The sequence below is a fragment of the Rhyacophila brunnea genome, unplaced genomic scaffold (genome assembly GCF_057557595.1).
Source record: "Rhyacophila brunnea isolate RB1 unplaced genomic scaffold, BYU_Rbru_1.0 scaffold_88, whole genome shotgun sequence".
Taxonomy (NCBI): domain Eukaryota; kingdom Metazoa; phylum Arthropoda; class Insecta; order Trichoptera; family Rhyacophilidae; genus Rhyacophila; species Rhyacophila brunnea.
In genome coordinates this window covers 1307096-1451274 of record NW_028233359.1, presented here as the reverse complement: position 1 = coordinate 1451274, position 144179 = coordinate 1307096, and the positions used below count along the sequence as shown (strand labels likewise).

Genomic DNA, 144179 nt, shown 5'->3' with positions numbered 1-144179 from the left:
GAGACCAGACTGATGCATGCAGTTATATGGACCATGCCACACCTGGTCGCCCAGTAGTCGCGCAAGTAATAAAGTCGGGCGATCAGTAAAATCTCGTTTTGCACTCGGTCTGGTCTCTCTGGTCGGGCGACCGGTAGCGATGTATGAAAACATATAGCTATGTATTGAGTGCTGCCACACTGGGCGATCAGTCGCGAGAAGCCACGTCTCGGAGAGAACGTATTTTTTACATACTTGCGTGTACGTTCAATATTATTTTTATTATTGGCTGCCTCCCTTGTCGCCGGCAAGTCGTCCGAGTAAATCGCCCGAGGAGACCAGTCACGCGACTGGTCTCGAGACCAGAGTCGCCCGGTGTGGCCCGGCTCTTAACCACATCGTACTATCGTACTAAAACCAACATTGCTTTTGAAATTATGTCACTCTTTCTTTCAATAGGGTAATTAAAAAGAAAATAATTGTAAATAGTTATCCTTTTAATTTAGAAACACGTCAGAAACATACCTATTGGAAAAAGTCGAATTCGATTTGCCACCTGTACCTGCCTTACCTAATTACGCTGAAATAAACAAATAGTCACACAAGTAAAACGTTCCTCATATTTAAATTTCAATAAGTTGATGCTTGCAGTCATTGTACGGCGCGTAGTGCCATACTGTTGAAACCACATCTCGTTCAGATCATTGTCGTCCAAATTTTCAACACGAACAAATCATTGATCATGATTCGGTATCTAACGATCTCCATTGACCGTGATGATGTTGAATAACATAACTTACATGGAATAGTATAAAACATAATTTAGAATTTATATGATTGACTTCAGTGATTTTGGTTTCTAGGTTTCTACCAAGGGATTTATCACAAGTCAACAAAATAGAGATAAGAGTCAACAATCCTCGCCTGATGGAATCCAAGATCGACTGATGCAGTATTCGGAAGTGACAATAGATAAACAAAACATTAAAGAAGAAATCTTCAAACTAAACACTCCAAAAGAACTTCGACTTATTTTGACAAGGTGTAACGTAGGTTTTGTGTCAAGGTTTATAGAGGAGATATATGTAAAGGCCGGCTAGCCAGTATAAAAGACTACTACCTTCCGGTCGTGGGTTTTTTGAGTACCAACGGCCGTTATCAAATTTCATTTCTCCGGAACGTAAATATCTAAAGGATAAACCAATGTATAATACCCAGCACGGATGCTGGAAGGTGGGCGCCAGCCCCTAGATCTGAGAAGGCTATAAATTAAGGAGTCTAGGAGCGAAATAAAAGTTTAAGTTGAGTTCAAGATATAAGTCATATATTGTCGATAAGTTTGACAGGTAAATTACAGGTTAGAAAAATGAACAAATGCAGCTAACGGATCAAACCCTGAATAACGAGAAAATAAACTCTGACAATCCCGCGAGAGGGATTAATAAATAATGGAACAAATGGAACGATACAGCTTACGATAATCCAGGTCTCCTTGGTGGAACCAAATTCCGACGTCGGCAAGCCTTTGTCCGGGCGTTAGGTTTACGTCGGTAAGCCATCTCCAATTCGGGCGGACCGATTTAGGCCCCCCAGGCACGTCCGTCCTGCCTCGAGGTCCCCACACGTAAGCACCGTGTCACCAGCCTCTCGTCTCCTTAATCGATTATTAATTTATCTCCGTACAAATTCGCCAATCACAACACCAAAAAACAGCAACTCATTTCCGTCGCCAGCCGCCATCTTGCTTTTGCCTCCTTCTCCGTGTTGCCAGCGTAAAACTTGTTTTCCTTAGTGTGGCAAGTTAATATAACATGACAAAGGGTAATGTGATTTGATGTGCAGCATTGCAACGCAGAAATCGTCCTTCGTCCAGAAACGTTGATAAAATATCTAAAACGGATAACATAATTTAGAATTTATTAGAACGATAATTTTGGTTTTCTAGGTTTCTACCAAGGGATTTTTCACAAGGCAGCGCGATACAGATAGGAGTCAACAATCCCCGCTTGATGGAATCCAAGGTCGCATGGTGCAGTTACAAAATGTTAAAGAAAAAATCTTAAAACCAAATACTCCTAAGGAACTTCGACTTATTCTGACAAGGGTAATACATTTCTCCCGTAATTTGATTTTTACATTTGTAATGCAGTTTTGGATGCGGAAATGCTCTAAAATATGACAAAATGATTCACATGGACGTGATTGCTGATCAGTGTCTTTTAATTATGTATAATAACATTAACTAGAAGTGTAGGTATTTGAGTTTTAAAACTAATGAACATAGGTACCTACCTAGCTTGTACTGTCAAACAGTCGACATTGCTTAACCTTTTAAAATGATTTGTCGCGTATGGCCACCGCGGATGTCCTTGACGAAGCGCATTCTAGACCGTCGAATTTGGGCCACTTTTGAGGGTATCAATTATGTATGAATTATCAAAGCATACCAGCGACTTCAGCTAGCGACACAGGTAATATTCCTCATTTGTCAAATCGCAACACTTTGGAGGCAAATTAAGAAGTTCATATAATGAAATAAACTGCCAAATTTTGATTCCAATAAGTTAATGTAGGTATGTGGTACGACACGTAGTTTTATCCTGTTAAAACCGCATCTTGTTCGGATCACGGATAACTCGAGCTCCGGCCTCATTTTTATTAAATAAGGTTCGATGATTCCACCAGCATGTAAACTGCATAAGCCAGGCATGTACGGTTTTTTCTAGATTGGACTCCATATGCGCTAGTTTTGCTTATTAACAAACCCGTTTAGCCAAAAACGAACGTCGTTGCTTAAGTAAAAGATTACCTATTCGGAATCGCTGTTCGATCTTCATTGTATTCATGATTTGCCGGACTATATACTGATTATTTAATGCCAAAAAGTTTGCGCAGTATAACAGTTCGGTTTGACAGTTAACCCTTTCGTAAATTCTTTGTAAGCAAAAAATAAAACTTTGTTTCCATTGTGATATCTTGAAAACAGAAAGACTACCTATGATATTTCATGCGAATCGAGTCAGTTGTCGTTCCTATTTATAATATTTCACCTGCCATAAAATATAAAGCTGTTCGTTGTTAACGAATGTAGTTATGTGCAGTGGTTAAAAATTCATATCTAAAGTAAGTAAGATATTCTTGGCTCTCCTTGCATGCGGCGTGTATTTTTAGTGTGGATAAATGATTGCATCCCTCACCCATCTCTGTCTTAGAGCCTGTCCACATGGCGCGATTCCTATCGCGATTTACGCTCGAGAACCAGAAATATCTTCCATCCAGATGCGGTGTAGTTTGCGCGTTTGAAACAATTAGGTGATGTAATTCATTATTGAATCGGCATACAAAAGAAACGCGAGTGTAGAAAAAAGCACTATAACTCGATGGTGATGGTCGGTTCCTATGATATTTTGTGTTTCGCGATTACTTTCTATTCCTATTCTCGGCACTTTTCAACCTAGGTGACGTAATTTATTAGGGAGTAGCAATAAAAAGTCTCGGGTTCGAGCGCCAAGCGATCGTATTTCATTTTGTAATGGCTGTAAACGCCGCGATTGCCCAGAATCTGGCGTTTGCAGGTTGCGCGAGAGTCGTCACGCGCGAGTGCTTGTGGACAGGCTCTTAGACTATACAAACAAAAGATCAGTGAAAACTAGTGGGCGTATTTAAAAATTAATGGTATTTAATAATAATATTGCAAATTCACGAAATATTGAAACCGACAGTAAAAGTTTCCACTGGGTATAGTAATTTTCTGTTTATCTGAAATTCCGTAATATGTTATATTTAAATATTGTCCATAGTAATGAATCGAGGATGCTTCAAAAAATTAAATATAAATAATTCTGATTAAGTATTTTTGTCGCTAACGTTTTGCCTTTCGGCATCTTCGGGTACTATGCACACTCTTCAACGATACGCTGTCACAGAATATTAGCGCCTGTACACGTGCATGGATTTATTTGCACCAGTACTTAATATGTATTTTAAGCTATCGCGATAATAACTGTTTACACGTAAACATGCTAACTGTCTCGGCAATTTCATTTTTCAAGTGTAAGCGAAACGCGATGCTGTCATTTCATGGAACTATTTGACAGGTTGTGAAAATCGGTTAACCTCAAAATGAAACTGCGCGGTGTAGTTAGTTTTTTTTTTACCAAGAGGTACGTTTCTATCGTTATATTGAGCAATCACAAATATTGCATATTCTAATTGTCGCGTGAAAATTCAGAAACTTCTGAACCTTTTTGATTCATGTATGTAATCTTGCATAATACGAAACATTAGAAATAAACAACGCACGGTTGCAGGTAAATCTATTTTGTTCACATCAGTCAATATTTTTGTTCAATCTGAAATTTTGCATTCGAATTATAATAATTTCTATAGGCATCTAGAATCTTTCCACATCTATTGCATCTGTGTATAATGCATCTGGTTTTGGATGTTACATGTAGTGGAAGTGGAATGGTGTTAAAATTAATTTAGAATTTATAATAGAGTCCGATTATTTTGGTTTTTCTAGGTTTCTACCAAAGGCTTTTTCACAAGGCACCTTGATACAGATATGAGTCAACAATCCTCAGCTGATCTAATCCAATATAGAATTATACGGTATTCTGAAGTGACGGTAGATGAGCCAAATATTAAAGATGAAATCTCAAAACTAAATACTCCGAAAGAACTTCGACTTATTCTGGGAAGGGTAAAACACTTCACTCGCAATTTGATTTGCTGCATTTGTAACGCAGTTTTTGGATGTGAAAATGCTTTAAAAAGTCACAAAACGGTTCACGCGGACGTGATCGCTGATCAAAGTCAAGACAATGTATTCTCGCAACTTAGACTTCGCAAAGCACATAAAATGACATATACTAGTGAAAAACCTTATAAATGCAATATATGTTCATATAGAAGCATGCGACATAATCATCTTAAGACACATATAATGATACACACTGGTGAAAAACCTTATAAATGCAATGTATGTTCATTTTGATGCTCGCAACTTGGTCATCTCAATACACATAAAATGACACATTTAACCGAAAAACCTTATAAATGCAGTGTATGTTCATATAGATGCTCGCAAAATAGTCATCTCAAATCACATAAATTGACACATACTGGTGAAAAACCTTTTAATTGCAATATATGTTCATATATATGCTCAACATCTGGTAGACTGAAAATACACAAAATGACACATACTGGTGAAAAACCTTTTAAATGCAGTGTATGTTCATATAGATGCTCGCAAAGCAGTCATCTCAAAACACATAAATTGACACATACTGGTGAAAAACCTTTCAATTGCAATATATGTTCATATAAATGCTCGACATCTGGTAGTCTGAAAATGCACAAAATGACACATACTGGTGAAAAACCTTTTAAATGCATTGTATGTTCATATAGATGCATGACATCTAGAAGACTTTATTTACATAAATTGACGCATACTGGTGAAAAACCTTATAAATGTGATGTCTGTTCATATAGATGCTCACGACACAGTCATCTCAAAACACATAAAATGACACATACTGGTGAAAAACCTTATAAATGCAATGTATGTTCATATATATGCTCGACATCTAGTAGTCTAAAAACACACAAAATGACACATACTGGTGACAAACCTTTTAAATGCATTGTGTGTTCATATAGATGCAGGACATCTAGTAGACTTAATATACATAAATTGACGCATACTGGTAAAAAACCTTATAAATGCAATGTATGCCCTTATAGTTGCTCGCAACCCGGTGATCTTAAGAAACATAATGTGACACATACTCATGAAAAACTTTATAATTGCAAGGTATGCTCATTTAGTTACTCGCGACTCGGTGGTCTTAGAAAACATGAAATGAGTCATGTTGGTGAATAACCTAAATATCTAATATATATTCATATGCACGTTCGCATCGTCCTATGTTTAAAATACATGACATGCTTGATACTGTTGAAACCCCTTATCTATGTATGTTAGTACGATTATATGCATTTTTGACCAGCTGCCTGGGAGTAGGGCATATTATAATGTTTAAACGGTCGCTGTGTCGGGTTTCGCTCGAACGACTACCCTTTTAGTGCAATCTGATTTTGTCACCTTTGTATTAAGCTGAATTCAATCAACACTTTTTTTCTGGTTGAGTCATTGTGAGTATTGGATTTACAAAATAAATTAAAAGTATGTCTTGTTTCCTACCAAAACTGTCGAACATAATATAACGTGAAATCATCCACCTTTGCCCATTTTTTTAGTATATTTTTTACCCAAAAAAAATATGTTACGCTAGCATATGTACAAAACAACCAATTATTTTAGGAAATGCTTGGATTTTTGAAGGTATAATAAACAATACTCTGTAGAAAAAAAATATTTAGGTAATGTTTGCAACACCTTGGATTTATTCATACAAATATTATTAAACAAGGGTTTTCCCGAACAGAACATCTAGTTGAGGAATACAAATATTATTATAGTTATGTATAGGTATGTAGTAGTTTTTTTATTGTTTTTTTTTCTTTTATTAATGTTATGTTAGACTCTAAGCCGATCATAGTTTATTTAAGTATTCGAATTGAGATGTAAAGATTGTATACATTTTTGCAGGGGTCAGTCTCTGAACCCTCATAGCTTATTTAAGTACCTACTATAAATTCAACATGTAAAACTTGTATATGGCTTAATTAAGCAAAAGAAATCTAATCGTATGAAATGCGATCTTACGATAGTGTCATGTGTCAAAAGAATTACAATGTTAACATGACATGCACAAAAGCTAGCCGTATGATATCCGTTATTGCAACATTGTTATAATTAAAATCAATTTTTTATGATTTACTTATTAAGGAAACAAACAGTTACATATTATTGTTTACAAAAATTTAAAATATAATAATGAAAAGTTATTGCAACCACCAAAGTTTCCACGTATACGTTATAGTATAGTTAAGCCTAACAAGATAGAGAGTAAGAATAACATAAATATAAAGAAATTACAATACAAATTAAGAAATAATGTTCTGTAGGTTTGATGACCATAAAAATCGTTTCAACCTTACGCCATTGTTGTTATTACAAATTAATAAAACAATGCAATGTAAGTCTACAAAGTAAAGTATGATACATTGTATTGCGAAAGCAAGTTTGTTCAAATCATAGATATCGACTTCGATGGATTAAAGGGAAATACAATAATTGTAACACTTGTCCTCAAAAGTTCATGTTCCGAACAATCGCAAAATGTGGTCATCAGTAGGTCACTGCTCCTGCCAAGCCCTCCGCATAAGCCGATTTTAGTGAGTAGCCAATGAGTGCAGCCAACACGCCAGTGTTGCCATAATATAATTTATATAAACATCGCTTATAAAATTATAACATCGGAATAAATATTCAATATCTGGCAACACTACGACACGTACACATTCACACATATTTTCGAATAACCCAAGAAAGGGTCGCGGAGGAAGCGTGAAGGGAGCGAGGCAAGTGCGTGAAAAAGTTCGTCATGTTTTGAGGGACAAACACTTGCAATAGCTCTATCTATATTTTTCTATAATCTAAGGCCCCTGCTATTGTGTGCCATATTACAAATATAACAAAGCCACCTTTCATTGTTAACAGCGGTATAATTACGCGAAGGGAATTAAGACGAAGGACACGCGTTTTTAGACGTTCATTAGAATCGATTACTTAGGTAAATTCCAAGAATCCGCATTATCAGCATTTGTTTACATTGCATTCTTTAATCATTTATTTCATCAATCAGTATTTGTTTATCTGTATAACTGTGCATCTGTCACTTTTGAAACCTTGAATTAATAACGACATTAAAAATTTTATGTGGATAATTCCATTGTCACACGCAACCCTATCTGAATATCGTCATTTCAACTTCACTACCCTCGTTCCTATTCATCATCCACATAAGGTCAATCAATCATATATATTTACCTATACAATTAAGGTGAATATTATAAAATACATGAATAAGTGATGGTCCCTAATCCAATAACAAATGGACACAGAAACCATAATTTAAATCGAGCAGTAATACATGTATTTAACATCGCATTAGGACAGAAGAAAAAGAAGTTAAAAATGAGACAAGAGGAAAAAACAATTACCTAGTATTAAAGAACGGTAAGAAAAAAATAGGTGTATAAAAAAGAACAGTAATTAAAAAATAACTTATAGTTTAGCTTATTACTAATAAATATAATTTGAATATGTGGCATCAATTCGCCAAGTGGATATTTAGTCTCGTTAAATATTAATATGTTTCAAAATATACTTACAATACAAATAGATACTTAATTATGTTAATATTTTCACAAATTTGTTGATCGCTCGTGAAATTTTTCATTTTGACCGCTGTTTCTACTAAAGATAAAACACAAATAATTGAAACATTAAACGTAATGTGGCCTCAGGTAATAGCACAAAAACACGTGCGTTATCCATGATTGTATTTTTGCAAATATGAAAATGTAAACAGTTTATTATTTATGATAAAATAAGTAATTTAAATATTAAAATTTTATTACTGAAAGGTCCATTTACACGGATCACACAATGTTAAAACTCCAACTTTTGTTGGTTGCGTTCGTTTGTACAAAAAATGCTGTTCTGATTTTTATACTTTTGATAAAATATGTTTTTGAAACCATTGTAAATAGGTATTGCAAAATTGTATGAAAAAAAATATATGACAGTCGCCATATTACAGTGTTTTCGATTTTGTACTTTAATTTGTCACCGAAAATGCACTAAGTCAAGTACTTACTACCTTCATATTTTTTCCCAAAAAGTATCAAACCTGCGGTTATTTTGTAGTACCACATTAAGAAATTGTAGCCAATAAAACGATCTGTAATTTGAAATCGATAACTATATTATGACCTTTTATAGGTATATATAAAAAAAGTTAAGACCACGCTAACTTTCAAACTCGATTATCTTAAAACTCGTATTATTGACTTAATGCTTTTTCACAGTATACCCATGGTATGAAATAATTGATTGTATTGCTTGCTATGGAATCTGATGAGTGGGGCAGTGTTTTAATTAATTTGTTCAACGAATTTTCGATTACATATCTGTGGCTATTTAGCAGAAGCAGATATGTCGAATTTTGGTGTTTTGAGGTTTAAATGCAGATTTGTTCTTCTATGTCTATATTTTTATTTGCCAAAATCAGATATGGCTTATCTCTTCTACTGACTTCATAATCAACGAAACAAATTTCAGATATGTTTGAAATTAAGCAAGTCATATTTGCCAAAATAAGATATGGTACCATATCTGCTTCTGGCAAAATAATAAGTATTGAATATAATCAATGTATTCTATTTGCCAAAACAAGATATGGCTGCTGTTTTGGTAGTTACTGTTTTTTGTAGGAACAGTTTTTTTATTATAATGTCTTATAATAACTGAAATTGACAACTCTGATATTCTATCCTCAACATGGCGCAGTGAAAATGCAGTACTAGATGATTCAGTTGAAAGATTGATTGAATGCAGTACTACATAGATTCCAATGTATGTGTCGCAAGCAGATCATGATATTCAAATTACCGAATCTCAACAAAACTTTGCCTCGTCGGATAACGAACCCCTTGCTCAACAGATTAGAAGAAATTCTGCTAACAGCTCTTATAATCCGTGTACATCTACATCTCGAAGCACGAATTCATCTCAAGAAAAAATCAAGAATAAAAGAAGGTTCATGAAGAACTTGAAAGACTGCGGCAAAGAGTATAAAACTCGTGGTGGTGTGGCTAAGCCTGAAAAGCTGTTTATTCCATTAGAGTCCTGTTGCCGTTATAAATGTTTTAGCATGCTTAGTGAAAACAATCAGAAGGATATGTTCGCAAAAATTCTGGGAATGAATAGTAAAGACACGGCTGACCAATTCCTCGCAGACAGCATTACCGTTAATGACAAATTAATAGAGAGGAAAGGAAAAGGCAAAGGTGGTCAAGTAAAAGAACGCATGATTACAGCTATTTATAAAGTAAATTTAGTAAAAGTTTGCAAGAAGATGTTTCAGAATGTTTTTGGCGTATCCCGAAATAAAATTGATGTCGCAATTGTGAAAAAACGCAGCTCGGAAACAGGAACTATAGACGGTGACCAAAGGGGGAGTCACGAACGACACAATAAAAATAACATTGAAGAAATTGAAGTAACTAATCATATTAACAGGTTTCCAAAATACCAAAGTCACTACTACCGAAGACATACAAGCAAGCTTTATTTATCTCCGCAACTTAATATTGCAAAGATGTATGATATGTATAAAAATGAACGGACTTCTCAACAGAAAATACCTTTTACATATTCTAAATATGCTTCAATTTTTCGTGAACTAGTCCTAGTATAGACACTTGTAAAGTATGTGATACATATAACATTCAGATTAAGTGTGCAAATGATTTAGAAAGGAAAGCTGAACTTAATGAAAAAAAAACGAACACTTGGCTAAGGCTGATGAATCATATAAGAAGAAAGAACACGACTAATTGTTATCTAAAACTAGTCAGTCCACTCGAATGCTAGTTTTTGATTTGCAACAATGCCTGCTAACGCCTTCCCTGAATACCAACATAGTGTACTATAAAAGGCAACTGTGGACTTATAATTTTACAATTAGAGATTGTAAAACAGATACCGCAAGCTGTTACATGTGGCATGAAGGGATTGCTGGTCAGGGATCTGATCAAATAGCATCGTACTTCGTAGAGCATTTGCAGAATCTTCAAGAAACAGAAACTAATATAGTAGCCTATTCAGACTCCTGTCCAGGGCAAAACAAAAACATAAACTTTTCTTCAGCATTGTCTTATTTTGTCAGTGAATCTGAACACGTGCATTCTATAGACCACAAATTCTTGGAAGTGGGACACACCAGAATGGAATGCGACACGGATCATGCCCGCATAGAAAAAGCTAAAAAATCTATTGAACTTAACATTAACATCCCACAAGACTGGTACCAATTTGTACGAACTGTACAAGGCAAACATTCGTTTAATGTGGTGGAAATGTCAGCAGAAACTTTTCTCTCTTATTCAGACTTACTGAAAACCACTTTCATTAAGAAGTTAAAATGTGTTGAAGGGCAACCGATCAATTGGCACAGTATAAAGTGGCTACGGTATGAAAAACAAGTCGGTGATATAAAATTCAAATACTCTCTGAATGATGAGGAGCCCTTCAGAACAATGCAGTTATTAAGGAATTCCAGAGGGCGTCCACATATTCCTATAATACCGAGGACTCATATGGCACCTGCCCCAATAAATCCTCAAAAAAAGAAGGACTTACTGAGCATGATGTATTTGATAGATCCCGTGTATCATACTTTCTATAAATTACTTGAAACGCAACCTTCTGTACCCAATTATGGTGATGCTGATACCAGCGAAGACGATTAAAACCTGGGTGTTATTTTTAAGCTACCTGTAACTTTAAAATAATAATATGCCTAACCTAGATATGTGTGAGATATGGTACATTATTTTTAAAATTGAATTTGCCAAAACCTGATATGTTCTTTAAAGTGATTTTTAAGAAAAACTGTAATATTTAAATACAAATGCTTATAAGTAATTAAAACTCAGTTCATGTCTTCATAATATTACATTAACTTTCTTTCATAATTAAATACATAGGATTTATCACAAGACACACAACATTCAAATTGCTCCCCTGAAAAGTAGGTGAAATGGTCATATCTGCTTCTGCCAAATAGCCACAGATATTAGTATGTATATAGACGACACGTCTGGCTATCTCCTATAATTTTTATAATCGTAAGGATTACAGTTTAGAAGATTAAATTTGATTCCTAATAAAAATTAATAGTTATGGGTGAACGAATTTACTTTCATAAAATAAAATTGATATTAAAGTGTCAAGAATTAAGCTAAGAACGCGCTGTACCTACGATTTTTAATTGATTTTACCATTGATTTGATAAATACAAAAATCGATTTAAAAGTTACATCTTTAAGACATGATTTTAGTATAAAAAGATAAGGCTATTAACTTGCTAGGTTTTTTTTATGCCGTTGGTATTTTAAATCCGCGATGTCTTTAAATAGGTACCTACCTAAATTTACCTACATGTATGTATGCGGCCCATGTCGTGTTCTCCATCTAGTAACTGCTTTGCAGGTAGCACCTTGCAGCTTCTGTTGGAAGCCAAAGCTTCTGGATTTACTATGGTGGAAGGTGGTAACTGTCTTCTGATGGCTTCCGGTCTTCAGGATAGATGTTTACATAGGTGTCGGCGGGTTTGCATGCCCTCCGTCATAATGTTATCGCTCCTGACGTCGCAAGCTTTCATCAGATAGAATGGAGACTATTATTGTTCAATGCGTTGATTTCTCGCCAAGAGGAGAAGATACAGATGTCCATCCGATGTTTCTGGCAAAAGGGCGGGATCTGAATGGCTGCTAGTGACAAAAAATGCCTCCAACGGCGCGAGTAAGTATTTGGCTGTAAAAATGGCTGCGTTCGTCTTCGAATAAAAAAATAACATCTATCAGAGTCGGATGACATCGAGGAACACGAATATGAAGATATGGTTATGGTTTTAATTTTATGCGAACGGTGACGAGGCATAAGAGTAGGTACATTAGGTATGTAGATTAGATACCAACCTACCAAATAATGTTATTAAAGCGAACGACACCGGTCGTTGGACAATGATGTTTTAGCTCTAATAACAAGAACATTTTGATAATTTTATTCAAAACGAACGTTCCAAACTGATTTTATCCTAACGCTAGGCACCCACGTCCGAAATTGCGCGCCCATGCGGCCAAGCGCAAGCGCTGTCACATTCTGACCATTGAGTGCAGAGAGATGGTTGCACTAAAAGGCGACGAAATAAAATTTAGTTACCTATAATAATATGTGTGATAGATTAACATAACAACTCATTGAGAGCAATGTAGGTATGTTGGTAAACAATCTATGTACATATTTAGGCGAACACTTCCATCGAATGATTTGGGTTTCGGCAGCTAAACGATTCACTGTACAGCTAACTTCTGTTCAGAACTGGTCTGAAGTTTCATACTAAACCATTTCTGACGGTCAGGGAATGGTTTGACTTTCGCTGGAACAGTGAACCAAACGCAAATCTTAAACGGTTTCCGGTTTACCTACTTTCTACGCCTTCGATAATAAATAATTATTTTACTTATATTGTCTATGGTCATACGGATGAAAACATCACTGGAACGCACCTTTGGTCAATTGTCTATTGACACGTCAGTCAATCTTATCAGATATTTTGCGTCATTAAACTTCGTAAAATGGATGTAAAACGTGAACTAGATGGTTTTGAATCTGACACAGAAGTCCAGCAATGGTTTGATGTGTCAATAATCCATCCAAACAATCCGCTTACAAAGATTTGTATAAAGCAAGAGAATGCTTATGATGCCAACAGCACTATTGAGGTTAGGTTTTCCAAATATATTAATCATTGTAAGATTGTGTTTATTCTACATTGAAGTGGTGTCTCACTAATGCAAATAAAACAGATGCACGATATATTGGACTTTACTAAGTGAAACATGACGTAATAAATTATACATCGTTGTATTGACACTTCACAAGGATCATTTGACTAGATACCTACCTACCTATAGGTTCTGCGGCTCTGTGGCTGCTGGTTTACTACTTTCATTAATCTGAAGACAACTTTACTATATAATGTTTATTAATAATAGTAGACAGTATCGAACCGTGATAATAGGTCACATACAGAAACGTTCGTGTGTTTGCGCACAACGCTTAATAATAATATATAGGTGTAAACACGTATTATGAAATACTTTCTGTCTTGTTTTTCAGAGGCCTGTAACCAGCTGTGCTGGTATTAAAACTGAGATTGATTCTCTCCAAATTGATTTCAAAGAAGAATTTACCGAAGACAGTGATCCGCAACCTGGCTGCTCATATTCTAAATGCGAGCCAATAAATCAGGTACCTACTTACCTATTTATACAATATTTCATTATTATTTTAAATAAGTAAATATTGTGTAAGTCACATCGTGCTTGTATGCGATCAATGCGATCATTTATATTAGTCTCCGTTATTATTATATCGTTGGATACAGATTGTATTTTGTAAGAATATGTTTTATATTAATTTAACGTAACGATCAATTGTTTGGATTTTACACCCTTCTGTGCCTTGTTTTAGGATACTAGATTTGTGAAAAAGACTGCCTGTTATTTTTATTAGTATATTGGTATTTTATTATTTACATTCATTAATCTTTCTAATTAAGTGGGTCGAATAAATTTGTCGCAAAATAAATCCCGGTGCTGTGAGTACCTACAGCAGTGTTTGCCAAACGTTTTTACTTCACGGCACACTCGTGAATGGGATTTCTTCCGCGGCACACAAAATGCGTTAAAAATGAAATGTTTCTTATTAATATGAATAAAGGAAATCATAGTGTGGGTAGATCCATTTTTTTTTTTAAATATTTTAGGAACATATATGTACCCAGGTGGTAATAATTTCATTAGTGAGAAGAATGCAATTGATTTTTAGAAAGAATTCTGTAAAACGCGGCTCTAAATTAGATAAACAAACACGTAACTCCACATCTACCATTTGTTACTGTTCTCGTTTTACGATTTCATTTCAACGAGTGCTGTAAAACCAATTTCGCAAAGATACGACGATCCAAACGGCAACTGAGATTAAATGGCTGCTGTAGCTAATTGACGATATTGACGCCAAAACGATATCCAAAATGCTGACAACTCTAGCTTAGAAAATGAGGCTGTGTGCTTAGGATCGTTTTTTAGATCTATTCAAATGTCCTCCTCTGTTAATGTCAGGTGTGTACCGTCGAATCTTGAGAATGGATTGATCACCCACTAGTACATTTGATAATCATCATCATCCACTGCTGGATGAAGGCCTCGCCAACCTTCTTCCAACTCTCTCGGTCCTGTGTCATTCGTTGCCACTTAATTTCGCCGAACTTTACCAGTTCGGCAATCCAGCGGCTTTTAGGGCGACCCTGTGGCCGTTTCGGGCCCCTTGGGTACCACTGGATGACGGCATTTGTCCAGCAGCCGTCCGTTTGGCGAGCAATGTGCTTCGCTCATCTCCATATCAGCTGTTTGGCAACGTCAATTACATCGCGTACTCCTGTCTGCTTTCTAACCCATTCGTTTCTCTTACGGTCCTTTCGCGTGTTGCCCAATATACACCTCTCCATGCCAAAATGGCAGATTAAAATACGCAATGTGCTGCAGTTAGCTAGAATGTCTTTCGGTGAGTATACATTCACTTGCCAAATGCAGTCGTACATTGGTGACCACTGAAAGCAGAGGATACAGCTGTGGCAGGTCTTATCCAGAAATGCATTGACTCTGGCTGATCATAATGGTGATACTGTTACATATTATTATTAATCATGTTGTTTTTTTTCAGGAGTGTGAAGACAGCTTAATCAATATACGGTCGGAGAATGATAATGAGGGTGTCATCATCAAACAAGAATTTGTTGATTGTTATATTATATTGTTGATTATTATATGTTTATAGTCCATAGAGGGGGTATTGACGACAATGGCTACAGCAATGACGTCAATGGCTACAGCAATGACAGTATGTAAACAAACAATAATAGTATATTTGAAAGTCGAAGAAGGCATCACTACGATATCAAATGAAAGTATATCGGAAGAAAACTATGCAGTATATTTGTGGAAAACAGACCAACAAGATCCATAATATGTTTTATAATTGTTTTTATAGTCACTGTCAACTACTGCGGCAACCATGAGGGCGGCATCGGCAACCACGACGACGGCATTGGTGTCCGCTTTGACGGTATGCATTATATCAATATGTATATTATATTATATTACCTTTTCTGTTTTCAAACTTCACCAAATATATCCCAACGAAGGATGTTGAAAAAAATATTTAGTCAAAACAAAAGAACTCGACTGATTGTTATACAGACTATGATTTTGATTTTTTATAGAAATGTCCTCACTCAATTTCAAGAAAACTTTATTAATATGCTGATTTATTTTTATAGGGCATTGATAAGTCACTGACGCGGAATTCCCCAATGTATGTGGTAAGTGTTTGTCAAAAAAAAACAAGTATAAAAGCATTACTAACAATTTGTTATTGTTAATATAATACAATATAATCTATATAATCTAGCCACCCCAAAAACCAGACAAATGTCCAATCAGTGAAATCAGCGCATTATAGTGCATACATACAAAATATGGTAAAAATTCAAATAGGTATTTCATAAAAACAGTTTTTATTGAGAAATTTGTATATTTATAATCAAAATCAAGAATATATTAAATTATACATATTTATATAAGTACTAAGTTTATTGGAACGAAGTGACACAAATACTTTCTTTCTTTGAGTGGCATTGCAACGCATGCCTGGTACTCGCTAGTTATATGTAAAATAACCATAAAGCTAACAAAACCACCATATAGCGTATAGCACTGTTTGTGACGTAAGCAATCTGACGTCTCACGTCATTCAAAATGGCTGCTTCATCTGTCACTTCAATAATGGATTCCGTACAGCAATATGCAGCAGACATTTGTTGCTGGATTGATAGATTCAATACTTTAATTATTATGATAGCTTGAAGCGATCAATCGGATCAATTAGAAATGTCAAGAAGCGTTACCGGCAAAAACTGTATGTATTGCCATATGGAAATGTGTACAGGGAATACTCCTTTCGTACAGTAGAATTATATAATCACATAATCACCTGAAATGTTTATTAGATCAATCAATACCAAGAGGAAACGGATAATGATGAAGGACAATGACAATCTGCTCATTCAGTGCTGACACCGTGACTGGCCATTAGATATAATTAACATGAAATTTAAATGTGGTTATTAAATATTAATTAACAGGTCAGCAGTGATATGTTTTCAACTGAAATCAGGATTTAAATAAATTTGAAATGTTATAAATATGTAAGTAGGTACTGTTATTTCATTTATTATGCTGCTCCCTCCTCCTATCCTCCTTTAATGTATACGGAATACGGGTAAATGTAAAACCAAACGAAAATGTTTGTTACTGGCAGTGCCAGTGGCGAAGGGTGGGGGTAGGCTGTTAAGATCCAACATAAATAGTGCACACTAAACTTTAAGTTAAAACTCTTTCGTTATGCAATCGTTCCATTTCCAATTTGGCCAGTGATTCGTTAAATAATAAATGTCATCTTATAAGCAACAATAACGAGCTCGACACGTTCGCTACCAGTCGGATTTCAATAAAAATGGGGGCCCTGAAAAGGGCCTTTTGTACGACGATAGATGGATTATTGCATGTAATCATAGACGATACGATTTTTTTTCACGCCTTCTCAGTCTTCTTGGGCAAGAGCACCGCCTGGATATTGGGCAGCACTCCACCCTGGGCGATGGTGACGCCGGAGAGCAGCTTGTTCAGCTCCTCGTTGCGGATGGCGAGCTGCAAATGACGAGGGATGATCCTGGTCTTCTTGTTGTCCAACATTAGCTGCATCTCCTTCGTATATCATATATACGTTTGAATACAGGCTAAATTATTTGGCACATACATGTGGAACGGTGTGGAATGAGTTATTGAGCGCTGAAAACGAGCCTGTCCATTAGATACTGGTATAGTGATTGTGTTAATCGTCACCAAAATAGATGTCAACAATTCGTTGACGAGTAGCATATGCCTCCCTTAATCTATTTTGATTCCGCGTCTCATTATACACGAATTCCGACAGGACAGGCTCATCAACAGGTTCTAGATTCGGTATCCTGAAAAAGAAAGAAAAAGAGATGTGTTAGCACATGACAGACTCAGTCCAATGTCACATCTATTTAAGTAATGTTTTCATTTACTTGAAACTTCAATAATTACCTATAATGTTGCATCATGTTATGCAGAATACAACACGCATATATTATCTTGGTTGCCTTCTCAGGTTTATAATGGAGGGCTCTATCCCCTCGAAGGCATCTTAATTTTGCTTTCAACACACCGTTCAGTCTCTCTATGACATTCTTTGTTGAGCAGTGGGCAGCCGTATAGCGAGCTTCAGGTGAATCTACCTCGGCACGTAGAATCGGAATGAGCATATATTTTTCTACCGCATATCCTGAATCACCTGAAATGTTTTTTGGATCAATCAATAACAAGAGGAAATGAAGAATGACGAAGGACAATGAACAATGACAATCGACTGAAATCAGGATTTAAATAAATTTGAAATGTTTGTTAAGATCCGCCATAAATAGTGCACACTAGTAAAGTTCGACATACCCAAGAGAACAAAATTTCCAACTCTTTCGTTGTGCAATCGTTCCATTTCCACTTTGACCATCGATTGATTGAATATAAATTGGTCATGAACACTGCCTGGGAATCTTGCACTCACTGCCAGAATGTTCATGTCCATATCACATACCTGCATAAAAATAAATGTCGTGTTAATGAATTGTTTGTTTGAGTTATTCTCAATGAAAGTATTAAACAACATAGTAAAATTAATGATTTGTTACCAATTGCACATTTACAGTAAAATTTCCACGGTTATTTTTAAATGATTCTGTCTCCAAGTGTGGCGGGAAAATGCGCACATGAGTGCAGTCAATGCATCCGATGATGCCTGGGAAATGAGCCTTTTCTTGGAATCTGAAATAAAAACAAAGTTTTACCGACACATAATATTGCAGTTCAATCATTATTTGCTTTTTTACTCATCATGTGTATGTTGTTGGTACTCTAGTTATATGTAAAATTGTATAAATTGGTCAGAGGGTATCAACACGACACTAAAAATAATGCATTGGTTGGTAAGTACCTACCTCCTTTGAATTCTGTCACGAGAGTCAGCACTGTTCGGAAACTTCAGGTAAGTACTGCCAAGCACTGATATTATAGCATCGGATACATTTCCAATGCATCTGCTCACTGATGGCTGGCTCATTGCGCAGAAGAAGTCTTGGCCAACCCCTTTTTGGTAGCCTCCCTCTGCGTAAAAACGCAAAGTAGCCAAAACCTAAAATTCAAGTAAAGGAAACAAGTTTTTTCAATAACATAATATTCAAATCTTGTTAATCTGTCGTGGTGAATGCTTAAAGATGAAGTAGGTAGGTATTTACATGTGCTGTTGTCAAACTGAGTAAATGTATCTTACCCATGATGTTATCTTCCGCTGTCATAAAGTAGGGTTAAGTATAGCTACTAAATGTCGAAGTAATTTGTGACTTTAATTACCTGAATTTGGACAGGAATTCCTTTGGGTATGCCTCTCATCAACACGGAGTCCAATTTGGTCACTATCTCGATCACCATTTCTTTCGACAGTCTGTACAATTGTCGAAAGAACGTTTCCGTTAGGTACATCAAAAGGATTCTGACTGTCGCGTAAGGTCCTTCGCTCTATATTCAGCGCGCGTATCTCTTGTACACGCTGTCTTCTTACTTCCTCGGCGTGCAAATGAATCGCAAGAATGAATGCCATTGCGGTAGAATGTAGATGGATAATAAAAATGATAAAACAATATTACGAACAGTTATTTGACATCCGCGAAGCGACATTAATAGTATCTATGGTTCTAACCATAGAATCCGTAGAACCGAACCACAAATTGTGGTTTGAAACTTTGCATACAACTTGTATCTCAATTTTCAATATGTAAAATTGACATATTTTCTCTCGTTCTCGCAGTAGCACGGCACATCGAGGTGCCGCTAACTTTGACAGGGATATCGGTTAACTTTCTTACGCAAATGACCGCGAGAATAGCAAATGTGCTAATTGTGATAATTTTATCATAATTAGCCGTTTTAACCTTTTAACACATACGTTCGGATACGTTAGAATAGCCCCGCAGATGGGTCAAAGATATCGATATTCTTTGACGTTCTCTCAATTTGCGCGTGCACTGAATCACACTCCATTTGGGAGTGTCCGGGTTCAAAAAAGCAATGATCAATTTTTGGTATAGGTATTGAGATTTTTTATTGCCAGCAAAAACATTGCACACACGTTGACACAGCGGTTCTCCCCACCGCATGTGTCCGAAAAAAAAGTCTTTCCCGTTTGCTTTACTTTTTAAATAATCATATACCTAGACTTATTGTGGCAACTTCTACAGACCCACGCTTGGTTATGCCTTCATGCCGCATGCCACATGTTATTTAAAGCCGTCTTGGATACATTGTATTGCGTTAAATTATATACGGCTAAATGTCGTGTATAAAATATCATTATAAATAGGCATTTGCAGAAGGACAGTACGTTACTGCTTCCATATCAAATTCGGCCAAATGAATCTCTTCCAGTATAGCTATATCTATAAATAGGTTTTATAACTCGATGCGTGAATTGTAGTCTTAAATTTACTATTAAAAACATGCCGATAATAAGATAATTTTTCAGGCAACAAACTCTTCTCTAGGCAATTCTCCTTATACGATTCAAACATTTTGACGACGTTGAGATCGCTGGGCAGGTATTCGAAGTTAGTTTTTTTATGACAGTTATGCGATGGCACTCTCACAAATAAATTAATATGCTCAACAATATATCTATGCACTTCTTCATCTTTCTTAATTGCTGGAACGGGTTTTTCTTGTTTGTCGTCTTGGCCATAATTTAATTCATTTCTCCTTTTTAAAACGTTTCTTATAAAATATTCCGAAATGTTGAATGTCCCAACGAAAATTTTGTTGCAAACACGCGGGCGTTCATTGTGTTTGAAAAGGAAATATTGTCTTGACTTGTTCCATCTTGACATACTTGCTACACGACAGTTTACTTTGTTTGTTTCCTCAACTAAAGAACTGATATATATCCTTTGTCTTTTCGTATCACCAATGGACCAATAATTCGAAAATATGGAATACCTTTCTGTTTCCTCAATTATTTTACATTGCATTTATGTGGCCACACTGCACATCTGACTTTTTTTAATACTTTACAGTCCATTTGTTTACCTCTCATATGAAAGGTAAGATTTTCCATGCTGTTTATTTTTCTTTCTACTATTTTGCTTCCGTGAAATGGGGTCAGAGCGACGATTGTTTTTAAATGGTCTCGGTGAATCAACATATTATTCTTGATCATTATTCATTGACACAGCATTCTCAGCGACGCTTTGCCGTTCTGTAAAGAAATATACCACAGTTCTGAGAAGTATAATATTAAAATAATAAGTTAAATGGTAGAAATACATATTACTTAACAAATTTCAGGTGAATACTTGACACAATCAAATAAATTTTTAAATATAGTTTAGGCTAACTACTTAAATCCTTTATATCTTATCTTTTTGTGTATATGACTGTGTGATTTTCAATAAATGCTGGATTACAAGTAGTAGTATAAATTTTGTTTTAATAGTTGATTGCGCAACCGTTGTATTAATTATTATATTATAAACCATTAATAAAAAGCGTCCAGAGTCTATGCGCTCCTGAAAAGATTCGTCTTAACGTAATGTAGGTATGCATTGTTCTCTCTGCGCCGAACTGTGAATACATTCATAAAATATTTTCTCTTTCCGTTACTTCCTACTCTTTATTTCAGGATTATTTTTAAACAAGCATGTGGAATATAATATTATATTATAGATAGTTCAAATTACCAAATGCTGAAGACAGCCCGTTTGAAGATGGCACATTTCTATAGTCAAAGTGAAGTTCACAAGGAGATAGTGACAAATCTCGTTCGATCATTATTTCTTCTTTTGTGACGTTATTTTCTGAAACCACCTGTATTGGCCCATCTGTGGTGACCCATTCCTCATATACTCTTCTCCTATCAGGCCTAAAATAAAAATAATTTTCTTAAATTAGTGTAAATTAAAATGCATATTATATTATTTATTGAAGACTCCGCTGAATTTTATGGGTACACTGGTATGGTCTTGTTAATAACACTTGAGTTGGTGTGGTGACACGTCAATCTTTGATGATATATGTGATGACGCAGAGGCACTTCACCTAGCTGGGCCATGTGTAGGGTGTAATACTCTACTGCTGTGCCAATCCCACTCATTCTCTGCTACAAAAACAATCTACGCGGTGGACCTTGTGCTTGCCCAATGCTCTGATGCTGTAGCGTGATAGGCCGAAGTATTACTTAAGTAATATTATCTAGAAGATGTTAATTAATATTTCCCTGATTTCATAGTGGATTGATATGAGGACAGTTCCTATATTTTTGGAGTTTGATTCATCTTCGTAAATTGCTGGATACTTGAAACACTAAGCTTGGATTTTTTAAAAATCATGTACATCGCCAGTGAACGTTAGTGCGTGTCTTTTTTAATTTTTCACGTATTGTTAGGTAGGTACCTAATAATTATTGTATTTGCAATATTGACCATTGAGTAGAGATGGCATTTAGATTTAGTGGTAGGTGATATATTTTGTTAGTGATGTATACAACACCGTTCTCAGATACATATACATTGAAGTACATGAAAGGATGATAAAAAATACTGTACAAACAATGGAGCAGCATTTTGTCTAGGTATGTCACTGAAATCAACACTCTTGTTGGACTCTGAACAATTATAACAACTGCTAACTTATTAAATACGCCCGCGATGGCTGAGTGGTAATGTATCCGCTTAGTAAGCTCATGTTCAAATCCCGGGTCTGGTAAAATTAACATAGGTATTGCATTTCAATGTGTGTTTGAATCTAGATTATGGACCTCAAAGTTTGAACAAGTGGTTAACATATATTTCTCATAAAAAATAATGTTATGAAAGCTTTTTGTGAGGCGGCCATGATCCACACCGGATTGTGGAGCCAAATAATAATATATTTAAACTTTTTTTCAAGTATTTGATTATAATGTTAATTTACAGTGGATTTTATTAAAAGAATAAAATTATATAGTAATATTTTTTATTATCCAAACAAAACCCATAATATAAAAGGGGTGCCAACTACATTTGCAAAGCAAAATATTTTTTTTTTCTATATTGAATATACACACATAAAAACATCAGAAACAAAACCGTCACCGTGGAAGACCCTCCTTTTCCCCGCAGCGATGCTACAAAAGAAATCTACGCGCTGCTTGTCTCACATGTCGCAAGACGTGGCAATGGAACTAGGTAGTTAGTACGACCTTGTGCTTGCATGATGCTTTAAGAGTGGGTAATTAATGACAGGGTGAAGTACGTAATAAACAACAATTATTATCAGTAGGTACACAAAATTATATTATATCATATGAGCACATCCAATAATTATATATCCAGGTATAACTATACTCGTTTTTTTATCAAATTTCTAAATAAAATGATAAAAAATAAAACTAAAATAATTATAATTTTCGTGGCAGCGTATTTTTTTAAGTGGGTAATTATGAAAATATACATACATGAACCAATAAATTGGTGTTGGTTAATTTCCAACTCCTAATAATTTAAAAATAATAATTTATGTATATATAATATTCTATTCTCCAGATGTTTGATAGTATTAGCAGGAACCAACACGTAGTTTTAATTTATTCCGGTAAGAAAATCCAATACAATTTACAATGTCACAACAAGAAAAACAACGTTGATTTTATAAAAAATAAAATATAGTCACAGGCAACTTCATACAAAAGCGGCAAAATCAGTAGGTATAAATCAGATGGCATTATAAAGGTAGTCGTTTGAGGTGCCGTCCGGGAAAACAATAACTACTCGCAAATACTCTTAATATACAATATGTTCTACCCCTAGGGTCGCTTGACAAGATAGCATATATACACTCCTAACCTACATTTAAAAGGGTATTACCAGTATGAATCTTGTCATTTATATAGGCATAGGACATCCACATTATGGATTATCTTATACCATGGCCACGGCATAAGCGTCGACCTATAGCATCGTGGGTCCCAGGTTCGAATCCTGGCTTACATTCATTTCTCGTAATTATATTTTATAAGATTATTTACCATTATCTGTTATTTCATGTTTTTTAAGATAACCGAGTTGCGAGAATCTATATGAACAAACGTTGCATTTATATGGTTTTACACCTGTGTGTCATTTCATGTCTTTTAAGACTAAAAAGTTGCGAGCATCTATATGGGCACACCTTGCATTTATGAGGTTTTTCACCTGTGTGTGTCATTTCATGTTTTTTTAATTGACTAAGATGCGAGCTTCTAAATGGGCATATCTTACATTTATAAGATTTTTCACCTGTGTGCGTCATTTCATGGATTTTCAGATAACCAAGTTGCAAGCACTTTAAAGGGCACACGTTGCATTTATGAGGTTTTTCACCTGTGTGTGTCATTTCATGTTTTTTTAATTGACTAAGATGCGAGCTTCTATATGAGCATATCTTACAATTATGAGGTTTTTCACCTGTGTGTCATTTCATGGTTTTGAAGATTATTAAGTAGCTAGCATCTATATGGGCATCCTTTGCATTTATGAGGTTTTTCACCTGTGTGTCATTTCATGTTTTTTAAGACTAATGAGTTGCGAGCATCTATATGGGAATACCTTGCATTTGAGGTTTTTCACCCGTGTGTGTCATTTTATGTCTTTTAAGATCATTCAGTTGCGAGCATCTATATTTGCATTTATTGCATATATGAGGTTTTTCACCGGTGTAAGTCATTTCATGGAATTTAAGATGGCCAAGTTGCGAGCATGTATATGGGCATACCTTGCATTTATGAGGTTTTTCACCTGTATGAATCATTTCATGGAGTTAAAGATTACTAAGTTGCGAGCATTTATATGGACATACCTTGCAGTTATGAGGTTTTTCACCTGTATGAATCATTTCATGGAGTTTAAGATTACTACGTTGCGAGCATCTATATGGACATACCTTGCATTTATGAGGTTTTTCACCCGTGTGTGTCATTTTATGTCTTTTAAGATCATTCAGTCGCGAGCATCTATATTTGCATTTATTGCATTTATGAGGTTTTTCACCGGTGTGAGTCATTTCATGGATTTTAAGATTACCAAGTTGCGAGCATATATATGGGCATACCTTGCATTTATGAGGTTTTTCACCCGTGTGTGTCATTTCATGTTTTTTAAGATCATTCAGTTGCGAGCATCTATATTTGCATTTATTGCACCTGTGACACACACAGGTGAAAAAACCTGTGTGTGTCATTTCATGGTTTTTAAGATGACCAAGTTGCAGGCATGTATATGCGCATACCTTGCATTTATGAGGTTTTTCACCTGTATGAATCATTTCATGGAGTTTAAGATTACTAAGTTGCGAGCACCTATATGGACATACCTTGCATTTGTGAGGTTTTTTACCTGTGTGTGTCATTTCATGTTTTTTAAGACTAATCAGTTGCGAGCATATATATGGGCACACCTTGCATTTATGAGGTTTTTCACCTGTGTGTGTCATTTCATGGTTTTTAAGATGACCGAGTTGCGAGCATCTATATGGGCATACCTTGCATTTATGAGGTTTTTCACCTGTATGAATTATTTCATGGAGTTTAAGATTACTAAGTCGCGAGCATCTATATGGACATACCTTGCATTTATGAGGTTTTTCACCAGTATGTGTCATTTTATGTGCTTTGAGATGATTTATTTGCGAGAATATATTTTCTTGATGTTGATCAGCAATAAAGCCCGTGTGAATTACTTTGTGACTTTTAAGAGTACTTCTACATCCAAAAACTGCGTTACAAAAGCTGCAAATCAAATTACGTGAGAAATGTGCTACTCTTTTCAAAATAAGTCGAAGTTCCTTCGGAGTCTTTCGTTCTGAGATTTCTCTTTTAATCTTTTGTTCATCTATCGTCACTTCTGAATACTGTATCATTCTATCTTTGAATCCACCAGGCGAGGATTGTTGACACCTGTCTATATCGTGATGCTTTGAGAAAAAGCTTTCAGTAGAAACCTAGAAAAAACAAAAATATTCGAAGTCAATATTATTCTCAATTAGATTTTAAACTGTTCCATTTGAGTTATTTTTTATTCTTTTGCCTTTCAGCATCTTCAGACATTATACGTATAGTGAGAATGAAAATTACATTAAGAAATGGTAATAGTACCGACATAGATATTAAATACAAACAATGTAACGTTACGATCCGTAAATAGTTTTAAAAAATGCACCTACATGTAGCATCAAAGGAAAATGCACAAAACAGACAATGACACAATTGTGGTACTGCTTTTGGTAATAATGTATAAATCTTATATAGTTTTGAATGCAAAATTTTAGATTGATGTGAATAAGATAGTTTCACTTTACTGTGTTTATTTCTAATATTTCTTGGTAAAATAAATTAAGATCACCAGAATAACGTACATACTATGAGGCAGTTTAAACCCTGTTCGAAAAAAAAATTGTAAGCTTCGTGTAGTAACTAGTAATTTCTGTGTCAGTGTATTATTGGAGAGTGTGGATAATGTCGGAAGATGCTAAAAGGCATAACCAATGTCACAAAAAATATTCAAATTGAGAGAGTTTATATTCAAATTTCATCAAGCGACCTCGTTCAAAAGTATAAACAATGTTTTAATATTTACTAGAACGATCGTATCTTGGCTACGATTATAAAGTGTTGTATGCAGTGTTACATACTGACACGGCCATAAAATGTGGGCCATCAGCCGAACAAGTATTTGAATATTTATACGTAAACATAATCTCTTGATAAAAAATATAAGTAGTTCTTTAGTTATTCAAAGAAAACATAAATTTAGAGTGGGGGAAGTCTGCACCCATGACGTCCAAATCTCGGGTGATCCCCATTCGGGGCCTATAAAACGCCATACATTTCCATCTACTTCAGTCGCCGATTTTCCAATAGTACCGAAATACTTTGACGCGTCATCAGTTAGACGTCACAACGGGTGACGTGGTGATTCGAGCTGTCAGTTGGTATTGTAAACAACATACCGTCACAGCGTTGCGTCATTAGTCGTGATATTATATTTTTTTTAATAAAAGGAACATAGCTTCCTAAAGTTTATTGTCGGCGACTCATAGTTATAAGTGTGTAATCGTATATTAAAATAAATATAAAATAATTATAATAAGTTAACTTTACCTAATAATTAAGTTAAATAAGTTTTATAAAATAATTAAGTAATTATTTGAAGTTAAAATAAAGTGTATAATTGTCAATAAACAATTAAATAAAATAAATTTATTTAGTGAGATTAATTTAATAAATAATTTAAACAGTATTACTGCAAGAAGTTTTTATTTTGAAAATAATCTGCGAAGTATTTTACGAAAAACATCTGATACAAAGGAAAGTGACAGATAATCAGCTGTCTTTGACATTCGCGTATATATTTACGGAAATAAATTAAAATTTGGGGTTAATTAAATAATTAACGACCTAGACACCAACCTATTACTAGGTGGTGATTCTTTAAACATTATAAAGTTAAATAATATCGTTATAGTGTATTCTTAAAGTGTCGAGCAAGAACTTTAGGTGACTACCCTCTCCCAAATAAGACTGAGCTAGCTAGGCAAAGGTTCTCAATCGGTCTAAGGGCAGGACCGATTGAAGATAAAGTACCTTTGGGATTATTCCGAGACTGGGGTATCGTCAATACTATATCGGGGTTCGGGGACATAGATTTATACCTGAAAGTGCGGGAACGAATTTATATTCAAATTTCATCAAACGACCTCTATCAACGGTATAAACGTATCAACGGTATTAATATATCATACTTCTGAGTTCGTGAGGGCAAGCATACTGAGCGTTGTATAGGGACGGCAGTTATCCAAAGAGCGACACTCTCAAGAAGGAATGAATAGGTTTATATAATTTATACATATAAAATGTTATATCATAAATACTTATTTTTTTCTGGTCTGAGCGAAATAGCAAGTCGAATTTTAAAATAAATCAATAATAAATCCTTTTCGTTTTGGTGAAATGAACTATTCTGATAAATTTATTCGACAATGAAAAACACTAATAAGTTATTGATGTGTTGATGATATTGTGTAGATTGATAGAATTCCCTAAACTACACTTGCATGGATTTACTTGCGGCAATAGTGTGTATTTTAAACTGTCGCGATAATATATATTTACACGTAAAAGAGCTGACTGTCTCTCTAATATCATTCTTTAAACGTATGCGAGACGCGATGAAATCATGGTTTTGGTGATCTTTGACAGATTCAGACAGGTTCGGACAAGTTTGTAGAAAAAAGGTAGTCGTAAAATATTATATGCGGTGTAGTTAGTATTTCTTTCGGCAGGTTCGCCACTATCGTTCCAGTTCACATGCGCACCCCTATGCAAGTACCACCAATTTTTGCATGAAAATTCAGAACCTTCTGAAATCTTGTAATACATGCATGCAATCTTGCTGCATGATAATACGTGTTTACGTATAGGTACCTGTTTTAATTACGCCCGCGATAATACGTACTGTCAGCAGTTAACCCATGCACGTGTAACCGGGGTATTAGAGTCAGTTTAGCAAAAGTGACTTATTACGTAGGTCCAACAATCTTTCACGGAGGTAGATTAGGAAAGTTTACAGATCATAGATTAATTCAAGAAAATATTAGTAGGAACCTATTTTAGTGTTATCACAATACAGATAAAATTTTGTGTTTCCGGTGGGTCTATTCTATACACAAGTCGGCTATCAGCTACTATCGAAGGTAGTTTATAATATTAATATATTGATGCAGTTAATTGTTAGGTACAATAAGTTAACCGTCTAAACTGTCAAAAAGTGTTGTGTTTTAGCAGCCCCTCTCTTGGCTGTGTTAACCTTTAGACCGAGATAGACAGTTTACGTGGCTAACCTATTGTAACTATTGTAACCCCAATACATAAATTTGATAAACTACCGTCGATAGCTGAACGTTTACTATTTAATCAATGGGAAGTATATTTGTAGGTGCAGAATAACATTATTTGTGACTTTAAAACAAGTGCAAAAAATGAACACCACTTATCGACGGCAATATCTCGAAAAAAAGGGGTCGTGTTTGGTCTGTTTATCAAAGGCGGTACTGTGCCAAGGGACGTCACTTCATGTTCAATATATTTACGTATACACAGTAGTTCCTTGTGTAAATTACAAATAAAATCAAATATATAAGAAGCCCACAATAAACAATAATATATCAGTGGCAAAGGGTGGAGGTAGGCTGTTAAGAGTCGACTTAAATAGTGTATATTAAAGTTTTTCAGTCAAACGTATTTGTTTTCTTTTATCTAAGACTACAATGTGTGGATAGCGTTTGTTAGTTTTTAAAACTCGATTAAACCCTGCGAAAACCATGCCATAATAGTCAAGGCTATACTTCAGTTGAGGCATGGTGCAAATGACGCGTGCCGTACGAAATATAATTTGTCATAAAAATTCAACTTGCTTCCATTTACTGTTATGTTTATGATTATATTACTAATAATAATAGTATATTCATTGACATGTTTTCGTTTTCAAGTACATACGTAAAGTTTTTGAGTCATCTTTACACGATTTAAGATATTCATCCGGCGCCATGACAAAACAAATCGACGTACGCACACTTCGACTATCGGTCTCCGATTGGCGACGAGTACGAAATTACATCGCACATACTGTTGACAATTATTGGCCGTTTCACTGAAGTACGCTATTAATAGTAAATATAAATGCCTATCCATAAAATATCAAAAATTATACATTTAAATCATAAATAAATATGAATATTTTAAAGGTTCAAAAATCTTTTTTTATCTTTTATAGTTTGGTTTAGGCAGGACTGTGAATTTAAATAAATGAACCGACAATGGCGACAATATGTACCTATAATATGTATTCTAAATCCAACGAAAACAAATGAGTATGAATCAAAAAGTGTGCACAATTTTCTCGTATCGTCTCAAGTATACCAAAACTATTATAGTTTGGCTAAGGAAGGGTTTAATTGATTTTTAAAAACTAACCAACAAAATCTTTAAATTGAAGTTTTTTTTCAATAAAAACAAATACGTATGACTAGCAAAGTTCAATGTAAACTATTTATGGTGGATCTTAACAGCCTATCTCCACCCTTCGCTACTGATATATTATAGCTGATACGACTGGCTGGAATATTATGGGGATTTATTGAAATGTTAAACGTCAACCTTCGATTGAAATCGGTGAATAGAGAATCAAATGTTACAATATAATATAAAATTGAATATACCTCATGTCCTGGTGTGTAATCTGAATGCGAACATCCGGGTTCAGGATCTTCAGCAGAAAATGGTGGCATTTTATCTTCAGTGAACTCGTGCTTTATGTTTGTCTCAGTGACACCCGTCGCAGCTAACTAAAAAAAACAACGTTTATATACTTAACATGTTGTCAATATGTACATACTATTATTATGACTAATTAAATGTTAAAATCTAGGCAGAAGTAGGCTGTTACCAGAATTGGTCTGAGCTAGCTTGGCCATACAACACAACATCAAATAGACTTATTTTTTATTCAACGAATAATTCACAGGATGAAAGTAACATTCTTTATATTGAAACATAACCTAAGTACATAATTTTGCAAACACTTCTTCCAAAAAATCCTTTTTTGAAACAAATACGACACACTACAGGTTCGAAGCTAGATCTCTCGGAATTCGCGCACACGCACAACAATCACAACGCTATAGGTGGTCAATCTAATAGCGACAAATGTGCTCTTACAATACTCTTTGAAGCCCTTTCCAAATTGAGTTACTATTTTTGTATTTTAAATAAAGGTAGCTATTGATTACTTTAATTACCTACTTTTTTCAAGTATTTTTTTTCTAAAAAAAGATTTCTTCCGTTGGTTATATTTTCTTTTTTAAAATTATGTGTGTTCAATGAATAAAATTACATAAAAATGGTAATATTTTATAAAGGAACATCTCTCGACAATTAATAAGTCTGAGGCAAATTCTACATTTTTTTTGATATATTGTTCTGCGCGGACCGGATAATCTGGAGACAGGTGGTTTTGGGTAGCCTCCAAGGCAGATGAAGCAGAGGAAGAGCGACCAAGTAAAAGAATTGACTGGGGGCAGCCTTAATCTGCCCTTAAAGAAGCAGACTATTGAGAAGGGTGAAAATTCTTCATCGCTCAAAAGATGATAACATTCCAAGGTGGTCACCATCCTCTTACAGTGGTCAGCAACCTACTACCCAAGGGTAATAGAATTACCCACTACAAAATTTTGATTTACCCGCCAAGAAAATATGATAATAGTTTAAAATCACAGCTACAGGGTAAAACATACACTGTTTTAAAATTATTTAAATGTTAGACACGTTTATGTTTGAAATTATCTTTATTTGAAAATGATATCAAAAGTTAAATACTTATTTAAATATTTTCCACTAATAAAAACACACGAAGGCATTGAAGATGAATATAATTGTGAAATATGCATATCGACGCTATAAAAACGGAATTTGACGCGAGATTTGAGGAAATAAAGAAATATGTTCCAATGTTTAGCTTTGTTATAGAACCGTATGAGATGGATTTAAACAAGCTTGAGTTTAAATATTTTCAATATCTTGGAATAAATAATCTGGAATTAGAATATATTGAATTCAAGTGTTCAGTTCTATGGACAAATAAATTTCTTCTTGAAAACACAGAACACGATCACATTAATGCAATATCATTATGCTGGGCGTCATTACCACAAAAAAATCATGCTTTAAATAATAGCATTTGGTTCAATATATTCTTGTGACCTTGTGAGCAAACATCTTCTCAGATGAAATGTGTCCAGAATAATATTAAAATCGATCAACACCAGAGAATCTCGATTTCTGTGTTCGACTTACAACAACTTATAAGGCAAATATTGATTATTAAATTATAAAATATTGATATATTGAATTTTTTAACCAGCTTTCAAAAGGTTGCCGAATACTGACAATGAGGGAACGAGCAATGGGAAACATTGAAAATATACAGATGTATTGTGATTTTATTAAGCGATAATAACGGTTTAAACGTAAGAGTGCTGACTGTCATAAAAAGTAAGCGAGACGCCATGTTGTCATTTTATGCTACTTTTTGACAGGTCGTGAAAATCGGTTAACCTCCAAATGAGACTGCGTGGTGTAGTTTTTGTTTTTCTTCAGCAGGTTTGCCACTGTCGCTCTACTGCGCAGGCGCGGATATCGAACAAATCCCATCTATCACGTGAAAATTCAGAACCGAACTTTTTTGATTCATGCAAGCAATCGTGCAACTTGCACAAGAATACGTCTTAACACGTGTATTTTATTTTTATCGCCGCGATAAGATGTACCTACTGTCAGCAGTAAATCCATGCACCTACATTTAAAGGGGGTATAAAGCTAATTATTATTAGTAGTAAAAAAACTAACCTCGAAATTGCAAATGGGATCGTCTTTATTCTCTTGCTTTACATAAGTGCTGGCGTCAGGATTATTTGGATGCTTAATCATCGGTGCGTCAATCCAAGGTTTATCCTCCACATTATTCTGGTCTCCATCACAATATTCTCGATTTACATCCATGTCTGCGAGGGTACATACGACATACAACTACTTATGTATCAACGTTTTCCTAACCATAGATACATACGTACAGTGTTGCCATATTTTGAAAGTGGAATTATAGTACAGAGCCTCCAAAATTATAGTATTTGGAGATAAAATATAGTACGCGTTGTCATCTGTTGAAAATGAAAATTTTCCCAATTTTTCATAGTCGGCTCGTTTTTATTAGGAAAAATTTTCCGTCGCGGGCCGCAGGTTCCCGATTTTTCGTGGTCGGCTTGTTTTTTTTGAGAAAAATATTTCGCCGCGGGCCGCAGATTTCCAAATTTTCAAAGACCTCTCGATTGCGAAATGGCAAATGCAGAATTATAGTACTTTTATATAAAATTATAGTACGATTTTCAAAATTATTAGTATTTTGGGCGTACTATACCTATTTTATATCGTACATAGTACGCGGACCAAAATTATAGTACAAATACTATAATTATAGTACGGTTGGCAACACTGCATACGTATCCCTGACTTACTTTCGCGCAGTGCTGCCATCTTTTTCTTACAAAATATAGTACGCGATCCATGAAATTAGTATTTCGGCAATAATTAATATAGTACTTACGCGTTTACATATATTATGTTGAAAATGTCCCAATAGGTTTTTTTTATTTCTCGCACAAAAAAACTGGAGCTTTTGAGAAATTTCGAAGGCATTTAGGGCATCAGGATGACTAAGTAGCTGGCAAGCAATCACATCCGTGTGAATTATTTTGTGACTTTTTAAAGCACTTCGGCATCGAAAACATGCGTTGCAAATGCTAGAAATTAAATTACGTGAGAAATGTATTACCCTTGTCAGAATAAGTAGAAGTTCCTTCGGAGTATTTGGTTTTAACATTTCTTCTTTAATGTTTTGTTTATCTATCGTTACTTTTGAATACTGCATCATTTGATCTTCGATTCCATCAGGCGAGGATTGTTGGCTCCTATCTGTATCGTGATGCCGTGCGAAAAATCCCTTGGTAGAAACCTAAAAAGCCAAAACTATCGTGTTATTGATTTTAAATTATGTTTTATACTAGATATTATATTTTTCAACGTTTTTGTTTTTCAGCATCTTTAGATATTCAGTAAAGAAATAAGAGTAAAAATAACGATAAGAAATGATAATAGTATGACACTTTCCCGGCCGTCGGCCTAATACTGATACAACGGTCTCATAGTCAACTGGGACAACAAACAGAATATGCCGATCTCTTGACTAGCTGAGATGAAAATTTGGAAAACATCAGAAATACATATACCTAATTATATAACTTTAGCCGTTAATTTTAACGGGCACAACAGTAAGCGAGAGAAAAGATGATAATTGTATTAGAAATAATGAGACGAAGATACTTTTATAATAATTATCCTTGAGAAAAAACCGTTAGATTCGAATTTCGAATTTGTAGAAGAAATTATTTTATATTTAGTTCCCGGATGGAAATTTTAGTTGAACTCGTCATGGATTTGTTACACTTTATAGGTAGGTATATGGCGAAAAACCTCATAAATGCAAGGTATGCCCATATAGATGCTCGCAACTTGTAAATCTTAAAAGACATGAAATGACACACACAGGTGAAAAACCTCATAAATGCAAGGTATGCCCATATAGATGCTCGCATCTTAGTAGTCTTCAAAACCATGAAATGACACATAGGTGAAAAACGTCATAAACAATAGGTGTGCACGTATAGATGCTCGCGACTTAGTTGTCTTAAAAACTATAAAATGATACAGGTGAAAATCCTCAAATGCAACGTATGCTCATATAGATGTTCGCAACTGAGTTATCTTAAAAGACATGAAGTGACACATACTTTATTTTCCAAAATAAACCCGTCTCATTTGCGTTGTATACTTGTACGCGGCGGACTACTGAATTTGACAATCGAATACCGGCGAATTATAGAGCTTGATTTGGTGATTTAAACTAGTAAAAATAATGGCGGAGTATAGTAGTTGTCGGATAATCGAGCGGCGGATTACTGAGAGTTTAGTGTATTGTGAATGATTCTGATATTATTCAACTCGGACCATTCACTTATTCAAACTTAATTCAGCTCTGCTCACCGAGTTGTTTTACTGCGGATTGAACTCTCCTTAGCAGGGTCGGCTCTACCTTAAAGGTTCGTAGGGACATACCTACATCGTTATCATGTGTTATGTATAACATTTTGTAATAGTGATTTTCGATAATAACAAAACCTTGTTAACATTAAAAATCTTCTACACCTGAACAATCCAAAACAGAAGGTTTTGTAACAGAATTATCAACTTTTCTAGAAGAAGGTATTTTCTTATACCATGAATGAAACTCACTAGGTAGAGCACCGTTCATATTACATAATATAATACAGCAGTGACGCCTCTTGACAAAATGCCGTTCCTGGGCAGCGCCAAATTTAAGTATTTTTAATCATCCATTAATGAATAAAATATCTAAGAAATTTGTTATACACAAACATTATTAACATAATATAGGTACTACTAAATCTAATTTAAATGGCATCTCTGCTTCAATAGACAATATTGTGAGTCCACGGTTTAAGATACATTTAAAAATACACATAACAACTTCCAAAACTCACTAGTGACTGTCAAAAATATTTGGATGAATTTTGAATTAGGTGAGTAGGTATGTACCTACCTATAATTCGAAAATCTTTACGAGTTATTACTGGTCATCAATGACGTAACCTCTGAGGACAACAAAAGTAAACTAGATATCGCGAACCCGACAAAAAAATACACTCCTGTTAAAGCTTGTATATTATTTTATACCTACGTTTTGTTTCCAAGCACTAAGCTGTTTTTTTTATTTAAATGGAAAGATATTTTCGTTATTACTAAGTTTATGTAGCTACCTAATGATTATTCTCGATTTGCCGCCCTTCAAGTAACTGCACGCTCCAAGCGATGCTCAATCTCCACAACCTATACCCCCCCCCAACAAACACACAACAAAAATTGTTAATTTCAGTGATTTTATATTATAATATTAACACTAGCGATAATTTTTGAAGTAAGTAGTATGACCAAACGAAACCCATAGCACGAAAATGTTTTAAATTCCAAATCAGTAATCTAACCACAAATTTAAAAACATTAGAATATCCCTGACAAAAGTTTACCAGCACTGCAGTACAAACGGAATGTTTCAAACATTTTTGTTACGAACGCATTTTTACACGACGTTCTTTTCAAGTGCACACTGCAGGTACTGACATGACCCGGCTCACGGCTAGCTCAATAATGCTACCGGGCCGTCACTGAGGAGACTAGTGATGAACTAGGAGAGGTGGATCTCCTTTGTAGTATCACAACTTTTGAATTCCCAAATAAAACTCTCAGCTGGTGGGGTGCCGAATTTATTCAGGTTCTAGAGTTCACGGTTTCACAATAAAGTTAACTGTCATTGTTCCCGTAATTAAATCTCATTAAAGTATCAGTAAACTATTTATTTATTCACTATAGGATCTCTGTGAAATCTTTCACAAGTTTCCAAAAAGTCACACCTAACTCGGAGAATGTATACGCAGATATTCTTTGAATATTTTTATTTCATGAAATATTCTCCCGTAAGAAAAATATAAATTGTTCTTTAGTCACATAGTATTGGGTTTATAAAAAGAATAGAATTTATTTTAATGTTGTTTATAAAGTTTATTATGTTCACAGCATGTTTACAAGTATTTATTTGGGTTTACAAACTTGTTTACAAAAGGTTTGCTTAATGTTTACAAATTTATTTACTAAAATTTGTTTTTATGTTTACAAATTTATTTACTAAAATTTGTTTCTTATAATTATGTTTACTTAATAAAGTTTCAAAAATTTATTTTAGAATTCCGAAAAGATTTGTAAAATTTATTATTACAAACTGAGTTTATTAATTTGTTTTTATAAAACCAATCCGATCGCGTAATTTATCCCGATTACGTCACCTCGTATGATGCGTAATAAAAAAAATAAAATTACTCCGCGTCGTGCGTCACTACCGGCAGATACGTGGTGTTCGCGCTACGTCTTAGCGGCATACGTCACTACCGACAGATACGTGGTATTCGCGCTACGTTTTGCCCGCCGAAGGGGACTTACTCGTACGTATGTACCGCGAATGTACTGAGAACCATGTCTCGCAACTTTGCAGTGAGGACTGCTGCTTGCTGAAGATCGCTGGTGAAGAGTGTAGAAACTAATGATTTTACGGGAAAAGTGGTCGCCTTTTATACCCTTCGGATAGAGGTTTAACAGGAAACAGTCCGTAAGGGATAGCAGATCTATATCTTTCTCTCACGGGATAAATTTACGTATATCTCCCGTTCCTGACAATTTTCTAATAGAGATATCTTCTACTTTAGTCGGGTTAAATTTACTCTACTTTATTTCCGCAAAATTAAGACTCAATAGGGGTGTTTTAAGCACCCTCTAGAACATGTCCCTTAAATACGCAGTTACGATGACGTAAGCAAAATAGTTGATTTTTCGTGTTCAAACGAAGGGGAAAGTTTCTAGCTTTCCAACGAGGTATCGGAATAGGCATTCGTGTACTAGATAAGGGGATGGCAGTCTTTAAATTTAAAACGTCAAAACGAAAGGTTGACACCCACGTGCTGGTCCTTTCCACCACTCTTGGCCTTTTTAGGCCAATAGAATTTTACTAAGTTTTAATAAAACTGTTTGGTCCCACAGAAACTTTCTCATTCGATATTTACCTTTCGGACGAACATTATTACGTGAAAATACTATAATATTATAGTTAACATTTCCACTTAAGTATATAAATGCTTAATTCTAACAAGATGTTATACATGAGCAGTTACTAACTTATTTAATCTTGCATGGTAGCTTTTACATAGTAATTTGAATGTAACCTTGAATCTATTTTTACCTCGCGAGCCAGCACAGCTGGGCCGTGTTTTTGCCTGAAATAGATTCTCTTTAAAGTTCAAGGTTGTGTGATAATTCGTATTTTTAGTTGTGATTTTTGATTCTTTTATTACTTAGGATGCGATTAAGATTTATTATTGTTTATGGGTAGAAACCCATCTATACCAGAATCTTAAGTTTTTCCAATTGTTACTTTTACAATATTCATTATAGTCAGTGAGTTATAGTATTAACAAAATCTATAATTATAATTACGCGTCTATAAATATAGGTACGCGTTTACAGTATTTTTATAACGGTAGTTAGCTTCTATCTTGTATCGATAAAATTAGTATTAAAATTCTTTATTCACAATTATACAGTATATAAATTTATAAATATTAAATTTTCTTTTTCAATTTTCATACATTTCCATTATTTCTATAAAAGTTATTCAAGCATGTACTTGCTAAATTTTACGTAAACAATCTCTCCCATAACTTATTTTCTAAGTTTAATGGAGATTTCCCGGAAATTTATATTCAAAAATAGATCGCGTTGAATTTCACGACGTGACATTTCGAGGCCTGTGGTCACAGTGTTCCAATTACACTTGAGCAGTCTCGATTCTCTGAGGCGAGATTTTTACGTAAAATTTTTATTACATTTACAAAGAAAAGGTTAACAACGTACATTTTACTTCCTAATACTAAACGATTACGCTACTGGTTACCTGTTCATGGTCTCTTTCGACCATTTCTTCCCTGCTTCTTCCATAGTTTAGAACCACGGGACTTATATATCCTGTTTGTACCTTGTCGTGAGGTTGTCGCACGGCTATTTGAGAAGTAGAATTGACTACACGGCTAGATTTGTATAGTTATGTCGTTAAACCATACTCTGCCACAAACACTAACTGAAGGTCGGCGTTTCTGTTCGTGTCAGTACCTGCATCCGACCTTGAGCACGGCGGACGGACGAAAGTCCCGTTAGTCGGCCGAATAGCTTCCCCTCATCCCGCATCCCGATGTGATGCATCTCCCGCCCCCTTACCAACAGGCTCTTTGAAAAAAATTCAGTTTGCAATACATCCCTAAAGAAACCAGACGCGGAGGAATCGTTTTTCGATTGACGCATCTCCTGCGGGATTGTAAAATCAATCGGACGATATGTTAGCCTACATAATATCAGTGAATCCTTTTACGTTATCGTGTTATTAATAATTCCTATAACCACCCTTAAAGCGAACCGCGGACCCGACAAAGTGCTTCAGTGTTAATCCCGGTAATGTGCCCAAAAAAAAAAGAAAAATTAATTAACCCCCAGCGTCAGTGCCGAATAAATTAAAAGTAGTACAACAATGGTTACGTAATAATAATGTGTCTTCTCTGTTGTAACCTACAATGTAACTATAATGATCGTTCTTCCCTTGTGTTTGATTGTCTAATCTAAATAATATTACCAATGTTTGTATAATTTAAAAAAATAAATCTAGCTCTGCGCGAGCTTTCAAATCAAAAATGTGAGTTATCAATATAACATAATGTGGCTACCCCGATGTCTCTCTCAACTCACCAAAATACCAGGACCTGAACAGGATCTTCACACGTGAGTTCATCGTCTTCCCTCGGTATTAGTAGGTACATACTAATACCTCAAGGAACTCACTGCGGTATGATGAGTGAAGTCCTGGTACTGGTGATGAGAGAGACATGTGTGTAGATTTTGATGTCACATATTAGGCAGAAAGTATAATATTGTAACACAGATATTTGGTTGTATAGCGGTCCGCGCGGACGCGTTTATTCATTGAGAAACATTGGGCATTTACACATGGGAGATGGAAATTGATTCAGTATAACTAAGATAATTGCGATTATTATGGGGCGCGTTTTTGCGCTAAAAAGTCTTTGTTTGTCGCGAATTATAGAGGTCGGTTATTTAAGGGCACGTGATAATTAATTGGTTTACACAGCACTGTCATTGAAGGGTTGATTAATCTTTGGGCGTGACACTGGGCCGCACTTAATCGGGGTAACACTTTTATTAGGCTTGGATGATAATATTTGGCACGCATCTTAACACACGAGGGGTAAATTGCTGACTGTCTTCCTTTTTTAAAAATGCATCCCTTCTCGCAGGGGACGAAAAATGTAGGCGCGGGGCAGGGAGTGGGCTTAACAAGCTCTAAGCGTTCCTCCGCCTTCAAAAGTCCCGTTAGGTCTTCGGGCTGCTTCTTGGGTTTACTCGACCGGCGACTAACCGGTAGGTACGCTCTGTACCTGTGGCTCGACCTTCGTAAAGATTGCTTTCGCAATATTGTTTGTGAAGCAGAGCTGGTAAAATTTCTATCTATTATTTAGATTTTACGGGATGGTAGTCTTTGTTTTGTGTAAGGTTTCTGATATGGGCTTAGAGACGTCTCTTCGCGAGGGGTTGTATTTGGTATCAATACCTACTTAAATAAAAAAAATACGGAATAAAGAAACAAAGTATGTATTCGTTCATAAAATATCTAAAATACCTACTAAACTTGCATAACGTTTTTTAGATTTATATTAAATCTATATTATTTGTATGTTGGGTTGTTTTTGTATGAAAAATAAACATTTATAAAAAATGTGTTTCTTTTCACCCTGATATCAATACTTTGGCACGCGATAGAACGTGATCCCACTCGGCGTAAAATTTCACTTGCGTGCTCACGTTAGTCGCACTTGACCTTCGCCTTCCGAGAAATAAGTCGAAGAATTATGCAATTAATGCATTAACAAAACTAAAATCTGGCAAAGGAAACTTTCTTTAACAATATTTTTGTGTAAAGACTGCGGGGGATGAAAACATGTGTGCGGACACATTTTGGTAGGTGTGTGCACGCACACGCGCACACTTTCCAGGTAACATTGCCCGTTAGATATTTCAGTTCACATTATTTCTGAGCTCCCTCGCAGAGCCCCGTTCATATTACATAATATAATATAATACAGAGACGAACAGACAGCTACCTTTGTGATCCGTGTCGCCCGTCTGCGCTTAGTTTGGCGTCTATTGGTACTTTTTTAAACGGCATAAAAAGACTCATTTTGGTGAGAAGCCATTAAAATCTTATATTTATGTAATTACTCATGCACAAAGTCCAGTGTCATAATATCGCAAAAATTTACTCATTCTGTTGAAAAGCCATTTTAATGAGATAAGTGTCGTAATAATTTTAATAAGATGAAATTACATGAAAGGACCCGTTCCGGTGAAAAGCCAATTCGCGTAAATTCTTAAACGCATGCAAATTGTCTGTAAAACACTAAAATAAAGGCACTGGTTTGCTTTTTAGTGAACTGTAAACTGTGCAGGAATGATTCGGATGCTGGGAAGAGGGGAGGGTATGTTTAGGATGCCAGTTACTGACCTTTTATGCTATATAAGTTGGCTCCATGGCCTGTTTGTCAATCCAGGTCGTATTATCAGTCTCGTTCGGGATTGTTCATTGGGTCGTCCGATGCGTGCACTTGACGGTTTAGCTTAGGTAATTATTTATATGCCACGGTTGAGGAATGACTGACCGTTATTTGTCGTGCCAGGCAAGGGTCAAATTGTCAGGTAGGTAGAATTTTATCCGTTGTATTAGTGCCACCCTAATTGGCGTATTCAGACAAGGCCATTTGAATGTGATATAATTTTCCCGACCATGTCCGATCCTAATATCATCATATGGGCCTCCACAGAGTAGACGTTTGTAATAACAAATTTTTTTTTCTTTTTTACGAGAAATGGATGTCATCCACTTGCTCAACCTATTAGGTCCATACCCTGACTCACACACCAATTGAAAAAGAATATGTGTACTTGCCAGACCCAGGATTCGAACCTGGGACCCACGGCGTGATAGTCCAACGCTTAAGCCGCGCGGCCACCGTGTGTGATATAATATAATTACTCATGCATAACTTCTGGTAGCATATTTCACAACGACTTATTTATTTTTAAAAAATCCCGCATTTTTGGGATATAATTTCAATATAATATATTATACCAATAAGGCGTTGGCTACCCGTTCACTAATTAGCTAGAATAAAGTATCTGTAGTAAATACTTTGAAATAATGGTCAGTCTAGAAGGGACCGAACGTGCGTACGTCATTTTTATCATCAACCGATAACGTAAACAATTTATATTTTTGTAGCCCATTCTATAGCGACATAATATTATTATGTAACCGTATGTAATATTATTTTAAGCCATACAATAATAATTATTATTGTCTCTTTGCTAAATACCGTTTTTGAATACTTCAAACCCACTTGCTCTAAGAAATCTCGTTTGTTGTTTGTTGTATTTTGGATTTGTGTAAGAGGTCGTTAGGTCTTAGTGACATAAATTGAAGTGTATCGAACTCTACTATCATAAGCTACTTGTTTTTTTTTTAAACCATATCCGATCGTAATAGAAACACATGGGCCTCCAACAGACTTTGTTTTTACGAGAAACGAATGTCAACCACTTTCTCATCCTATTAAGTCCATACTCTGACCCTACATAAATTGAAAAAAATATGTGTACATGCCAGACCCAGGATTAAAACCTGGACCCACGACGCTATAAGCCGACGCTTAAGCCGCGCGGCCGTCGTGGGACTGTTAGCTAGTTCATATTATTATTCATATAAAATAAAAATATTATTCTATCTATAAAATATCTTATTTTATGTATGATTAAAGGGCATAATTTCAGATACCTATTTTATAGATAGATGAGTATTTTTTATTAAAGTATATTCTGTTATGGTTTGGTTTCGCATAGTTTAAGGCGATAGACATTTTTTTTAAATTCACAATTTCAACTTGATCAATTAATAAATATTTAGGTATCTGAAAACATTGAAAAGAAAAATATTTTTTATTTTAAGTCAAAAGTAAACTTACAATTGTAAAAAAATGATATAAAATGTAAAATTTGTCAAAGGACCCCATCTTATTATTAAAGAGGTAATATTTAGGTATTATTAAAATTTATTTTATTAAGTTTTCTATTTTGTACTTGAGAGATTTTTCACTCATTCATAATTTTAATATTTTTTATAATTCAAAAACCATGGATTTTTCTAAAAAAAAAAATGTGTGCAAGCTTCTTATTTTTACGCTAGGTGCCTTTGCACATCTATTCTGTACACAAGATTGCTATCGAGGGTAGTTTTTCATTTTTATATTGAAGTATTAGCACGCATCGTAACAGTTACAATAAGTTAGTCTTCTAAACAGTCAAAACTGTCTATCCCGCTATAAAATTTAACTCAGAGAGGTGCTGTTAAAACATAGCACTTGTTGTAACAATAACAACCAACTTATTGTAATTGTTACAATAAGTGCTAATACTTCGATACAAAAAAATGAAAAACTACCCTCGATAGTTGCCGATAGCGGCGGATATCAGTCGTGTGTATAGATTAGATGCGCTGGTAGGTGAAGACATAATTGAATCGTAATACGTGTGACGTCACTAAATACAAAAAAAAATGTACAACTGTCATAGTATTTTGGTTTATGCCTGTAAATTGGTGTTATTTAATGTTCTAGGCATGCTCCTCTTAGTTTTTAAGAGTTTTCCTTGTTATGGTTATAATAGTTATGTCCAAAGATATTTTACTTGGTTCTGTCTAAATAAAATGTCAGCCGACGGAAGTTTTTGTTTTGAAGGAATGAACCCAACATTTTTATCCGTTTGACAAGTGGAAGGTACCTGCTGAGTATGACGATAGCTTGGTTAATAACTGTTTTTAGTAACAATATGTATTATATTTTATATATAAATAAAGAAAATCGGACACTTATTTGGTTTTAATCGTTTTTATTCACACTATCCCATTCATACTTAGTAGTACCTGTTCGCACAAGCAATCTCATCATTGTAAACCTTATAGTTATTGCCATCTCCCGTCAGAGCGAAGAAGATGCATTCTCTTTCTTCGCTCGGTATGCTGGTTGCTGGTCATCGTCTGTTATTTGGACTTGGGAGTGAACAAATAAATAAATACCTCGGAATGGTCTAAAACGGCGATTTTTATTTTACTTTTACTATTTATTACATTTTTATCTTCATTGTTTATAATAATCTATTCAACTATTCATTCTACTTCAACTACCCGTAATTTTTTTGTAATATTTTTTTATTGTGACCCTTGACCTGATAGGTAGTGACACCTACCTGTTATCATCAGGCTTTTCTTGGCGTTTATAAATATTTAATAAAAGCGGGCCGAACCGTTACCCTGATGTCTATAAACGATTAAATAAAACACCTGATGTGATTCCCTGCTCAACTACGTACCTAAATGTGTTATCCTTGGGTAAAGTCCATCGCCCGGTGTGTAAAAGTAAAGATGAACAAAGATCCAGAAAAAAGGTAGGTAACAATAAAGTACACGAGATGACGAATGCAAATAAATAATCGAAAATCGTGGCGGATTTGTTTTATATAAAATAGGCGCTAGTAATAAAAAATAAAATGTTTAGTCATTAGTTTTATAAAGGAATTAATTACTTAATATGTAGGTATGTAGTACTAATAAATTATGTAAGGGATGGACGATCGTGTGCTGCGTGTTTGAGATGACGTATGCCTTGAGGAAATTAGCATTAAGAAAATACTGTAATTTATAACTATAATACGCCACGTATTGCATAATTACCGAAGAAGGTAATTAAGTATATTAAATAGTAACTTCATTTTATAAATTCAGTGTTCAGATGGCAAAACCTGACATGTGCACTTTTGTTAATTGTGCAGGAGAGCTGTTTTAAATTTTGAGATTGTTTGAATCTTTCTGGTGAATATGTCTTTTGTAAATAATATAATGAAACGATGTATTCGAAATGAGTTTTAGATATAGAATAAGTAGGTATTCCAAAGTTTTGATTCTCCATGTTTGGTATAAAAAAAGACTTTCCAGATATTCCAAGTTATAATTTTTTGCCAGCTTATGTTCCAATAAGATGTTATAATATGATGAGATAAACTAACATGATAGGTATGTGAGGTAATTGGATAATAAAACATCAAAAAATAGCTTAACATAATAATATGTTTAATGGTTGACACTTGATAATTAAAAATGTTACATAGTTTCATATTGATACCAGCCATTGGCATCAAATATTTTCAGAGGGTTGCAAAAATAATTCCTAATGAGAATTTTCCGTTCGATGAAATAATATGAATTTCATATTAGGTATGTTTTTACAGGTAGATATAAATACTAATATAAAGAAACGATTAAATCATTATATATATTTTTTTAAATTTTAAGCCTTAACAATATCTTCTACGTCTACATTGCCCTCAAGTTCATTGCCATCAAAGCCTTCTAATTTTTAACAACTTCAACTTATTACATTCTTTATCTTATTTGCAATGAAATTGTGAATTTTTAAGTATTTTGAAAAAGCAAAAAAAGTATTTTGGGACATTTTTATCATTTCAAATAGCTTCCGATCTCTGGCCACTCTTACAAATTGGAATCGATTCCGGAGTACCATATTTTTTAAGTTCTTGTCGTCAACCTTTTTTTTGCTATCACTATTCTTGAATGGTCACTATCACATTCAAGTCTAGTATGATAGGATAGAAGAAATTTTTGGTCAATCAGCTTCTTCACCGAGGTATTTTTTATAATGCATAAGTAAACATACGTGCCACACTAATATTTCTGTTCTGTCCATCTGCAGCATCTGAGTATGTGACAATGTGTTTGATTTCAGGTGAAAGATTCACGATTTTCTCAAATACTCATGATGCGATGTCTTTGGAACCTCTCCACCGGTTGACTCGTGCCACATTATAACCTTCGGAGAATTCTTGAGAAGAACTCACCAATAGTTAAATTGTACACAAACAATAATCTTTTATAGTAGGTACCTACACAATAATTGTGGATAATAGCAGACATGGTAAAACCTGTTATAAACCACTATAACTAGTTGGTTTGATCTTTCCTTAGCTGTAGTTTTATCTCCTGGTTTACTGTAGGTAATAACATTTGTGTGCATCAATGAAATGTACATTTTGTTGTTTGGAGATTTCATTCCTTGCCTATTTGATAGACATATAACGTTTACATGTAATATATTCATCGCCTTATGTATCTAATAAGGTTTATTGAATTTGAAACCCGTTTTGTTAAATACCTACATCATAATATCGTCTCTGTTCTGGCAGAACACACTAACTAAAGAATACTAGTTTTGAGTAAATTGACTTTGAAGTTGTTAAAATGTTTGAAATGGTCCATCATGTGAGTTTATTAAGTAATCGTAAAAAGGATGACTTTAAAATAAAGATTGTTTATTTATTAAGAGAAGCAGACAAGAGTACGCGATGTAATAGACGTTGCCAAACAGCAGAAATGGAGATAAGCTGGGCACATTGCTCGCCAAAAGGACGGCTGCTGGACAAATGCCGTCATCCAATGGTACCCAAGGGGTACGAAACGGCCACATGGTCGCCCTAAAAGCCGCTGGATTGACTAACTGGTAAAGTTCGGCGGAAATACGTCGCAGCAAACGACACAGGACCGAGAGAGTTCGTAAAAGCTTGGGGAGGCCTTCATCCAGCAGTGGAAATACCCCGGCTGATGATGATGATTTATTAAGAATATTTCCAGACGGTAATGTTTGAAATATGGAACATATTAGTATAACTAACTCAATACCTATGTCATTTGTTTCGAATAAGTGTTTTCTGCCATAACAGTGACGATATGCAGTTCTCACACTTCCATTTTCCAACTTCATTGTTTTATAATATTTACCATTACATATTTTTTATATTTAAACGACTTGGTAAGCATATTTAATAGGAACATCTTCATAAGAGTAATGGCTCTCGTGTTTTGGACGCTAGGTATACACTTTTATCAGATAAGTGAATATCTAATTCATGAAGGGATGATAAAAAAATACTGTATAAAAATGGAGCGGCATTCTAGCGCTGCCTAGGGGCGGCATTTTATCTAGGGATGTCACTGAAATCGACTCTTGTTGGACTCTGAACAATAATAAAAACTGCTGTAATATAAGCGTCCGCAATGGCCGAGTAATAATGTATCCGCGCGGTAAGTCGAGGGTCTCGGGTTCAAACCTAGGCCTGACAAAATTCACATATTGACTTTTAATGTATGTTTGAATCCAGAGGATGCACCTTTTGGTTGAGCAAAATGGTTAACATCCATTTCGCGTAAAAATAATTTTATGAAACATCTTTGTGAGGCAGCCAAGATCCACACCGGGTTGTGGCGCCAATTAATAATAACAATATAATAGGTATTTAAACTTTTTAATTATAAAGTATTATGTGATTATTATGTTAATTTACAGTGGATTATAATGAAAGAATAATATACAATAGTAATACCAATTTTTATAATCCAAACCTTATAATATAACAGGGCTGCAAACTACATTTTCAAAACAAAAATATTAAAAAAAATCAATATACATAGAATATTTTTTTTTAATACTGAATATAAAAACATCGAAAACAAACCTATCGCGAGACCTCATGAGTTCCTTCACCATGGATGACCGTACCTTTCCCCGCAGCGATGCTACATAAGAGATCTATGCGCTGTTTGTCTCACATATCGCGAGACGCGGCGATGGACCTACGTAAGTAGTACAAAATTGTTCTTGCACTATGCCCCATCACTGAGTAATCAATGACATGGTGAAGTACATAGAAAACAGCAACGATCAGTAAGTATACAAAATTTTATTTATCATATTTATGAGCAAATCCAACAATAATATATCTAGTTAACTTTTTTTATCAAATTTCTAAATAAAATGATAGAACATAAAACTAATAAAATCCTAATTTACATGTCAGCATATTTTTAAGTGGGTAATTATGAAAATATACATGTACACAATCCGATAAATCGGTGTGGTTAATTTCCAACTTCTAATAATTTTAAAATAATAATTCTAGTCTTAAAGTAGTTTGTCACCAGTATGTATCATTTTATGTCTTTTGAGAGCACCAATATCTGGAAATTTTTCAAAACACATATCGCATTGATGTGGTTTTTCACCAGTATGAGTCATTTTATGATATTTTAGAGCATTAATTTGTCTGAATTTTTTAAAACACACATCGCACTGATGTGGTTTTTCACCAGTATGTGTCATTTTATGATTTTTTAAAAGATTGATTCGCCGAAAATTTTTAAAACACACATCGCATTGATGTGGTTTTTCACCAGTGTGTGTCATTTTATGTATTTTGAGAGAACCATTATTCAGAAATTTTTTAAAGCACAGATCGCATTGATGTGGTTTTTCACCAGTATGAGTTATTTTATGATATTTAAGAGCATTAATAATTCTGAATTTTTTAAAACACACATCGCACTGATGTGGTTTTTCACCAGTATGTATCATTTTATGACTTTTTAAAAGATTGATTCGCCGAAAACTTTTAAAACACACATCGCATTGATGTGGTTTTTCACCAGTATGTGTCATTTTATGTATTTTGAGATCACTATTTGAGTTGCACTTTTTAAAACACACATCGCACTGATGTGTTTTTTCACCAGTATGTGTCATTTTATGTCTTCTGAGTTCATTATTATTGATGAATTTTTTACAACACACATCGCATTGATGTGGTTTTTCACCAGTGTGTATCATTTTATGTGTTTTGAGTTTACTTTTTGTGATGAATTTTTTAAAGCACACATCGCACTGATGTGGGTATTCACCAGTATGTGTCATTTTATGATTTTTTAAAATATCGATTCGCCGAAAATATTTAAAACACACATCGCATTGATGTGGTTTTTCACCAGTATGTGTCATTTTATGTATTTTGAGATAACTAATTGATTTGCACTTTTTAAAACACACATCGCACTGATATGGTTTTTCACCAGTATGTGTCATTTGATGTCGTTTGAGTTCACTATTGTTGATGAATTTTTTACAACACACATCGCATTGATATGGTTTTTCGCCAGTGTGTGTCATTTTATGTGTTTTGAGTATACTTATTGTTATAAATTTTTTAAAACACACATCACACCGATGTGGTTTTTCCCCAGTATGTGTCATTTTATGTCTCTTGAGTACACTATTGTTGATGTATTTTTTTAAACATACATCGCATTGATGTCTTTTTTTACCAGTATGTGTCATGTATGACTTAAGATGCTGAGACTTCATGCATGAAACGTAGTGATGATTTAGATGTTTTACGGTTTCAAACACTCCAGAACAATTGTTACAAATAAAGTTACGTGGAAAATATGTAACTCTTTTCAACTTAATTCGAACCTCCTTTGGCAAGTATAATTTCTTAAATTCATATTTGATGTTCTGTTCAACGATGGTTATTTCCGAATGCTGCAACATCAATTTTATGTTTTCATTGATTGCATGTGCAATTTTGTTGTTACTTGGGTCATTGTCAACCGTATCTTTTTTAACGATATCCAATGGTTTACTCTTACGTACTGCAAAACACTTCCGGGTAGAAATCTACAAAAAGAATAGGAATATTAATATATTCAAAGCAATACTATGTAAAAAATATCAATAAAATATACTTAATATGTTCCAATGTTTCCTAATATAGCACTGATACGAGGGTGGGTCAATAAGTCCTTAGAAAAGCCGACAGGTGGCGCGACTAGTACTGTAAGCGGTTTGTTTTCATGCAGCGGCACTACCGATTCAGTATGCTGCGAAGTTTCAATCAGATTGGTCGGGTTGTTGTGTGTTTCTCGTACATTTAAAAAAAAATTTGCTTGTTTACAAAAAATGGAGAAAATTGAGTTTAGAGCTGTTATTAAACATTTTAATATAAAAGGGTTAACAGCAAAGGAAATAAAAAATGAGTTGGATTTAGTTCACGGCACATCTGCTCCTTCACTTGCAACTATTTATAACTGGTTAAATGAATTTAAACGTGGTCGTACATCAACAAAGGATGAACCACGCTCAGGACGTCCTGTAGAGGTGACTACACCAGAAATGATCAATAAAATCCACGATATGGTGTTAAGTAACCGAAGATTAAAGTTGAGTGAGATAATTGAGGTTACAGGGATCTCAAAAGGTAGCGTCATTTCTATTTTACATGACAAAGTGGGCATGAAAAAAATTTCTGCAAGATGGGTGCCGCGTTTGCTCACAGTCGACAATAAACGCAATAGGGTGGTGGCCTCTAAAGCCCTGTTGTCGCTCATGCAACGCAATTCGGATGAATTTTTTCGTCGCTTTGTGACTGTAGATGAAACATGGATACACCACTATACTCCCGAGACGAAAGAACAGTCAAAGCAGTGGATTGCGAAAGGCGAACCATGTCCAAAGAAGGCGAAAACCGTAAAATCAGCTGGTAAGGTTATGGCTACTGTATTTTGGGATGCACGTGGAATTATTTTCGTTGACTATTTGGAAAAAGGAAAAACAATAACAGGGGATTATTATGCATCTTTATTGGACCAGCTAAAAAACAAAATTGAAGAAAAACGACCTCATTTAAACAGGAAAAAAATCCTCTTTCATCAGGACAATGCCCGTGTTCACACATGTTTACGATCAATGGCTAAAATTGAAGAATTGAAGTTCGAATTGGTCGACCACCCACCGTATTCGCCAGATTTAGCCCCCCAGTGACTTTTTCCTTTTCCCAAACTTAAAAAAATGGCTAAGTGGACAACGTTTTTTTTCAAATGAAGAAGTCATCGATCGGACAAATGCTTATTTTGAGGACTTTCCGAAAACTTATTTTTCTGACGGTTTAAAAAAAAATGAGAAACGTGTAACCAAGTGTATTGAGCTCCAAGGAGATTATGTTGAGAAACTGTTTTTATGCTTTTTTCTAAGGAATTATTGACCCACCCTCGTACCATGTCGTTTGTTAAGTGATTTTCTTTCAAACCGATACGTTACACTACGCTCACTAGTTGACATATATGATTAATTTTTTTTTTTTGGATAATGTAAAAATTACAAATTATTAATATTAGACGTTTACAACATGTCATCTAGAAGAAAAATAATATTAATAAAAGAGTATTACATATATATTTAAGAAAAGAAATAGATGACCATTAAAACAGTAGAATAAGTTAAGACGTTAAAAAAATTTAATAATAAGGAAGTCACCGAATGAGCTAAGCAGACCCTATTTTAAGAATTTATAAAACAATGTCCACATATACTCATTCTGACGCAGGTGAAATATGTCAATATCTGATGTGATTTGGTTGTACAAACTTATTGCCATCCCAATTTCCATTACCAATGGCAGGTAAGTTGTGCACCTTGGGAGAACAAAAAATGGATGCCTTCGATTTTTAAGAAAATTATCAGACACACAAATGAATCCCACGAAGAATGGCAGTTTTCATTTACGCCGCGTGTAAGTCGGAAAAATATGTAGCTAAATAAAGATATATTCTAAACTTTAAGCTACAGTATGTAAGCATACCTAATGATCAGTATATACAGTCTGGCAAATCTTCAAGAATAGAACCACGCATGAACAACTCTAATAAATTATTCAAATTTACTCAGAAAGCTATTGTTGATTTACACAACTTATAGATAACTGCATTTTAGAGCAAAATTGCGTTTAGCGATGAGGTTCATTTTTTCTTAACGGGTTTGTTAATAAGGAAAATCGTCCACACTGAATAACACCAATCTAGAAGACTCCCTCGTATTCATTACATCCACAAAAATGCACCGTTTTATGCGGTTTACACGCTGGTGGCATCGACGCATAATTCTTCAAAAATAGTGCGAAATCTCACGTCAAGGTCAATGGAAGTCCTTGTCATACCATGATTATTATGATTTAAATATGGATTTATTCGAAAGAACAGTGATTTAATTTCAACAGGATGTGCCATCCAGCCATCGCAACCAACGTTTTATTTAAATTAAGTATTAAAGATCACTTGATTTTGAGAAATGGACCTGACAATTGGCATACAAGCTTGTGCAATGTTATATCTCTGGATTACTTACTGTAAGGCTTCGTGAAGTCACTGGTACATGCTGATAAAGCAGCAGTATTTAACGTATTAGAAGCCAACATTTCACGTACTATACGACCGGCAGTGCATTAATAAAAGTAGTCCAAATTGGGCGCCCAGAATTTGCTTAGTTAAGAATACTAAGGCCTTATGCCCGAAATCATTTTCAAATGTTATTGTAAGAAGGTCGAATTTTCGAAAAAGAAATATTTAAATTTAACTTGTAATCTTTTTTACAATTTAAAGTTTAATTAAATCAGACATTAAAAAGTCATTTATAATTAAACATACCTGGTCGAATGGCTTGTATTGTAGATTAGAGCAGCAAGGTTGAGTAAATTCATCATCAATATGGTGGATTGCATTCTCAACAAATTCTTCTTTGATGATAACTCCCTCATCATTATACTCATACTTAATATTCATCATACCGTTTTCACACTTCTAAAAATAACAACATTGTTAATATTATGTAACAGTATCAGCATTAAAATTAGCCAGAAAGGGTCTCCCAGAGCTCTTTTTTCAATAATTGGTCGCCTATTGACACGACCACAAAAATGCGCGCCTTCAGCGAGAATTTTTCGCGACGATTTTATGACGTCACAACTATTTTGGTCCGATCGAGAATGTCGATTCCACGTTGGAATACGCGGCCTACCTCGAGACCTGACGTACAGCTACTCAGAGTGAAGTATGGATGATTTCTTTCAGGTAGACTAAATGGTCTTATAAGAAAAATGTAAGTAAATAAAAAGTCTAGAAATTGAGGTTAAAAATAAAAAAATCTATGTGAACACCTTAGGCGATATCATTAGCTAAATGCTGTTAACTAAAGCTAATTTATAACTATAATCTTCTTTGCATTTTATAAAATAATTTTGCGTAGGTACATAATATTTTGAATTCGCGCCAGAAAATAAAACCAATAACGTTGCTAATCTATTTCGGGCAATGTAAAATCTTAAGTAGAATATGACATTTTTATAGCATTTGATTGGCTGAATTTTCGATCAATTGGCGTGCAGTATAAAATTAAACGTAAATGTCATCATATAGCTGGAGAGTGATTCGCCAGAAATGTTGTCATTTTTTTCGACAGCGTCCAGGCTGTCGAGTTAAAATTTTTAATAAAGTAGTGGGAAAGTATAAGCCGCAGGGGAACGTCGTATCAGTTCCTCTGCGGACAAAAAGTTGAAAATACCCACTCGGGAGAAAAGCCGAGATTTAACTGCGTAAATAGTTGCGCATTCAATGCATTTATTAGTTTTCCGTGAGAAAGCTTTTGCCACGAATTGAGTTCGAGAGGCATTTAAAGTGTAACGAAATTGTAATTATTTCGATTACTTCGCGTTTGATGTAAACAATTGCATCACTTTACGATGACATCATTCATCATGAGCCACGCATGGCAACCGGTTTACAGTACCCTTGCGAGGACTTAAGTGCTAAAATCAATAACCCTCAATCTAGAGGACGTTGACTCTCACCTCGTGAATCTGTGTGACGTGTGTAATTAAATAAATAAATATAAAAATGAATATGAATAGTTATCAATAAAATTGAGTAACTAAAAAAAGTTTATAAAACTAAATATTGTCGATTTGTCAGTAAATAAAATGTAGTGTTAAGATATCTGATAAAAATTAATTATAATAAATTTATTTTATGAAAGAATATTTCAATAAATAATAAAAATCATAACTACAAAGACTTTTGATTTGAATAGGTCCGCGATCTATATTACGATTGCCACAATTCGGTACGTAATCGCGGTAATATGGAACTTGAATTGTCAGCTGTTCTTTTTGACGTTTCGCGCACGTGGGTGCGGAACGAACTCAGATTAACCCTCTACTGCATAGTGTCGCAAATTTGCGACATTTCAAACTATTTCGATATAGCCAATGCCATCTGTGTAAATTATCAAATAATATCCATTTTCGATGCCTAGAAAACCGTTTTACCATAAACATCCTATTTGACCGATTTTGTTTGGACATTTCAAGAAATAAAGCATTTCTGCATTAAAGTTTATGCATTTCTGCTCCGACAGTTGACGAATTCGTATGTACGCGAATCTAAAGGATCCTGACGTCATCCTATTATTAGGTGGCGATTTCAAACTATTAATATAACAATATTGTTGCGGTGTGTTCGAACGTGTCGATAAGGACTTTTATTTGACTACCCCTCCGACTTAGAGCTGAGCTAGCCTAAAGCAGGGGTTTTTAATCTGGTCTAAGGGCAGGACCGATTGAGAATATAACGCCCTTGTGGTTTTATTAGGACCGGGGTAACGTCACTTTGAATGACTTAATTTGCCAGGTGAATGTATAATTACGCAACGACATTCCATTGTTATGGGCAATCCGACAAAATAGTGCACTCTTGCGGTCATACTTGTTCGTTTTAGTTCAATTACGAGTACATATTACAGATGGCTGGGTTAGTTTTTTAAAATGCATTAAGCCTTGCCTATACCAAACCAAAATTAATAAAAAATATTCTTCCATCTATAAATGATCCAAAATTCTGTATGATTTAATAACATATTATGGCTTGGTTTCGCAGGGTTTTTGTTAAATTTTAAAAACTAGCATCAGTAAAATACTTTTTTCTTAGTTCAATGAAAACAAATTCGTAAATACGGACGACGAACTTTTGTGTGTACTATTTTTATGTTGGATATTAGCAACCTGTGTAAACCCTTTGCCGCTGGATGATAGCCATTTTGTAGTATAAATAAAAAAAATATATAAGTATAGTATACAGATGACAATATATAATGCATTATATCAGTAGCGCACCCAGGATTTAATATTGGGAGGGGCCCAAGGAGGAGAATGTAAATTAGTCACATAGGCTGTTTTTCTTCTTCACAGCTTATTTCTCGCTCATCGGTCTTTTCTCTATTGCACTCGGTGTACCTACACCATGGTCCCCACATCCTGAAATGGGCCCTCAGGCTAGGATATTTGGCGGGCCCCCTACCTACCGCTAAGATTAAAGGCAGTGTGAAACACTACATTAACGTTTTTCAAATTGTGTTTTAGTTCAAATTAAGGGTACTTTAATTAAGGGTAGTGAATTATTGGCGATTTTTAATACATCTACTTTAATAATGGAGCTGTCGAGTATGGACACATAATAATCAAAAAATATATTGCACAATTATATAATTGTAAATGTTCACCGTCATGAAGTATAATAGCGCCGCAGGCGATTTTTTTTTACTATTAAAGCTGATTTATAATGTGTGTTTATCTAACTTATCTGGTCAACCCGACACGCCGGGCCCCCACAGCCCGGGCCCCCAGGCTAGAGCCCTGTCAGCCCTCCTCAGCCTTGACGTACACCACTCCGGAATTCGGGTGGACACCGAAAATTTTTTGACAGTTCCATTAGGGATTGGGTTTCTAGAAAAACCTTAAAAATTTAAGAAATTTTTCTAAAAAGGGTGCTGGAGAATTACAAATCATTTTTTGCCATGTTTTTATTTGTCTAAGCCCAAAGGTATAGTTTATTGGCTTTTAATTTCAATTTCAATGTTTAAAATCATTCAGATAATTTTCATGTTTGGGGGGTGCCAGGGCCCCTTGCCCCCCCCCCCCTAGGTGCGCCACTGCATTATATACCTAACAACAATAATCAAATGAGCATGTGTGTTATATGAGTTACCTGTGAATCACTTGCAAACGTCGACGCATCAAACTTTTCATACAAGTGACTGCTTGGGTCACATGGAAAAGCCACTTTATCGAAAGTCAGCGACGCATCATGCATACGTTGATAGTACTTCAAAATGTGCGCAGATGAAAAAAAATTATAACACACGTTGCAAACAAAATTATTATCGGAAAATGAAGCTCTATTCAACCTCAGACGGACTTCTATTGCAAAAGCAAGCGCATTTCCTTTTTGATGTCCATTTCTTGCACTTCAATTTCACCAAACGACTGCGCAGACTGTCTTTCAGAGATATCAGATGCTATCATACAATTCATCGCAGTTTAATCGACCATACATTAATGTCCATTCAGTATTTTTTAGTACTAATAAATCATTTAGTCGTTTCAATCCATTCTGTTGTAATTTTTCGGTCGAGTAACGACCCGCACTACGACTAGCGACTCTCACTAAATACCAAACAAGTGATGATATCGAATCGAACTCAATGCATAGAAAATTTGGGTGAAATTATGGGACAATACGACCACAAGCGGTTTATTGTGCGCATATGGTTACTAATGAATAAAAGGTATCAGTTACTAAGCTATAATATGCCTAACAAATTCTACTGAACTCCTACTGTGTAAATGTTTAAAATATTAATATGAAAATCTCACGATTTATATGTATGCAGAAGAATATCAATTTTTCTTAATCGTAAATGTCGAGAAAATAACATAGGTACGAAATATAATAAATAACTATCATTTTTATGTTAGGTCCTGTCTGGACAGTTATTACATTGACATATCGTGACAAGTGGTTTGACGTTTCAGACCACTTCTGATGGTCAGAAAATGGTTTGAAGTTTGCTGGTATAGTGAAATAAACGTTAAATCTTAAACTATTACGGTTTACTTATAACGCATGCGCAGTGCGCCAGTTTTGACCTATAAAACTGTTTACGAACGCCTAAATTTATGTTGTCATGCAGAATAGTAGATAATTTAGTAAAATTTGATGCTTACAACATTAATTTGTTACAAAAAGTTTTGAAAATAGAATTGGTCTATTCTCACCCCATTTCACGTATTTTACGGCTGCAAGTAGTTTTTTTTATAGACAATAGGCTTACCTTGTATTACCTACCTATCTAAAAAGGACTCACGGGCGATTAATTTTATTCACCATACAATTGATCGCAATTTTAGATAATCGCAATAATTATTGCTTTACATTCGAATGATTGTGATGTATAAATCTTATTATTTAAATATACTTACGTGATTTAACTAAAGATTTATATACCTACTCGATACTGTCTCAAAATATCTGTTTTAGCAATCGCCAATAACTCGAATCTACTCCGAAATCAATAAATTAAACATGTTTGACCGAATTATAATATAATAGTTCCTTATGAAGTTTCAAAGACGCATTAAAAATTCGAACCTTCAATATAAGACGGTATCGAGGGAAGAAAACGGCACATATATCTACGTACAATTAAACATACCTGATGTATTGGCCTGTAATCTGAATATGAACAACCCGGTTGAGGGTATTCATCATTATATAATGGGTGTGTTATATCTTCAATTATCTCGCGCTTGACTACAGCTGGTTGATCATCTGTCTCAGATTTTATATTAGAGGGGTCCGCCATATTAAGGGACTGAAAGAAGCATTATTACATTTTGTAAACACGGTGAAAACAGTTTCGGGTCTCGTAATCACCATATAACATTGTATAATATTTATATTTAACAATAATTAGTAGATAAACAAACCTAACCTATAATATCACCTGTCATCTATATCCTGTCAAATTGTATAAACATGTAATTTTTTAAAACAAAGTTTAATGTCACCTTATGTTCCTACATAGTTTGTAAAAAAAGCCGCAGTTTATAATATTAAAGTAATCGTTGTTATTCTCAATCTAACGTTATTTTAAAATAATATAGTTTCCAAAAACTAACCTCGAAATTGCAACTTGAAACGTCCGCATTCTCTTGCGTTACATGAATGCGAGGGTTCGGGTTATTTGGATGGCTAGTCAGCGTGTCAAACAAAGGCTTGCCTTCTATATCGGAGTGTTCTCCATCACATTCTCGCTTTACATCCATATTAAGGGTAGATATTCCAGAAGCAACGTGTTACGTGACAGACAGGATCTTAGAAAAGTGTTGCCGCAATACTGAAGAAGTATTTTCCGTGAAAAATTAATATTATATATTAATAGGTACATTGACACGGTGACACACTTCAATAATAATTATGTATGTTTTGTTGTGAAAATAAAACAATGGAGTGAAAATAATCATCAGTATTTTCTCAATCATAACGAGATCAGCGCATCTCGGTTTTCAAATGGCAAAAGGGCCCGTCTGCATTTATTCTATTTAAAAAGTTTTCTTCTACTGCCGTTGTTAAATACAATATTAATCTTCAACATGGTAAAAGAACATAAATCTGTCAGTGCAATACAAACCAAAATATGCCACACGTATTTTGAGCCGGGTACACATACATTGGGTGTGATTTGCACCATGCACGGATAGACAAGGCAAACTCAAAAGACATGGCCCTTTGACAATGTCTTGTTCGTTATTATACTTACCTACTACGTGATCCTAAATGGGTAGGCAATAAAGTAGGGACACTATTGTACTAATTGAATTACTATATAGGTTAAAAATAACAGTGTAGGTATTGAGATATCCCGGACCCGGGATTCACAAAAATTAAATGTCTTTCGTTGTTGAACACGTGGCTTTTTATTTTAACGGTTATTTTCACATAGAAACTTATGTTTAACAGTATCCAAATTAATCTTATATTGTTATATTCCTAATGTGTATTATATCGCTTAATCTATTTATTAATTATTTATTATCTGAATTCATTTATTGTTAAGTTTTTAGCGCGGGAATTCGCGAACTCAATACCACGTCCTCCCGCAACTATGTACCTACCTACCCATTTTTTCTATTGTACCTACTCTTTTTACATTGAGCAGTGATGCCATCTTTTCTTTTTACATACCTACCTACTCCTGAATATTAAGTTCTTTGGCTTTCGTTTATTTTATTCGGCACAATCACATTCTTCCCTGACATAGGTAGGTAGGTACTATTATTATAATTAGATAAACAATAATTCTTACGTGTGAAGTACATGTTGAACATTTTGACAGTTAATCAAGGCATTTTGGACGTACGTACGCCCATTGTTGACTAGGAGGTCAGGTGACATGGTTACACCTAATAATTACGTAGGTAATTAAGACTATCGGGAGAGTCCCAATAGTCATGGGTGTAACAGTATACCTACCTACGCTGTAAGTGTGTATTTGCCATTGGTGAATACGTGTAGTGCTTGAAAATATCGAAAGGCAAAACCCGAGTGGTAGAAAACTACCTAGTCAAATAGAATAGTACAAAACTTAAATCTATTAAAACACAGTTTATTGTTTAATCGCATCCACGATACAGACAATTCAGTATTTCGGCCATACATAATAAATGATTACGTATTGCGGCAACACTTCTCTTAAATTAATGTACCTTGAATGGATCCTGTTTGTCACGTTATTCCTGACATATTTTCCATTAAAATGGACGTAAAGCGAGAATGTGATGGAGAACAATCTGATACAGAAGGCAAGCCTTTGTTTGATACGCAGACTACCTACCCAATCAACCCGGAAGTTCGCACTCATATAAAGCAGGAGAATGCCGACGTTTCAAGTTGCAATTTCGAGGTTAGTTTTTGGAAACAGATTTCTTTTACAATCACTCTGTATTGTGATTAACAACGATTAATATATTATTATAATATGTTGCTTTTTTACAAACTCCGTGGAGACATACAATGACATTAAACGTTGAATTAAAAAATAACTCGAATATACATTTTGACAGCTACGATACATTTGGGTTAGGGCAGGTTATCTTCTAATTCATTTTGACTATAAGTATTAGTCATTCAAGTGAAAGTGGTTTTACTGTGTTAACCATAATATTTCTTTCAGTATCTTTTAGCGGACCTCTCTAATATAAAACCTGAGACGGATGATCAACTATCCGTCATCAAGCGCGAGACTATTGAAGATGAAATAGACCCATTAAGCCTCCTCCAAACCAAAGCGAATATTCGCAGCGAATTCGCAACGCCCTCGCTGTCTCTGTCGCTACCGCTTGGATTTGATGCGAATTTCGCGTTTGGCCCCACACCAAAGCGTCAGTGACGCAGCCATAAACTAAATAATTTTATTTACGCGCCAGATTTAAAATTGTAAATAATATTAATATTTTACGCCAAATATTCTATCATTTTTATGAATTAAATATGAAAAATATACGTACACTATAGCGCTTTCAGAATTGCTACAACTTTTACCCACTTTGCGTAAAGTGTATTTTAATTATCTGAAACAAGGTTGCAGCATTGGAAGCAGCCATAGACTAAATACATATACGAATGTCAAAGTGACAGTTGTTTGTTGACAAAATGTACACGTCTTCTGAATGCTTATTACACGCTGAAGATATAATGAGATGGCGTGTGACAAATTACATCGACATTTAATATAACCTTACTTTATGACCGGGCAAGATTGCCATGGCTCATAGGTAAGATAGATTTACTCAGTTTCATAACTGCACATATTATAAATAAGCATTTACCATGAAGGGTTAACAGGATTTGAAGGTAATATGCTATTGAAATAACATGTCTCCTTTATTTGAATTATTGTAGGTTTTGACTATTTTGCGTTTCTACGCAGAGGGAGCGTACCAAAAACGGGTAGGCCAAGTCTTCTGCGCAATGAGCCAGGCATCAGTAAGCAGATGCATAGGAAACGTGTCCGATGCTATAATAGCAGTGCTTAGTAATACTTACATACAGTCGCCATACAGCGCTGACAGTCTTTAGTGTTGTGTTGATACCCTCTGATCAATTTATACAATATTACAATGTACATGTCATGTAACTAGAGTAACTGCGCATAGACACAACAAGTAAATTACCTACCTACTCAATAAGAATTTAACGGGAATATTATTTTGTGTCGGTAAAAATATTTTTTAATTTCAGACTTCAAGAAAGGGCAGGTTTCCCGAAAATCATTGGGTGCATTAACTGCACCCATGTGCGAATATACCCGTCATACTTGGAGACTTTCAAAAATGAGCGCAGAAAATTTTCTGTAAATGTGAAATTCGTAATAAAATCTATGTTGTTTCTGATACATTCACATTCATTACCTACGTATAATATCATAACATGACATTTATTTTTATGCAGGTATCTGACATGGACATTCTGGCAGTGAGTGCCAGATTTCCTTTGAGTGTTTATGACCAATTCATATTTAGTGGATCGTTGGTAAAAACTGAAATGAAACATCTACAGAACGACAAGAATTGGGAATTTTGTTCTATTAGGGAAGTATGTTAAACTTTACTTTACTATGGCAGTACCAGTAACAAATATTTTTGTTTGGTTTATATTCATCCGTATTTTGTATAGGTACTTCAAAGGAATCAAAATTTTGCATAGGTATGAATATGATATTTAATGAAACAGTTTTTTAATTATTTAAATCCTGATTTCTAATATTTTTACAACTTTCAGTCGAAAACATATTCAAATTAACATACTGTGTATGTTGAAATCATTCTAGTGCCACCATAGGCCAGCCAGACTCACTACACGGCTGCCCGCTGTTTGACCAGGGATGTGATTGAGTGTTTTTGGATAATGGACCACACCAGATCGCATAGCTACAGCAACAAATGCAAGACCAACCGTGGCTATACATACAGTATACATGTATATATTAAATATAATTTATGTATATTTATTTATGGCTTATACCTACACCAAAACAAAATATGTCACTTAACTGTACTTGAATATTTTTGCAGGATCATTCAATAAAAAATACTTGGTTTAGGTTAAGAAAGTTTTAATAATCATTTTTGCACAGAATACAAGAAAAATATTTATATAAGTAATTATTAGAATTACAATGAGCTTTAAAAGTAACACGATATTGTAATAAAATGGACAAATATGAAAAAAAATAACAATAAATTGTATATAGATAGGTAGACAGGGTTCAGATGATTCTGGCAGTGCAGGCGACTCATTTAGGTGTCAGTATTGTTACTTTCAAATGACAATAACACCGTTCCAATGTGATTCGGTCGTGCCAGAAGACTCTGTCCTTCCTCTATTTAGTAACCGGGCGTTTTACAACTTTAAATGAAAATTAAGTGGGTATATAGATAGTATATTTTTTCTAGTATAATATTATTTAATTAGGTGACTTTTTATTTCTTTATTACTTGAAATGGTGTTTATATGGTAGATGGATTATAATGGTTTTGAAATATAGTTATTTTTGTTAATTCTACTTTAACTGAGTCATTTACCTTGACAGCTGTTTCGGCACATAAACTCATTTTCGGAATATTCAACAATAATTTGTGATTATAAAAGAGCTACAGGTCACGTAGCAAATTAAATACGCTTAGTTAAATAATAAATACGTACCAAATATTTTACAAAATACACCACATACATCCATCGAATATGGTATATAAAATACAGATTCAAGTATCAAATAATTCTTGGATAAATAGATGTTTATGTAAGTATATGTTTTTTTAAATACTTACATGATACTGTGTTGTATAACATTTAAATTTATATTTTTGATTTTGATTTACATACTTAAATGTACCTACATAAATTTGTAATGTACAGTAGGAACTTAATTACATTTTTAACATTAGGAAATTACCATTATTCGATTCTATCCACCCGCCATGTCTATAATCACCCCAACGCTGGATAGAAAGAGACATCACACAAAATTGGCTGTTTGATAATAAATGGTAGTTGAAAAATATTTTAGAGTATGATTATGTCCATAGAAACAGGTTTTAAGTCATTCATATTTGTCCGAATAATGTGTAGCAGAAAAATAGAAATTTTAAAAAGGGTCTATTCAGTATTCACCCCATTCTACGGCAAACATTTTTCTTAATAAAAATAGGTAGATCAATAGAGGAATCATAAAATGGACCTTGGCCCTCGCCCACGCCTTATTCATCCTTGTATATTATATTATCACACTTAATGTTTTGGAAAATTCATTAACATTGTGCACAAATGCCACTTTTGTTGATTGACACTTCACTTAGTTGATCTCTTTGTTCACGTGAAGTACAATAAAAGTATGTAGCAGCGAAGAACTAGAGACCGAAAATAGTAGAAGGAGCTAGAAGAGGCTTTCATCTAGCAGTGGAATGACCCCGACTGATGTTTATGATGAAATATTATTTTATTCCTGTTAATGCCGGGGGTTTCATTTTTAATTTCTTCTGGTGCTTTGTACCTACATTGAAAGGTTGAAGATCTTTGCTAAAATTAAATTCATCACAAAGCATTAGTATATCTCCAACATCATTCAGGTAGGTATCCATGATGATAATATAATATTATGTACTTAGAGGAGGTACCTGACCTTTATATTTACATGCACATAAAATTATTAATCTTATTGCCTAATGCAGACCAAGATATACCTACCTACATAATAATACATGAACAGAAGTTTAAGAACATCTCAATTAAGTTTAAAATGTTTGTAGGTAGGTATACAAATTAATGTGAAACAGAAAACATTGGTTATGTTAGGTAGGTACATGGAACATGTAGATATTATCTTGGTTCGCGGTCGGCACTGGGCAAAACCAGTTTATTAGCTCAATATACCTATACATAATGAAGGAAATATATACCTAGTAGGTATATAGGTACATAATATCGTTTTTGTGATTGAGGTCTCTTGAGATCAAAAAACAAACACAACCTAGGTATGTCCTACTGTAAATAACCCGATAGTAAGTAGTATGTAAGGTTTTTGGTCTAAAACCTTACAAAATACCACAATGACGACATGGAGTACCTACTTATCTACCTATATGTATATTATATCTTTAGCTACAATAGAAATGCTATGCTGCATAATGTTAGATGCAAAAAAATAATCTTAAAGACTACCTATCTAACCTAAAAAAATATTATCAACGAATATAAAATGGGTATTTACGTGACCGATACCGAATATGATTGAAGTAGGTATTGTAAATGATACCTAATTAAGTATAACATTATTGATATGACTGCTCGAAAGTCGAAACCAAAACGTCAAACGATCGCAATAAGTTAGAACTGTCAGTGCACTAACAATCAAAGTTATAAAGTTTCTGTTATTAAAGGCTGTGCATGACGCAAATTAATAATATGTATTTTTTAAATATCGGGACCTTAGATTCAAGTTATTTATTTATAATAGCGTATTCATCCTGTCAAAAAACTTTACATACTTTGGTTAGACAAAGATAAAAGATATTATTATGACGACCTTCATACCATTTTCAACAATTTCCCTGCAAATTTCATCCCATATCTTATCTTTCTTTCTTATGTTTTGTAGTCACTGTCAGAGAAATTATAAAGGATTGGATATTTCCGGACCAACTCGATCAGCTGCTAAATGTCTTCGCCATTTTGATTTTACTAATTCCCTTGGCGAAATTGTCCGCCGCGAATAAATTCGCTGTCGACAGAGTTCCCGAAAATCGCAGCGAATATTCGCTGCAAATTCGCACTCAAGACGCAAGGCGGTCGCGCAAGCGTGCTCTGTCCCGTAAGCCAATACGAGCTTGATTGGCGAATAATTCGCTGCGAATATTCGCCGCGAATATTCGCTTTGGTTTGGGGGAGGCTTTATGTGATGTTGAAGATCCTAAGCCGGGTTGTTCTTATTCAGAATACAGGCCAATACATCAGGTTCGCTCAATTGTATAATTTGTTATTTCTCTTCCCTCGGTACAGTCTTATATCGAAGGTTGGAATTAGCAATACATGTTTTAATCTTAGAGCCGTTTCACACGCGACACCATTGTCTCGAGACGCTGCATGAATGGTCGCGTTTAGACATACTTGTTTGTCGCGTTCATATATATGTAGATAAACGATCATGCGGTGCCCAATCCGTTGATATCTTCTGTTGACAATTGATGAGGGTGACGTGTTTAGATTTTATTAAAAAAATTAAGAATTCTCGCTCTTAGTGACCGCATAAGATGTTCCAACATTTTTTTTAAAGGGCTGTATTGACTCTGTCAAATGCCACTTTCATATATATTCAACTGGACAATGGGGACGGGTATCTTTCCGGAAGCATGGATGATGTCGAAGGATACTCCTATTCATAAGAGTGGTACGGAGTTATCATTGGAAAACATACGGCCTCTATCAGTCACAGACATTTAAAACATTTTCTGGTGTGCCTCATGGCTCAAACTTGGGGCCATTGCTGTTCACGTTTTTTTTATTAATGACATAGCATTGGTAATTAAAAATGCTATGTTTATGTTTATGTTGTTTGCTGATGACTTGAAACTCTTCATGAAAGTTGTCGCCTTGGACGATTGTCGTCAAGTCTAACTTGATATAGATAATATAATATATTGGAGATGGTTTACTAATGCCTCGCGAGTATTGTTCCAGTTTTCGATGCATGGATGGATATTATCCGACTGATTTTCTCTTAGGAATGTTAACATACTGTAACTTAAAATTAAGAAGGGATCTTTATTTAGCTACATAGTTTTCCCGACTTATACGCAGCGTAAATGAAAACTCTGTTATTCTTGGTGGTGTTGGCTTGTGTGTCTCTGATCGGAGTCGAGGGCATCCGTTGTTTGTTATCCCAAGGTTCAAAACTAACCTGCCATTAATAAAGCCAATTGAGAGGGCAATAACCATGTTTAATGAAATCGCTTCGAATATTGATATATTTCACTTACGTGGGTGTGAATTTAGGTGGACGTTATTATATAAATTTTTAAGATAGTGTCTTTCGATAGTTCACTCTGTGTACTTCCATCTACTTTTATATTTATGTTATTTTATTTCTTATTTTATTACTCATTATATTTTTAACTCACATTGTTCTGTATTTTCATTTGTAACTTATTTTATGTCAATCATGAACGTTTTAAATTTTAAATTTGTTATTTTCTTTATATGTAAAATAAATAAATTTGAATTTTTATTAATTGTGCAGTGTCCAGATACTAGTGTCTCGTGTGAAACGGCTCTTACTTCTTAATAAAGTCATTTTAAAATACGTGCGAGAACTCGTTTCATTTATGGGCTGTGGAGTAGTAATACATGTTATTAGAATAGGTTCGTTCAATGTTTTATAAAGGTTGTTTTTTTAGCCCGATAGAACTTTAAATAAATAAATTGTAAAAATAGAACACTAGTTAATTTTGATAGTTTTTTTAATTCGAAAGACACGTGCATGGCATTAACATTTTTAAATGGTCTAGGGCATATTGCCTCCGTATCTGTTCTCAACGAAGCATATACTGGTCACCTAATTTAGAACACTTTTCGTGCACTGCCAGTTGTATCACAAAAAAAATGAGGTCCATTTACCTGGATCACCCAATGTTAAAACTCCAACTTTTTTTGTGTGCATTTGTTTGTGCATCGTTAGTGCACGTTTGTGCACGATTTTTTTTCGTTTGTGCACCTATAATAACCGAAAAATTCCAATTTCAAATTGGGTGTTCCAGCTAAACGTTGGGTCACCCAATGTTGAAATTTCAACTTTTTTCGAGTGCATTCGTTTGTGCATCGTTAGTGCACGTTTGTGCACGCGTTTTTTTCGTTTGTGCACGCACATTAAGGGGGTTATTCGCATTTCAATTTGGGTGACCCAGCTAAATGCTGGATACTTGTGTCACTAAACATGTGTTTTTCCTTAAATTTAAATAGTAAACACTTGTGCGTTGGTAGTGAACGTAAGTGCACGATTTTGTTTTGCTTTTTCACCTATATTCAGCGCGCTATTTAATTTTAAAGTTTGTATGCAAAACCTGACTGGGTAGGTTTAAAAAAATATTTTTTAGTTAAATCTCTTGTAGCATAGCTAGTGCGCAATTCTGCATACTTTTTTTATTTTTTTTCTCATATAGTGCGTGAGTTATTCTATATGAAATATTTAATGAACGTTAAGTAGAACCACCCAACAAACTATTTTAACTTTTTATTAAATCATCAATTTGTCTATTATTGGCTTACGTTTGTGCACGTGCTTTTTTTGTTTTATCGATTATATCGTGAGAGATATTATTTTTTAAAATTTAGTGACTTGATACTTGAACCATTAAATTTGCCTTAAAATTTTTTTGTTAAATGCATCTGATTAGGTATATTATGTCAACTTTAAACACGATTTTTTAAATTTTTATCTCTTATATTAAGCTAGTAATTTGATTTTGAGCGGCCGTCATGTTTTAAAACCAAACATTTTTTTTCCACATTTTTTAATTACACACCTTTGAGTAATTTAATTACATGATTTTTCATGAAGTTTTTAATCGTTTTTTCATTTAAATTACGCGAACAATTTGCATTTTTCCATTTTCACTAAGTACCCCGTGAAAATTTCCCGAACAAAAACGACCGCATCCGTTTGGAACATCCAGTCAAAAGAGTCTATACACAATAGCCGAAACGGTGTAATGCTCACTAAATATGTCGGTTTATAATAGACTACCTTAAAATTGATATTTTGATTACACAAAAGTGTCAAAATTACAAAAACATTCAACATTCTTAACATTTATCTTTTTATTTATGATTTTGAATAGATCAATGTCAGTTGCATACGGGAAAAGCAGTAATTAATAATTATTCTTACCTACTGTTTTTTAACAATATGATCCGTAATAAAAATAAATAAGTTATTAGAATACAATTAGGTATGCATATTTTTGAAAAATGCAATATATTTTTATGCAACGATATTTTCTTCAAATGATAGTATTGGAATGACATTTATATTTATTTTGTATATAGGAGTTACCTTGCAGGCACTTATTTCTTCCTCATAATATTTGCATAGGTATTATGATTTTTTTCTTTTTCTCTGTTTCTCCAGATGGTGCAACGTATGCTTGTAGTTCTGGTAGGTACCTATTATGTTAAGAGAGAAGTGTTAGACAAAAACTTCATATTATGCTCTTCAGAATCGATATCAAATGAAGTTTTGTAGGTACTTTAAAAAGTTATTGCCTCTGACGGCTTCGACAATTGTTTCACGCAAGGAAATGGTTTTCTTCTGAATGTGTGAGTTTATGAGTTCTTAAACAACGTACCGATCTACATGTCTGTTTACATTTATATTTAAATTCATCACGTTTATGAGTTTTTAAATTACATATTTGTTTACATTTAAAATGAAATAGATCACACGCAAATGGTTTTTCTCCTGTTTCGTTTTATGAACTTTAAGATAATGTTGTGCCGAGGCTCCGTATAGGTAGTCAATTTATTTTAAAGGTTATTCACCATTAAGTATCTTTACATGTGTTTGAAGATTACTCCGTCGCGAGCATCCATATGAACATAGATTTTTCACGAGTATGTTCTATATATGTATATATTCATTTCATGTGTTTTAAGACAACTAAGTCGCACGCATTTATATGAATATACATCGCATTTTAAAGGTTTTTCACCAGAATTGGTCATTTGTTTGTTTTAAGGTGACTAAGTTGCGAGCATCTATATGAGCATACATTGCATTTATAAGGTTTTTCACCAGTCACCAAAAATGCCGGCGCAGCTTAAGAGTTGGCCTATTGCGTCGAGGGTCTCAGGTTCTAATCCTCGCTCTGGCAAGTACGCATACTATTCGCGAGAATCTATATGAACATACAGTGCATTTATTAGATTTTCTTCAGAATGCGTCATTGTGTCTTTTTAAAATTTAATTCGCGAGCATCTATATGAACACAAATCGCATTTTTGAGGGTGTGCACCAGTATTAATTTTCATTCAACATATTTTAAGACTACAAGGTGTTTTCAAATGACATATTTGATTACATTTCAAATCACAATCATCACACGCAACTGGTTTTTCTCCTGAATAACATAACATTAAGCGTTACTTTGGCATTTATCGTCAAATGCACTGAAAAATTTATACTTCAAGGTTCGTTATATTATGGGAGGATGTGTACAAGCGCATCTGTCATATAATTAAATTGACAAACACATAAATTGCTCTTGCTGTTCTAACAAATAACATTTTATAATAGTGTCTCACTTTACAAAACTATTATGTGGGTTTCTCTAGCGTACATCTTTTTACATAGCACTATCACTGTCTTATCAAAATATCGATCTGACTTTCGAAATTAATTATTTTATATAGAAAACATTGAATTAAACTACTTGTGCATTTTTATTTTCACGTATAAGCATTTTATCTACAAATAGCTAAAAGTTGATTTTTCTGTAGATACTAATAAATAGGGTATATATGATTTAAGGACCTAAATAAAGTGCGAGTTCCTCATGGCAACAGGAGTGTTAAGAATGTAGGCTTACACCTTTCTCAGATATGTAGGTATTGAATTCATGAAAGGAGGATAAAATATACTGTATAAAAATGGAGCGGCATTCTAGCGCTGCCTAGGGGCGGCATTTTGTCTAGGGATGTCACTGAAATCGACACTCTTGTTGGACTCTGAACAATAATAAAAACTGCTATAATATTAGCAAGCCGGTTTCAGAAGAGGCTACAGTACTATGGATCATATACAGGTCGTCAGGGAAATCATAGAGCGCTACCAGGAATACAAACTGCCATTATATCTTGGTTTTATAGACTATGAAAAGGCGTTTGATTCCATCAAAAAATTCTCAATTATAGACGCCCTTAGCAACCAAAACCAGACGCTACATAAACATATTGAACAGTATATACAGTGATGCCACAGCATGCGTGAAACTCCACAAACGGTCGTGTAAATTCCCCATTAACAAAGGTGTCCAGCAAGGTGATACCATTTCACCTAAACTATTCACCGCTACTCTTGAGGACTTATTTAGGAAACTTGATTGGGAGGAAAAAGGTGTTCCAATTAATGGGGAGCACCTCAGTTACCTGCGCTTTGCAGATGATATTGTTATACTCTCACAAGACCCGAAAGACCTCCAAGGTAGAATGCAAGAACTCGCGGATGTCAGTCAAACGGTCGGTCTAAAGATAAATGTCTCAAAGACAAAAGTGATGAGGAACTGTTTTTCGGACCCTGCGATAATCTGTATTTCTGGCACCCAACTCGAACAAGTCAGCAGCTACGTCTATCTCGGACAGCAGGTGTCCATAGACGGAAGCATGCACGATGAAATTGCTCGAAGAACAAAGCTGGGATGGAGTGCTTTCGGACGTCTGAATATTATCTTCAAGAGTGACCTACCATTATGTCTTAAGCGTAAGGTGTTCAACCAATGTGTGCTACCCGTGCTCACGTATGGCTGCGAGACGTGGACCCTCAACACGAGAGATGTCCAAAGGCTAAGAGTCACACAGCGAGGCATGGAGAGGTGCATGTTGGGCATCACGCGAAAGGACCGTAAAAGGAACGAATGGGTTAGGAAGCAGAAAAGAGTACGCGATGTAATCGACGTTGCCAAACAGCTGAAATGGAGATGGGCGGGACACATTGCTCGCCGAAAGGACGGTTGCTGGACAAATGCCGTCATCCAATGGTACCCAAGGGGTACGAAACGGCCACAGGGTCGCCCTAAAAGCCGCTGGATGACGAACTGGTAAAGTTCGGCGGAAATACGTGGCAGCGAACGACACAGGACCGAGAGAGTTGGAGAGGCCTTCATCCAGCAGTGGATTGACCCCGGCTGATGATGATGATGATAATATTAGCGCCCGCGATGGCCGAGTAGTAATGTATCGGCGTGGTCTGACAAAATTTACATATTGATTTTCAATGTGTGTTTGAATCCAGAGGATGCACCTTTTGGTTGAGCAAAGTGGTTAACGTCCATTTCGAGTCTAAAATAATGTTATGAAACCTCTTTGTGAGGCGGACAAGGTCGACACTGGGTTGTGGAGCCATTTACTAATAACAATATAATAGGTATTCAAACTTATTAATTATAAAGTATTAAGTGATTATTATGTTAATTTACAGTGGATTATAATGAACGAATAATAAACAATAGTAATACCAATTTTTATTATCCAAACCCCATAACATAACAGGGCTGTCACATATCCTCAGGATCTTTCGGGGTTTAGCTCAGTCGGGCGAAACGAGGTGTCAAAGATTTGTTTATATTAATTATTCACTTTCGTAAGGGTAGATTCGGGACTATAGTGTCATAAAGGGACACGGGTGAGATAGTAGGTAATTTACGGGCAACACAAATTTTTGGTAGATTCACTTTTATTATATTTTTTTTCTTTTTTTAAGAGCACATTATTTAAACTTTACTTAATAGATACTTAATAAAACTTATATTTATTCTTAATTGGTTATTGGTTGCTCGCACGAGCTTTATATAATAAGCTTGCCGACAGTAAGTGCTTGCCGGTTGAGCGAAAGATGCTATTTAACTTCGACAGGGTTCACAGCCAGTACCCAGTGAAGAATAATAATGAAAAAAAATAGCAGAAACGCAACGGGGTTCGCCTTATTTAATAACGCGACAAAACAATAAATTTACAATGTATTATCTAATGGTGTTACCATTTTAATATTATTCCGTATTTATTATTTAGATTTATGATTTTACTATTACAAACGATTCTACTGAATTTAAATTATATTCGATCATTACGCTGTATAATTTACGTTTTATTAACTAAATATTTAATATAGTACATTTTACATAACCTCAATATTAATTATACTATTATTTAACATCTCATTCGTCATTATACATTACAACTTTAGACATTTAATAGGTACAAAAATTTGGGTATACAACATTAAAATGTTATCTACTAAACAATTATTTAATAACTAGAATATATTGACGGGTTATCAAGGAGCTTGTTTGCATGTATTGTTAAGCCGACGATTTTTGAGATTAGGTAACATATTTCAGCCTTTTTTTGAAATTAAAGTGTAGGCACTAGCAATAGGCTAAAGTGAGAGTGTATCAGCAGCCAACTGTATCTTCAAAACAAAAATTATAAAAAAAAATCAATATACTGAGAATATTTTTTTTTCAATATTGAATATAAATACATCAGAAACAAACCCATCGCGAGACCTCGTGAGTTCCGTCACCATGGACGACCCCCTGTTCCCCGCAGCGATGCCACAAAAGAAATCTACGCTACGCTACGGTCTCACATATCGCGAGACGTGGCGATGGACCTAGGTAGGTAGTACGAAATTGTTCTTGCACTATGCCCCGACACTGGGTAATTAATGACATGGTGAAGTACGTATAAAACAGCAATGATCAGTAAGTTTACAAAATTATATTTTATCATATTTATGAGCAAATCCTACAATTATATATCTAGCTATATTTTTTTTATCAAATTTATAAATAAAATGATAGAATATAAAACTAATACAATCCTAATTTACGTGTCAGAATATTTTTTAAGTGGGTAATTATGAAAATATACGACACCGATAAATTAGTGTGGCTAATTTCCAACATCTAATAATTTTAAAATAACAATTCAGGTTTTCATAAACACAGTACTAAATACATTTTTCTATTTTCCAGATGATCGATAGTTTTGGCAGGAAACAACACGTAGTATTAATTTAATCCGGTAGGAAATTGAAGATCTTGGCATAAAAACAGCAAATGTCACAAAACACTTTTTTTTCAGGAGAGGGTAAAAACATAATATCTTGGTTGTGAAATTTTTTTTTATTAATTTGACAATTAGAAATTATAGAGAAATTGTATATGCACTATATGAATGTAAAAAAAATATTAAATTTATTTTGGGTAAATAGATATTTAAAAAAGAATGAGTGTGACATTTGCTGTTTTTACACAATTTTTGGACATTTGTTGTTTTTATTGCAAAATTGAAAAGATCGAAATGTAAATAGTACGACTAAAACTATAATTTTATTAAATAAAATAAAGAATATATATTTCTGTTATTTTTAAATCATAATACAACTTTTAATAAGGTTTGGACATATTATTTATCTATTAACAAACGACTTCAATGTTTCTAAAAAATCAAGAATTAAATATTTGAAAAAATGTTTTAATCATGTGCGGGTTAATACTGATTAGCTTCATATTATTATTATTGATTTAATTTAATAAAACACATTTTTTAGTACCTACTTATTCCACTTTTAATAAATAAATCTGGACCGGCTTTGTCCGCCTCTGTTTTTCTGCCAACTGTTTTCAACAGTTGAAAATGTCTCTCTAAGGCGGGCGAAACCTATCCAGATTTCTTTATGAAAAGTGGAAAAAGTACTAAAAAAATGTGTTTTATTAAATTAAATCATTAAAACAATGGATTTCCACCATGGATTGATAGTTAACACGAAAAATGAAAACCGATTAGCCTCGTGTGACACCTTCACTGCAAATTAAACGATACATTTATTGGGTTTTGTAAATATTTAGCTAATTTTAAAATATTTTTTTATTTAGCTCCTTTCAATGGAACTAATCCACCATTATGTTGTTTTAAATGCAATCGTGACTTGCATTTGATTTTTATTCACTACATTGAATCTATCCCACAGCCTAGAGAGAAACTGAAATGTTCGCAAAGCACTTCTCCCTTACTAGCCTGGTCTATTTTGTACATTATTACTAGCCTGAAATGCCAAAGTTTTAACCTATATTTCATATTAAAAAAATCTTTTTCTCCGGTCTCTTTAGATTTTATAATGAAGGGCCCAGAATTTTCCTTATTGCATCCAACTGAACAATAATGAAAGTCACCGTTATTTGGTAAAAACGTTGCATGGTTTTGTTCATTTTTCTCTTTCAAGACGTTTCAGATGTCTATGCTAGTAATATCCATGATAAAATATAAAAACAATCATAAGAAAACGTTATAAAAAGCAATAATTAAACGAATCAAGGATAATTTGACAGCTCAGACACTAAATTGTATGGAATGTATACTAACATTACTAACGCCGCCTGGTGATAAAAGTGTAGAACTACTGGACCTTTGCTGTTTTCACACAAAAATGCCTGGACTATTGCTGTTTTTAGAAAAGTGGCATATTTTTGAGAGCAGATTTGAGGGTCTTATGATTTTTTAAAAAAATATATCTTTGCACAGTTGTATGTAATCATACACAGGGAATATAGAAATGCAATAAAACGAAAATGGAAAAAAGTGGACATTTGATGTTTTTATGCCAAGATCTTCAATTCCAATACAACTAACAAGAAAAACAACGTCGATTTTATTAACAATAGTCTGAGGCAACTTCATACAAAGGCGGCAAAATCAGTAGATTTAAATCAGATAGCAATATAATGGTAGTCATTCAAGGCGCCGTCCGACAAACCAATAACTTCATGCAAATACTCTTAATATACAATGTGCACTATCTATATCAAACGTCGATATAGCATTTAAGCATTCTTAACATACATATAAAGATATTCAACGTATGAATCTTAAGCAAAAGACGTCCATATTATGAATATATATCATAAACGATGGCCGCGGCATAAGCCTCGACCTGTAGCGTCGTGGGTCCCAGGTTCGAATCCCGGCTGACATCCATTTCTGGTAAAAACTAAATATGGTAATACTACCTCCACTCTGTGGAGGCCCATATTATGATCTTATGATCGGACAGGGTCGAGAAAAATATAACTTTTAATAAAATATTCACTAACATGTCTCATTAGACGTCTTTTAAGACCAATACCGTGCATTTATAATGTTTTTCGTCAGTACGACATTGAATGTCTTTTGAGATCACAAAATTGCGAGCTTTGATATGAACATACATTGCGATTATAAGGTTTTTCATCAGAATGTGCCATTTCACGAACTTTAATATGAGCAACTCTTAAAGCATACATGACACGTATAATGTTTTTAACCGGTGTGTATCCTTTTATTGGTGTTGCGCAAGAAAACATTCTCTTGACATTGATCAGCAATTACGCACGTGTGAAACATAATGAGAGTTCTTCCATCATTTCCGCATCTAAAAACTGCATTATAAATGCTGCACATGATATTACGAGGGATATGTATTCATCTACACAAATACCTACATGGGCATTTCTTGCAGTGAATAGGTCTTCACATTACGTATCTTCATTTATGTATTTTAGATGTACTAAGTTGTGAGCATCTATATGGGCATACCACGCATTTATATTTATGAGGTTTTTCACCTGTGTGTGCCATTCTATGGTTTATAAAACTAAGTCGCGAGCATCTATATGGGCATACTTTGTATTTATGAGGATTTTCACCTGTGTGTGTCATTTTATGTATATTGAGATTACCAATATTCAGATATTTTTTAAAGCACAAATCGCATTGATGTGGTTTTTCACCAGTATGTGCCGTTTGATGTGATTTTAGAGTATTTAAGTGCGTAAATTTTTTTAAACATACATTGCATTAAAGTTTTTTATCACCAGTATGAGTGATTTTATGATTTTTTAGAGCATTAATTTGTCTGAACTTTTTAAAACACACTTCACATTGATGTGATTTTTTACCAGAGTGAGTCATTTTATGATAATTTAGAGCATTCATTTGTCTGAATTTTTTAAAACACACATCGCATTGATGTGGTTTTTCACCAGTATGTGTCATTTTATGTCGTTTGAGATCACTATTTGAGTTGCACTTTTTAAAGCACATATTGCACTGACGTCGTTTTTCACCAGTATGTGTCATTTTATGTCTTTTGAGTCCATTATTGTTGATGAATTTTTTACAACACACATCACATTGATGTGGTTTTTCACCAGTGTGTGTCATTTTATGTGTTTTGAGATTACTTTTTGTGATGAATTTTTTAAAACACACATCGCATTGATGTGGTTTTTCACCAGTGTGTGTCATTTTATGATTTTTGAGTTCACTGTTTGTGATGAACTTTTGAATACACACATCGCATTGATGTGGTTTTTCACCAGTATGTGTCATTTGATGTCTCTTTAAATGCGAAATTCGCAGAAATTTTTTAAAACACACATCGCATTGATGTCTTTTTTCATTAGTATGTGTCATGTATAACTTAAGATGCTGAGACTTCACGCATGAAACGTAGTGATGATTTAGATGTTTTACAGTTTCAAACACTCCACAACAATTATTACAAATAAAGTTACGTAGAAAATATGTAACTCTTCTCAACTTAATTTGAACCTCCTTTGGCAAGTATAATTTCTTAAATAATTCATGTTTGATGTTCTGTTCATCAATGGTTATTTCCGAATACTGCGTCATCATTTTTCTGTTTTTATTGATTGCATGTGCTATTTTGTTGTTACTTGGGTCATTATCAACCGTATCTTTTTTAACGATATCCAATGCTTTACTGTTACGTAATGCAAAACATTTCTGGGTACATATCTACAAAAAGAATAGGAATGATAATATATTCAAAGCAAAACTATCTATAAAATATCAATAAAATATAGTTATGTTACAATGTTTCCTAATATAGCACTGATACTGTCGTTTTTAAAGTGTTTTTTTGTCAAATCGATACGTTACACTGCGCTAACTTGTTGACATTTAAGATATATTTTTTTAAATTGTGGTGAACATTACAAATTATTAATATAAGACGTTCACAACATAATATTTAGAAGAAAATAAATATCAATAAAAGAGTATTACATGTATATTAAAAAAAAAAGAAAAGGATGAGCATTAAACAGTAGAATTAGTGTAGACATTAAAAGTGTTTAATAACAAGGAAGTCACTGAATGAGCTAAGCAGACCCTATTTTAAGAATTTATAAAACAATGCCCACTTATACTCATCCTGACGCAGGTGAAATATGTCAATATCTGAAGTGATTTGGTTGTACAAACTTATTGCCCTCTCAATTGGCATTGCAAATGGAAAGTTAGTTTTGCACCTTGGGAGAACAAACAACGGATGCCCTCGATTCCTAAGAATCCACACACAAACCAATACCACCAATAAGTGCAGAGTTTTCATTTACGTCGCGTATAATTCGGAAAAAATATGTACCTAAATAAAGATACTTTCTAAACTTTAAGTTACAGTATGTGAGCATACCTAATGATTAGTATAATACCTAGCCCGGCAAATCTTCATGAACAGAACCACGCTGGAACAACGCTAATGAATTATCCAAATTTACTTAGAAAAGCTGTTGTCGATTTACGCAACTTAAAACTGCATTTTAGAGCAAAATTGCGTTTAGCTATGAGGCTCATTTTTGCACGGGTTTGTTAATAAGGAAAATTGCCCACACGAAAAAATACAACTTTAGAAGACTCCGTAGATCTACAAAAAGCACCATGTGGTGCGGTTTACACGCTGGTGTCATCGTCGTACATTTATTAAAAAATGGGGCCGAAGCTCACATTAAGGTCAATGGATATCCTTATCGAACCATGATTTATATTTTGTTTTAATACGGATTCATCCGGCAGAACAGTCATTTCAATAGGATGTGCACAAAGAGTGACCGCAACCATCGCCTTATTTAAATCAAGATTTGGCGATAGTTTGATTTTAAGAAATGGACCTGTCAATTGGAATACAGGGTTGTGCGATGTGATATATATGGATAACTTCGTGTGCGGCTTCGTGAAGTCACTGGTATATGCTGATAAACCAGCAGCATTTAACGTATTAGAAGCCTACATTTTCCATACTATACGACCGGCAGTGCTTTATTAAAAGTAGTCCAAATTGGGCGCCCAGAATTTGCTTAATTGAGAATACTAAGGCCACATGTTCGAAATCATTTTCAAATGTTAATGCCATGAAGGTATCGATTTAAAAAAAAAATATTTAAATTTATCTTATAATGTTTTTTACAATTTAAAGTTTCATCGGACTAAAAAAAAACAACTAAGCATACCTGGTCTAATGGCTTGTATTGTAGATTAGAGGAGCCAGGTTGAGTTAATTCAGCATTATCTTGGTAGATTGCATTCTCAACGAATTCTTCTTTGATGATGACTGCCTCATCCTTATTCTCATACTTAAAATTCATCAGACCGTTTTCACGCTTCTGAAAATGGCAACATTATTAATATTATGTAACAGTATCATCATTACGACTAGCCAGAAAGGGTCTCCCAGAGCTCTTTATTCAATAATTGGTCGCCTATGTATGACTTAATTTGGCAGGTGAATGTATAATCACCGAACGACATTCCACTGTTATGGGCAATCCGATAAAATAGTGCGCTCTTGCAATCATACTTGTTTGTTTTAGTTCAATTAAGAATACATATTACAGATGGCTGGGTTAGTTTTTTAAAATGCGTTAAACCTTACCTTTACCAAACCAAAATAAATAAAAAATATTCTTCCATCTATAAATTATCCAAAACTATGTATGGTTCAATAACACATTATCGCTTTGTTTCGCAAGAGTTTTGTTAAATTTTAAAAACTAACGTCATCAGTAAAATATTTTAGTCTTAGTACAATGAAAACAAATACGTAGATACGAACGAAGAAGTTTTGTTTCTTGTTTGCGTAAACAAAAATCTCTTGTTTGCCGTACACAGTGGCGCACCCAGGGGGGGGGGGGGGGCAAGGGGCCCTGGCACCCCCCAAAAATGAAAATTATCAGAATGATTTTTAACATTGAAATTGAAAGACAATAAACTATACTTTTGGGCTTAGACAAATAAAAACACGGCAAAAAAATGATTTGTAATAATTTTCCAGCACCCTATTTAGAAAAATTTCGTAGATTTTAATTTCTAACACAAAAAATTCGAAACAGTTATGTCAGGTTTTTTTTGAAACCCAATCCCTAATAGAACTGTCAAAAAATTCTCGGTGTCCACCCGAATTCCGGAGTGGTGTAGGTCATGGCTGGGGAGGGCTGACAGAGCTCTAGTCTGGGGGCCCAAGCTTTGGGGGGCCCGGCATGTCAGGTTGACCAGATAAGTGAGGTAAACACACATCATAAATTAGCTTTAATAGTAAAAAAAAGTCGCCTGCGGCGCTAACTTCATGGCCATAAACATTTTCAAGTACTTATATAATTGTGCAATATATTTTTTGATTATTATACGTCAATACTCGACAGCTCCATTATTTAAGTAGATGTATTAAAAATCACCAATAATTCACTGTATAAGTACCCTTAATTTTAACTAAAACACAATTTGAAAAACGTTTATGTAGTGGTTCACACTGCCTTTAATCTTAGCGGTAGGTAGGGGGGCCCTCAAATATCCTAGCCTGAGGGCCCGCTTCAGGATATGGGGACCATGGTGTAGGTACACCGAGTGCAATAGACAAAAGACCGATAAACGACAAATTAGGCTGTGAAGAAGAAAAAGAGCATATAGTACTAATTTACATTCTCCTCCTCCCCCCCCCCCCTAATATTAAATCCTGGATGCGCCACTGGCCGTACCTACCTATCTAGTTTTTTTTTTAAATCGTTAGCATTGAACAATGAAATAATATAAGCAAGCAAGAAATACAATTGAATAAAATTGTGATTATATTATGCTACACGTCGCGTACTATCACAATATGACGTCACAGTAAGCTGCCTCTACGGGAAAAAAGTGTGTAATGTCGTTTTTCTTTGTGTTTAATATGTTATCAGACTGATGCTCCCATCCCGCAGCACTTTTTGAACCGTTAAACGAACATTGTCAGTTGGCAAAATTTTCCGAAATCACCAGAAGAACAATCAGGTCACCTCACGATGTACCGCACTGCATCAACACCTGCATGATTTAATGAACGTTTTTTATCATTTTCTACATATCTACACATTTTCGACGCATGTCAAAATCGCGGGTTTTTTGCTTTTAGCTGTTGGCACTACATATTTACTTTAAGAATGTGCTCTATTATCTATAATCTGCAGGTTGGGTTTTGTTCAAAATATTATCTATGGATGTATTATCGCAAGTAATTTTAACGTACGCACACGTAGAAACTGTTAAAAATAATTGAAATTAGCATGAATAATGAATAATAATTTTAAATATATACAAATACATTAGAGTTGGCACTCTTCATCCTAGAATTTACAGAGGTGGTGATGGTTCAAAATATTCTGCATAGTGACGAAACAATAGACCAAATTTGTCGCGTTTTATCTCAATATAATCACAACTCAATCGTCATGATGAGAGTACGTTATGTCTTTGATATTCACAAATAATGACATCATATATTATTTTATTTCAGAAGGAGTTATTGCGCGTGCAGCATATACGGATACTGCATCATAAGGAAGAACTGCATCAACTGATACAGCAGCATAAGGAAGAACAGCATAAACGGATACGGCAGCATAAGGAAGAACAGCTTAAACGGATACAAAAGCATAAGGAAGAACAGCATAAACGGATACAAAGGCATAAGGAAGAATGGCACGTGCTACAGGTAATGAAACTTTATTAAAATTCTTCTGGTGGGTTTTCCATCTTTCAGAGAGTCAGCTCAGAGGGTGACAAAAATTATATTTTTTTATGATTTTACTAAGGCTTTCACTGCGACTTGATGTCGTGTCAGCTCTTCTCTTCTAGAAGGGGATCCGCCGATACGGTCCTGACTCCAATTCTGTTAAAGATCTTTACAATTTTGCCAAACTCTTCCGTCTTACCCACCGCCAGGGCACCGTTCAACTCTTTGACATTCTCAAAGATATCCGCAATTCGCAACTGTACTCCGTGTCGTTCACATTTAGGGCATTGTACTGCTATATGTGCAATGTCATCAAAAACATCACATTCATCGCAGAGTTGTGAGTCGCTTCTTCCCATGAGGACATCAAATCTTTTACCTATTGTGTGCCCTGTTCTTAGCATGAGTACCTATCAGCTAAAGCTCCTTCCTCTTCGAAGGAGACTCTACAGACCAAGACACCAACCTTGGGGATGGTAGAATAAACATTCATCATCATGATATATATGTTTTTCATTATTATTTTGTATTTTCACATTTAAGAAGAATTCAAAGTAACATACTCGTACATCTAACAACTATGGGTCGTCTATCGATAATCAAAATACATACCTATATAAGTGGCGAAAGCTCTATACTAGGCAATTATTTAAAACCTACCTCATAAGAAAACTATAATATCTTCAAGTATTTAATTTAAATTTAAATACATAAATAAAATGTGCAAAATCCAAAAACATTGTGTCATCTATCGTCAGAATTTGTATTTAGAATCCCGAATATTTTATTTAGTCAAGCTTAGATTAAAAAAACAAATGATAAGCGCCACCTGTTTTCAACTAAATGACTAAAATCTGAACGTGGTAATCCAAATTCAATTTTCTATAGCTGTGACTTCATTTCTCTTCGGGCAATTCTACAAATTTGGTCTGGATTTATAAGCGCCTCAAGTCAGCTTATACTCTTAATGTCAATGTTTATTGTCGATGGTTGTCGCTTTAAGAAAATAATAAATAAATAAGATTAAAAAAATATTTTCTATGTGATTCAATCACAATATTGTTAAAAATAAAAAATAATTTATCCCGTGATTTTTATTTATCAGTTAGTGGAGTCATAGACTAAGAAAATTTATTCAGTCAGTTATGTCAGTTGAGATCCTATATTGTATCTACGTCATTAGTCAGTGTTTAAAATATAAAAGTATTTTAAAATGTTTAGTTTTACGGGAGTAATTATAAACTGTTGTGGAACAATTACACAACAGCGGAAGTTTTCAGAAGATGACAATATACTTTGAGCGTATGTTACGTTTATAAATTTATATAATACATAATTCAAATGGATTGCTTAATTTTATATCGTCGGTGAGTTTTTGATACTTCGTCGATTTAGCGTGTACCTATTCATCAGTAGTAATATCAGATTATCTTCTTATTTCCCGTAAGTATTTACCTGACAAGTGTGCTCTCTACACAGCCTACCTCTTTCCAAAAGTTTCCCTTCGCCACTGACTTATATTATATTATTTCAGATGCAGATTGGTGATGCAGACCTGAAAATTTGGTTAGCAAAGCTGGATTCAATAAATGCAAGGTAACAACTGCACCGCCGATTTTCTAAATTGCATACGCTGTAAAATTACATTCTAAGCCGATGCCTATTTCTAGGTTACGGAGCTTCAATAATTGTATGAAATCATCGACAAAAACAATTGAGATTTTAAAAAGAACTTTTTTTCCGTTTATTAGTATTATAAATTAAAATACCAATTCACCGCTCCGTATATGGGCATCCATCGATGTTAATGATGAATCTCAGTTAACAGACTTTTTACTTGGTTTGGTTATTAATAATTTGTCCAACAGCCCATTGGATAATGCTCTGGATCAAATACAATAAATAAACACTTAATTCTTTCCAGCCGCTGCACTGGAACCACCTCCACGCCTTCTTCTGAGACAGGCGCTCAACAGACTACGCCATTGTCATGATGTCTTTAATTTTAAATAAAAAAAAAACATATGTTTAAAGATACATTCGTACGCGGCGGGATAATGTTGACCGGAATCCGATGAATCTTGGTTTGAGCCTCATATTTTTGACATTATTTATTTGTAATAAATTCAAATATAATTGCCTTTATTCACCACTGTACACTGTTACAACTCTTAAATTGTATGTTTATTATATATAAAAATATGTAAAAAAAAAACATAAGGAACTGGTTTCATTTTTTTCCCATTTTTCTCAAAACGAAAGTATTGTTGGATACAACGTTATCTAGCACTAGTGCTTATTTGTTGTGTAAATGATAAAAATAGTGGATAATTACCTGGTATTTATTCTCCAATAATGCTTTCATAATTTTAATATTGCCTAATGAAATAAATTCAAAATACCTACAGCATCTTATAATATTATACACAATACCACTGTAATAATAATTTGAGGCTTAAAATATTAATTTGATATATAAAGTTTTGACAATAGAATAATTGGTCTAATCTCACCCCATTTCACGTAGATATTGCTTTTGTTTATGGTATTTTACAGCTGCAAGTAGTTTTTTTATAGACAATAGGCTTACCTTGTATTACCTACCTACAAAAGAACTTACGCGCGATTAATTTTATTCACCATACAATTGATCACAATTTAAGATAATCGCATTGATAATTGCTTTACATTCGAATGATTGTGTTGTATAATAAATCATCATAAATAAATGCTCATGATTTGGCGAAAGATTTATAAACCTACACATAAATTGTTTTAAAATATCAATGTGAGCTAAAACTACTAAATGAAACAATTTGGAGCGAATTAATAATGCTGAAATGAGTTTCAAAATTGCATTTCTAATAATTCCAACCTTCTATATAAGACAGCACACATTATAACTACTTACAATTGGCATGTAATTTGAATTTGTACAACCCGGTTGAGGGTATTCATCATCATATAATGGGTGTGTGATATCTTCAATAAGCTCGCGTTTGACGACAGCTGGTTGATCATCTGTCTCAGATTTTATATTAGAGAGGTCCGCCATATTAAGGTACTGAAAGAAGCATTATTACATTTTGTTATCACGGTGAAAACAGTTTCGGGTCACGTAATCACCATATTACATTGTATAATATTTATATTTAACATGAATTAGTAGATAAACTAACCTAACCTATAAATATCACAGATGTATTGTAGCTGTCAAATTGTATAACCATGTAATTTTTTGAAACAAAGTTTAATATCACCTTATGTTCCTACATAGTTTGTAAAAAAGCCACAGTTTATATTATTAAACGAATCATTTTTATTCTCAATCTAATGTTATTTTAAAATAATTTAGTTTCCAAAAACTAACCTCGAAATTGCAACTTGAAACGTCCGCATTCTTTTGCGTTACATGAGTTCGAGGGTCCGGGTTATTTGGATGGCTAGTCAGCATGTCAAACAAAGGCTTGCCTTCTATATCGGAGTGTTCTCAATCACATTCATGCTTTACATCCATGTTAAGTGTAAATATGGCAGGAACAACGTGACAGCCAGGATACATTCAGGGTAATGTAAGAAAAGTGTTGCCACAATACTGAAAAGTGTTTTCGGTCGATACTAATATTTATAATAGATACATTAACACTTCACACGGTTGACACACTTCAATAATACTTAACCTTTCCCTTACCATGGTAAAAAAATTACGCCCGTTCCCATGCCGTCCACTCAGTGTCCCGCTAGAAATTTGGCATTTTAAGGCATTTTAAAAGCTAATTGATTGCTTCAAAAGGTAAAGTATGTTTTTAAATACTATTTAGTCATCGTTTAACATGTTATTCTGTGTATATCACATGCAATTATCTTATAATCGTGTATAATAATCGTACATCGATAAATGTACGTCATAACCAAACCACGGTGTGTCTCGATCTGTTTTAAATGGAACAACGAACACACGCTGTCATTTCACGGAGAGTGGGGATGGCTAATTCATCCGAAGCGGACGAGGGTGTTGTAAGGTAGAATAACACGTGTGCAGGCGTTCGTTATTACGTTCGCCACATAAAATAATAGATACCTAGCATATTATGAAATAATATTGGCTTCGATATATTTTAATGAACACATTAAGTTTTATTGCTTACATTTTGTCCAATATATAGTGGACAAAAACATATATCTAAATATATATCAAACTCAAAATTTTATGAAAACCTTTTTAGGGCTTCTGAAACTAGGCGCTTCACTTGAAGAGTTAAAAATACCAACAACATGACGTGTAATAATAATATGTATTTTATATTTAACGAAAAGAGAAGTATGAATGAAAAAGTGTGCACAAAATTGTAGGATTGCCCAAAGCGTACCGAAACTATTATGGTTTTATTTCGGCCTGGGTTTATCTGATTTTTAAAAACTATATAACACCATATTATGTAAATTATTGTAGTATTAGTTCAATAAAAACAAATAGGTACGTATGACTCACAATGCACTATTTATGTCGGATATTAACAGTCTACCTCCACACTTCACCACTGAGAAATAATATAATAGTATATTATTATGTATATACCTACATCAGATTGAGTATGATAATATTTATTTATATAATAATATTATTTGGTAAGTACTTATGAAATTAGAATGATTCAGTAATCTTAATATGAATTTCTTGTACCTACATACAATCCACCGATATTATGGACATATTATTATATATAGTTAATAATAATATATAATATTATAACACAATATCATGTAAACACAACAGGTTCACTATGATTATTTATTTACATATTAGGTATGTAAGTAGGTACCTACTTTATAATTTTATTATTGGTACTTGTAAAATTAAAAAATAAAAATGCTGCAAACACTATAAAATATTTTTTGCAACTGTGTGTCTACTTCATAAACAAAAGAAACTCCACGTGTACTACCTAGTTGCACTTAAATTGCATTTGCTGACTCATTATTATTTTCGGATGAAAGCTATTATTAGTGATTTACGACGACAATACAATTTATTACGGTTCAACCATGGACCAACAAAATAATGTCTCATTTATAATCTTTTATAATTAAAAAAAACTAATATAGGTAGGTATTAGTAATATCGTCAAAAAAAGGATATTTTAGAATATCGTATTAACCGCACCGCACCGCAATTTACAAAGCTACAGTTAACTATAGATACAAATATATTATTATTGATGCTAGTCATTAGAACATACCTACATTTTCTGTAGCTGTCTGATTTCAATGCAGGGTATTTATTTAAACGGGTTTAATATTTGGGTTTGAATACAACATTTGAATGGGTAGGTACATCAATATTATGAAATTTATCGCATTGTATTATTTTCCTAAAATTCTAAAACAGAATGAAATAATATTACCCTTGCCAATATTTAACATATTGCATTGCCTAATATGATAATAGTATAAACATGTAGAACATGTGAATACGCCACGCCACATGCTGTGCTGTTTTTATTTAGCCCGCTCGAGAATTTTTTTCAATTGCCTATGTCCCACAAACTGATGTAATCTTTACAAACCTTGTAGCAAGGGTCTGTATTCTAAATCCGGGAAAAAAGGTTTTATGACTTGACTAGACAATGGTCAATAGCATTGGATCCTTTTCGTTAATTGTTTATGAATAAACGCCACATGTAGCGAAGTTAACACGGTAAAATGAACACTAATAACATTGCGTTAAGGGTTGCTTTGGCGTTTATCGTCAGATGTATTTGAACAATGTATACTTCAAGGTTCGATATATTATGGGAGGCTATAACTGATTGCATTATTCACAGAATTATGTTGAACAAAGACATACATTTCTATCTCTGACTAACAAATGACATTTTAAAATAGTGTCTCATGTTTACATTACTATTATGCGCGTTTCTCTAACGTATATCTTTCTAGATAGCCCTATCACTGTCTTATCGAAATATTGATTAGACTTTCGAAAAATGATTAATTTTACATATAAAACATTCAATTCAACCACCTATATATTTTTCTTTTTATGCCTAAATATTTTATCTACAAATAGCTAAAAGTAGACGTTTATATACATAATAATAAGTGGGGTATCTATGATTTAAGGTCATTTCTAAACTGCGAGACCATCGTGGCAACGGGAGTGTTAAGTATGTTTTGCTGTCAAAATAAAACAATTGAGCGAATCATAACGAGATCAGCGTATCTCCGTTTTCAAATGGCAAAAGTGCCCATCTGCATTTTTTCTATTTTAATGTTTTCTTTTACAGACGTTTTTCAATACAATATTTATCTTAAACGCGGCAAAAGAACATATCGTCGGTGTTTTGTAAAAAGGGCGAATCAACCAAAATGCTATTTTACAGGAGGAGGATTTATAATTTTTGAAATTTAATTATTAATTACCTATGTATGATTATAAATTTCTAACAAATGCATAATGAAAGGAGTTTTACCTACCATTAAAACTCTTATTATTCTTGTTGACTCTGAAGTCCCTTGAGATGTTGATCGTATTTTTGCCTTATGTTCTTCTGCGCCACTCGCTGTAGCGCGTCCCGAATACACTCCTTTTGAGCGAGCATCGCATTTTGGAGGCCGGCGATCGTACGCTCCATTAGATGAATCGTTTGCAATGAATGATCGTAGGGGCGTAATTCATCGTTGAGTCTCAACTCAACGAAAGACGGGGCCGCCAAATATTGTTTTTGGGTTTCAGCGTAGTGAACCCCCGCCCAATTATCTGTGTCGAACAGTTGGAGCCTGGTCAGTTCCGCTACCCGAGCTTTGTCTGGCGTCGGAAAAGCAGGCTCCTGAACTACGACACTAAATATAGGCAACGGAATCCTGTTGGGTTTTTCCGCTGTTTCAGGCCTTGCGGGTGGCCATAAAAAACTTACCGGAGAGTCGATGTTTACCATCGGCTTCTGCGGAGTAGGCACCACTGCAGGCAGACCCTGTTGGGTCAAGATTGAAAAAATTTGTGATACCTTGTTGTCCAGTGATCTAACTGTTTCCCTTAGCTCACCCACTGGATCTTCCAACAGCAATTCCAATTCATTCGAGTCGGTCTCCATCGCTAGTCCCTCCGCGACGTTACTGACTTCATTACGCTCCATTATTGCACAATTTTCACAATTTAACAGGTCCATTTACCTGGATCACCCAATGTTAAAACTCGTTTTGGGTGCGTTTGTTTGTGCATCGTTAGTGTATGTTTGTGCACGATTTTTTTTCGTTTGTGCACTTATAATAACCGAAAAATTCCAATTTCAAATTGGGTGTTCCAGCTAAACGTTGGGTCACCCAATATTGAAATTTCAACTTTTTTTGTGTGCATTCGTTTGTGCATCGTTAGTGCACGTTTGTGCGCGCGTTTCTTTCGTTTGTGCACGCACATTAAGGGGGTTATTCGCATTTCAATTTGGGTGACCCAGCTAAATGCTGGATATTTGTGTCACTAAACTTGGATTTTTTCCAAAAATTTAATTGTTATCACTATTGCGTTAGCAGTGAACGTTAGTGCACGATTCTTTTTTGCCTTTACATCTGTATTCAGCGCGCTATTTAATTTTTAAGTTTGTATGCAAAACCTCACTGCGTGGGTTTAAAAATATTTTTTTTAGTGAACTCTTGTCGCATAGCTAGTGCACAATTCTGCATACTTTTTTTTATTTTTTTCTCATATAGTGCGTGCGATATTTGATATGAAATATTTGATGAACGTTAAGTCGAACCACCCAACAAACTTTTTGATTTTTTTATTAGGTCATCAATTTGTCTATTATTGGCTTACGTTTGTGCACGTGCTTTTTTTGATTTCGAGATTATATCTTGAGAGATATTATTTTTTTAAATTTAGTGACTTGATACTTGAACCATTAAATTTACATTTAAATTGTTTTGTTAAATGCATTAGATTACATATATTTTTAAAACTTTCAACATGATTTTTTAATTTTTTATCTTTTACATTAAGCTATAAATTTGATTTTGAATGGCCGTCAAGTTTTAACATCAAACATTTTTTTTCCACATTTTTTAAATGCACAGCTTTGAGTAATTTAATTACATGATTTTTCATGTATTTTGTATTGTTTTTCCATGTAAATTAAGCGAAAAATTCTTATTTTTCCATTTTCAGTAAGTACCCCTTAAAAATATCCCTAACAAAAATAACCGCATCCGTTTGGAAGATCCAGTCAACAGAGTCTCGCAAAATAGCCAAAACGGTGTATGCTCTCTAAATATTTCGGTTTATAATAGATTACTTAAAAAATAATATTTTGTATACACAAAAGTGTCAAAATATAAAAAAAAAATCATTATTAAACTTAAAATGTGTCTTTTTATTTATGATTTTGAATGGATCAATGTTAATTTCATAAACAAAAACGCAGTAAATAATAATTATACTTACCTTTTGTTTTTAACTTATGATCCGTAATAAAAAATAAATAAGTTATAATACAATATTTAGGTTGGTATGCATATTTTTGAAAAATGCAATGTATTTTTATGCAACGATATTTTCTTCAAAAAATAATATTGGAATGACATTCCGTCAACTAAATGCGCGGAACTTGTAACTCCGTATTGACCAACTTCACGGAAGGAAGAAAAACTGTTTTAAAATAAAACGGACTGGTTTAGGAAATTTGAAAAACACTTTTAGTATTTTAAAGTTATAAATGAGTAAATTTGGTCATTTTTACAAAATATTTATTAACATAGAATATAGAGGAGTTACGTGGTTTGCTTTTGTTTTTTTGAGATTTGAGCTGGGAGTTACAATGTTTGAATTAAAATAAACAGCACCAAGTTTTACAGTATCTATTGCTTGTCTACATTATGTTAGAAAATTCAATAAAATTGCATAAATAGGAGTAATAAGCATCACATAAATGAAAAATATCATATTTAATTAATTTTAATTTTCGAGTTAGCTTTCAAATGACAGATTATTATAAAATTAGTGATAATCAGCCACCATACTTGTTTTCAAGAACTGAAGGTATTCTTACTTATTTTATTTTATTTCATGCCTTTCTTGATATAGTTGAGGGGAGGCTGCGAAGAATTTTGGTTGCATAATAGTACTTTAATTTATTCGTACAGGGAGCTCTTGCTATTCTTCACTAAAACGCAGTTTGAAATTAATATTTCCATTTATTAGATCCATTAAATTGCAGTGCTCGAATATAAGTCATTAGTTTTCCTCCTGGTCGTACCTATGGATTTGTAAAATCTAACACCAATATTTTTTTTATTAAAATGATGGCATAAATATGTGACATTGTATGGCTTAGGTTTTTCCTGGCTTCTTTAAAAGCAGTTACATAATCAGCATGAACACGTTTTTTTATTTCTCAACCTCATTTCAATTACAGAGCGAATCGTTCAACTTCAATTTGAGTGTGGTCCTTCTCCTTTTTTTACTGTACATTGGTGCACTGCACGTGGCATTGCAGTTTTAATTTAATAAAGCATTGGTGAGTACTAAATTTTTTAATGGTTTTTTTTCCCTGCTCCATCACTATAGAGAATAGTGGTTTTATAGTCGTCGTCGTCGTCGTAGAACGAGGCAGAAGAGGAAGAGTAAATTATTGAAATATTACACTGGAAAGCTAATTTGCAGTAAGCCCACTTTCGACTTCAATCAAAACATTGCAAAGACCATCAATCGTTTTTGGTTGCAGAGAGTAAAATTATGAATGGCAAGTTTTGTTTTAAAATATGCGCTGGACACATTAGATTTTGGATATATCAAAACGCATTGTAGGTATATTGTAAACACATATTTTTCAGTAATTTTGTCAGATTCCTTTCACTTCTGGGGTAGGTATTTTTTCTTTTCTTGCTGAACAAGGTATTTTAGTCCATCTAAATTATTTGATTGAAATAGTTTTCAATTAAGGTATTAATTCAGGACTTAAACTTCCATACTATGTTTAAAATGTTTATTTGTCCCTTAAAATGGTCGAAATCAATGTTTCTAAACCTTTTTACAGCTGCGGATTACTGAAATTATTAGAAACGTATTACGCACCGCTAACGTATAAGGAAAACATATTATATATAATATATTATAATAACGTATGATAGCAGTTAATTTCGTCACGTAAAACCATTAATATATTTAAAGGACAAAAACACAATGCTCAAATACTTACAGTTGCACAGGTTTTTATTAAAATTTTAGCACAAGCATTTGGACTCCAAAAAATCGCCTACTGGTCTACTGGTCTAAATTATACATTGGCATCATTAAATTTACAACCAAACCAGGGCTCGAAATAGACCGGAACGCGCCGGAGCGCCGTTCCTGTTCGTGAAATTCCAAAAGATACCGTTCCGGCTCGTGGATTCTTTGAAAATTGCGTTCCGTTTCATGTTATTGAGATAATATTGCATGTAGGTATATAGTTTTTATAGTTGTAAGAACCGATTCGTGAGAATATGTTATGTTATTTATTAACGATTAGTCCTACAAGGTCTATAATATAATATAGGCTGTTCGGATTTCAGATGTGCTCCAAATTTGTAATTATTTACCCTTACAAGCAGGGCTGAATTTACAAAAAGGGCTACAGGTCCGGGACCCAAAATTAGTAGGTCTACAGAACCCGAAAAATAATGTGAAATCACAAAAGAACCTTGCAGCGAAGGAATACAAAAATATACGAGTTTCTAGAATTTTGAAGATAACAGCCCAATTCTAAGAAAATTGATGAAAAATATGTGATTTTGCAAAAAATGAGTAGGTACCTTTTAAAAAAAACTATGGGGGGGGGGTAATATGTATTAGCTGAGGGCTCCTTAAAGCATAAATGAAACCCTGATTACTAGGCATATCGCCCTTATAATATCCGAAAAATATTTAACCCACTTTCATATTTTAGAATGATTATTCAGCGCTCCAGTTAGTAAGATTTTCCATTTCGAGCACTGAACCAAACTAACTGCTTTCTAATTTCTTGGGCCATGATTAATTGAAATTGATGTAAAGTAGAAACAATGATCGAGTTTGACACATTAAGACAACACGGATGGTATACGAACAGACCGATAGACAATAATTAAATTTACTATAAGACTGCATACTAGACTTAGACTTAGACCAAAAGTGGAGTTACAAGTTCCGCGCAATTAGGTGACGAAAAATAAATGCTTATTATATGGCTCCAAATGGTCTCCAAATGGTATAAACATGAAGATTTCAGTAAAATTAAATAACGTAGGTAGGTACATATGTATTTATAAAAAAGGTTTATTGAAATTTAAAAAAAAAAACATAAAATAGTATGAAAAAACCATTAAAAAATTAATTGAAAAAACCAGGTTTCAGTATTTCTCTGTATCCATCATTTCAGAATCGTCCTTGTTTCTCTTATGAATGCCGGATTTATCTGAAATACCATCTGAGATAGTATCTGGTACCACATAATGCAAGACACAAAAACAAATCATTATCTTCCAATACTATATAATTATTAAAATATCATTAATATCGATAATTACTATTATGTATCATCTCGTCACCGTTCAGGCAAAAGTCACCAAACCTAAAAATGGCAGTTTTGAGTTGAGTATGTCACTCGAAGCGTAAAATTAGGTATGTTCTTTAAGATGCAAAAGTCACCACGGTACATTAGTTAGTAAAATTTTCCTTAAATTGGAATTATTTGTTTTTCACTAAATGACTTTCGATAAAATCTTAACAAGCATAAATCATTATAGTCGAATAGACATTATTGACTCTATAAAAAAATAAATTATTCGTTATAAATATACAAGCAAAAGTCCCTATACTATGGATGGTGAGTTTTACTGATTTGTCATTTGAAAACATCTAATACTTGTCTGAAATACGCAAAAATAACCAAACAAGAATAGTTTGTTATAATAAGATCGCTTTGATCTAAATTAAATCAAACAAAACTCGCCATAGCGTGATGGTGACATTTGTCTGTTCGTAAATGCAGCACAGCGATGACGAAATAAACAAGCAAAAGTCACCATCCAACCATAGAGAGTTGTGATTGACAATTATTTTCGTTTATGGTCATTTTCGTCTATGATTACACTTGCATCGTGTCAACTGTCATTGAACGTTCGGATTTTCGAGTTACGATATTGTTTCGATTGTGGATTGTTTGGGAGTAATTGTTGTTATATTACCAGATTCCGTAATGCTTTGCAAGATTTGTAATATTTATTTGTCGAACAGGAGTTCTGTTATCATGCATTACTCGAAATATCACAGTGCATCAAGTGACGTTGAAATTGTTGTACCGGTAAGTGTTTGTCGAAAACAAAACTTTTTATTCAATTCCCAATGAAATTACAATGAAATATTTGTCTTATATTCAATAAAGACATTAAAGTGAATCGACTGAAATTGTCTTATTTACCATATTAATTATTTTGAGGTTATACTTGATAATGAAGTACTTTTCTTGTATTTCAGAGTGCTTCAACTGAATTTATTGAAGATGGATACAGAATATCCGGTACACAACATAATTTAAGCACTATGAACGTCAATGAATCTGATGTTAACTCTGCCCCTGCGGTAAATTTGTTTTCATATTCATTTTAGCATAATTAAGGCGTTTTGTTCCACACCTAAGTTCTGAATTTAATGTAAAAAATATTATTTATGTTTCAGAGTACAACCTATGATTCTATGCATCGTAAAGATGTATTAAATCAAAATCCCCATATCATGGAAATTAATGAAGTTGATTCCAATGACGATACCCAGGATGTGAGTTAACTTTAACAGAACCAACCAATTGTATTGTTTTTATTATTATGTTGAAAAAATAATAATTCTTACATACTGTATTGTTTCAGAATGTAATGGATAACATTTCTATTAGCGAATCGCCTAACTATATTTATATGGAAGTGACAGATACAAGTGCTGTGCCTATTATTGTAAGTATATTTTGTTGTGTAGGGTAAAGCTAAAACGTTCACCAGTAATAATATTATCAATATATTAATAATTGTATTACTACTTATTACAGGAACTAAATGAGGAGGAGGAGGAAATGAGGAAAAAATCATCGAGCCGGCAATATTTAGACAGTAAATTATCGATATCAAAAATGTTTGCACTGTTCACAGAATTTTGCAAAGGAAAGGATGTCATACCTCCAAGCATCACATCTTACAAAAGGATATTTTGCAAGGACTATAATTACTCCTTTTTTAGACCGAGAAAAGACCAATGTGCTCTCTGCACAAAATATAACGCAATGAAGGACGGTGACGAGAAGAAACAATTGGAGAAAAACTACACCGAACATAAAAACAGGGAGAGGGAAGCCAACACCGACAAAGCTATGGACAAAGAAAGGGCAACTCGAGAAAACACTTTTGCAACAGTAACCTTTGATTTACAGAGTGTTTTACAAATTCTAAGTAGCGATGTCTCACCTCTGTATTACAGCAGAAAACTCTGTTGCTACAATTTGACAATTTATGAAGGAGCTCCGCCTAATAATGCTTTCTGTTATGCTTGGCATGAGGTAAATGGCAAGCGTGGTAGCATCGAGATTGGTACATGCTTGTATAGTTATATGACTAACTTGCCAAGCAATATAAAAGAAGTGTCCATTTTTGGTGACACGTGCGGTGGCCAGAACCGCAATCAAAATATAGTGGCCCTTTTGATGTACGTGGTGCAGAGCTCAGACAATATTGAAGTATTGGAGCAAAAGTTTTTAGAATCCGGACATTCAATGATGGAATGTGACAGTATGCACAGTGCTATTGAGAAAAAGAAGCGATTCATGAGTGTGTATACGATGCATGATTGGATAAACATTTTTTCAGCTGCTCGATCTAATCGCAATAAAAAAACTGCGACACCGTATACCACAAAAGAACTGAAATACAGCGATTTTTATGATTTGGGTCTCCTGTCCAAACAAGTATTAAAAAATAAAACCAGGAACACGGCTGGGCAAAAAGTTAACTGGTTAAAGGTGAAATGCTTCAGATTTGAAAAACAAAGTCCTTCAATTATAAAATATAGGTATGGCCATTCCGGCGAATATTTAGAAATTAATATTGCTCTTCGGAATCTTGCTCCAACATTTCCAAATATATTGTCAAAGGCGTATAATAAGCCTCTACCAATAAGTTCACAGAAACATAAAGACTTAATGGTATTATGTGAAAAAGGTGTGATACCCCAAGAATTCTACCACTGGTACCAATCTCTGCCGAGCTCAACCAGCGTTATTAATAGGAATGCAGAACCTGATGTCGGAAGTGATACCGACGAGGAGTACTTTTTATTATTATCTGTTAATCTTTCTTTGCTTTCATTATGTTATTACTTAAATTTCAAATTTTTTCGTTGGTTTGTTATTAGCATTAGTTTTACAGTCAAACAAACCACTTAATTCATTAACTTTATGTATTTATATCTTAAAACACAAAAATAAACATGTTAAAAGACTATTTCATTCAATAAAACTTATTATTTACCACTTTATCTTCATTATTACTTATATCACTACCTGTCACTATCCTTATTTTGGCTAACATTGTTCAGATTATTAACAAGCAAAAGTCACCAAACCATAAATTGAGCTACCTTGCCTCCTTCAAAGCCTTCCAGATTTTTTAATTATCATCAAAAAGTAAAAGTAGCTTAAAGAAATTGTAAAGAAGACATGAGAAAATAATTTAATGTAGATAAAACCATAAAAACATGTAAATCTGATTTTTCCTGCATTTTCAAACTTTCAAATTGCGATATCTCAAAACTATGTTTTTAGGGTTGGTGACTTTTGCCTGAACGGTGACGATCTGCAAAGAATAATATTTTCCGAATTAGGTATTCGTACCTATTTTAACAACATCTGTTGCGTTTCACTATTGCAAAAAGAAGTTTTTAATTTTTTTCTTCAATTTTCGTTTAGGTTTTTTAACCGGAATACATAGTTTTTCAACTGCGCCACAGTGGATCAAATAAACAGATGTGGATGGTTCAATGTCATCTTGCCGAGATAATAATATTATGTATGATTGTCGGTTCGTGATTAGACTATGGTTGTATATCATTTAGTGTTCTTTACTGTTTCTGTAACTGTTTATTATTGTGTATTTGCATTAGAAGCTGTTACCTTGTGGCAGTGAAATTTAATGCTGCTCTGGTCTTTTCATTTTCTGATGTTTTAAAATAACTCCACAATATTGAAACAAGTTATAAATGTTGGCGGTGTCTTCACAGCCTTTCTAGTGTTTATCATATTGAAGTTTTCGTATTTTTCTTCACCAATAACTTTTCTAAAACAATCACAGGGAATAATTTTGGTTCAAGTTGTTCTGTGTGAAAATGGAGACCAAGCTATACATATATCAACAGACGACGTAATAAAATAATTACTGACACCTTATTTTATCAACTAAAAGTTGAAACGGCCAACTACTATACTATGGCCAATTTTCATATATAAAAGTCACCCTATCTATGTATTAATTAAATACTTATAAAAGAAATATGTACATATTATACATATTCGGCGTAAAAAACTCAAAAATGATAATCATACACAACTATTGTCACTCGATTACTAATGGTAGGTAGGTACCTACCTATCATATATTTTTTTAACTTCAATGTGACCTGTATGGGCATTGGTTAATAATAATCGCTGGCAAGCTATATTATTTCGTCTAGGTATCTTATAGGTTCGAAATGCTTGGGTGACTAGGTACCTACAATGAAAAAATGGCGTTGCAAAAACCTTTATAACAATTTGTAGTCATGGGACATCTCTCAACAGCAGCCTCAAAATGATTGATTCCTTGCTATAATTAGAAGAGAGACGATCTTCCTGTTTTTTTTATCTTCACAGAATTATTAAACTCATTATTTCGTTCTTCCAGTCAGCTTTGGTTGGGTACCTAACTTGCCGACAACACCGAGTTGAGTCCTGTTTAATTGAGGCTTTTCAGCGATTAGGAATGCAGTACTTATATGTATGGATAGAATAGTTACCTACCTATATTATAATATAAGTACTCATATTTAATTTGATTTATTACGGCGTATTGAAAACCTGTGTTGCTACGACAATTTTAAATACCTATTAAAAGTTATATTTCTCCTGAAATGTCATAGTTCTGTTTATCGCTGCTCTGTTTTGTCACCGTTTTTTTTCTTAAGTTCTGTTTATTCATGGAACCATTTAAGAGTGGTCTCTTCGGCATGAATGTTGTTTGAGTTTATCATAAAATATAATATAAGAAAGCAGATAACGTCAAATGTTTGTTTCGCACCGATCAGTTGGTAATATTTTTGAAGTCACGCTTGAGAGCGAAAAAGGCATAAAACGTGCTAATCAACCATTTAATCAACTCTTCTTTACTCCTACCTACCTATGCGTTTTGTATGAAACGCAAATGTCGCAATCTAGAATTACATCCAAAAAATCATTTTTCTCGTGTTCTTGAAAATGAAGTGAATGTTATTGTTCACACTAGATAGGTACCTACCTACTCATATTCCTCATGTCCCAATTTAGTAAAAAATGTAGGTCGGTACCTATCTTCATTAAATTTCTTTGATTAGATTTCTATAAACGTCATATTGTGACCAGTTGAGATGCGTATCTTTTGATATGAAGTCTTGATGCATAAACGTACTTGTAATGTCACCGGGCAAATATCGAATAGTAGGGCTTGTTTCCTTCCACAATGAGAAATAGTGTGATGAAATAGATAGGTACCTAGTTAAATATTTGTAGAAATTGGAGCTTTGTCAATTTTATTAACTGCTGTTTTTGAGCCTCGTCCATTTAACCTGAGTTTTTAATCTAGCGGTGTTTCTTCTTGTAGTATTCTGTACAAAACAGAGTCATTTTTCCCATGATAATATCATTATTATCCCACGACTGTTAAAAAAAATGCACACATTTTTTAGGCATATCAACTTCACTAAAGTTGCATGCGGTGTTGCAGTTGGTGTAAAAAGATAAACAATCAGTAAGCTACATACTCGTAATATCGTTGTTAGGTAAAAAATACAGCAAATCATTAATAATTAATAATATTATTATGCTGTGTTATAATATGAATCATTATTTTTTACTGTTTATGTGATAGCAGATCGTAAAAACTATAACGAAGTGATCGTATACTATTTTAAGCCTTTAACTTCCAAGTCGTATTTTTGATACAAATTTTATAAGCCCCGCTGAAATGATTCATTACTTTTCTATGTTGCTTAGAGAAGCTTCATACATCGATTGGCGTACGCCGTAGCGTATCGTTATACCGTACATCAGATAAAGGGTTAAGTTGACGTTTATTCTTATAAGAAAATTATTATATATGAATTCTGCAGCAATGTGAAAATAGATTACGGCAAAACAATAATTCCTTACGGGGCATCCCAAGTTTCGTTTTCTCAATGCAGCTCGAAGACGGTGAATTCCCATAACATGGGTAGGTACTGAACTCGCGTCTCGCAATGCGTATGCTTAAAATGTAATGACGTCACTCTTTAGTTCCTCCTACCTACCGCCGGTGCTAGGTCATGCGACTTCGAAACATTTTGATTTTTGGTAATAGTGTAAAGATAAACCTTTAACATAATGTATCGTTTTGAATGTTTAGTTTCGTTATAATTATTACATTGAACTAGCAAAAGTTTTGTGATGTGATTTTACTTCATTTTATGACATGTGATTAACGTACCTTACCAATGTCGTTTGCCTAATCTAAATTATTTTCAGGTGATCGAAGTTCGATCCTGAACAAATATTACCTACCGCATGAGATGAAAAAAATACTAATAAATTCTTCGCCTAGAGAGATCCCATTTATCATCTGGGTCAATGTTGGCCTACGTAGTAAATTTAGATTTTACGCATGGAATGTAATGAAGTTAGAATGTCACCATCAATTTCCTAGGGAAAACAGTCTATTGTAGAAAAAAAAACTATCAATTATAATCGGGATGGCGAACCCTTTTGAGTAGGTATATTAATATTATACTAAATAACTAAATGAATGCTTTTTTAATCAATTTTTATGGGTAATGATTACTCTCTGGTGTTTGCTTTTCTCGATCGCCAACCACCACGTCTCGACACACAAAGTCGAGCGTATACCATGGTGTACCGAACGTTAGGCGTTTTTCATAGCTGTGCTAAGAGTGACACCTGTAGAATCTTCCCGATACCTCGATTGGCGTGCAAGAATGCATGATTTCTAGTCCAATTTAATCTATTATGGTCATGCCTCAATGAAAAAAGACCTTGCTCATCATATGACGTTTCAAACTTTTTGAAAGAAATAGTGCCCCATAGAAACCAAGTTACAATAACCGAGCGGGTATTAAAACTTACTCGTTTGTATACATTGATATAAGTAGGTACCATGATAATACACCGTTTCATACAAAATCACAATATTAAAGTGGGCAATTTTTGCAGAATAGGTCAAAGACATCTTTCAAAAATCTTGAATAATCCTTTTTTTGCAATGTGGGTAAAGTTAATATTTAACTACTTGCTACAATATAATATATATATTAGCGTTTTGGAAAGAAATGTTGTACAACAATAACCCTTATTGCAATGTAGGCAGGGTTAATTTTTCAACCACATTTATCCACATTTTTATGTCCCGAGAGAATGATATTCGAATGAATGGATGGGACCTGTCGGATCTTGATTTCTATTGGCATCGTTTGCGAGGGTCCTTTTATTTTTTCAAATTGCGTATTCTCATATAAATCTTTTTATTCTATACAGGTGCCGTACGTAAACAAAAAGAACTGATGACTTCATCAAAATCTTGAATGCGGGCTGCACTAACCGCGGCCAACATCGATTATTCTAACTCAGAGGAAGATCAGATGCGGCGCCTGGACATGCTCGCCGCATACTGCGTGCAGGAAGCTAACCATGAAAAGAATTAAAACATGAAACGGGATCTGTTCACCAAAGCCACAAACGTATACACCACTGCCGACAAAATCATCAAGTACGATCATGTAAGACCCACTTTCATTACCTATTTTATTCAACCTAGTCAAATTTTGTTCAAATTTATTTAAGTATATTTAATAATATGAAGCGAACTTTACAATTTACAAGTTCAATCCATTCACAACATGACTTGGAAAAACAAAATGAAAACAACTGATTTTTCATTATACAACAGCCAAATTTATTTACTGGCATAAATGCTGTACCTACAGCTGCATTTTTTTTTTTTGCAGAATCATCTATTGGGCCGAGCATACTTGTGCTTGTTGGAGGGTAATAAAGTGGTGGATGGCGGATGCTCAATTCAATTTTGTGTTAAATGGAAAGTGTACATCGCTTTTAATAAAAAAGACTACCGCAGCGCTCTCGGGTTCTACAGGGAAACTTTGAAAACCAACTCCAACCGCCTGGCTGTTCTCCGTTTCGGCATGGGCCATTGCTTTATAAAGCTAAATAATCAGGATAAAGCAAGGTTTGGGATACTTACATTGTAACCATAATCTAACCTAACCGAAAAAAAAATATTTTTTTAAATCGATACATGTTCAAACACGCGCGTTACCATGATCTTACTCCCTAATTCATTTATCATTTGTCAATTTATAGCTACGGCCGTATGTTGTAGCTTAACCACTGGGAAATGCCAATAAATATGGCGTATTTCAAAATATAGTACCTTATTCTTAGGTCAATAATTATTATAAAGCAAACATTATTCGTAGGATGTTTATCATATTTGAATGGTCAAAGACATAGCTTATAATTAGTATCTTTAGAATTATCTTTAAATGTGTTAATCGTGTCAATTTTTTAATAATAAAATTCAGATTATTAATCAAGATATAAATCACAAAGATTATTAAATATATTTTTTTATCGTAAATATGTCACTATAATATAATGTTAACATTAATTTTACTAATGGTTTTGTAAATGCGTTTAAAAATTAATGAATCTTAAAAATATTAACACCACTGCACATGGATGTACCGAAATTTGACTATATTCTAAAACATTGGAGCGAGATGTTTAAAAGAATACTATTTTATGTAATAAAAATACTTTATACAGTCATCAAATGTTTAAAATAAATATAGAGGATAATAAGGCTTCAAAATTATATAAATTGATTATCTAAAACGTCTTATTAATGTCCAGGGTTATGCTCTGAATATACCATAAAAGCTCCATTTTAACCTACGCTCAGCATGTGGACCATTTAATCTCTGTAAAGAAAACATGAAGAAATTATATGAACCTATAATAATGTCTGATTAATAAAATTACATACATAATGTAAATTTCATATATCACATGAGTATGAAATTTATGAGGAAAAGAATAAAATTCTTTCTACATAAATTTTAAAAAGATCTCGTTGCTCCATCTATCTAGTAATCATAATAGTATTTCAATCTCCTTGTGTATCCACTTAATTCAGCAGGGTGAAAATTTTTCTCAGTTCAGTTCATTCAGTTGTTTTGTTATTTGTTTTCAGGATTGCAATCCAAGTCCAGTACCTGACTCTGCGTGCGTTCCACAACACAGAGAATCAGGGGTTGTGTGCGGAGAGCTGTTACTAACTTGCACGAGACACCACGACTAGGCTATGCAGTTTGCGCTTTCTGCATTTGTCCTGCCCCACTTTGGCCTCGAGCAGATGTATATAATTTTATCGAGGGGATTCAGAGAATGTATATATATTTTATATCATATTTGTATAGGCGTACAGTTAAAAATATATTTTTTACTTGCCCTACAATCTGGTGTGGATCTCGGCTGCCTCACGAAGAGGTCTCATAACAGATATTTTTTACAAGAAATAGATGATGGTTTGCTCAACCTATTGGGTCCACAGCTTAACAGTTGATATTCCTAAATAATACACGTGATTTAAGAATGTAAGTCTTCATTGAAAATATTTAATTTGGAACAGCCTCAGTAAAATACCCATTCGAAATACGAGGGTGGGTCAATAATTCCTTAAAAAAAAGCATTAAAACAGTTTTTTTTTTTATTTCTCAACATAATCTCCTTGGAGCTCAATACACTTGGTTAGACGTTTCTCAATTTTTTTTAAACCGTCAGAAAAATAAGTTTTCGGAAGGTCCTCAAAATAAGCATTTGTCCGATCGATGACTTCTTCATTTGAAAAAAAACGTTGTCCACTTAGCCATTTTTTAAGTTTGGGAAAAGGAAAAAGTCACTGGGGGCTAAATCTGGCGAATACGGTGGGTGGTCGACCAATTCGAACTTCAATTCTTCAATTTTAGCCATTGATCGTAAACATGTGTGAACACGGGCATTGTCCTGATGAAAGAGGATTTTTTTCCTGTTTAAATGAGGCCGTTTTTCTTCAATTTTGTTTTTTAGCTGGTCCAATAAAGATGCATAATAATCCCCTGTTATTGTTTTTCCTTTTTCCAAATAGTCAACGAAAATAATTCCACGTGCATCCCAAAATACAGTAGCCATAACCTTACCAGCTGATTTTACGGTTTTCGCCTTCTTTGGACATGGTTCGCCTTTCGCAATCCACTGCTTTGACTGTTCTTTCGTCTCGGGAGTATAGTGGTGTATCCATGTTTCATCTACAGTCACAAAGCGACGAAAAAATTCATCCGGATTGCGTTGCATGAGCGACAACAGGGCTTTAGAGGCCACCACCCTATTGCGTTTATTGTCGACTGTGAGCAAACGCGGCACCCATCTTGCAGACATTTTTTTCAAGCCCAATTTGTCATGTAAAATAGAAATGACGCTACCTTTTGAGATCCCTGTAACCTCAATTATCTCACTCAACTTTAATCTTCGGTCACTTAACACCATATCGAGGATTTTATTGATCATTTCTGGTGTAGTCACCTCTACAGGACGTCCTGAGCGTGGTTCATCCTTTGTTGATGTACGACCACGTTTAAATTCATTTAACCAGTTATAAATAGTTGCAAGTGAAGGAGCAGATGTGCCGTGAACTAAATCCAACTCATTTTTTATTTCCTTTGCTGTTAACCCTTTTATATTAAAATGTTTAATAACAGCTCTAAACTCAATTTTCTCCATTTTTGTAAACAAGCAATTTTTTTTTTTAAATGTACGAGAAACACACAACAACCCGACCAATCTGATTGAAACTTCGCAGCATACTGAATCGGTAGTGCCGCTGCATGAAAACAACCCGCTTACAGTACTAGTCGCGCCACCTGTCGGCTTTTCTAAGGACTTATTGACCCACCCTCGTATCTTGGATCTTCTCAAGCTGACTCAACTGGCATGCGATAGATCTAGGGTTGATTCCCATGTCATGTTCTAACATTTTTATCAATTTGGTTTGTTTCTGAACCTGTTTCGAGTTATGTATGGAAGATTGATGAATGTTTCATTGTTAAATCTTGTGTAACATCTTGAAGAATCTATAATTTAATTTAAACTATTAAAAAGTACTAGTATGTCAGTATGAAAATTCGAAGAGATCCTTATGCTATCTATGAATCAAATTTTGTATATAATAGAATATGACCTGGTATTCACCACTTAAGGTCATGCATTAGTTGAGGCACGGTCTAAAAAGATCGTTGCTAGGCGATGCGCGGATTGCGGGTGGCGGGTGAAAATGACGCCTGTCAAACGAAATATTAATTGTCATATAAATCCAACATACGTCCATTTTATGTTCTGTTTATTGTTCTATTAATAACAATAATAGTATATTCATTGACATGTTTTCTTTTTAAAGTTAATGGGTAACGTTTTTAGTCATCTTTACACGATTTTAGAATTAATTGACCCGTCGCCATCACGCAGCAAAGTGACGTGTTCCTGGGTCAACATTCTCTCGGTGAATGGCAGCGAGTCCAAAATTTCGTCGCGCGTACAGTTGAAAATTATTTGGCGTTTCACTGATGCGTCACCTTAAGAAAATTGCTTTACAATAATTGTTTTGTTCACACAATAAGTTTTTATCAAGTCATCATCATCAGCCGGGGTCGATCTACAGTTGGAAGAAGGCCTCCTTATCTTCCTCCATTTTTCTCGGTCCATAATTCTTCACTGCCACATACATCCTTCTTCTTGGTCGTTCACTCATGGCTGAGGATCGTGCCCACTTTTTAATTTTGCCATCCAACTTTTTGCTGAGTTTTTTCTTATTTTTTTTATCAAGTATAAGGACTGAAATTTATGTTCTAGTCTATATAATGTTGTAATTATTATTGTCAATACTGTAAGTGGGCGAATTAAAATAATTCATCCAAAGCCAATGTATAAATATATTAAATTGTTTTATTGTATTCAACAATTATTCCTTCACTGGGCCTCCCAATGTTTCGAAAATGTCATAAAGGCTCAACCAAACAACTACGAGATAATAAAAATCCCTATACGCTACATCAACTTTCAATCTTAACGAGATGTAGCTCGTGCACATCTTAAGAAAGTCACTGATCAATTCCCAGATGACATCGAAGCTTGGATTTAATTAGAGCAGTCTGATTTGCAGTTATATCATCCCATTTTTTATTAATATACAAGACATGAACTTTCATTTTTAAAGATATAATAATTATGTATAACCATCTTAGTCATTTTGTCATCTGTCTTCGTTTCATCGTTGATACTAGATAGATCAATATACACTTCAGAGAAGAGGTGTTTATTGTCTGCATTGTGAAACTTGTAAAACAGTATAGTGATTCAGATTCACAATTCACCAAGCACGTCTTCATAGAGAGCAGCAGCCATATTGTAGATCCAATTCATGGTCCGAAATATGTGTATCTATATGACAAGGGTGGTCGACTAAATCTCATGGAGCAATTTGGGATAAAAAAGTATATTCCAAAAAAGTCTTATGTGGATGTTAATCTGTAAAAGACTTGTTTTCGCAGGGTTTAATTGAATTTAAAAAAACTAACCCAACACCATCTGTAAGTTGTTGTCTTATTTCAATGAAAAAAATATGCATAACTGACAAAGTTTAATGTGCACTATTTATGGCAGTTCTTAACAGCCTACCTTCACCCTTCACCACTGCTATCTATGCCCCAAGGCTTTCTATGCAATGTGCTGCTCACCCATCTAATGGTCAAACAAGCAATGAAATGTAAAAACAATAAATTGTTGACTACGTAGTATACGTTTATACAGCAAATACAGTAATATTCTGTTTATTTCTGTACACGTTTGCTTAATCTTATCAATGCTTTTTTGTTTGCAGTATGAGAATTGTTTGAAAAAATTCCACGCTCACCATAATGTGGATGATTTGATTTACATGGCCCGAGCTGTGTCGTATGCGAATCGACTCCAGGAAGCCAATATAGCTTTGCTACGAGCCAGATGAGTTGGGCCGTGTAACGGCTCTCTACTCTACACCATGGTGCTCATCCTAAGAAGAATGTCCGCCCACGTTTTGATTCGTCACAGAAGTTTATTACTTTTAATACTTACCTATGTAACTACCTACCCACATTGATTTTTTCCTTTATAACATTGATGATTTATTGTAATATATTTAGACCAAGCAAAGAAATTACATGTTACACCTCCTTACATTTTTAAGTTTAAGTCGACCACCCAGTTAAGTACCTCTTGGATTGATGATTTTTAATAGATAGGTAGTTTTAAGTATTTTAATAAATAATTGATGTTTTATGATAAATGTAATTTCATTTTTTCACCCTTTCCTTTGCTCAGCTGTTAAGTTATAAAATATTATTAAATAATATTCGCAGAAAGCATTATATTACTAATTACACTGTGCTCTAAAGGGATCTTATAGAATATACTATATCACAATAATTGTGAGGGTGACATTCTTTATGAACATACACAATTTTAAAACATATCTGCTCGAATGATGGAACCGCTGGAAGCTGTGTCCCATTGTATTCTGACCAAGCCGCAAAGGTCAATAATACTAGCATAATTTGTAAAAAGCTTCAGTCACATTACGGCTAGTTATGCCGTAATTGGATATAATACTGGTGACTAAATTGGTAAAGCACATCGGCCAGAATTCAATGTATACAGGTTCGAATCCTGTCAGGTGTCATATTTTTTCAAGTACCAATGTTTCTGAGGTGTTTTTTCAATCAGTGCAGGTAGGTAGGTATGTTGTTCTTGTCGGTATATAGGAAGCCAGCGGCAAACAAATTTTGAAAATAGCTGGTATAGGTACCTACTGGATTATTTGTTAGGTTAGGTTTTCATTTTTGTATTCATGGATTTTGCCAAAATCAGCAATGAAAATTGGCGCGGTTCCCGCCTGGCTTCCTGTAAACCGACTTGCACCGATACCGGTTATTACATACGTAAATCAGTGCCCCGCAACCTTTTCTCACCCAAGACACACCACAGGTTTTCGCAGAAGACAGTGACACACCACATGTAAAACAATTTATACACCAAAACATGGACCTCACATCCTGAAGGGGGACCACAGACTAGGATATTTGCCCCTCCTACCTATCGCTAAGGTTAAAGACAGTGTGATACTCTAAAATAGAGTTTTTAAAATGGTGTTTGAGGTAAAATTAATGGTATTGAATGTTTGTATTCATTAATACATCCACTTGAATTATGGTTAGTTGTCTGGTTAAGAATATTTGTTTGTCGAATATTGACACAATAATAATAAATAATTATTGTAACCTACAATCGAATGTTTACCAGCGTAGTAAAATAGCGCTGCAGTCGACTCTTTTTAATATGTGAGCAAATTAGTAATTTGGGTTTATCTTTCTTATCTGGTTGACCTGCCACGCAGTCCCACCCCTGAGCCTGGTCCCTCAGGCTAGAGGCCTATCAGTCCCCCACCCTGTGTATTTTTGACTTGATATTTTAAAGAACAACCCGAAGTTCTTGGTTATACTACATTCTCGAAATTTTTAATTATAAGTTGAGTTGAAAAACTTTTGCACACATATATCGTAGATGGGCATTTTCGCCAAAGTTTGTACATGTTTGAAATTTGGGTAATATTATTTTTTCACTCAAATTAACCATTTTTATATAGCTAGCAGATTCCTTGTTCTATTGCTGAATTGGTAATAGCAATTTTTCAGCAAAATATTGATTAATACAATATTTATATCATTTTTATTATGAAATTGGGCATAATAAGTTTCCGTTCCGTGACTACGAAACTTAGCTTTTAAAACATGAATGAAACACTTTTTATCACTTAAAAGAGCTCTATTAGATTAAAAAAACCATACACTTCAAAATAAAACTACAAATAGTCAAAAAATATTATTGAATTTTAATTCTTGGGCACATTTCGTTCCCCTCCGTTACCCTATGTCTATAATGGCAGAGCATTTTTCCTTTAGTATTTGAAAAAACCAATCAATGTTCGTTCTGCTATTTTTTTAAAGACAATAATCACTTTTACTAAATTTTATTGGAAAAATAAATAAGTTTCGTTATTTAATAATCAAATGAAAAATAGTTAACGTTCAACTTTTTTGGGGACATTTTCGGAATGGAACGAAATGGTAACGGAGTGTAATTTGTAAAGCTTAAGTTACATGTTACCATAAAAACAAATTTTTGTTTTATGAAATTTATTTGAATTTTTTGATAGACAGATAAATATTCAACGTGCGTCAAAATAACAAAACAAATCAAACTTAATCACTAAAATAGACATATTTTATAATAAATTTCACAATACTTGTAAAATAAGGTAGGTAATAATTTTGACACACTATACATTACCATAACTTTATTTGGCATTTATATTATTTGTAACTCAGATAAAAAATATTTTTAAGCAAATTAACAATATATGAAAAAAAAAATCAGCAAGGGATTCAGACGCGAGTTCCTAGCGCGGCACGGAGTATATAACTTTTACGAAAATAATTATAGTCAAACTCGGTTATTACGATCTCTGACATAGCGAGATCTCGGATGTAATAACGAAACATTTGTTGACAATTGGTTTATGATTTTCGCCATACATTTAATTCTTTCACTGTTATAACGAGCAACTTATCGGATATACCGAGCTAAAATACTGTTAATGTGTCGACCGTTTTAAAACATTTCGACCCTAAGCAATAAAATCCGATTGGACAGGATGCCGCCGGGGTCGGATTACGTTTATGACACTAGTAAAGTGTCTAAGTACCTACCTTATTGGTGTTTCACCGACAATAATAAAAAAGTATCCACGCATATGGTTGAAAAATCCAAGGTTTGTGAAGTCCGTAGGTACCTACCAGCGTTAATTACAATAAACAACTTCTTTTGTAGTTTATGAATGCCATGCTCGTTTCGGGGATTTTTACGATGGTTTCCAAATTTTTTATTTTCGGCTTTTTGTGTAATGTGACATGCTCATTTAAAAATACCTATTCTCTGATATAACGAGTAACGCTTATAACAAGCAAATTCAGTCGGTCCCATCTTCCTCGTAATAACCAAGTTCGACTTTATGTTGTCTTGAAATTTAATTGTATTCATCAACATAAAATGTAGCTATACAGGTTGATTGTAATCAAGACGTACTTTTCTGACATTTCGTGAATACCTACAGTTCTAGGTATTAAATCTAATCGAGTACACATTTCTGTTAAACGTGACAAAAAAATACTTTTTCATACATTTTTATAAATTTCTATGCCTAAAATGTATGGAGAAGTTTTAAAATTTTGGTGGCGTATAACAGAAAGAGTATGACAGAGCCAGTGCCTGTCTCGCAATTATTTCAGTCTGGTGTTTTTTCTTTTCCTTCTGTTGTTTTTTTTTATCTCCATACTTTTATGTGCGCTATTTTTGCGTATTCAGACATATCACATACTTTTTTAATCTTTATTATATTATTATATTATAGTCAGGTTATTTTTTATATTTTTTAATGAAAATATTTTTGTTTTTCATACGAACAGACAAAATAATTTTTTTTATAATCTATGAAGAACTAAACACACACTGTAAACCCAACTTTATGCATGCCATTTCGTTACTTTTACATTCCACATATACGTTACCACCAATATAGTTTCGGAGTGGAAGTAACGGATTCTGTTTCAGAAGTGTTTGAAGCCAAAATTTAGCTTAGTTTTATTGTTAAACCTGCGATATGTTTTATTATATCTGTAGTATGAAAGATAAGCTCCATATGTGTAGTATGTGAAATAGAAATATGTGTTTTCTTACCTTATAAATCGTGGTAACAGTAGTGGAACTTCTTAAATGACCAACCCAGAAAGCAACCTGTTCCGATAGCGATACCGACACACACCAACAATTTAAAGTGTACATGGCGATCAGTGTTATACAAAAATGTTGCTACATTAAAAAAAAACATATTTATAGTGAAAATTTTTCGCCTTCATGCTAAAATCGTGGTAACGGAATGTGGAGTTCCACTTTTTCAAATATCCTGGGACACACTTTAAACGTGATTTTTTTTCAATATTGGTACAAATTTACGAAAAAACTATATATTTTCCAAAAATATATAATGTAAGCTGTTGAAAACACTACGAATTTAATTTTACACACTCAAAATTAATGACGAAATCAGACTTTGTTTATTTGAATTTATGGGTGGGACATGGTAAAAACGCACTACCTTTCGATCTAAATAATCAATTAAAAATATATACAGGTCAGATAGTTGTATTTAACTGATTGAATAGAGTAAATTAATAAATTTGCATGTTAAAAGTACATAACTTTCCAACATTTTATAATATAATAACTATGAAAAAATCAATCAAAGTCATGGGACATGCCAAAAACGCAATGTACAAACTTTGGCGAAAATGCCCAGATACGGTAGCTGAACTGCAATAGCCTTGTCGGAAATCCAAGAATATTCTTTTTTAACCGAAATCCAGAAAATAGCCAATGGAACATCGGCAAAATTCAGTTTTTAGAGTCCCATCGTTTCCCAATTCAACTAATTCCTCTCAAATTTATAGAGAAAGCGGTTCTATAGAATTTTCGGCATTGGTTGCGAAACGGTTTCGAATCCAGTCATATTGATTGTATGAATGTAATGATGAAATTTCTTTTGCAGCAATGTTAGTTGTTTTTGAGAGGGATCCAAAATTAATTGCTTGTTTTTAATGGTGGTCTGGTAGGTCCTTTGAAACATTTGTAGAGATCCTTGTCTTAACTCCTTCTAGTTTATCAGAGCACGTCAATATATTATTTTCATTCTGACTTTGCATTGTTTTATTAAATAGTATTTCCAGTACCCTAAACATGAAAGGCGCATCTCATGTGACAGATGATTTTGAAGTATGATAGGCAACGACAACAAACTTAATATACTTATATTCATAGACAATATTTGACAAAATACTAATATTTAATAATTATTAATTATACATGATTCTTATGCTGTCATTCGAAACGATAAGGTGGATAATAACTACTTATAATTTTGTTTATTGGTTGTTGATTGGTTGTCTTAAATGTCTTAAAATTGGGATTTTTAAAGTACCTAACTAGCGTTGGATATAAAGCTTGCTCGTCATAAATTAATGCATAACGAAACATTTATGAACGCACGAGGTCTAAAGATACAGTGAAAGCCATCAATAATTTGTAAGATAAATAATATAATATTGTGACATTGGAGTGGTGGAAACAGTTTTTGGTGACAGCTATGACTGTTGCGAATGGCTTCGCAAAGTATATTTTGACGACGCACCAATAAAAATATATACAGGTGCTTTCCAAATTGAAGCACGAAGATGTTGATTATCATGGATTATTTATAAATGGAAAACAGATAGAAGCCGTATTGGCTGTTTGCGAAACTCTTTTGACCAGACCATCCATGCGGATGTGGTTGTTTTTGTTCGGGATATTTTGACGAGGTACTTAGTGAAAATGGAAAAATGAGAATTTTTCACGTAATTTACATGAAAAAACAATACAAAATACATGAAAAATCATGTAATTAAATTACTCAAAGCTGTGCATTTAAAAAATGTGAAAAAAAATGTTTGATGTTAAAACTTGACGGCCATTCAAAATCAAATTTATAGCTTAATGTAAGAGATAAAAAATTTAAAAATCATGTCAAAAGTTCAAAAAAATATATGTAATCGTATGCATTTAACAAAACAATTTTAAGGTAAATTTAACGGTTCAAGTATCAAGTCACTAAATTAAAAAAAATAATATCTCTCAAGATATAATCTCGAAATCCAAAAAAGCACGTGCACAAACGTAAGCCAATAATAGACAAATTGATGACCTAATAAAAAGTTAAAAAAGTTTGTTGGGTGCCTCGACTTAACGTTCATCAAATATTTCATATCAAATATCTCACGCACTATATGAGAAAAAAATTAAAAAAGTATGCAGAATTGCGCATTACCTATGCGACAAGAGATTTCACTAAAAAAAATATTTTTAAACCCACGCAGTCAGGTTTTGCATACAAACTTAAAAATTAAATAGCGCGCTGAATACAGATGAAAAGGCAAAAAAGAATCGTGCACTAACGTTCACTACCAACGCACTAGTGTTAACAATTTATTTTTGAAAAAAATCTAAGTTTAGTGACACAAGTATCCAGCATTTAGCTGGGTCACCCAAATTGAAATCCGAATAACCCCCTTAATGTGCGTGCACAAACGAAAGAAACGCGTGCACAAACGTGCACTAACGATGCACAAACGAATGCACACAAAAAAAGTTGAAATTTCAACATTGGGTGACCCAACGTTTAGCTGGAACACCCAATTTGAAATTGGAATTTTTCGGTTATTATAGGTGCACAAACGAAAAAAAATCGTGCACTAACGATGCACAAATAAACGCACCCAAGGAGTTTTAACATTGGGTGATCCAGGTAAATGGACCTAATATTTGGAGAAGAATCAAAAATATAGTACCTACGGAATTTAATATTGCTGCCCTTCTATTAACTTTACCTATTGTACCTAGTATTAAATTGTAATAAGTAGATAAGTACTTAGGTAGGTGCTTACTCAGTGCCGTCACTAGACAAAATGCCGCCCCTAGGCAGCGCTAAAATGCCACCTCATTTTTTATACCATATTTTTTATCATCCTTCCATGACTCTAATATCTAAGAAATGTGTTGTATGGATATAATACTAACTAAATGTATATTATGTCTAATTTAAATGCCATCTCTACTTCAAAAGACAATATTGCGAGCCCACGGTTTTCAGATACAATTCAATATACCTACACCTGACAACTTTCAAAACTCTCGAGTGACTGGCAAAAATATTTGGACAAATTAATTAGGTACTCTCCAACAAGAAGATTTAGGCAAAAGCCGGAAGGCGTTGTTGTCGACTAAATGGGAGGAGCTTGTTAGTTTATAATGGAATTGCGGTTAAAAATGAGAGGAGATTGTAGTTCGCAGTTTGAACACGTAGCCAAGAAGATGTTGTTCGATTATAAGTACCTATAATTTAAATATAATTCTCAAATCTGCACGTGTCATTGTTCGTCATCAAGGTTGTGACGTCCAAAGACAACGGAAGTAAACTAGACATCGCAAACCCGACAAAAAATACACTCCGGTTAAACATTCCATATCAATTAATACATTTTGTTTCCAACCAGTTAGCTGTATTTTTTAATGGAGAGATAATATTTCCGTAATTACTAAGTTAGATACCTATTTCTATATAAATAAAAACCTGCCGGGGCTGAAAGTCTTTTTCATCCTACCACGCGCCACCAATGGAAGATTCCGACTTAAAGTTGTCAAAAATTTCCGTAACAAAATACGCTATAACCTTCAATGCGTATTTCAAAACCCCCTATAACACCTTTTCATTTTGTTGAGAAAATCAATAAAAACTTCTCAGTTTATGGATAAAGGGACTATCGATGTTTTACTTTTTTGCCCAATGATGGAGTATTTTTGGAAATATTTTGCATATCTATTTATATTGTTAACTTGTTGTTGACTTAATGTTTGGTTATAGCGGCTTTTGTAAGTTACATAGTGTTATAGCGGTTTTTGAAATACGCATTGAAGGTTATAGCGTATTTTGTTACGGAAATTTTTGACAACTTTAAGTCGGAATCTTCCATTGGTGGCGCGTGGTAGGATGAAAAAGACTTTCAGCCCCGGCAGGTTTTTATTAATCTTACCCCTATTCCCGGACAAATTTGAGTGAAATTGGTTTTTTCTAGTAAATGATATAATCTTGGTTTATTGGCTTATTTGTGGGAATATTTAAATAAAACTTTCAGGAACAATCAAAAACAGTTTAATAATGACGAATAGTGTGATATTTCTGCCAGCAGATGCTTTTGTGAAGAGGAACATCACACTCTTTACACATGTACCGAGTCTCGCTCCTTTTTTTATTTTTGGCATATACCTTGCATAGCTTTGATGGATATGCCTTTTTCTACGTCGTTAGAATCGCCTGTAAGGTATGTCTGGACATGTCTTCAGATAACCTTACAGGCTAATCCAGCGCCACATGATGCCTCAGTGCTGGAGAAGACGAGACATCGGTACCAAAAGACATTAAAGAAATTGAATACTCTACTAAAAAATCTTTAAATTCTAACTTACGACTTGGGTTACATTTAAAAAAAATCAATGAACAGACTGAACGTCAACATTCACTTTTACACTTGGGTCAGCAGTAAACGGTCCAGGTGCTGGAGTGTAGTCTTCTGTTGACCACGGTTCAGTAACACTGGCACTAAACCTCGCATTTCCTCCTCGGCTGCCTCTGGGACGACCGCCCCTACTTCCTTTTCCACGCCGTCCACCCGCTCGACCTCTGGTTTCTGTCCGAGATGGGCCAGGGAGTAGGTCCTCGGACGTGTCGACTCCTGACACCATACTGGTTTCATCTAGCACCTCTGTAATGCGGTTAATGAAACCGTTGAAGTCGTCCTCAAAGTTGCTCTAGTGGCCGGCGGTGAAATCGGTGATGTCTGCGACATCGGTGGTGGCATCCAGTAGAACATCTGAATCAGAGTCATATAATAACTCGAATGCATAATCCTGCTCAGAGTCGCCTGTTCCAAAGGCCTCCCATTTCAATGCGTGAAAATAGGCTGGAATCAAAACAAAATTCCACATTAGTAAACAGAATTTAATTCTTGGGAAACATGAGGCTTTATCAAAATATTCGATTGTCTTATATAAATTATATTTTGCGTATAAATTATTATCTTGTCGTCGCTATAGGATTTGTTTCCCGAATATCCATTTTAGTCGAAATCGACATTTTAATGCAGTTCGATTTCTTTTACCGAACTCTACCGAAATCATTTATAAAAACAATATATTTTTATCTAGAAATAGAGATATTTAAAAAAAAAACCCGAATAGGCCATATTAAGCAACAATTATTCCGTGCTTTTCTCCCGAACGTCCAACTATCCGTTCCTGAATATCCAAGTTAATTTGTGTCAAAATATACCGCTGGCTGAGTTTTTATTTCCCGAATATCACTTAAGCCAATCAAACCGCGCTGATCTCGTGCATCTCGCTCCCACATTCACGCTGTCTAGCTCTAAAACAATCACGCCCGCAATCATACTTTTTGGCCCTCCGGATTCATCTTTCAAAGTTCGAGCTGTTAAGTATTGTTTTTAAAGTTACCATTGTTTTAATAGTGAGTTCAACAAATTTGAAGAGATAAATCATGGCTGATACGTCACCAGTTCGCCCTGAACTTACAACAGAGTTATGGAAGTGAGTATTTTAACCTAAATAACTGTATTTTGTATCGATGAATAGCGACAAAACCCAACGGTCATATGAATTATACAGCATTTCTACAGTGTGACCCGGTAACTACCGTAACGTAAAGAATTAATTATTATTTCTTCATCAAACATGGTTTGTCTTTATTTTACTTTTAACGTAGGTACCTATTTCTGTGAAAATAAAGACGGTGATATTATTTATTTTAGAATGCGTTAATAGTTAATTTAATTTATTATTTACGTTACCTAGTAATATTTTATTTAGTTAATATTATACACTTACGATATAATATGTACTAATCTAATATTATCAGCTAATGGTTAATAATTTATACATGCTCACATAGTTCTTATTCCTTACAATAATAAATATATAATATTTATTTGGTGGTTTGTAATAAAACTAACAAGTTCGATTGAAGACCATAATGACGCATTATTTTTCTGTCAATAAGAATATCATATAAAAATGTTACAATATGGAAAGAAAAAATAGAAATTGATTGTATTAAAACTTAAATTTTACTTTGGTCCTAATCTCGAATTGTTTAATGAAATTTTGACTACGTCATTTTTAGGGTTTGTATTATATGAAAACAGCTTCCTTTTATTTAATTTGCTTATTTTATTTTGTGTTTTATTTAAATTTACCTTTTTCCAGTACCTTCAGAGACTGTATAGAAGCCCCGTCACCAAACCAAACCCAAGGCGAAGAGAATGAGATGTCCATAATATGTTCCTCTTCTCAAAATTCCTGTGGCGTTAAAAGAAAAATTAATCCAACGGAGTGGACACGAAATGTCCGGAAAAATAAAAGGGAACATGGCGAAGAATACGTCGATATTATGAAGAAAACACATCCAGCAAAAATTGTGAAAAGCACATGTTTCCCAACATGTCATCTAAAATGTATGAGTAAATTTACGGAAGACGAAAGAAAAATTATCCACTCTCAATTTTATAAGTTAAGTGATGATAAAAAAACCATTATTACAGCAAATATACAACGAGGTCAATACCAACAAGAAAACGGACAAAGAAAGAAACAAGTCGGAAACGCTTCTCATATACTTATTATTTTGAACTGCTTGCCGAAAAAATTAAGGTGTGCCAAAAATTTTTTTGCAGCACTTTAGACATCTGTGATAGTAGAGTGTATTATTTTCACGAGAAGGTGCAAAATAGTGTGACAAATGTGCCTAGAACCCCGACAAAAGGGAAATATGTGAAGAGGTGTACAAGCACTACTGATTTAGATATTGTCCGGTCTCACATTCAATCGTTTCCGGCTGTTGAATCGCACTACTGTCGGAAGAGCACAACCATGAAATATCTTGAAGCATCATTGAACGTACAGAAAATGTACGACTTGTATTTTTCACAAACGGAAAACCCGGTCAAAATAAACATTTACCGTGAAGTATTTAAACGAGATTTTAGCCTGGCATTTCAACATCCAAAAAAAGATCGGTGTGATTCGTGTGAAAAATTTAAATACCTGAAAAATCCAACTGCTGACGAAATTATGGACAACGACAAACATATCCAAAGAAAAGTTGAAGGCGCTGAAGAAAGAACCAAAGACAGAGGTATTATAATTAATACCAATGTTAATAATGTTACTCTTGTTTCTGCTGTGGTAACATTTGATTTACAAAATGTTTTTAGTTTGCCCAAAGCTAATGTTTCCAATTTTTATTATAGAAGCAAAATTAATATGTATAATTTAACCGGTCATTGCAATAGTCATATATATAACGCAATTTGGCACGAAGGATATAGTGGTCGCTCAGGTAACGATATTGCAAGTGCGCTTATTAAAATATTAAAAGCTATCGCTTCGGACAATCCGGATGTCCAACATTTAATATTATGGTCGGATAGTTGCGTCCCACAAAATAAAAACTCTTTCATGAGCACCGCCATAAAAAACTTTTTATTGAATCAGGAGATAAAAACAATTAAAGTCGTAGAGCAAAAATTTTCTGAGCCAGGTCATGGAAACATTCAAGAGATCGATTCAGCACACAGTGTCATAGAAAAATCATTAAGAAACATCGAAATATATAGCCCATTGGGATTAGTTCGCCAATTTTTAAAAATTCGTAGCGTTAAAAATAAATTTGTCGTATTACAAATGATGGCAGGTGATAGTCTTGATTATGGGAATGCAGCGGTAAAACTATTGTACGCACAAATTCCGTACACAAAAATTAAACATATTCGTTATAACCTCGACCAAATTGATTTAGTAGAATATAAAATATCATTTGCCTCAGATTTCATAACAGTTAATATTTATAAGAAAGTTAACCGTACACCGTCTAACAAGGAAATAAGTTTTCCTACAATTCGAAGGATGTCCACTAATATCACGAAATTGACCGAGAAAAAAGTGAAAGATTTGATAGCAATGTTTCCATACATGCCAGACATTGATGTCACATATTATAAAGCTATTTTAGGATTAAGCGATAAAGGACTTTTTCCTAATTCGATTTAGACAAATGTTTTTAGACCTAAGATTAGCATAGATCAACGTTACCAGGCGACATTTTTAATGATCCCGTCTATTAACCAAATACTCATTCACTTATTTTTATTAATTATGTACCGATATGTCTTTGTAAAATTTTATGCTTTTTGTAAAAAATGCTAAATGTAATCCTAGTGCATAAACTAAACGTTTTAAAACATGTTTATGACTACATTTTCTATGTGACTCCACTTGACCATAGTCTTTTTTTTTGTAATTTATTATAAGTAGACTTATTTGTATAAGTGTATTGCAATATTATAATGGGTAAAAAATGATTAATTTTAAATGATTTTAAAAATTTTGATTATTGTTTATGATTCAAATCTGTCAACGAATTTATTATAGGCACAAATTGTCCAAAACCGTTTACTTGTCGAAGTAAAAACTTTTATTTCTATGGATTGAGAACCTCTGAGTCGTGCGTAAATAATTTTTATCCATTGCATGTAATTTGCACTCATGTTTATGTGACATATTTATGTGGCGACTCAAGAGTCTAGACTCGGTATCAATGACTAATTCTGGCAAATATAACAAAAGATCATTGTTTAAATGTGGGTATTTGAAACAAGGTGTTAAGTTTCATGGTTAGTTTGAACCATATTTATTTTTCTATTTATATAATTATTATAATCTAAAATGTGTACTGTTAGTTTTCTTATTTTTTGTATGAATACTTATTTGACAAAGATTGGGGTGATCAAAATAAATTATCAACTAACTGTATGAAAATCGTATGTACGAGGGTGGGTCAATAAGTCCTTAGAAAAGCCGACAGGTGGCGCGACTAGTACTGTAAGCGGTTTGTTTTCATGCAGCGGCACTACCGATTCAGTATGCTGCGAAGTTTCAATCAGATTGGTCGGGTTGTTGTGTGTTTCTCGTACATTTAAAAAAAAAAAATTGCTTGTGGAAAATGGAAAAATGGAAAATGGAGAAAATTGAGTTTAGAGCTGTTATTAAACATTTTAATATAAAAGGGTTAACAGCAAAGGAAATAAAAAATGAGTTGGATTTAGTTCACGGCATATCTGCTCCTTCACTTGCAACTATTTATAACTGGTTAAATGAATTTAAACGTGGTCGTACATCAACAAAGGATGAACCACGCTCAGGACGTCCTGTAGAGGTGACTACACCAGAAATGGTCAATAAAATCCACGATATGGTGTTAAGTGACCGAAGATTAAAGTTGAGTGAGATAATTTAGGTTACAGGGATCTCAAAAGGTAGCGTCATTTCTATTTTACATGACAAATTGGGCATGAAAAATATTTTTGCAAGATGGGTGCCGCGTTTGCTCACAGTCGACAATAAACGCAATAGGGTGGTGGCCTCTAAAGCCCTGTTGTCGCTCATGCAACGCAATCCGGATGAATTTTTTCGTCGCTTTGTGACTGTAGATGAAACATGGATACACCATTATACTCCCGAGACGAAAGAACAGTCAAAGCAGTGGATTGCGAAGGCAAACCATGTCCAAAGAAGGCGAAAACCGTAAAATCAGCTGGTAAGGTTATGGCTACTGTATTTTGGGATGCACGTAAAATTATTTTCGTTGACTATTTGGAAAAAGGAAAAACAATAACAGGGGATTATTATGCATCTTTATTGGACCAGCTAAAAAACAAAATTGAAGAAAAACGGCCTCATTTAAACAGGAAAAAAATCCTCTTTCATCAGGACAATGCCCGTGTTCACACATGTTTACGATCAATGGCTAAAATTGAAGAATTGAAGTTCGAATTGGTTGACCACCCACCGTATTCGCCAGATTTAGCCCCCAGTGACTTTTTCCTTTTCCCAAACTTAAAAAAATGGCTAAGTGGACAACGTTTTTTTTCAAATGAAGAAGTCATCGATCGGACAAATGCTTATTTTGAGGACCTTCCGAAAACTTATTTTTCTGACGGTTTAAAAAAAATTGAGAAACGTCTAACCAAGTGTATTGAGCTCCAAGGAGATTATGTTGAGAAATAAAAAAAAAATACAAAAATAAAAACTGTTTTAATGCTTTTTTCTAAGGAATTATTGACCCACCCTCGTACCTACTCTTCGGAAACTATAAACCATAGTTTGAAAAACATTAAATCATTAATAAATACAAATATTTATTTAATTATCGATACATTTTTGACGAATCCTGAAAATTCCATGTCAATATGTCGACGCATTAAAGAGATATTGCGATTTTAATAAAAACGTCGATATTTTTCGCGACTGCAAAAAAGGTACCTACCAATTTATTGTTTTACCTAATCACGTACGGTAAATAAAGTATTATAATTATATGTTGTATACGTACATAGATATATCTTGTTGTTTAAATAAACTATATTTTTATTGAAGAAATTTATTCGCTATCAATAAAAATGTTGTCTGAAGGTACATCAATTTCCTTTACACGTTTTGTCGCGACAGCTAATCGGTTTACACGATCTGGTTTCGGTGTAGCATGTTTTTTTTTAATATTTTAATCACTCAGGTACCTACGTGATAATATTGGAATATTATTTATATCATTGTGAAAAATTCTTCTGTCTAGAACCAATGATTTTTAATGCGCACTATGCGCTCGTCGAGAGTTTCAAAAACTATGAATGAAGTACAATGCACTTCAATTATCTTTGTTGGTTTCACTATTTTGCTATATTTTTTTCTGTTCACTTGTTTAACTATTTACTTTACTTATACATATTATTATTTTTGTTTACTGAACCCTCTCTATTTTATTCTGTATTGAATTTCTATTTCTCTATATCTGTAAGTATTAATTGTCGTATTTGTATTACATAATTGAAGAGGCCTTGTGCTTTCCAGTGTAAAGTAAATAATGTTGTTTAATAAAAAAAGGACTAAATACTTGTTTTTTTTATTTATACAAGAATTATGAAGTTTCAAAACTATGGCCCGCGCGACGAACGTAAGTTGCCACGCGGTTTTTCCCCTCTGTTTTCGATCGAGCAAGCGCAAGTGCCTAGCAGTTAGGGTTGCCAACTTTTCCTGTGACGATTACGGGACAAATATCTCAAAACTGAACATCACCATCAGTCAGCCATTACCTAATTTTCTGAGGAAACTTTTTATGTGCAACTTAATTACATATACCTATACAGAGCTTTTTTTAAACAAAGGTGCCGGAACTCACTTCTTGCCAAACTTCTTACCTTCTAAAGAAAATTACATTCAAATATAATTTAAAGCAACCTTTTCTATGCCAGGAAGCGCATAAAAAATTAAACAAACAAACAAATAGGTACACATAAACAACTAAAGTTGTAAAAAATAATATTGTAAAAACATATATTTGAATAAAAGTATGTGGTGCTTTCCATAGTCCCCATATCCTGAAGCGGGCCCCCAGTCCAGGATCTTTGGCGGACCCTTACCTATACACACATATTACACTAAGATTAAAGGCAGTGTGACCCTCTATAGTAGCGTTTTTCAAATGGTGTTCGAGGTAAAATTAAGGGTATTCAGTGTATCATAAACATTAACCAAAAAATGCAATTCCACAACATTTATTTTAAAATGTAAATACGCCTGAAGGAAAGAAGCTCCGCAAGCGATTTTTTTACGTTTAGAGCAAATTTGTGATGTGCGTTTATCTCACTTATCTGGGCGATCCCCCAGGCTAGAGCCCTGTCAGCCCTCTCGTTTTGGGGGCCATGGTATTTTCAAAGTTCAGTCCAATTCTCGTCTGGCAAATCGTCTCGATTCCTTTTCTTAGCGTTACGAGTCTATGGCCGAATGTCTTACACTGAGTAACCACCGATCAACGTATTTTGAAGGATCGAGAAGTGTCAAAGATGGTCAGGCGAGTTTGATAAACAAAACTGCCGAACCTTTTTTGGTCTTCAATAAAACTCTTATTGGGGTAAAAATTAGATTCATTTTCGAAAATTCACTTTCACGTTCACTTGAAGACATGGTAATATAACTCAAGGCATATATTAAACGCGATGGTTTTCCAGGATATATCTTTTCCTATGAGATGATGCAGGAAAATTAGCTTGTAGTATGTACCTAAGCGCGAACATTGTTTCACCTAATTGCTTTTGAAACATTAAAAATACCGTAAAAAATGTGCCTATAACGCATCGATGACAATTTTGATTTGTAATATATTTGGGAAAACGGATAATTGCTCCCATGTCAATTCAGAAAATTCTTTATTTTTCTTTAAAGAAAGACATTTTATTTTGTTAAAAATATTACTTTCGTTAAATAAATAATTTTCTTTCAAATATGTGATACATCTCGTAAGAAAACAATTAGCATCAGATATGAAATCATTCTTCTCGTTTTTTAGCAATTTATAAATTTCCGGGACAATTGAGTATTCATCCGGGATCTGGGACAGCGATTCCGATTCCGGGAAATTTCGGCCAATCCGGGATGGTTGGCAACCCTACTTGCAGTCCGGTAGTCCATGGGGCTCAAACCTTAGGCAAAATCCGCATGCGACGCCCTTTTGGGTAAGGCAATTATTATTTTTCATTTTTCAACGGCTCTTGGTTTTTTTAGTAAGTACTAATCACCGCTCATGGTTCTAATAAATATGCGATACAAAGATTGTCAGTGTTGCTCAACGATTATATTTCTCAAAATACTTGAAAGAAGATAGCATTTGCTGTAAACATAATGGTTGTGGTACTGAGAAGTAGGTGGGGAGCGGAATAAACGATAGACTCGTATGGTAGGTAATAGATAGGCAGATAATTATCAGCAGGTAATACGTCATTGCAAAACTAGGTAGGTAATAAATAATAAATTCAATATTTGCGGTAATGAGAGTAATAGCTAGGAAAATAATTTCACTAAACTATTATAATATAGCGAAATAGGGGTAATGCTGTGGTACCTATGCATCCCGGTGAAAAGCCTAAAACAATTGAAAATATACATTTTTAGTCGATGGATTATTTTATAACTAAGTATTTAATTATTTATTCCGAAATAAACCGAACATAGCGAATACCTTCATATAACATAATTAGGTATTTATATAAGTAGTAAAAGTAATTATTAACATTTATCGTGTAAATAAATATAACATTTGAGGTTCGTATTTTTTGACCACTCAGTACTCCGTCGGTCGTGCCGCATTACGCTACGGTCTTAAATCCCGAATATCCATGTTTTGTCCCGAATATCCGCTATTCTGAGAGAGCGCTAAAAATTTCCCGAATATCCAGAGTGAGTACTTGTAAATAAAACGCATTTTCTGTGAATTTAATGATTTATACCAGTATATTATTCTTGGAATCTATTTTTAGATAATGTCGCAATCATATAGTGTAGAAAGAATGATTGATACATCTACTGATATTAAAATATACGACAATGAAGTTTGTTTTTCGTCTCCTGTAAAATTGACATTTGGTCTATTCGGGAAACAAAACCTATAGCGACGTTGTGACGTGGCTGATCAGTCAATTATCTGGATATCATAGGCAAATCGGTCGGTTTGGATTAGTTGTAAACAACAAAAAAATCGCCATTAGTAAATGAATTTTGAATGTTGGGAAAACACGTGGAATTAACTAAATACTCGTTCAAACACATATAATTGTATAGAATATTCATAATAATTCAATATTCTAGGCTTATAAAGTGATATATCGGCACATTATCAAGTATTTGGTAAATAATGCGAACATTCAAACTTTGCATTCGGAAATTTTGACAGTACAGTCTCGTGTACGAAGAAACACGTAAAATGAATTTAAATTGCCAGAAACCATCAATAAACATATAAAATATCATAGATAACTTATTTATCTTACCTTATTGAATCCTTTTTTTTGCTTATTTATGTAATTTTTGTCCTCTGGAGGCAAATCGGTTGGTTTGGAACAGCTGTGAACAACAACAAAAATCGCCATTAGTCAAGAAATTTTGAATGTTGGAAAAACACGTAGAATTAACTAAATACTAGTTCAAACACATATAAATATATCGAATATTCATAATAATTCAATATTCTAAGCTTATAAAGTAATATATCGGCACATTATCAAAGGGATTGGTAAATAATGAGAACATTCAAACTTTGCATTCGGAAATTTTGACAGTAAAGTTACGTGCATGAAGAAACACGTAAAATTAATTTATATTGCCAGAAACCATAAATAATTATATAAAATATCATAGATAAATTATTTCTCTTACCTTATTGAATCCATTTATTGCTTATTACTGTAATTTTCGTCTTAAAAATCAGTACGTAATTCGGTAAAGTCACACGGGAGAATGATCAAAAATGGCATCTCACAATAATAAAATGAAAGGAGTTTTACCTACCATTAAAACTCTTATTATTCTTGTTGACTCTGAAGTCCCTTGAGATGTTGATCGTATTTTTGCCTTGTGTTCTTCTGCGCTGGCCCCTTTTTACCCCCTTTTCTTCTCGATTATTTACCTCTCTGGTTGTTCATCTTGTTTTTTACCGGCTGGCAGGACTGACGCTTGTATCGTGGCGTGCTTTGTCTTTGGTATTCAATTTGATATGTCTCAAGGAAACCAGGTAGGTGTTCTCTGGACTTCAGAGTCAACAAGAATAATAAGAGTTTTAATGGTAGGTAAAACTCCTTTCATTATTCGCTATTGACTCTGAAGTCCCTTGAGATATCTGTTTGTTATCACCTGGTAAAGCAAGATAGATCCTGCAAGATAAGGTGGATGAACCTAACATGAGAATTAGGTATAACATCTCCTTGCTTTTAGGCTCAGTGTACCGGGCTGAATAGAGAGGTCAATATATTTTGTTCCCCCGCTGTAGAAGTCTGTGTGTCTATCGGTCTCTGGTAAAATGTCTTAAAAGTAGCTTTTGGCGCCAATTACCTCTGTGCAGGATGTCATCTATGGGGTAGTTTTCTAACCATTTTAGAGAGGCGACTGCTGATCGAGTACTGCCTGGTGATTCCTGTACCCCTGCATCAGCGAGTACTGACTTCACCCAATTTCCAATGACTGCTCGAGTCGCAGGTTTTGGGGGGCCTCTTGACGAGATAAATAATGCCGGAATATTACCACCCTCTTCTCTTCTCTCATTGGAAACGCAGATAAGTTTTCGTAGCCAAAAAACTGGATCGATGTTTTGGCAACTGGAACCGCTTAATTTCCATCCAGATTGGCGGTGCCTTGATGTGTCCGTCTTGGAACCAAACACTGGCCATAGAATTATATGGTCGCCATTATCGACTAGGCCATTATCCGCTATACTGAGTAAGGTAAGGTCATGAACCCGTCGTCCCGATGCGAATAATAATAGTATAGCTGTTCTGCGTGAAACCTCATATAGGTTGTATACTAGTGGTGTTGTTTTCTTGAGGTAGTCCACGATTATTCTAGGATCCCAAATCGGTGGTTTTGTAGGTCTAGTCTTGCGGGTGGATATGGCTTTTAACATATGACGCACTACTATGTTACTGCTGATGTCTTTACTGATCATAGGTTTGCAAAAGGTAGCTATGGCTGACTTATGTACAAGAATAGTGTTATATGAAAGACCTTCCTTGTTGTATAAGTGACCCAGGTATCTAGCCACTTCAATCGGCTCGGGGGTATTATAGCTTATCGTGTTGATCATGCACCATGTCTTCCATTTGTCCCATGCCGGTCTATAAGTCTTCAAAGTGGATGGTCGCCAGCCAGAAGTGAGAAGTGATCTGTCCTCTACCGACCAGCTAGAAACTAACTCTGCCCACCCAAAATTATCCATAACTGGAGTGATAGGTCCCGGACTTGTGGAGGTGGATGGTTTGTCACTGTATCCACTAGAAATGACTCCAAGTGCGGGATCGGGTATGGGGGTTCCAGTGATCTCTGCTGTAGGTCTGCGCTCCAAAAACACTTCTTCCACCATGGGGCCACTAGTAAATATTTTCCCCTTGCCATGTTCAGGTGTGCCAATACTTGTGGAATTAGATTCGGTGGCGGGAATATCCAGGCTAGTTTGAAGTCCCACTGTCGGCATCGTGGAACAGTGCAAGAGCATCGTTCGGATTTCGTGAGACATACGTTGCGACAACATGGGCTGTGTTGGACGCGAACAGGTCTACGTCTGGGAGTCCCCATCTTTGAAATAGGGGAGCTGTAGCCGCCATAACTAGGTGCCATTCTGGGATAATTTTGCTGCGTGAGAGATGGTCTGCCACGCAGTTGTATTTTCCTGGAAGGTATTGTGCAGTCAATGATATACTGGCCTGGTTGGCGATTTCCAGGATCTGTCGGCAAAGACTTAGTAGGCTTGCGGACTTTGTGCCCCCTTCGTTGTTGATGTAGGCCACCACTGTTTTGTTGTCGGTTTGTAGGAGTAATTCTGATCCCCTGAGCGTTTGCTCTCGGAGTTGTATGGCTGAAAGTACCGCAAACAGCTCTTTTCGGTTGGAGTGCCACGTGGATTGGCGTTTTGTCCATGTACCTGATAAGTGGTACTCGTCTAACTGCGCTCCCCAGCCTGAATCGGCTGCGTCTGTGGTGAGGAAGTGATTGTAGGTTGCCCTGTGAATCTTTCCTGAGGAGCCCACCGCTCGCATGATGTCCTCTCGAGCTTGTGGAGGAATCGATGTTGATTTGTGAGGGTGGCTCCTCGATAATTGAGCGCTCGTACGTTGTAGACGTCGGCAATGCAACCTCCCCTGTGGAGTGACGAAGGTTGCAAAGTTGAGTCGCCCGAGGAGGCGTTGGGCCTGCCTGAGCGACCAACTTCCTTTTTGGATCTGCAATTGCAGGTGGTGACGAAGTGATGTGCACTTCTCTGTTGATAGATATTTCCGATTGTTGTGAGTATCCCACGTGATACGTGATACGTCGCAGTAGAACGATAGTGGCGAACTTGGCGACAAAAAAACAAACTTCACCGCTCATTTTGAGGTGAACCGATTTCTCTACCGTGAAATGATAACATCGCGTCTCGCGTACTCTTGAAGAATGAGATTGGAGAGAGACAGCACTTTAACGTTTAAACAACTATTGTCACGATAGTTTAAAATGATCACGATTGCTGTAAATAAATCCATACACGTGCACGGGCACTATTAATCTACCTATGCTGCTAGATATGTGTGTCTTACTAAAAGATACTCCGTTTTTAAACGAATATAGCTAACTGTCAAAAACATTTAGTGATTGTATTTAACTTACTTCATAATATCATAGCATATAATATACCTACTCAAATTGTTGTAATAAAATAATAAGCATTGTATGGGTAAGTGATTATTTTTTAACTCTGTTAACGAAACGTACGCTAACTTCTCTTTAATAAGTAATAACATAATATAGGTACTCCAATTCTCCTACAAATAACATATATATATATATAACGATACATGGGCTATTCTATACTATTTTTATTATATTGTGATCTTATAGTATTATGTTCCTTTCAGTACCCCGCAAAATCTGAGAAATACTGTGGGTTTGTTGACGTCAAGCGCGAGCTTATCGAAGATACAGTAAACCCATTTTATGATGAAGATCCTCAACCAGGATGCTCGTATTCAGATTGCAGACCAGTACAACAGGTATGTCCGATTTTAGATGTAAAGATTTCATCTCCTCGGTGACGTCTTCTGTCGAAGGTCGGCAACCGAATTGCATTCTATCTCAATTCTGGATCAGCTACAACTATAACTCTGTGTCACTTCTACATTGAAGTCAGGTCAGTGCTCGAAATGGACCGGAACGCACCGGAGCACCGTTGCGGTTCGTGCAATCGGTAAAGTTATCGTTTCGTCTCGTGGAAAAAACAATTTGACCGTCTGACCTAGATAGGCCATATAACAAAAAAATTAACACATTAATTTTCAGAAAATTGTCAAGCGCTCCGGTTCGTAAACTTTTCCATTTCAAGCGCTGGTGTAGGTAGGTACTCTAGTTAGGTACTTACCTTCATATAAGTACTTGAATTAGTTTAGTATTTGAACGTTGTACCTGTGTGTGCTAAAGAAGCAGACGACTATAGTATTAAGATTTTTTCATTATCACATTTGAAACCTAAAACTCCAAACCCTTCAAACTCCATAGTTTGTATGTTATTTTTTTTTGTTAAATACCTATGCTTATTTCGTTTGTGTGAGCGCATTAACTTGTTTTATGCGTGTAAAAAGTAAACCGGATACGGTTTGAGATTTGACGTTTGCCTTAGTGTTCCAATGAAAATCATACCATTCCAAACTGTCAAAAATGGTTTGGAATGAAACGTCAAACCAATTATGACGATCCATAGACTAATGACGATCTGTTAAAATTAAAGTGATGAAAAGCCTTATTCGGCATTTTTATATCGTGAGCTGCTCATATTAATATTTTAGACATTTACACCATAGTTCACTTGAAATAGGTATTTATATTAGGTATATCTTAATAATCAATACCTACCTATTATTCATAAGTTACCATAGGTACGCGAACAAGAGATCGCATTTGATCTTATTATCCCAAAATTCCAGCCATATTTTCTATGCAAAGAGTTCGATTTAATATCATTAGGTAACCACCCATGTTATCATGTCAGAATTTATCTTCATTTTATTTATATTTTGTAACGGAGATTCTAAACTACAAACTGTGTTAAATCAACCCGGAATGATCAGGTTTTATATTACCTAACGAAGTTTATCAATTTGTGTTCGATTGTTGTCAGAGTCACAATATTCATGAAGCATTATTTATATTTTGTACATTTAAAATTAATGAATACGACAGTTAACTTTGTGTTATTGTAGACGCCGAGCTATAGGTTCAAATTTCATAACAAGTTGACATTTTAATAAATGTGTTGCTGTTTTAGAGACAAACAAGTTATTGAATTATTTTTGAGTATCGGCAACACTAATTAGTAGGTAGTCAGAAATCGCGTTCCCGTGGAAATTCTGCCAAAAAAATCCAACTGTCCGGTTTGATTGGTTTGATTCAGTGTCAATGGAACGAAACATTCTTATTATATTGTAATTGAATCTGCAAGTATAGTAACACGACAATGACTAATAATTTTATCGCTCAAACTAAAGGCCGGTTCGTATTAGTCGAGCAATTTAGTCGGGTGGCAAGTAATTTAGCAACTAAACATGTATGAACAGAAATTTAGTCGAGTAATTATTTAGTAAAATCATTTAGTCGAGTCAAGCAATTTTGTTCAAATTTTTCGGTCAAGTAGCGACCCCCACCACCTCTCACTAAATACCAAACAAGCCTCGAGACAAGTCTGAACACGTTATCTTTAGCTAGGTTCATTAGTTGTCGTAGAATTTCTTCCTCTAATTCTTCTCATATATGTAGCCATTACAAATGAATTTATTAACTTAAACGGTGGCTTAAACGTTGGAATATCACGTCGTGGGTCCCAGGTTCGAATCCTGAGTCTGGCAAGTACAAATATTGTTTTTCAATTTGTGTGTGAGTCAGGGTATGGACCTAATAGGTTGAGGAAGTGGCTGACATCCATTTCTCGTAAAAAACAAAACCTGTTAATACAACCTCTGGTCTGTGGAGGCCCCAATGATCCTATTAGGATCGTGACATGACCCGGCTCGCGGCTAGCTCTTAAATGTGGCCGGGCTGTCACTAAGGATGCAGAGGATGAACTGGGGAGGTGTGGTTCTCCCTTGTAATAATACAACTTTTGATTCCCCAAATAAAACTCTCAGTTGGTGTGGTACCGAATTTATTCAGGTTCTAGTTCACGGCTTCACAATAAAGTTATCTGTCATTGTTCTCGCAATTAAATCCCATTAAAGTGTCAGTAAACTATTTATTTGTTCGCTATAGGATCTCTGTGAAATCTTTCACAAGTTTCCAAAAAGTCACACCTAACTCAGGGAATGTATACGCAGATATTCTTTGAATATTTTTATTTCACGAAATATTTTCTCGTAAGAAAAATTATAATTTATTCTTTAGACACATAGTATTGGATTTATAAAAAGAATAGAATTTATTTTATTGTTGTTTACAAATTTTATTTATATTTACAGCATGTTTACAAATATTTATTTGTGTTTACAAACTTGTTTACAAAAGGTTTGTTTATGTTTACAAACTTGTTCACAGTTGTTTATTTATATTGACAAATTTATTTACTCAAATTTGATTTTATAATTATTGTTTACTTAATAAAGTTTCAAAAATTTATTTTATAATCCCGAAATAATTTCTAAAATTTATTATTACAAACTGAATTTATTAATTTGTTTTTATCAAACAAATTCGATCGCGTAATTTATTCCGATTACGTCACCTCGTACGATGCGTAATGAAAAAGAAAATTACTCCGCGACACACGTCACTACCGACAGATACGTGGTATTCGCGTTACGTTTCGCCCGCCGAAGGGGACTTACTTTACGTATATATCGCGAATGCTACTGAGAACCATGTCTCGCAAACTTGCAGAGAGGACTGCTGCTCTGCTGAAGATCGCTGGTGAATAGTGTAGAAAACTAACGAATATACGGAAAAAAGTGTCACCTTTTATACCCTCAGGATAGAGGTTTAATAGGAAACAGTCCGTAAAGGATGGAAGATCTATCCCTTTCTCTCATGAGATAAATTTACGTATATCTCCCGTTCCTGACAACTTTCTAATAGAGATAACTTCCACTTTAGTCGGGTTGAATTTACTCTACTTTATTTTTGCAAAATAAGGTTTCAATAGGGGTGTTTTTAACACCTTCTAGAACATGTTTCTTAAATGCGCAGTTACGATGACGTAACCAAAACAGTTGATTTTATATAATTTTTCGTGTTCAAACGAAGGGGAAAGTTTTTAGCTTTCCAACGAGGTATCGGAATAGGTATTCGTGTACTAGATAAGGGGATGGCAGTCTTTAAATTTAAAACGTCAGAACGAAAGGGTTACACCCACGTCCTGGTCCTTTCCACCACTCTCGGCCATTTTAGGCCAATAGAATTTTACTAAGTTTTAATAAAACTGTTTGGTCCCTCTGAGACTTCTTTATTCGATAATTACCTTTCGGGCAAATATTATTACGAAAAAATACTATAATTTCATACTCAACACTTACACGTAAGTATATAAATGTTCGATTTTAACAAGATGTTAATTATGAGTAATTACCAATTTATTTAATCTTTCACAGTAGCTTTTTAATAGTAATTTAAATGCAATCTTTAATCTATTTTTGTCTCGCGACGTGAATCAGCTGGGCGGCGCATTCGACCGAAATAGAATTTCCTAAAAGTTCAAGGTCGCGCGTTAATTTGTGTTTTTAGTTGCGATATTTGATTCTTTTATTTACCTAGGATGCGATTAAGATTTATTATTGTTAATGGGTAGAAACCCATCTATACCATAATCTCAAGTTTTTCTAATAGTTACTTTTATAATATTTATTATAGTTAGCGAGTTATAGTATGACTAAAGTCTATAACTAATAATTACGCGTCTATAAACATAGGTACGCGTTTGTAACATTTTTATAACGATAGTTTGCTTCTATCTTGTTTTAATAAAATTAGTGTTAAAATTCTTTACTCATAATTACACAGTACATAAATTTATAAATGTTAAATTTTCTTTTTCAATTTCCATACATTTCTATTACTTATATAAAAATTATTCAAGCATGTACTTGTCAAATTTTACGTAAACCATCTCTCCCATAACTTATTTTCTAAGTTTAATGGAGATTACGTCGAAATTCACGACGTGACATTTCGAGGCCTGTGATCACAGTGTTACATTTACACTCGATCAGTCTCGATTTTCTGAAGCGAAACTTTTACGTAAAATTTTTATTACATTTACAAAAGAAAAGGTTAACAACATACATTTTACTTTCTACTACTAAGCGATTACGCTACTGGTTACCTGTTCATGGTCTTTTTCGACCATTTCACCCCTGCTCCTTCCATAGTTTAGAACCATGGGACTTATATATCCTGTTTGTACTTTGTCGTGAGGTTGTCGCACGGCTATTGAGAAGTAGAATTGACTATTAGGCTAGATTTTTATAGTTTTGTCGTTAAACCATACTCTGCCATAAACACTAACTGAAGGTCGGCGTTTTTGTTCGTGTCACTAACCTAACCCGCTCCTGAGTGTGTGATAATGCTGCATCGAAATGTATGGAAATATCAAACTCTAAAAAATTACAAAAATTATTCGATCTGGAAGCATCTCCGCCGACAGAAAAGGGTATTTAACGTTATTGTCTACGTGGGATAAACTGTTTCCAAACAAAATAATAAATGGTCATGCGGTCATCTGCGGCACTATAACCGAAATACATTTATTATGTACCTACTTACCAATCCATTGTGATTATAACTATTGAACACTTAATGAAGTTACGTTAGCTGAAACTGGTTTTACTGTGTATACAATGTGTAATAATGCCTCTTTCAGTCCCTTGAAGCGGACCTGTCTGATATAAACTCTAAGACAAATGATCAACCAACCGTCATCAAGCGCGAGATTATCGAAAATATAATTGACCCATTATATTGTGATGGTGACGATCCTCAACCGGGTTGTTCATATTCAGATGTCATCCCAATACGTGAGGTTGGTTCAATTATTGTATAATGTGTTATTTTTCTTACCATGGTGCAGCCTTATATCGAAGGTTGGAATTTGCAATATATATTATGTTTTAAACTTAGAGCCGTTTCACACACGACACCAATGCCTAGAGACGCTACATGAATAGGCGCTTTCAGCCGGAGACACGAATAAATGAATAAAAAACAGGTAAATAGTTATGTCAAAGCAATCGCTGTGGACAAATATTCTAAAGCAGGTTATTTTATGGCGGGCAGGCCGTAAAACCCAAGATTTACAAAGCGTTCTGACGTCCTGCAATATTGGATGCACGTTATAGTTGCGTAACAGACAATGCATATTATTAACATACAGACGTAACTATTGAAAAATAACACATTTCTTAGTTTATCCCATAATTTTCCATATTAAACATCTATCTGTAGCCTGTCATACCATACCAGGTAGGTTAAGCCAGTTCCCTGGTGCGAATATTGTAAAAAAAATAATCAAAACAATATTTTAATTGTTTGAAATATCGCTCGGTGAGTATATTATATTCGCATGCCAAATAAAGTTATACATTAGCGGTCACTGATAGCAGAAGATAGACTTGTAGGCGGCCTACTTTGGCTGAACTGTGATACTGTTGCATAATATTAATAATGTTGTTTTCAGAATCGCGAAAACGTTCTGATAAATATAAAGTCAGAAAATGTAGGAGTGGTCATCAAAAAAGAATTTGTTGTCAATGCAATCCGCCCAATCGATAATGGTAATACTCAACGTGACTGCTCGAATCCATTAGAACAGGTACGTTCCAATTATTATAAATGTGTTTTAAGCCCGATAGAACTTTAAACTGTAAAAAATAACACAAGATAAATTTTGATAGTTTTTTTAATTTAAAAGACAGACGTGCATGGCATTTACATTTTTAATGGTTTATGACATATTGCCACTGCAGCTGTTCTCAACGAAGCAAATCCTGGTCGCCCAATTTAGTCCAATTTTTTCGTGCAATGCCAGTTGTATAACACGAATAATGTTGGCTTTCAATGCGCCAATTTGCTTAACTATCAGCATCAGCCAGTGAATTCGCAAACCTCCACAGAAAATATCGCCTGACTTTAGAGATCAATTGACAGGTCCATCTATGGAACTAACTTATCCCCAAAATTTGATACCGATGAGTGCTGTCGTGGTATGGCACATTTCGTCCGGATGATTTTCATTAGGTATATTCTCAAAAATATTATTAATCAATGTTCCACAACGCAATCTTCAGCCTCATTTTGAAGAAATATTGTCCGGTAATGCAATCAAGGGACATTTATGGATCGATCTCAATCCACGTGCGGCATATTTCCATACTAACAAAGCTGTTAAGCTACAATGAGCTAAATCACTAAACGCAATTTTGCGAGAAAATGCAATTATAGGTTGCGCGAATCGACAACATATTATTTTATAGGTAGATTTAGTAAATTTGTCAACGTGACTCTATTCGTGTTTTTTTGCTAGACTTAACCAATCAGTAATGTCATGAAGTCAACGGGTGTCACACATCACACAACGATTTGACTGTTATAGACTATTTTCGACAGTTTTAGACCATTAGACTATCTTAGCAAAAAAAAACACTTAGAGTCTGATACAGAAACATTTGTCTTAACGCAGATTTCCTCAGGACAAAACACTATGCACAAACATCGTCCTTAGCTAAGATCATGTTGTCTATGGTTCACCTCGTCTTAAAGCTTCGGTCGTTTTTTCTATTGAAAATAATACCATGTTGAAAAATTCTCTTTCCTATAGGTAATTATTATTTTATAATTGTTAAACGATGACAAAAATATGACCACTGCACTTTTTAAATGCAATAACTATTAATACATATTAATATTTAATTATAATACTCTTATGTTTCCGTTGTAAGTCATTATACGTGATTCTACAGGCACAGCAAGATATTTTATTAACATGGTAACTCTTGTTTCTTGCGCGGTATCCGGCGAACATGAGAGGGGGAGAAAAAAAAAAAGAATAGGCCTGTCTATCCATTGAAAAAGTGTCGATACATGGAATGGGTATCGTATCGAAAGAAAGTATCGTCCTTTAAGGAAAGGATGGCCCACACAACCTGAACCGGGCCCCCACTCCCCAGGCCAGGATTTTTAAGTTTACTTAGGATTTAAAGCAATGTGACGCTCAATATTAGCGTTATCAAAATGAATGCTGTATTTTGAAAACGTTACAAGTCACTATTGTGTTTTAGTCAAAATATTGAAAACAATCCTATAGGTATAAAAAATAAATAGGTAGGTAGATGTAAAATATATAATTTTATAGCAAATGTTAACCGTTGTCTTTAAAAAAAACTACTAACATTTGTGTATTTAGGTAATATGAAGATTTTTGCAACTTATGTCACTATTTTTTAAAATGTGTCGAGCAACGTTATCGAAATACAGCATTCAAACGGTGTTCGAGGTAAAATGAAGGATATTCACTGTATTTTTTTTGTCATTTTGTGTATTTTTTAATATATGTATATATTAAAAGGTCCGCAGTCCCCATTCACTGAGGACCATTTCATTAATATTTAATTATCACATTTAAATAACATGCTAATTATATCTAATGTCCATCTGATGGGCAACGCACCAGTTGCGTTGGACGCAGTGAATGGGTCATTTTTATACGACCCAAGTCGGTGTGTCAATTGAATTAACTATTGGTGAGTGTGCACAGTGCCCGAAGATGCCGAAAGGAGATACCCATGTCGCAAAAAACGATTCAAATGGAATAGTACAAAACTTAAAACCATTAGAATTTATATCTATTTGAATTGCAGAGTTGTCAAGTATCGCGACATACGATAATAAAAAAATGCATCGTACTACTATTGTTAAAATCGTTGAAATAAATAGTGCGCAGGCGACTTTTTTAGTATTAGAGCAAATTTGTGATGTGTGTTTATTTCACTTATCTGATTGACCCCCAGGCTAGAGCCCTGTTAGCCCCCCACCTTGGGGGGGACTTGTTTGTAACAATCGTTGTTAAATTATGGTTGTTTGCGAAGGATTATTTATAATTTTATTATATATCCATCGTTATCGAAAGAAATTATCAATAGCAAAATATCGATGTATCTTTCATAAAGTATTGATACTTCAAAATATCGATATTTTTGTTACGGTCCTGCACTCATGCGTAATACGGAAGGGGGCGTGTTCATAACAAAAGTAGTCTATGGTTAAGGATTCCTTAACTCTATACTCAGGATTGTCTATAGTTAAGTCATCCTTTTCGGCGACTTATTCTTAGGAACGATTTCTTAGATTCTGCATGCGGCCCCTAGCATTTACAACTGTTAAAACAAAAATTATTTTTATTTGCTTGTAATACTGTTGAATTAAAATATACAACCCTATTCTTTTTGTAGATTTCTTCCCAGCAATGTTTCACATATAATCCATTGGACGTAGATAGAAAAGATGCGCTTGACAATAACCTGACCAATAACAGCATAACAGATTCAACCAATACAATGGAAAATATGATACAATATTCAGAGATAACTACAGATGAACTAAACGTAAAACAGGAAGTTTTGAAATTATACTTGCCAAAGGTGGTTCAAATTGTGTTGAGAAGAGTTACATATTTTCCACGTAACTTTATTTGCAATAATTGCTATGGAGTGTTTGAATCTGTAAATCATCTAAATAGTCACTACATTTCATGCACGTCTCAGCAACCTAAGTTATATCAAACACATATTAGTAAAAAACCACATCAGTGCGATGTGTGTTTTAAAATTTTTCTGCAAATTGGTAACCTTAAACAACATAAAATGACACACACCGGTGAAAAACCATATCAATGCGATGTGTGTTTTAAAAAGTTCAACGCAAATAGTAAACTGAAAAGACATAAAATTATGCACACTGGTGAAAAACCACATCAATGCGATGTATGTTTAAAGAATTTCCAGGACATTGGTTATCTCAAAATACATAAAATGACACACACTGGTGAAAAGCCACATCAATGCGATGTTTGTTTAAAGAATTTTAGGCAAATTGGTGATCTCAAAAAACATAATATGACACATACTGGTGAAAAACCACATCAATGTGATGTATGTTTTAAAAAATTCTCTCGAATTGCTCACCTTATAAATCATAAATTTACACATACTGGTAATAAACCTCATCAATGCGATGTGTGTTTTAAAAAGTTCAACGCAAGTGAACTAAAATTACATAAAATGACACATACTGGTGAAAAACCATATCAATGCGATATGTGTTTTAAAAAATTTGTCTCAAATAGTTATCTCAAAAAACATAAAATGACACACACTGGTGAAAAACCACATCAATGTCATGTATGTTCTAAACAATTCTCTCAAATGTCTCGTCTTGAAGGTCATATAATGACTCATACTGGTGAAAAACCATATCAATGCGATGTGTGTTTCAAAATTTTTGTCTCAATTAGAGATCTCAAAATACATAAAATGACACATACTGGTGAGAAACGACATCAATGTCATCTATGTTCTAAACAATTCTCTCGAATTTCTCATCTTAAAGGTCATATAATGACTCATACTGGTGAAAAACCTCATCAATGTCATGTGTGTTCTAAAAAATTCTCTCGAATTACTCATCTTAAGGGTCATATAATGACACATACTGGTGAAAAACCACATCAATGCGATGTTTGTTTAAAGAATTTCCAGAATATGTGGAATCTCAAAATACATAAAATGACACTGCACTGCAACTAATTGCAATACTGAATTGTGAAACCTGTATGTGCCAATATTTTAATTAGTATTCCTGCTATATTATTAGTCACTTAATATTGTAATAATTATTGTTCACCATTTTATTTGTTTTTCATTATTACTGAAAAAATAAAGGGTTTGTCCCAAACTAAACTGAACATCTTACATGTAAATATGTAACAACCAAATTAATAATCTGTAACTAATTATCAAAATGTATGGAAGTGTGAAAGAGTGGTTGGATGATTTGCTATTTGGCAGGTATTAAAAGTAATATTTGAGACTAGTTTTATGACAAAATGCGGTATGTCATAAGCAAGCGGGCTTCTTTCCATTATTTACAAATTTGGATTTAGGTATAAAAAAATTACACAATTTCGTTTGAGGATTTTTGGTCTCTAGATTATAACTTATTATTAAATTAATGGAGTAGAGAATGTTCGGTTGATGTACGTTGCGCTAGGGGAGGCCTTTTTCCAGCACTAGATCGACCCAGGCTATTGATGATGACGATGATAGTAATAGAGTGTACTAAGCTAGTTTTACGAGTGTTTTAATTAAAAATAATAAAATTATCAAAAAGGAAAAAAGCCGTTCTGTTTTTAACCCACTTATTTAAAAATACTTGGCAATGTGTATGTACAAAATGTATGGCAAGTGACGTTACCCCGGTCCTGGTATTACCACAAAGGCGTCGTACCTTCAATCCGCCCTGCCCTCAGACCAGGTTGAGAACCTTTGCTTAAGCTAGCTCAGCCTCTTAAGTCGGAGGGGGTAATCAGCTAAAAGTTCTTATCGACACATTCGAACCCACCACAACAATATTGTTATGTTAATCGTTCTGTTATGTCCTAGTGATAAGTAGCTTAAGGAAGTAGGAGATCTGGGTTGGCAGGTCCTGCATGGTTTGATGATATTAACCTTCCTTAAGTTTCTTACCAGAATTGGGACACTCTGTGAGACTCCTTGATGTAATTCTTCACAGTTTTCTTGTACGGTTATAGACTGTACGTCTTGAAGGTAGTTTGTCAGGAGATTTACCTTCTAGGATGCTTGAGCAGTGGGCGTTTGTAATTGATTGTGAACACGAAGAAATAATAGAGTTTTACGTAAAGTAAAACATTACTTTTTAATTCAGTAATAATTTTAGTACAAAGTGTTTGACAGACAGAGGTTACGTACTGTACAATGGTTGGAGACTAAAGACAACAGGGGTGACATTCCCTGGGATTTATATACGATTCTCTTTAATGGGTTTTTGACTTGAACAGACTCCATTTCATCTGCACGTGTTCATTATGATATATGCTTTACATTAACAAGAAATAACATTTATAACATTATTTGACTATGCAGGTGTCCATAAGTGTCTAAGCTAACCCAAAAAGATGCACACTTGTGCAATTAATGTAGATAACAGATTGCTTTACCCTGAGTATTAAACATAAGCTCGTAAATAATATTGATGTTTCCAGATAAGTGCGTTTTTAGGCTTATTTCTATCCTTGCAAAAGCGTGGGAGCAATTTCATGATGATGCGTTTGTTTAAATCAACATAGTTAAAATAGGGTATTAAGTGCAGGTGTTTCCCCCAAAAGGGTGGGAACAGATTGCATGAGCTCGTAAATAATATTAATAATCAGTTACCTAAGTGTATTTCTTGACTCATGTCAGTATTTTATAAGAGGGTGAGAAAATGCATCTGTTCGAATCAGTATGGATAAGGGACTGTCTTACTTTGACTTAAAAGTGCTATTTGTATAAAAATACATATATCATCTTATTTATTACTGCAGGTGTGCATTTGGTTCAAGACGTTATTTTAGTTAATTTACTGCTTTTAGATGTTGAACTGAATGTTGTGAGATTCTTTTGAACATTTCTTAATTTGACACAATCAAGTAGGTACATAAATGTTTATATTATATTATATTGTTTATTATGCTATAACCAAATAGTATTGTAAATTAAATAGATGTGATGCCTCATTATAACAGTTACACACCCGCGTGCGCAAAACGTCAGGAAACAGCTGGTGGCTTGTCATTCGGTTCATATGCCGAATTGTACTTGCGAAAATAAGATCGCGGATTTATTTAATCAATAAAATCTTTACGAGTATTGTTTTAATTATTTAATAAAATATTTCTTCGTAAATAAATTTATTATAATTATATTTTATCAAATATCTTAGCACTATATTTTATTTACTAACAAATCAACGATATTTATTTATACTTATAACCTATTTTAGTTACTTAATTCTATTGTATATAACTATTCGTATGTGTTTTAATATTTATTTATTTAATTACACACGTCACACAAATTCATGAGGTGAGAGTTAACGTCCTCTAGGTTGAGGGTTATTGATTTTAGTACTTAAATCCTCGTAAGGGTACTGTTAACCGGTTGCCATTCGCGGCTGATGATGAATTATGTCATCGTAAGATGCAAATATTTGCATCGAACGCGGATAATCGACAATTACGATATCTTTATAAGTACTTAAAATGCCTCTCGAACTCAATTCGTGACAAGGGCTTTCTCACGGAAAACTAATAAATGCATCGAATGCGCCACTATTTACGCAATTAAATCTCGGCTTTTCTCCCGAGTGGATATTTTCAACTTTTTCCCTGCAGAGTAACCGACACAACCTTCCTTTGCGGATTATACTTCCCCACTACTTTATTAAAAATTATAACTCAATATCCTGGACGCTATCGGAAAAATGACAATATTTCTGGCGAATCATAGTCCAGTTAAATGATGACATTTATGTTTAATTTTATACTGTCGCCCATTGGTCGAGAATGTCTTCGGATTCGATCAATCGAATGCTATAAAAATGTCATCATTCTACTTAAGATTCTGCATTGTCTAAAATGGATCGAACATGTCGACTACCTCATGGAATAACACACCAATTCAAAATAGTGTGTTTTATGTTTTTTGAGCTATTGTTCCAAAGAAAAAAATACCACACCAGCCAATTTTTTTCTCGAAAAACAGCCAAAATACTGTTTAAAATAATAGTCATAAGTAGATAATTATATAATATTTTTTGTAATATCTTAAATAACATAGAATAATAACCTACCCTTAGTTGGTATCACAAGTTATTGTTATTAATTTTTATGTGACACTGAATATGACACTATGCCGAGTTGGTGTGATATTACTCGGAAAAAATATACATGCTCCCTAGACAAATCATTTTAGTGTATCATTTAACTATGATTTCACCGTGGAATATGACACTAATTCAACTTTCACCTTCAAATCTCGCCTTTATCAACATAGAAAAACACTGTATTGAAAGATCATTATCCTTTGTAATGAATCGCACCTAATTTTATTATCGCTAATTGTTTTTGTGACAGTAAAGTTGTATTATTTTTGTTATTGTGAACAAGTGACTAATTTTAATATTAGTACTATCGACCGATGGTAGGCACTTGATGGAATTTGAATTTAAATTCTAATGGATTTAAGTTATGTAAGTACCTATAGTATAATATGTATATATGGAATATCAAAATTAGCTCAAGAGACGAATGAAATAAAGGATGGAAATAATAAATAATATGTAGCTTTAATAATCTCCTAGTTCAGACAACACATTTATGGGTTATAATTATAAATGATTCAACCGTTAATATTTTGTCGGTACTATTGGCTCCCACAGGATTTTCAATATTCATAATATTCTGTGTTTCGTAATATAAACTATAACGTCTTCCTATCATTAGTAAGCATCGTATAAATGCATATTTGCAACATTAGTTTCTAATTTACAACCTACATTAATTATTCTTCTTGTATCGATTCCATGACGACCAGCGCTCGAAATGGAAAAGTTAACGAACCGGACGCAATATCGCGACTTTTCATTTGGGATATTCCACTCATGCAAGACTCTTTTTAACTCTGCCCCCAAATATTCAGAAGTATGACTTTCCGATCCATGAAAACAACCTAATAAGGCAGACTCATTTTGATAACTACTATTTAAAAAATGAACAGTCATAGCCATATAACCGTCTAGAGACGTAGATGTCCAACAGTCTGTCGTTATCGTGAAAAATTCTACTGTACTTAACTTATTGCGCAATTTTTCAACGCACTCGTTATATGCTGCATCCAGCAGTGAATTTGACAGCGTTTTACGGCATGGTAAACTATAAGTAGGGTTCAATGAATTAACAAGAGCCTTGAACGATTCACTTTCTACGATAGAAAATGGTAAGTAATCTTTGACGATCATGTTTAACACTTCCCGATGAATGATTTTTGATTTCGCAATGGTCATGGGTTGATGAAAATAACCGCGAATATTTGACGTTGAAGGAGCGTTAGTTGTTGCCGCAGAAATTATATTATTTACATTGCCAACGCTTACATTATTTAGGGTTACGGTCGTTAGGGATGCAGATTGCATTGATGTACTTGGTGATAAATGTGACGAATTAGCAATATTGTCGTTGTTAACTATATGACTTTGTGAATTAGTGGTTTCCGTTGAAATAGTTGAAACGACCGAGTTTCTAATTAACGGAACTGTTCCATGTTTTAATTTTAAATGACGAGAAAAATTACTGATTGAGCCGCCTTTTGTTGATAAAAATGAGTTCTGCAAATATCGCATCTTGCTAGACCAGTTGGCATTAAAGTAAAATGTGTCTAAATAGGACTTCGCTTTTTATTTACATTTGACATCTTAGGTAAAATACGGAATAATTTAATTTTATGCACACAAATCTGAAACAGTGAATAATAATAGTATTTTTTATTTTATGGAATCGGTATACATAGGTAATATATTTGAAAAATTATTTGTCAACTTTCTATACCTATCTAAAATTGAAATGTGAATAGTTAAATATTTTCCAGAAAGCTTTCGAAAGTTTTATTAGATGAATATTTATGGGTGTAATTCTACTATTTAGTATTAAAATATACAAACTGGCAAATGCTATATAAACCCACGGTACTGTAATGTTTAATAACTTAAATATAAATGTGTCAAATTAGTGCAGTTCTATAATTTTATAATTTATTACGAAAATATTTTCTTAAAACAACAAAAAAACAATGATTTTTTAAATAAATTCGTGTCATTTAAATAACAACATTAACTAAGTACCTACCTATATTAAAATGTTAATTTTATTCGATACAAGTAAACTAAAATTTGAGGGAAACTTATATTAGTAAGTTCTTTGTAAAATATGCAAAAAGTATAGATACTCGTACCTACATCCAATTTTCATAATATTAAAACAAAATATTGAATTATAAATTATTATAATGGCACAAAGTGACAGAGGTTAGAGTGTATTATATAGGAAGGTACATATCGATTTATCGAATTAGGCTGAAGATCTCCTGGAGCCAGAGTCGAGAAGTAGAGAACAGAATTTCCAGAATTCACTTTCACAAGCACATAGAAAGACGATTATTGTTTTTGTAAAAATTAACACTTCTTCAATTAGGTATATACAATATTAAAACAAACAAGCAGTACATAAGCACACTACACTACAATTAATAATTTTATTAATTGTGTTAAAACTAAAATACACTACTCATGTATAATATTATATTATTATGGACTACTTCAAAGCCAAATGTACAACTCTAATCTATTAAAATGTAAATTAATATATCAATTAAATACTAAATTAGTATAATTATGTCGTGCACTTTAGTGATGGATGCAAAAAAAAAGTTTAGTTTTGAATTTTGATTTTCAACGTTTTTCAGTACAAAAGTATGTACTGTAGGTAGGTAGATAAACCAAGCAAGGAAGTAAGCCACGCCGATTCGAATGAAATTCAAAATTAAACTGACGGCACTGACGAGGAAGTCTGTTTTGATGCCTCAGTCAGTACAAATATGTTTGCCAGATGTTATGAAACTGCAAATTTCGGTATTTTGGCCTTGCGCCTTTGCACTCTGCCAGAAAGTAATAATTATTGTTGAAATCGTCGCTAATTTTCGACAAACACGTATCTCAATTTTTGTCAGTATGAGTTATTTTTTGTAATGAATTCAGAAGTTGAATGCGCACTTGTTCCTCTAACAAGTATCTCAAAATATACTTAATAACATAATAGATTTAAGCAGACATAAAAAGTAGTTACAATAAAAGACTTTTATAAATTTAATAAACTCATATCTTGATACGTATTTGTAAAGATACAGAATACTGAATTAACCAATGATTATACTAAAGTTCTTTCTCGCAAGTCAAGATACTCTGGTATCTTTGACAAAATTGACTGATCAGTCGAAAGTATAGTGCGATAGATTGAAGAAACACAACATTTTTTTCATGAAAACAATGAAAACATACTGCCCTCATAAGGAAAAAAGCAGCTTTTCGACAAAAATGACAAATTGAATTAATTTACAGATAATGCTCTACGACCTACGTGCGAACCATTTGATATAAAGTCAAAAGCGGTATAAAATTTATTTCAGTATCGACACATTTTTTCCGTTTTTTTCACAAAAACGGTAGATATTCTAATCAAAAATACATTATAGGTAACGAGTTTAATAAGCAAAAACACAGTATCGATTGAAAATACACTGGTTTTTGCTAATACCATATATCATATGATTCATCAACATTATTTAAAAATTTATTAAGAAATGTTGAAAAAACGGTAATGTCTCATTATCTCGAAATGTGACTTTAGCAAATAGCTGCTCTTTTGCTTATGGTGGTAGTATACTAGAAGACTAGATAGATATTTCATAGAAGAAAATTTATTACTGAATTAAAAGCTGAAAGAATAAAGTTGATCTTTGCCTCTAAAAGGTTGTGTTTTTTGATATACGTGGTTGTAGAAAATATAGGACGAAATACTTCTTGATAAAAAAAATGTTTTGTTCAGGGATGGCAGTGTTTTAAACCTGGGATCCCGATATAAATTTATATCGAAATAATTATTTTAAAAATATGTAGGTAGCCATTATAATTACAGCGCGAAATATGACCCAGTATCTATGACAAGATCAAACTGCTGTAGGTACTTATAAATTAGTTAAATACCTACGTGGTTATCTTCTTATTTTTTATACGAAAAACCGTTGGCTTTGTAATATTATGAAACTTTCAACTAAAACAAATAAATATGACTAAAAAAGTCTGCACTATTGTTGTCAGACCGCTAATAGCATATTAAACTATTATGGTTTGATTTGGCAGGGTTTAATTAAATTTTAAAAATTAAGACACACGATCTGCATATTGTATTCTCAGTTCAATGAAAACAAATAAAGTATAACTGACAAAGTTTAGTGTACACTATTTATGTTGAATCTTAATAGCCTACCTCCACCCCTCGCCACTATTACGTATTAGTTAGCATTAATAACAAACGTGTAAGTAAGTATATTTGCTGCATTTATATAGGTAGGTACCCAATTTCCAATAAAATCTATTTAGAAAATGGCAGATCCAAATTATCATACTTTAAAATTAGATCCATACCTACCCAAAGACCAATGCCTTATGGCTTACGCATTGGTTAACTGCTAATTATTAATTAATTGAATGATTATATAACAATAGACTACCGTAGAATTAAATTAACAATATAAAATATATTACAAGCCTCAGATAAATATTCTTTATTTTGATTACCTACCTTCGTATGTTACAGATTAAAAGTTCATAATTTTGCGTAAATCTTAAATACCTACTTAGATATTATTTCTGTAGATTGAAAATTAACTTACAAATTATAACTACATATTGACATGAGTGGAAAGTACCCACACAGATTGTGAATAATATTTTCTTTAGCAAGATTTGTTTGAACTATAATAAGTGTGTTGGACTTCTATTAATTTTATTAATGGTCAAATCATACTTTTTCCGACCATGTCGGATCCTAATAGGATCATATGGGCCTCCACAGAGTAGAGGTTTGTATTAACAAATTTTGTTTTTTACGAGAAATGGATGTCAGCCACTTGCTCAACCTATTAGGTCCATACCCTGACTCACACACAAATTGAAAAACAATATGTGTACTTGCCAGACCCAGGATTCGAACCCGAAACCCACGGCGTGATAGTCCAACGCTCAAGCCGCGCGACCACCGTGGGTGATCATACTTTACTACTACATTATTGTAAAAGGGTTACCGACACCGTTGTGTTATCGTTACATTCGTACTGGTAGTAGCTAGTTATAAAATAATTAATGTGCATGTTGTTATAGGTACCTATTTAATATTGTACCTAATTAAATTGAATTAGTTTTAATTTTTATAAAACTTAATAAAAAATAGTTGTCCAAGTTATAGATAATCGACGAGTAGGTACATACTACATTCTAATTTTATTCAATTACACCCAATTTCTAATAAAAATCTATCAAAAAATGACAGATCCAAACTGTCACACTTGTAAATTAGAAAAAACATAAAGCACACTATTTTGAATTAGTGTGTTATTCCATGAGATAGTCGACATGTTCGATCTATTTTAGGCAATGCAGAATCTTCAGTAGAATGATGACCATTTTATAGCATTCAATTGATCGAATCCGAAGACATTCTCGACCAATGGGCGGCAGTATAAAATTAAACATAAATGTCATCATTCAACTAGACTATGATTCGCCAGAAATGTTGTCATTTTTCCGATAGCGTCCAGGATATTGAGTTATAATTTTTAATAAAGTAGTTGGGAAGTACAATCCGCAAAGGAAGGTTGTGTCGGTTCGTCTGCAGGGAAAAAGTTGAAAATATCCACTCGGGAGAAAAGCCGAGATTAAATTGCGTAAATAGTGGCGCATTCGATGCATTTATTAGTTTTCCGTGAGAAAGCCCTTCTCACGAATTGAGTTCGAGAGGCATTTTAAGTACTTATAAAGATATCGTAATTGTCA

General features: G+C 34.1%; 3 protein-coding genes and 1 long non-coding RNA gene across 4 annotated transcripts; 3 read left to right on the top strand and 1 right to left on the bottom strand.

Moving 5' to 3' along the window:
• Window positions 1-47197: 47197 nt before the first annotated feature.
• Window positions 47198-57354, bottom strand: LOC147063769 (uncharacterized). The gene is made up of 4 exons (XR_015072047.1): window positions 57149-57354; window positions 56683-56841; window positions 51786-51938; window positions 47198-48984 (listed from the first exon to the last, which is right to left on the bottom strand). It is a non-coding gene; the product is annotated as an uncharacterized LOC147063769 (long non-coding RNA).
• A 1360-nt stretch (window positions 57355-58714) lies between these two features.
• LOC147063766 (uncharacterized) lies at window positions 58715-135416 on the top strand. The gene is made up of 4 exons (XM_085959343.1): window positions 58715-58932; window positions 130330-130488; window positions 131143-131277; window positions 133913-135416. Exons 1-4 carry the CDS (start codon window positions 58741-58743, stop codon window positions 135263-135265), a joined length of 1839 nt encoding a protein of 612 aa, XP_085815469.1. The 5' UTR covers window positions 58715-58740; the 3' UTR covers window positions 135266-135416.
• Window positions 91865-100323, top strand: LOC147063768 (uncharacterized). Its single transcript, XM_085959340.1, has 7 exons — window positions 91865-91991; window positions 92165-92269; window positions 92366-92464; window positions 92554-92637; window positions 92730-93501; window positions 98481-98485; window positions 100216-100323. The coding sequence occupies exons 1-7, from the start codon at window positions 91887-91889 to the stop codon at window positions 100321-100323; spliced, it is 1278 nt and encodes a 425-aa protein (XP_085815466.1). The 5' UTR covers window positions 91865-91886.
• LOC147063767 (uncharacterized) lies at window positions 114355-116137 on the top strand. Its single transcript, XM_085959344.1, has one exon. It carries the CDS (start codon window positions 114735-114737, stop codon window positions 115911-115913), a length of 1179 nt encoding a protein of 392 aa, XP_085815470.1. The 5' UTR covers window positions 114355-114734; the 3' UTR covers window positions 115914-116137.
• Window positions 135417-144179: the final 8763 nt, after the last annotated feature.

Excerpts from the sequence above, each read along its gene's own strand:
- LOC147063766 (XM_085959343.1), top strand. The coding sequence starts at position 58,741 with ATGGATCCTGTTTGTCACGTTATTCCTGACATATTTTCCATTAAAATG. Across the intron at positions 58,933-130,329 it reads TTTCAAGTTGCAATTTCGAG|TCCCTTGAAGCGGACCTGTC; the intron begins GTTAGTTTTTGG and ends TGCCTCTTTCAG. Across the intron at positions 131,278-133,912 it reads GCTCGAATCCATTAGAACAG|ATTTCTTCCCAGCAATGTTT; the intron begins GTACGTTCCAAT and ends TTCTTTTTGTAG.
- LOC147063767 (XM_085959344.1), top strand. The coding sequence starts at position 114,735 with ATGAAATATCTTGAAGCATCATTGAACGTACAGAAAATGTACGACTTG.
- LOC147063768 (XM_085959340.1), top strand. The coding sequence starts at position 91,887 with ATGCTTTGCAAGATTTGTAATATTTATTTGTCGAACAGGAGTTCTGTT. Across the intron at positions 92,465-92,553 it reads CCAATGACGATACCCAGGAT|AATGTAATGGATAACATTTC; the intron begins GTGAGTTAACTT and ends GTATTGTTTCAG. Across the intron at positions 92,638-92,729 it reads CAAGTGCTGTGCCTATTATT|GAACTAAATGAGGAGGAGGA; the intron begins GTAAGTATATTT and ends TACTTATTACAG.